This window comes from Strix uralensis, chromosome Z (genome assembly GCF_047716275.1).
Source record: "Strix uralensis isolate ZFMK-TIS-50842 chromosome Z, bStrUra1, whole genome shotgun sequence".
NCBI classification, from domain to species: domain Eukaryota; kingdom Metazoa; phylum Chordata; class Aves; order Strigiformes; family Strigidae; genus Strix; species Strix uralensis.
The window spans coordinates 88,353,054-88,497,232 of NC_134012.1; the positions used below are offsets into that span (position 1 = coordinate 88,353,054).

Below are 144,179 nucleotides of genomic sequence, written 5' to 3' on the forward strand. Positions count from 1 at the left end.
CTAATTGACTGCTTCTTTGTGTAAAAATAAACAAAGGTACTTATGAAAAAACATTGTCCAATGTAGATTTTTTATTTACCCTGAAGATGTGCAAGTGGTTCATTTAGGTGTGGGTGCGACGTGACACTTTTGCCTGTGGTTTATGTGCTAGAACTGTTTTATCTAATGAGCCACTAGCATGCAGTCAACCTCCTGCTGGTTTTATGTGTTGGGAATGAATGATTGTGGTCTGCATGTTTCTCATAGATCAGCACTCTACAGTTACTTAATTGCATAAGAGAAATCTCTGTCTTTTGAAGAACTTTCACTTCTTGCAGGTGAAAATGGAAAAACCTAATGTTTGGCAAGATGCAAAAACCCAACCCTTCCCTTCCCTTCCCTTCCCTTCCCTTCCCTTCCCTTCCCTTCCCTTCCCTTCCCTTCCCTTCCCTTCCCTTCCCTTCCCTTCCCTTCCCTTCCCTTCCCTTCCCTTCCCTTCCCTTCCCTTCCCTTCCCTTCCCTTCCCTTCCCTTCCCTTCCCTTCCCTTCCCTTCCCTTCCCTTCCCATGTGTCAGCCAGCCTGGGCTTAGCATCAGGACAGGATAGTTTTTTATTTAGCCTGTGCATCTTTCTACAGCCTGAGAGTAGGTCTCAGTGTCTGCTAAATACCCCAAGTAACATCCTTAATCAGGTCCTTCCTTCCTTCCTTCCTTCCTTCCTTCCTTCCTTCCTTCCTTCCTTCCTTCCTTCCTTCCTTCCTTCCTTCCTTCCTTCCTTCCTTCCTTCCTTCCTTCCTTCCTTCCTTCCTTCCTTCCTTCCTTCCTTCCTTCCTTCCTTCCTTCCTTCCTTCCTTCCTTCCTTCCTTCCTTCCTTCCTTCCTCCCTTCCCTCCTTCCTTCCCTCCTTCCCTTCCTTCCCTTCCTTCCTTCCATCTTTCTGACACTCCTCACTTCCCTCCCACCTCCTTCATTTCAGTCTCTGGGATCTGTCAGCTTCTGCTTCTGTCCTTCCTTTCCTTTCTCTCTTAGTGATGCCCCTCCGGAGCACTCTCATTAGTTTAGTCCAAAACGCTAGTTGAACCATAAAACAACTGAACAGCAGAGCTGAAGAGGAAAAAAATATCAGAGTTTCCTACTACAATGCCACCATCACTTTTAAGATAACCTTTATAACAGAAGAGGTTAACTGGACATAACTTCATGTCCATTCTAGTCCAGAGTCAGACTCTGAAGTCCCTTTAGGGATAGAATGATACTTGCCGTTTCTGACTGCATGAAGGTAAGAATCTATGCAGAAAAAAATAAGTTCTTAATTAATGCTATTGACTCTGCATTTGAAAATCACACAAGACTATGTAAAAGAGGCTGAAGATGTCCTCCAGCACTGAAGTAGTCTGACAAAGGAAGTTTTTGAAAGCTTTTCAGATAGTAGGAAAAAAACTGACCTGATATTCCTGAGGACATTTCAAATGTTTAAAACATGGCTTAAACTCAGATACGTAAATGATTGTATCTGAGTCACTGCTGCTACAGCAATTACTGAGACATTAATTTCATTTGTTTTAGCTGTCTGAAAAGTTTCCACAGCCCTTCACTTTTACATAAGCATGACAATCAATTGAATGCAAGGACCTTTTAACCACAGTAACGCATGATGATTTAAATTAGGTCAGCTTGTATTTGTGAGCGTGTTAGAAGTGTAACTTACTCAAATCAAATTAGGTCAGGTCACAGTGTCCTGCTTATTGAAATAGGCCTCTAGAACAGGAGTTACAAAACCCGTTAACACATTAACTGAAAAAGGCAGAACATCTTGTGTTTTGGATTAGCGTACCTACATCTGGCTCTTATAAATGGAAGTGAGAAAACCTACCAGCAACATGCATTTCCTTAGACAGTGTAATCAAGTATCTCTGCTCCAATACCATTTACCTGTTTATTTCCATTGTATGTCTGGCTGAATAGAGTTGCTTAATTAGGCAGATGAAAATCATCAAGAGAATTCTACGATATATTCTCTGCTTGCACAGAAAAAACAGCAAAAGCTTTTATGCCTGTAATAGGAATTAACAATACTTTTAGCCAGCCTTTCCAAAAACCTGCCTGGCCTCTGTTCTGTATATGCTATGCTTATCTGAGCTAAAAGCCTTTTCAAAAGCAATAGTTTAACACAGCCAGCTCCATTAACACACCATCATAATGTTATCTTGAAAATCTTGGGTAAATTATTTTTCAGAATATTGTGCAGCTCCTGTCAAACAAATGTAATTCAACTTGATCTAATGTTAAGAATTTGAAACCCTTGTTATGTGAGATTGAGTTTGCATTTCTAAATATAGAGCAGGTGTGTAACTTTTTTCAGTTCTGATATCAACACCTGTCAGCAGATTAAAAAGGACAAATTAAGAATGCAGATATGAAAACTCAATTTACAATGCCTAAGTCCATTTAACAGGATAGCCTGTTCTCTAACTCTGACAGTGCTCAGACCACTTACACGTATATATAAAACTAACACAGAGGTGAGCTCACTGTTTCATAAGTAAGCCTCCAAGAGCATTGATGTGATCAAGATCAGCTGTAATACTCATCGACAATGGATTAAACTGCTTTTTTACATTAGTTTGCCTTCCTGTAAGGAATGCCACATGTTTTCTGTAGTGAAGTGCCAAGAATACTGATCTCATAGTGCATTCATGTATTTATAAGCTAAAAGGCTTGTATGTGTCAGCATCAAAAGTCTTTATAGGAAATGAGTGAAGTTAAACTGCAGCTGCAAGATATGAAATCAATCTTATCCTAGTAGTATTGTATTATTGGAAAGATGTTAATCAATAAGGAACATGAAGAATAACATAAATACTCTAAATAACACATCCCCCAAATCTTCCCCAAGTCCAAGAAGACCACAGCTGCTGTCAATAGCACATTTTAATGCAGTAATATGGACTCACTCATTTTCTAAGGGGGTGTTAAGTATTAAACCTTTGTAACATACTTTTTATATTTGGCCTTTTCTACTTTAAAACTACACTGCAAAGCTTGGTTAGCAGCTCACTGAGGAGATAGAAGGTGGGAGAAGAATTGTGAATATTAAAAGAATACCTGATTTCTAGATAGGCTTAACATAAGTTAAACTGTAAAGTTTGATCAAATACCTGGGATGCTAGATTCCAGAATGTGATCTCAGTAATAATAGAGGAAAGTCCATACAGGCATATGGGGAGAGACATCAGATCTTAACCTTACTTTTTCTCTATAAATGAAAAATTAAGAAAACATTTGGTCATTGTATCTAGCTTCCAAAAGAAAGAAGGCTTTTCAGCTTAGAACACAAAGCATAACAAAGTCCAAGCACTGGAGTGTGAAGTTAGAATTCAATCTGAACAAGAGATACCTATTTTCAAAAATGAGAGTAATTGTTAGAATAAATCAGTGTCTGATGTTCTGTACTCTCTTTCTCCTGATCTCTTGCAATCATAAATGACACTTTTCTAAAAACCATCAAGAAAAATTACCAGGATTTTCATTGAGAACTTTAGGCTGAAGTTTCTTGCAATCAAAGGTAAAATCTCCAGATGAAAACTTGGTTTAGTTTGAAATCAGTAACGAACCACTGATTGTAGTAGAGACACAAATTCACCCTATGAATATAAATGCTCCAAAACAAACTGATGGTAGGAAACAATCTTTGATTTTATCTGAGTACTAGCTCTTTTTTTCTTTGTTTTTTGAGTTTGTCCTCATTTTGTTCCTTACCTTACCATTGTTTTTGTTGTTTGTATGTTCAGATGTGGGTAGTGGTAGAGAAGAGGAAACCTGTTTCTTTCTTCTGATTCATCTGTTTCTGAGAAGCCACCCTAGCCCTTCCTTTGCTCAGCTTTGGATCTTTTAAGGAGTCTTACATTTTAATCATTTGGACTTACAGTGAAGCATGAGAAGAATGAAGTAACAGATTTTTCTCTTTTTCCTTAGCACCAGATTGAAGAAAGATCAATTCAAACCAGGATAGCTTGCTTGGGGAAAAAATAAAGCTGGATGATTATCGAGTAGCCCATGTAATTCAGGTAATGAGAGGTGAAAATATGCCATGGGCTAAGCTTCAAAGGGCTCATCTAATTCAACAAGTTTTAAAGGAAGTGGTGGGGGAGAAAAAAAAAGAAAAAAAGCCAAATAGACTGAGGTACTGAAAACATATTTTATTTAAAATAAAAGCTAATTGTTACTAAAAGTTGTTACCTGAAGAAAATAATGCTCATCTGAAAAAATAAGGAAAAAAAAAGCTTCTTTGAGATCCCATTTACATGGAACAAAGCTGAAACCTTCTGCTTCCTGCTCCCTTTGCCAAATGGAAGAACAGAAAAGATAAGAAGCATTTTTCACAAAACTGATTTTTGTCTCCTAAGGCTGCATGCATGCTGCAGGATGTATATGATATTCAGGTGCTCTAAGTTTAGCCATGGCACTACAATTACCAGACTCTGTTTTATCAAGACTCCAGTGCCTGAACGAGGAGCCAATTAACTTACTTGCAGCCAGCTACAACACTACTATGTTACATTTCACTTGACAAAGAGATATATCCTTATGGCAGAACCCTAACCACAAGACCGTCCTTCTTCCCTTTTAGGCTTCCTCCCAGAAACAGTGTGAATGACATGCCCAGTTTAGAAAAACCTGCTGGTTTCATTGTGTCACTATTAATCATTATGAGGCTAAATAGGAAAACATAATGCTAAATCAATTGCAACATGTACTATCTGAACTTCAGCTGTCATGGTACTGCAAAGTTTTGTTCTGTGTCTAGCCCTGAGTACACAGGACCCTGAATTCCAGGTGATTTCAGCACATCCAGTTTTTAAAATACTGGCAATAATGATTTGATTTTTGTATGTACTGTTATTTCAATTAATAAATTTAAAATGTCCAACAAAAATCCTACACTGACTTATTGTTATTTCTCTAGAAGTAGCAACATATCCATAGGACTAACAAGGATGAAGACCTACTCCTAAACCTAGCTCAAGATAGCTGTAATATCCATGAAGTACCACAGTTGATCAGATTATGAGTTCAACAGTTATAATGCTGTAAGCTAAAAAAAATCCAACAAATCAAGCACAGAATGTCATTTGGTGGAAAAGCAGTAATTCATGGTTAAGCAGGATTTAATTAAACTTCTTCAGATGAAAATGTCCCCCTATCTATAATTAGGCAAGAGAAGTTTTAGCTTGATGCATATATATATACATATACATATTGTAAACAAAGAAAAGATGAACCACTCTTATGAGAAAAAAAAAGAGAGGAATAATAGTCTTTACCTAAGCTGAACTATGAAGTAGGCATGGGAACATTATTACTGACAGGTACTGCTGCAACTTTTTAATTAACAGGTGTGATATTCATAGTGCAAGATAAGTACAGGTTTTTCTCAAAGTACAGACAGCCACTTGTGTTATGTTAATGTAGCAAGGCCATGAGCTAGAAGCTTGTCAAGCCTTGAGCTACTAAGTCAAAGCTCTGCTGTTCTGAAGTGTCAGGATGGTTAGAGACGTTGCCACTGAAGCCATGACAGTGAGAAATCTTGAATGTAAAGTGACTACTGAAGACAAAGGAAATGAAAATCAAAATGTTTCAGAGAATCTTTAAATGAAGAACAGAATATTCAAAGGTCAGGAAATTCTGCCTACATTTACATTTACAATATGAATGCTTCCAACTAAATTAAGGTAGTGGTGTTTTATTTCTATGTACTTTGTTATTACTCTATTGAATTAATTTCTGTATACAAAGTAATGATAAAGTGCATAATGCATATATGGCAAAGCTGAGGGTGAAATCTATCACCTTTAAAAGTGACAGTGTAAGATATCATTTCTGCTTAACAGCAGTGTTACCTGGAGGTAGCCAAAGTCATACCTTTTGATCTCAGTAATGAAAGGATGTTCACTTTTTCATTCCTCTCATTATGGTGCTCATAAGATAAGCAAAGATACTGGATAGTATTATCATCAATTTTCAACTTCAGGAGAGCTAGTTATTAAAAGTCATTTAGTTATGCTTGTATTGCATCAATGAAGTAAATGATTTTGTGTGGTACAACTGAAAATAATAAATTTACGATCATAGAATAATTTAGGAAGGAATCTCCAGAGATCATATATTTCAACCTCTTGCTCAAGCAGCATCAGCATGAGGTCAGAACAGCTTGTTCAGGCTTTTATGCAGTCAGGTCTTGAAAATGTCCATGGACACAGACTTCACAGCCATTCAGGGTAACCTGTTCCACTGCTGGCCTGTTCCCATGGGTAAAAAGGTTTCTCTGACATCTGCTTAGAACCAGTTGCATTTCACATCATGCCTGTTGTCCTTGTTCTCCTGTCATGCACCACAGTAAAGATTCTGTCTCCACCTTCTTGATAACTGTCAGAGGTATTATAGAACTAGTGTTAGATTCCCCCAAAGCCTACTCTTCTCCAGGCTGAACAAGCCCAGTTCCTTCAGTGTCTCCTCTCCCAGCAAGTGCTCAAGCCCCCAACTCTCTTGGTGCCCCTCCACTGAACCCACTGCCATTTCTCAATGTCTTTCTGGTACTGGCAGGCCCAAAACTGGACACACATTCTAGACATATTGAATGATGATCGCTGGAGGATAATAACTTTTCTCAATCTACTAGCTATGTTCCTGTTAATATATGCCAAGGTGCTGTTGGTTTTTTCTGCCAGGGCACACTGCTGGCCCACATTCAGCTTGCTGTCCACCAAGATCCCCAAGTCCTTTTCAGCAGAGCTGCTCCTCAGCTGGAAAACCCCCAGCACTTATAATTGTGAGAGGTTACTCCTTCCAAAGGGGCAGCCTTTTGTATCTGTCCTTGAATTTGCAGGGATGTGGTATGATGAGATGTCAAACTGCAGAATCTTCATTATACATAATTCTTAAAAATAATAATTAAAAAAAATTATTTCCCACTGTCAAGGAAATTTTGTAAAATCAGGAATGAAATAAAATTGTTTTTCTACTTACAAATGCACATATTTGTTACAGAATCTGCTAGAGGTAACAAAAGCAAGTATTTTGTACTGATAAAGTGAACAATATTCCATCTTCTAAAATTTTCTGATTGCTGTTTAGTTTCATAACTATAATATTACAAATAAGTTTGTGCAGTATGCTTGATTTTTAAATTTTAGCTATCATTCTGTGCTTCTTTGAAGAGTTTTGAGCACATCTGTTCAGCAGTCTTCATGCATTAAGAAAATTCAGCATAGCTAAGAGGCTTTTCACAAAATGGCTTGCCTCACTTATGAAGAATACAAAAAGAAACCATGACTGAACCTCACGCTCAGGGGAAATTTTGAGGTATGGACCACAAAGCAGATTGAGGAACTTTTCTTGCTATTATGGCAGCAATGTGACATCACATAGCTTTATTTTAAAGTGAAAAAAATACTGCTGGTTACTTGTAAATTTTTGAATCTGCTTCCTAAGGGATGTGCCTGGAGGGATTCCACTTAAGTAAAGGAATGCATCACACCTCTAAAGCAGACTACTATGGAGCCTAAATTCTTTACAGAATGAAATGTTGAGCTTGATTTATGCAGAGCGATTTTATGTGAGTCAATAGAAGTGTAGAAGACATCCTAATTCAGCAGTACATTTTTGGTTTGTTGGGTTTTTTGAAAGAACATTTTTGCAGGGATGGAATATAACTAATTTACATTATGAGAACATTGTTTACATAAACTCCCTTCCATCTTTTCTAAGGCAAACTATCCAAGGTATTTTCTATGCAGCATACACAATACCTAAAATAAGTAAAGTTAAAGAGTATAGGAAATATAACATTAAAAGATAGGAAGCTGTGAAAACAGGATCAAACACCTTGCATACAATTAACTGAAAGCCAAATTAATTTTTCAGGTTTTGTTTTTAATTATGTATTTTAATATAAAAAGTGCAGTTATTTCTTGTTTTAGTTCCCATTGCAAACTGGATCTGTGATGAGGAAATTGCTGCAACATTTAGTAACTTGCTTCAACAGTTAATCTACTTCCCTGTTAAAAATCTGCATGTTACTTTGAAGCCTAAGGTTCCAGCCATTGAATCTTGCTTGTCTTTGTTGACCAGAATGAAGATGCCTTACATGCATTCTTGTAAACTGATCTCTGAACCCCCATTAAGTTTTCCTCTTATGAAGAAGACTGAGTTCCTTGAATTTTCTGGTACAAGACATGATTTCCCATCATTCTTGTGGCTCTTCTCTGAACACTTTCCAGTTTTCAACATCCTGCTTGAAGAGTAGATATGAAAATTGAAGATGATATGATGTAACTCCACTGCCAAATCTGAATGCAAATCTACTCAGCCTTCCCCCTTCATAAATACAAGTACCTCTTCCATGTCTGGGCCCAGCATTAGATTGGGAACTCCAAGTCTATTGAATAACTACTGTGATGCTCAATTATATTCAAGTAGCAACTGTTAGAAAAATTAAGTTGCTATTGTCAGGGCACACATACTTCACTTTTTAAATTTGCCTTTACTTTTACCATAGAGAAATATGTACTGTTTGAAACTTCACCATGCAATCCAGTTCGCTTTTTATTATTTGACATTGCTCTACAGTTTGCACTTATTTTCAAACTTTATCAGCAATGATCTTATGTTCCATTCTAGGCCATAGGTAAAATATATAAACAGTGTATGACAAAGGAGTAACACTTGAAGAACCTTATCTAAATAGCAGTTTATGATTTCCAGTAGCTGACATTCCCTTTTACCTCATTCAGATTTACGGACTGTAGGTACACCTTTCTGAAAAGAATATCTTTTTATTTTCACATGGAGAACCCCAGTATGCAAATTCAGAATTTAACACTTAGTAATTAAAGCTGACTTTTATTAAAGAAACTAAATATGGAACAAAATCAAAAATTTAAAGATTCCAAAACATGCAAAAGGCAGAGAACTGCACTGTGATTTTTTTCTACCCACGTAATATTTTCATATGAGAAGAAAAAACCCAAAATCTTGTATGAATATATATATATATAAAATGTTTCAAGAATATTGGGGATGAAATTTTGAACAAGTTGTATGTTCTATGTGAAGAAATGATTCTGGTAACAAAGCAGATTAATTTGTATGCATCATAAAGTCTGTTGTCATAAGTAAAACGAGGATGTTGAGGTTTTAACATGGTTTGCGGGGGCACAACAAAGTTACATCTGTTTCTAAGATAGTACTTAGCTACAATGTGCCGGTGTGGTTAGCACAAAATATGTAGAGTGAAGAGACACAACATTATTTGCCTGAAGTGATAAGCTTACTGGGTTCTATTCTGAGCTTTGTATATCACATATAGATACTTTGATCTGCTACCGCTAGACTACCAACTTTCCTTTCAAAATTCGACTGTCTTTAATCAACAAAGAGACAAACCTGCCATTATTGTCATCAGCAAGTTCTAAAAATCTGAAAAAATGTTTATTGTTTTATCACAACAGAAAACAGAATGTATTTTACAGGTAGGTCTGTTAGTCATTGTCTAAATATAACTATGCCAGTTTCTCTTTTTTGTATGCTGCTGTTGCTTTTTCTGATACTTATTGTTTTATACCTCAAGCAGGCAATTTAGAAACCTCATGAGGAACATCAGCAAATGTTATACAAGTACTATACTATGTCATGCATATTTGGCTAAAAAGTAATAAAGATACATTAAAAATGTACAAGTATTCTGTGCAGATAGCACTTCCCAACAAAGGGCTAAAGTCTGTGGTTCGCTATGAGTTAGCTGACTTCAATGGGACTATCTGTGTTCTTAGAGAGCATCATAGGTTTGAGTACTTTGCTGAATCAAACCAGGGAAAGGAAGCTTTAAATGTTTTGTGTAATTGTTACCAGGGTATTGCCAAATGCAGAAAAAAATACCCCAGAATGACAGAGCAGTGTTCAACTATGAGTAGGCTTCTTGGAAGTATTTACTTATTAATTATGTTTCTAAGCCAGTAAGACAATGTAGAATGCACAAGGTTTGCCAACATCGTGGGCAGCTGACAGATTGCAAATTAGAAGGTATACTGAGTTCAGATAACCACAGCTACCTACTTGCTATGTTCAGTCTTCAGAAAACTTGAAACTGTAGATCAGAAGAATGAGTACCACTGAAAATTGAGGATTTATTAGACATGTCAATGTTGAATTCCAGAGGAATTAATTACAAAAAGAGTGTTCTAAAATGCATGTTAAAGTTCCATGAAAAAATATTTCCTATCGTCTTACGGTTAGCTATCATTAGCCACAAGAGAACGGAAATTTGAATAAAACTGCAAGAAAACATGAACATCCTATTAACAAGAAAATTTCTATGAAAATTATTCCAGAACAACTTCCAGGAAAGCCACTAAGACTGGGTATAGAAGAAACAACAACGACTTCAGCAGTCAATAAGGAGAGTGTTTCACCAAGACTCTGCTCAATCTCCCACAGAAGGCAACATCCGCTAGATGTCATTGTGTGTCATAGAGATTTTTAGACAAACACCTATCATACAAGTGTCTGGAGTATAGGGTGCCCTTGAATACACTATGCTGATTAAAAAAGGGCTTTCAGTAGATTAAAACAGTTGTGTGAGCCCCACCATGAATTCTAGTGACTAGCAATATTATGTGCAGAGTTAGCAGTGGAACCACAAATGGTGTAGTGCCTACCTTATGGCTGCATTTGGGGCCTGCTCAGTGCAACACGATGGGAGGGGAGGTTACTGGGGAGCAGCACCCTGTGCTACCCACTCCCTTGTTCTGTGTTTGGTTCTGCACTGGAGAAAGCCTGCAGATTTTTAGTGGGTGGTAGCAGAGTTGAGCTGTAATGGAAAGTTAGAAATAGAAAGGTTGGATAAGAAAGGTTCATAATCTCTGACATCAATAAGCACTCCATTTTCATGTACACGATGTCCTTTTACTAGTTTACCCTGATCTCAGAGAAAAGAGTGTCTTAATGTACTTATTTTATTAGCTATGAATTGCAACATTTTAAAAAATTAATTGATTACATTTAATTCATTAAAAATTAATGAATTAATAAACTATATACATAACAAAAGCTGACCAGATATCTTAGCTCACTTACAAGAATTCGACATACTCTGTTCTTACACCAATTATTAATGAACACACCATCAGCTCTATTTAAGTTCAGAAACTGTTTAATTCTATTTAGAAGTATCATCAGATTATTTAATATTAGCTAACCATAACTTTCCCATTTGTTTGTTTGTTTGTTTTTTAATTTAAATTAACAGAGAACATGTAATTACAATGGGATTTTGCTCTCACAACAATAAACAATCTTTTCCCATGGAAGGGAGGACTGAAGATCTAAGACTCATTTCTTACAAACTTAGAAAATAAATATTTCTTAATGTTCATGAACAACAATTTTCAGACATTGATGTCTTTATATGTGGGTTTTTTTTCATCAGTTGACTGTGCTTGTTCAGATCTTTGGAGAAAGATTTTTATATCCTATGAAAAGAAAAATGAAATATTAAAAGGTTATTTCATGTTGCAGCTTGATCTACCTTAAAACTTGTAATAATAATGCCTGTCTTTCCATGGGGTGAGCTTTCTAACTAATGACTAGAAGACTAGAAGACTAACTTCAGTGGAGATATGTTACTATAAATTACACTTTCCCTAGGTTACATATGATGTCTTCCCACAAGGTCACTAAAAACAACACTGTCATTCAGCTTAAGCACTACGTATGTTCAGTGCACTAAAGAAAACTTAAACATACAGTGACAACTGCAAAAAGAACAGTCTTCATAGCAAATTCTAAAAGAGTTCCTGATGTATCACTAACATCACTGAGATAATGGTTTCATGTTATCCACACATCATTGCCTTCAGTGGTTTTACAAAACTACAGTGTGTTAAAATGCAATTCTTAAAGCAAGCAGATATCTTAAGCATCAGTTTAAACTTACCAGTAAAGAAAAATACTAAGAATGTTGTTTAAACTAGCAAATACTGTTTAGAACAAACACAGACAAATTCTTCAATAAAGTTTCTTTTTTTCTATATGTCATATTTCAGGCTGAACTTAAACAACACTTCAAGGAAACGGAAATAAAATAAATAACTGACATATGGAATAATACATACCTGCATTTAGTTAATTTTTGTGCACTTCTGCATTCTTTATAACACATTGTCTAATTCGTTAATTTTCAATAATTTTTTATGAGCACAATTGTCTCTAATTCCAATTGCAGCAATATTATCCACTGTGTAAGTAGGTTGAACAGGAAATTTTTAATTTAAAAAAATAATGTGCTGAATGTCTAATACAAAGACAAATAGTAATTTAACTTTCTAGCATTTTCTGGTATTGTCAGTAAATACATTTTTCCTTTAGGAGAACAATTAACCATCAGAATTTTTATAAAATAAATTAGTTTAAATTCAGATACATATTCCAATATGTGTTTTATGCATATTTTGAAGATACAGACTTTTTTTCAAAAACAGAAACTGCCTGTATGTAATGATGCCTCACATGCCTTGCAAAATATCAGGAGTATTTCAGTGAATACAGAAGAACTACATTAAAAGGTAATTTTACCAGTCCTTTGTTTTAGAAGGTAGTACTAATATTTATCTTTGACTCTTAAGAAATACTTTAGTTTAAGGAAGCCTTTTTCATCACATTGAGTCAGAAAAAGGAGTTTCAATTCCGGTTCGACAAAAGTAAATGTTAGCAAATGGAACCTTCAGCAAGTTCATTATCAGCACTTATCATTACCACACAAAGCAGATGAGGATCTCAGTAAACTGTAGTGCTTCTGGCAGGATAGAATGTGAATTTTATTAAGAGAGTTCTAAATATAAAGTACAAGTCTCTGTTCCTGTAAAATGTTTGAGAACGGTACTGCTGATCACTGTCAAGCAAATGATACATAAAGACACTGTCACTGTGTTCATATGTGTGGGAAGTGGAAATTTTATGCTTTAGCAATACCACAGAAATATACGTTAAATATCAGTCTAAAAGTAAGAATGGTATGATTGAAAATTATAATCTGTTGCAGAAAAGAGAGTGACAACATTTAAGAATGTGTTAATTAAAAAAAGTTTCCTCTGGACAGAATTTATTTGTGTAACCACCAGTTTTGCAGAGGAAACCAAAACTAAATAAACTCAAAACACTGGAGAAATAGTACTCCAACAGATTTACTATGTCTGTGTTTAATGAAGCAAACAATGTTTCTGTTACATGAATAGATATTTTTATAATTTTTTTAATGTAAGAAACAATATTTTTAACATATATTTGTATTAAGATTTTTTTGATAGAATACATGATAAAGAGAAGCATAACACACGTCTCTTTTCTAAATTAGGTATTTAAACACTGAGTTAAATTTTCCTTCTCTTGCACACTGGGACATTTAAAACACCACATGAAAAAGGCTCCTCAGGTTTCATAAGTATTACAACTACTGCCTATGAGTAGACAGTGATTCAGCAGTGCTTTTTTCTGCTAAAACATTAAGTATTGACTATATGGCCCACCTCATAAATCTTACTGAATATAATCTGCATGAACTCCCCCTAGACAGAAAGCATTTTTACTTTGTTAAACTATACATGGACTGCTGAATGTTTGCTGAGTTGTGTAATATTAAATGGCTGCTGTGAGTATAAGCAGGTTTTGTAATAATTGTTCAACATACTAAAATGTTTTTTTGACAAAGACATGTTAACTATATATTATTAGGAATCCTGTCTCAGTGGAAGTCTCATTTGAATGATTTGAATGTTACTGAAATGATTAACAAAACCAACTACAATAACAGCAGTAATAATATGACAATTAACTTAGAAGGAACAAGCTTGATGCAAGGGCCTATGCTAAATGTATTCAAAACACAGATGCATAGAAATACAATGTGATATCCCTATCTTCAAAACTGGAGTTTTTTAAAAACGACTATTCAGGATTTGAAAGCAGGATAAAAAAATGTGACACAACATTATCAAATGCATAATAGTTTTGATATCAACAAACAGAATGCTAATTATCAAACTACTTGTTATCCTCAGTCATTATAAGAATGTAGTCTACCCAAATTAACAGATTAATGCAAGCATTGAGAATTATAGAAGTAGGCACTAAAATGTGTGGTTTACCTGTGACAGTCTCAGGACAGAAGGCAAAATTTGTAACAAGAAATAATACCAGGCCTGAAGAAGACCCCATAATAGACCAACCTTAACAGACAAACCTATGCAGTAGAAAAAGCAGAAGTGCTTGCTTCTTCCATCTGAATCAGTCAGTCTAATAAAAATATTCTCTCACTTATTATTAAATGTATTTAAAGACAATTTAATTCAGAATGTAATGAAGTGCATTCATAAACACACACTCACGTATAGGTGTGGTCTAACTATTCTAAACAAATAAATTTCATCTGATAAGTGAAAAAAATGTGCTGATAATGGGAAACAACTTGAAAGTTCTAGGCAGGACCAGAAAGATTTCTAATCAGGACAGAAGAGACCAGATGAAAAAGTAATACAATTTCCAAGCTTATTCATTTGTTGGCATTTGTACTAAGGCTAACAGAAAGGTCATCATCATGTAGGATGTTGCCAGCCCACTGGTATATGAACTGAGAAAACAACCTCCCTTCTAAAGACAAGACTATATCTCACCTGGAGACAGTACTTTTTCAGAGATAGTACTGGTTAAAATTGAACAGGTCAAGAGGCCAAAGGAATCAGGTGCCCTCACTCAAATTTCAAAAAATGTAAGCTAGATACTCCATCTATAGTTTTCAGCAAAACATTTTATTTTCTACTGTTTATGACTGCAGTAGTAGAAGCATTTTAACCTTAGAAACCACACCCTAACTTGCTATATTTATCTTGTAAAAGATCTCAAAATAACAGCACTGTGGTTGAATTTCATTTTTATAGAGATTTTTATAGTCTCAGGAGTACTTCGGAAAGAAATAATTGATGCTAAAAATATTGTTTACTTACTTTGGAAATGTTTTGGGAAGAAGAATGTTCATGTGTTCACCAAATATAGAATTGTCAGAGGAAAACTGTTCCTGGAGTTCATGTGTTTTTGACCAGAATTCTAACCCACATAAAACAATGGCCACTGGGTCTCTATGTCTGTTTGCTGGTGAATATAATAATTGCTGTAAAGTTGAGTAAGTACTTGTGGTCTTAGCTGTTCCCCACTTAGTCAGAATTTGAAAATAAGACTGTGAATTGTTATTTCATGCATAAAACAGCAGTCTGCTTTATCTAACTGTCAAGTCAGGAGACACAGGCATCAAATGAATCTGCCAGATAAGTAGAAAAATGTATTATTTATATGCAATGATACCAATATGGCTTTGGTAAACAAGTTGAGGAAACTCCTTTGGACTTGAGCATGTGCACTGAAACCCTCAACTCCTGTCAAGATTCATATACAATAGTTTCTCACCTATACCTTTTCTCATAGAATTACAATTTTTATAACTGTGCTGCCCTGAACATATCCTGCCAGCCACAAATAACATAGGTGATGGATGGTAGCAAACAAAATTTAAACATCTACTACAATGTACTCTTTAAGCTATACAACATAGTTCCTCCTGAAAGTGGTACAGGAAGATTGGAAAATTTGATAAAGAATAGATGCTGTGCTCTTGATATTCAGCTATTGGTTAGTGAAAAGGTTTTAAAACAAAGTTCCCCTCTCTCTAAATAGCAGAGCATATGCACATAACATTTTTCAGTTTACATCCTAGTTAAGTATCACTTTAGGTTGCATCTCATCTGGTCTTCATGGGGAGCTTGCATTATGTTAAATGTTGCAAAGTCAGTGAGTTGTTTGTGTAAAGAACAGTTCTTGAGATGGATCATGTATAGAACACAGAGCTAGTTTAAGAAATGTTTTGGTCTACAAGAAATTCAGTGAAGTTGGAAAAAAAATGTTCAAATTAGGAAATGCAGTACTAGATTAAATAAAAAGTGTCAGAAAGAAAGAATGGGGAAGGGAGGAATTACCTAACATTCCATGGTGTTTATCTTCCCAAGTTGGCTGAGACATTAACATAGGCAGGGTAAATACTCATTGATAGTTATAATCTTCAGCTGTGTTGTCTTTGTCTTGCATTTTCCTTTTTTATCTCTTCCTACTATGGCAAATAAATTTTTAACCCTTACTTTGACAGAGTAAATATATTCTTTTATTCTTATAGCTTGTCTTTTAGTAACAGTGATTACAAGTGATATAATAAATGCTGGGCACTTCAATTCTTACAAGTGATGAATATACTTCTTAGAAGTGATGAATATAAGAAATAGCCTGGAGTGACATGCATCTATTCAGATTTACAGTTTGTGGGACAGATTTATAGTTTGTGCCCCTGGTGGCGATCATCTCAATCTTGTGAAGACTGTTTATGTTTGATCTTTGGATATGCGAATGCAAGCATGCTTTCATCTTGTCTCACACTATTTTCTTACACATTTAATGGGCTGATATTCTGGCCCAAACTTGCCTTATGTGCAACTGTTTTAATGCACATTTAAATGTAGTAACAGGGAAGCTCTAGAGTATGGCAGGGAAAAACTTTTGGACCTGTGCTACCTCTGTGTGACCTTTTCTGCAGCCTGGTTGACCTGGGATAGAATGTGTTCTATTACATTTCCCATAGTGTCTTGCAGTAAAATCTACTTGGGAAGAGAATCCAACCAGGCTACTTCCTACAGGTGGGGGAAAAGGCAATGCCACATGTGACAAGGCAGTAGAAAACATGTGGGCAGGTATAGGCCAGCAAGACAGGTTAAAAGAATAGGTCAGAAAGCAGTGTAGACTTTGATGAACAGAGTTTTCATGGTAAACAAAACAACTGATCTAATCTACAACTATGCTGTCATCTGGTCTACACTGCAAATCGGCAGTATCTAAATTAATTACATTTACATTTCTGGAATGATGTAAATTTCAGTATGTGTACTTACAAAGTTCTTGATCCCAGAAAGCAATACTTACAGGAAGCTTGTAGCCTTGATATGTGTTCATCAAGTCTTGAATGAAAGGATGCTCCAAAAGGAGTGCAACTGGAATGGGTGTCAGATCTTCAGTGCCTAATTCTTTGTATATTTTGATGAAATGCTTAATAAAAAATAATATGGGGTCAATTTATTAAGTGTTTAAAAAAATTTGGGGAAAAGCAAAGATTGCAGCAAGTATTTATTTAACATATAATATAAGGTATAAAACCTTCTTTGAATCAATAAGCCTACCTTATCATAGCTGCCTTCCTTCTGCAGATTACTAAATCTATTATTATCTTCATCTTTACTTCCTCCAGAATGAAAGACTTTGAGTAGACTTGCCACTGAAATGAGTCCTTCACTTGTGTAATCCAAGACTTCTTTTTCATCTTCTATTAAAATTTTCTCATTTGGCACTATGTTCGTATAAGGAAAACCCTAAAAAAATAAAACATAGGTTTAATACTTGGTGATAAACAGTCTGTGAGTAGGTCATTTGCTTCAGTTAGACATTAATTAAGGAACAGTGGATTATACTTCTAAACTTCAGTTTTTACAAAACAGAAATCATCAACTCACACAAAATTATCTACTGAACTACAGGATGAAGGAATATATCCTGAGTCCAGAAATATCTACAACATTGGCATTAGGAGAAATTTAATAAACAGCTTCCAGGAACGTGGCCAACATTCCACTGAGAAATTAATATTCTTCAGAGCAGCAAAACATAAAAATACTTAATAGTTACAAATTACAATACTTTATCAAGAACTTTGTATCAGGAGTAAACTTGGTGACTCTGGATGTTCACACGAAATAAAAAGCATGAATTTTCTAGTCTAAATCAAGGAGTCACTGCAAGAACTTTATTTTGGTTAACAGTTAACATAGGCTCACCAACTCTTCACAGAAAAAGATGAAAAAAGCTTTATGCAGAAAAATAAGAAGTTTAACAAGCAATGAGGTATCTTTGTGGTCATATTAGAGGTGGTCAAAGAGAAAAAAAATCTGCTGTAGACTTTTGGAGCACAAAGATGAGAAAGGACCTCACATAAGTGAATAATGCTTTGACTACATTAGGCCACTGTATAACTAACCATTAACTACAACAGGAAATTGCATTTAATTGAATGTACCATTTCTTTCCTCATTAGGAAGGAGAGACTTCTGAGAGTCAGTCACACTTCTATTACATGTCTTAGGCCTTAATACATGTATTTTTCAACACAGGAGGATCAGAGTCATTGATACAGTCTTTTTAACACTCAACAGTGGACATTACACGAGTACCAGCACTTAGGTTTTTCTATCACCTACTGTACCATTTACATCTAGCTATAAGATCTACACAACAATTCAACAAAATTATTGACTTAAAAGCTAAGCATTTAAAGTGGGTCTTAGCTACGAAGTTAGTAAAAGTAACAAAAGTCTCTAGAATAGGTTTGTCTGATCTTCTCCTGTTAACATTATTAACGTTTCAGACATATTTCTGTAGGCAGCTACCAATGAGAAGTCATTACAATTATCAGCACAGAACCAGAAAAAGAGAAGAGACAACTTAAATTAGGTGCTGCTGTGTAAGTGTCTACTTATAAGCTGGCTATCTAAGGTTTATATAAAACTTCTTTGAGATGAGCTGGATAGCTCTTTATATTCCACTGATGAATATTCCATTCATAATATTTACTGGATTTCCAGTACCCATAGTGAAAACTGGGATATTTAGATCACATGTATACTGCCCCAGGTAGACAAAGGTGTAGGTTCTTAATTTGGTGATGAAGACCAGTTTGAATGTCTCCAGGGGTCCATGTCTTTCTGTTTGATGGAGCTTGAAACAAACATGACATGATACCAACCCATCATTTCCTTTTTGCCCCCTTGTGGTTGTGGAATATCCTGTATGAAATGCTGGCCCTACTGAAGTCAAAGGTGAAAACTCATTCACTTCAGTGCAACAGGATTTTATTCTCCTTTCTGTTTTCAACATTATTGTTAAAGTGTACTCATATAAAACACAAGGCATAAGAAGAAATAAAAGATTAAAATGATGTTCTTATCAGCCCTGCAATTCTGAGCACCAACGTATTAAAGACAATTATAAAACCAAAGAGAATCCACACATGCAAGATGTTCATTTAGCATCTAATTCTTAGATATTTCTGTGTTTCTAAGGGACTCCCTGAGACGAATTGGGCACACAAGCTGTCTGTATAATACACTGTGAGACATACATGAGATAGCACAGATTCACAGAAACAATACATTGAGTGGGAAACTAAGCATAAGGAAATTCTCAGGTTGGATGGCATATAACCTTTGTTCCTCAAAGATATGTTGTTAATTCTGTATTGAAGGGAAATGCTTCCTTTCACCTGTGACTCACAGTCTTAAGAATTCATTGACACATAGATGATAATGATAATGCCAGAGCAGCTACTTGCAATCTTACAGCAGTCCCAACCAAACAGATCAACCCAAACAGAAAACAGTAAGGAGGAGAACAGGCTGTGTTGCTTTATACCCAATGACATGAGAGTTAGAACTTTTCACTGAAATAAGGAAACTAATTTCAGATCTACTGTATCTATTTGGAAGCGTTCTGTGCTCTCTTTCTTCCTATGAAATGTGAAAAGAAAATTGTCTTATTCAGTCTCTCCCATGGACAAAAATTTTGTTGTGCCAAATAAAAGCAGTACAATAATATATTCTGTCATTTAAAGTGATAAAATGTAATTATGAGTATGTATAGGATTATATACTGTGTGGTAAGATAATGTACTTTCTACACTTTCTGGAGAGCACAACTATTATTAATATATTTCTGGATGTTCACAATAATATTAAATATTAGGCAAATGCTAAAGTCAATGTGGTTGTGACAGCATAGTGAAACATTTTATTACCTAGAAGAGCAAACTCTTTCCAAGATGTGCACAGATACATATTTTATGTCTCAAAAAATGACTTATACTTTAATAATAAGAACTGATGAATGCAGTGCACTAACAGCAGTTTTGAGACTTTAAAAACAACAACATACTGCAGAAATGCTAACAATGTTCAAAAGCCCAGCTTAATTTGAGATGACAATACATTCATCATGGCTCTAAAAAGAATTTTTAAAATTATTTCATATGAAACTAATTATTAACCATGAATCCTTTTGATTTACAGGTAAACCAAAACACTTGAAAATAACAGCAAAGGTGTAGCCCAAAGAAACATAGTGGAAAAAAAAAGTAAGACCAGCAATAATATCAGGTTTTTATATCTTTAGATAACAATACCATAAGTCACACCACAATCTCATTCCTGGGGATTGATAGCTGGACATAATTGTCTAAGATTTGGTCAAATAATGTCCTCTGTTCATCTGTGTAAGGAGTATTTATCAGTAAATATCTTAAACTTTCATTATTATTTGACAAGCAAATTTTCAGACTTTTCTAAGAATACTCTAAGTATTATTACCAAAGTGCGTGGAACAATTCGCAGAATTCCCATGAAGTCAGCAGGACTACTTATGAGGACTGAAGCTACCCAGGATAAGAAGATACACAGAAATCTAGTTTATTTATAATTTGCAAGCACCACTGCTATTCTCTAATATTTTATTGTAATATTTTACCCCACATGGAAGAGTAGCTTCTTCTTTTCTATGAACGTATGTTCCAGTAGCAATGCTAAGTGCTCTGTAAACACCTTCAACTGGATCAGAGTGGGAGGCAAAATAAAGTAGCATCTCAGTATAGTTGAGCAGAGGAGGATCTTTTCTGGTATCTGCAAATAAACTGAAAAAAAACTATAAAAGGACAAAAATATGTAAATTAATTTCTACAAGTGGAATTTCATCAAATACAAATCAAAGAGTGTAGAGAAAAGGATGAAATAAAGTAATGGCTGCTGATAAGTGATATATTTAAAAATGTGATAAGGCTGTGGAAATCAAGATAAATCAGTCTAATTCATTCAAGGAAACAGAAATCGTAGTATTTGCTTTTCTATATTGATGATTTCCACAGGACAAGGAGAAATTAATAAAATCTTGTATCATGACAAATAGATCCAAAACATTTTCTTGTATGCAGATCACACTATTACTCCCTCTTGCACGGAAATTTCCATGAGCTTAGATGCAGGGACCATTTGTCTCCTGTTCTTTACAAAACTGGTTACTCTGTAGCAAAATGAATGTGGTTCAAAGCACAGGAACAATGAAGTCCTTCTGAGTAGACTATGATTTAGAATACTGAAGGACAATTCCTAGATTCCTTTCTACATTATCTCTAACTTTAAGTTTTTATACATGGAAATCATATTCTGAAGCACCACCTGACCTCAAAAACATTGCAACAGTTATAGAAAAAAAGCGACCCAAGAAACTTCTGTATAAGACTTCTCAGGTTAGAATAGTGAGTGGTCTCTTCAAAATAACTATGTTTTTAAAGTTACCTTTATGAGATGTCTTAGCCTATCTAAAGGCAAAGGTTCAGTGCAACTCTTTGTTATGCTTAGATCTTCATTTTCATTAAACCATAAACCAACCTGATTTAAAAAAAAAAAAAAGTCACTGACGATTTCACACATTAAAATAAAGTGGTCTTTATGCTTTATAATTGTTCAACAGATTTCTAAGAGCTTTGTTATTAATATACAATGACATTAACTAACTGTTTGCACTTTGTAACAGATGCTTTGATAAATACTGAAAATGAAGTGGGATGGAAGGGTCACTATGCTCTTGAAAAAAGTGAAAATTAACTAGGTAGTTTTTAAACCTGCACTGGCCAGGAAGCAGGATATGATGCAGTGTTTCTATGTATATTCTGGTTTCTTCCTTTTAGGGTATACTTTTCTACTCCAAAGCTTTTGTCCTAACTCTACTTTTGGAAGACACTGTCCACACACTTCAGTATAATGAATGACAGGGGCATGGCTGTTCCAATTCTTGCCTGTTCCCAACAACAAGACTAAGTGTCCTGCAATGCTTACAGAGCTATACCTACAACTGTAAATTAAAAGTGACAAAAAACAATTTTCCAATTCTAGACCCAACACACAGAAAATATCAGCTAGATCTCACCTTCTAAAACAGGATGGCCATGAACAGACTGCCTTCAAAAAAACTCACTTGGAAGTGGCCCATGTTAAACTACGTCAGGTTGTGCAAACTACGCCACAGTATGCACAACCGAGTATCATTACCTGGGAATGTTCCCTAGCACTGTGTAGTTTACTAGAACAGGTGCAGATAGAGGGGCCAGCTGGGGCACCTCTAATTCCCAGTGGAAGGTTCTTCCCGTCATTCTCAATGAAAGTTGCTTGTAATTGATTCTTGTTAAGATAGTAAAATAAGTTTCACAACATTTTGAATGCATGTAACTCTCACTATTAAACAGAGAATAAAGTTTGTTTCCATTTTTATTGAAAGATTTTAACATTTAAAAAATCTCAGTATATTACCTATTAGATTAATGGACTAATAAGGAAGATTTCAAATAGTTGGAAACCTTCATGAATCACAGATGTTAATGAGAGATGTAATAGTCTTGCAGTGTAGGCATTAAGTTAAAATATTGTAATAATGTTATAAATTTCATTAGCAACATCCTTTCCTTTTCCACATTTCAGGTGAATTACTACATTTCTGATTATATAAAATATTTCATTATTATGAAGTGCTTTCTTTACAAAGCAAGACAATGAACTAGGACAAAACAGGAAGTTCCAAGAGATTTTAAAAAAAGAAAATAAATTAGTAAAGCTAGTTTTCTGCTTTTTACCCATGTGAGTTAGCTGGGAGATCTAAGCAAATGAATAACAAGAAAATACACTTCATATTGTCTTTGAGATCATTACCAGAAATATATCAGATGGTTTGCTGTAGATGATATAATTGTATTATCAATGATAACAATTGATGAACAATTATTTTACTCTCTGCTATTGTTCTTTCCTTAATTTTATGGACTGCACTGACTCATTAATTCTCTAGTGCACCATGTTCCACAGAACATGAATCATTATCTTTTCAAGAAAGAAATTAATAAGAAAGAAACAAAACAATATTGACCTCAAAATTTGCCATAAATTGCTCCAAAAGGATACAACAAACATTGCAATAAAAGCAATTCAGATGTTCTTCATCAATTAATTTGAAATTAGAGGACTAAATTTTATTAAAGTCTGAAAAATTCTGTTCCTGTTCTTCTTCTGTTCTTCTGTTCTTCTTTTGCACTGTACGTGCAAAAGTTCCATACCACAGTACTGTCAGTAGCATGAACTGTAGGACCTCATAAACAGCAGATATATGGGTTTTCATGAGGTTTTTAAGTGAAGAAAGTTTTGGTCATATTTTCAAACATGAAATAGGGGTGACAGACATTACAACTTTTATTGAGTTGACCATCTGCACAGGTCAAGGGCACTCATCCCACCTGACCCTCAAGGCAAAATGGCAGGCACTTGAGAGCAAAGGCTGCAGCTCCCGCTGGAGGGTCTGCACCTCCCGCTGGAGGGTCTGCACCATCTACCCAGCTATGACTGATGCCCTACCCCAGACAGAGCTGCTGAAGAGAGAGGCTGCAGTGCAGACCTTAGACTGCAGGAGGTGCCTAGGCCTTTCTCCTGGGGCAGGGACAGGCAGAAGAGCTGCCTGCAAAAGGTATGCCCATGTGGAGGGCCTCCTGCAGCAGATAGCTGAGCTGCAAGAGACCGTGAGAAGCTGCCTAGCATCAGGGAGGCTGAGAACCAGTTAGATAGATGGTTCCAGGAGCAGTTTGCAATGACTCATAGCCCACAGTCAAAAACTCCCCCACCAGGACACATGGAAGGGAGCCAGGCCAGTAATGCAGAAGAATGGAAGCTTGCAATGGCAAGGACCTGCAGGAGGAAGAGACTTCCCCCTAAGCCAGAGATGCCCTTGCAGAACCACTTCACTGTTCTGCAGACTGTAGAGCCAGCACATCAGGAGAGATGCTGGAGCTGAGTAAGGCAGCCCAGCCTGCTCCCTGTATAACCACCAGTGCAACTAAGAAAAGGTGATAGCAGTAGGCGACTCTGAGATGTACAGAGACACCCATCTGCTGACCTGATGCACTCTCTAGAGATGTGTGCTGCTTACTGGGGGTTCGTATCAGGGATGTCACCGAGAGACTACCAAACATCATACAGTCCACTATTATCCTCTGCTTTTTTTTCACGTGGGCACCAATGATACAGCCAGGAGCAGTCTAAAGACTACCAAGAGGGATTACAGAGCCCTGCAAGCAGTGGTAACAGACTCTGGAGTGCAGGTAGCTTTTTCATCAGTCCTCCCAGCCAAAGGGAAGGGATTTGAAAGGACCAGTTGAATCTGGTAAATCAATAATTGGTTACAGGACTGGTCCCACAGACAGGGGTTCAACTACTTAGACCATGGGACTTGTTTTGAGAAACCTGGTCTATGGGGGACTGATGGGGTCCATCCGTCAGAGAAGTGGAAAAGCATCTTCTGTCATAGGCTTGCCAGGATGGTGAAGAGGCCTTTAAACTAAAGTTGCTGCGGGAGGGGAACTTCAGTTCATCCCTCTCCTACCAGCTTGATGCTAGTGCCAGCAATAGATGCCCAGAGCCTGGAGAGGGATCACAGGTCAGCAGGAGAGCACCTGAAGAGAAGCACAAAGGAATTCCAGCAAGTCAGCTTCTTCAGGAGTCCAACTTAAATGTCTCTATGCAAACACAGGTAGCATGGGGAATAAACTAGAGGAGCTAGAGATGTGTATGTGCCTGCAGGGCTACGATTTTATTAGCATCATGGAGACATTGTGGGATGGCTCCTATGACTATAGTGTTGGAATGGAGGGATACAGGCTCTTTAGGAAGGACAGGCAGGGGAGACGAGGAGGGGGTGTCACCCCCTATGTCAGTGACAGCTGGAGTGCAGGGAGCTCTGCCTGCGGATGGATGAGGAGCTGACTGAGAGCTTATAGGTCAGGATTAAAGGGAGGGCAGGGACAAGTGACATTATAGTGGGGTCTGCTACAGGCCACCCGACCAAGAAGACCGAGTGGATGAGGGCAGCCTCAAGTTCACAGGCCCTGGTCCTCACGGGGGACTTCAACCACCCCAATTACCTGTTGGAGGGACAACACAACAGGGCATAAGAAATCCAGGAGGAATGTGTTGATGTTATCTACACATGATAGCAGAGCCAACAAGGAGAGGTGCTATGATGGACCTTGTTCTCACCAACAAGGAGGGGCTGGTGGGGAGTGTGAAGCTCAAGGGCGGCTTTGGCTGCAGTGACCATGAAATGGTGGAGTTCAAGATCCTTAGGGCAGCGAGGAGGGCGCACAGCAAGCTCATTAACCTGGACTACAGGAGAGCAGACTTTGGCATCTTCAGGGATCTGCCTGGCAGAGTAGCATGGGGTAAAGCCCTAGAGGGAAGAGAGGCCCAAGAAAGCTCGTTAATATTCAAGGATCACCTCCTCCAAGCTCAGGAGTGATGCATCCTGACAAAGAGGAAGTCAGGCAAAAATGCCAGGAGGTCTGCATGGATGAGCAAGGAGCATCTGGACAAACTCAAGCACAAAAAGGAAGCCTAGAGAGTGTGGACACAAGGAGAGGTAGCCTGGAGGAATACAGAGAAATTGTCCGAGCAGTCATGGATCAGGTTAGGAAGGGCAAAGCCCTGACAGAATTACATCTGGCCAGGGACATCAAGGGCAACAAGAAAAGCTTTTATAGGTACATCAGTGATAAAAGAAAGACTATGGAAGGATTGCTGGTTACTCAGGGCATGGACAAGGCAGTACTCAACAACTTTTTTCCTCAGTCTTCACCAGCAAGTGCTCCAGCTACACCACCCAAGTCACAGCAGGCAAAGGTGGGGACTGAGGGAATGAAGAACTGCCCACCGTAGGAGACAATCAGGTTCAAGACCATATAAGAAACCTGAAGGTGCATCTGCGGGTCCTGACGGAACTGGCAAATGAAGTGGCTAAGCCACTATCCATCATATTTAAGAAGTTGTGGTCTGGTGAAGTTTGTACTGGCTAGAAAAGGGGAAACATAACCCCCATTTTTAAAAAAGGAAAAAAAGAAGACCCAGGGAACTACAGACCAGTCAGTCTCACCTCTGTGGCTGGCAAGATCATGGAGTGGATCCTCCTGGAAACTGTGCTAGGGTACATGGAAAATAAGAGGTGATTGGTGACAGCCAACATAGCTTCACTAAGGGCGAATCATGGCTGACAAATTTTGTGGCCTTCTATGGTGGGGTTATAGCATTGGTGGATAAGGGAAGAGCAACTGACATCATTTACCCGGACTTGTGCAAAGCCTTTGACACTCCTGCATAAGATCCTTGTCTCTAAATTGGAGAGACTTGGATTTGATGGGTGGACCACCCGGTGGGTAAGGAATTGGCTGGATGGTCACACTCAAAGAGTTGTGGTCAATGGCTCGATGTCCAAGTGGAGACCAGTGACAAGTGGTGTTCCTCAGGGGTCCGTATTGGAACTGGCACTGTTTAACATCTTTGTTGGTGACACGGGCTGAGTGGGATTGAGTGCACCCTCAGTAAGTTTGCTGATGACACCAAACCGGGTAATGGTTTTAAACTGAAAGAGGGTAGCTTTAGATCAGATATTAGGAAGAAATTCTTTACAGTGAGGGTGGTGAGACACTGGAACAGGTGCCCAGAGAAGTTGTGGCTGCCCCCTCCCTGGCAGTGTTCAAGCTCAGGTTGGACGGGGCTTTGAGCAACCTGGTCTAGTGGAAGGTGTCCCTGCCCATAGCAGGGGGGGTTGGAACCAGATGATCTTTAAGGCCTCTTCCAACCCAAACCATTCTATGATTCTATGATTCTATCAGTATTTGCAGTATGAATCTGCTGGAGAGCAAAATCCTCAGAGCAATGCAGACTGTTGAACTGAGTTGCTTTTCATTGCCTCTGGAGGTTTCCATAACATTCTCTTGAGCACCTAAGTTATGTGCCTACCTATATAGTTCTCTTCTGAAAAAGTAACTTCAGTTGTGGAGTTAGCTGTGTGTTTATTAAATTTTTAGTTCATGTTAGTCTTTAAGCAGCTGTATGAGACTGTAGGTTCAGAGTCATCACTCTCATGGAAGTTTGGAAAACTAACAGTGGGTAGGTCTATAAACAAATGAGTATACACCATTGCACATTTACTATCACTGACTGAATGTGAGATAAATCCAACCCTCACATGAGTAAATTAATTGCTTGGTTAATATTATATTTGAATTACGATCCTGCGTTAAAAATGTACATTCACAGTCTGTATTTCTTATAACTGTTAGCTTATTTTAAACTCTCACACCTCAGTAAAAATTACTGCATCAATAGACAAATAGGTGCAGATAGACCTGCACATTTTGTGGGTTTTCTAGCTTTGCAGAACTTGTTTCTTTTCAAGTCTGGGGTGAGTAGGGGTTGGCAAGCACTCTTGGAAGTTTTAAATTAATCAAAGCAGTTCTGAAACTGACAGGTTTCTGGAATAACACAGCTATTTAATTTTTGAAGACAACTACTACTAGGTGATTGGAAAATAAACTGGCATAAAGGTTCTATGAAATTTATTTAAAACAGTTTGAAAATTATTTTAGTATCACCAAACAAATACAAACTGACAGAACTGTAGAACTTTAGTGCATACATGCACAAACATATATATCTACATATGTATATATATGATATATATGGCTAGTACACATTAAAAGTGAATCAGCAGTCATCCTAAGTATGATTATTAATCCAAAATAAAAGTGAAAATTTAATGAGCAGAATTTTGCTAAAAGAAGAAAAACGTATTCTTAATACTCTTTCATGAAACTTGCTTCCTAAAAAACCTTGCTGAACAGTGTGACGGTTCAAATAGAAGCTGTCTTCAGAGAAATTAATAGATAAATAATAAAATAATTTTATAATTTTCCATGTATTCAAGGTTTGAAAAACATTCTTCCTTTGCAAAAATTCCTTATTGGAAAAATTCTAGAAATATTTAAATAAAGTAGAGCTGGTGAGCCCAAACTAAAATACTTACTTCTGTTAGGAGCTCATTTTTTGTCTTACAGATACAGTGTCCATCAAGTTAATGGTAGAAATGGAAGAAATGTAGAATAGTAGAAAGTAGAAATGGAAGTAAAAAGTAAGCTTAATTAGCCCGATTTGTGGACCTATGGATAGGACAGATATTAGGCCTTCAATTTCCTGAAGACAGTTTTCACTAGAAAGCACCCTCAAAACCAAAAACATTTAAAATTCAGACTCAATTTCTGAATGTGAATAAACCCAGCAATACATAATTCAGAGAGTTTAACAAAAGAATATTATTCAAAAGATAAAAGAATTCTAACCTGCATATAGTATTCCTGTGTAACAAAGCCTGATCCAGCTACATCAACAGACTTGAAGCTATGTAGCATTTTGAGAAGTTGTGTCACAGATGGCACTGGCCAAGGCTGTGCTGCTGCTAGCAGGAATCTGCGCCAGTCACTAATTTCTGAGTTCACTGTGAATGCAGATGCCAGATTTTGTAACTATGAAAATAAAATAATTAATATTGTCAACTATGCATGCATAAACATACTCTTTCTATATACTGTGTATCCTCAGGACTTTTTCCCGGTTAGGATGGACAAGGTTCTGCAGGGAGATTTCAAAGGTGTATAAAGGACGTGTATCATAAACAAAACAGGCCACAGACCACAGTGTGTCACTGAGGCCAACTGGCACGTCCACTTGATAGCCCTCTAAATAAATACTCTTACTTCCTAAACAGGGGTCTCTATCTAAACTGCCTATGAGATAACAGCCCTTAGTACATGCTAACCCCTGAGCCATGCTTCATCTGGGAGAGCACTAAGAATTGAACTAGCAATGTAGCAGCATGACTGCAAAATCTAGTAAATGCCTGGGCCTGTGCCTTGGCCTTGTTTTGCTTATTCTTACAGGTGTGGCTCTTCTCTGTTCCAGCATTTTTTTCAGTTAGAAAAAAGTAGCAGTCAAAAGGCTGCTTGGCAGCTTGTCTATGTGTTTTTTTAACCACTGAAGACATTGTATGTGGATAGCAGAGAGGGGTACAGAACACAAATAGGAGAATACATGTAAAATCTCCTGACACAACATTGCAAAGGCTGTATCTGATAGAGGGAACAAAATTGGCACAGTTCATTTCTGCACTACTGGTGTGGTAAGACCCTACTATGTACCTCTACACTATCTTCTGTCCCACACCAAGATTTCCTTGTCAAGGGAAGTGTCTGGTTGCTTCAGACTAGAGTTTGGGAAGGAAGCAATGTGTTTCCAGGAATAAGGGCCTGGGGCAACTCAGAGTGAGTCAATTTGGTAATGTTGTAGATGTCATCTGCCCTAATATTGGCAGGTACAGTAACGCTTATTAGAATTTGAAAACTTATTTGAAATTCTATTAAGTCACACAATGATGAAATGGTGAGTTCAGTTCAGAATAGTTTGTGCAGAATAAATGTATACCTTATCTTATGCTTCATGCATTTCCTTTTTTGTGTAAGTTCTTACTTTCACTATAAATTTAAAAGTCTCATTTTAAAATGGTTCTTTTAAGGAAAGGAAATTCTGTTACTAAAATAAAAATAGTACTTACAAGAACTAAAAGCTCTCAGATAATAAAGAACATGGGATACATGCACATGTGATCTATTAATAAACAATGTTTGACTCAGTTTTCCTGTGCTAAAATTAGATTTTTATACTGATGATGACAGCTCTGCCTAGTTTTCACTGAATTCAGTGGAAATCCACCACTCAGAACCTTTAAAATGGTTTACTCATGCAGTTCATCTGTGTAAAGAATACTTGAATAAAGCTGTTTCCCTCATGTAAAATCCAATTAAAATTTTAATGTGAATCATGGCTTACTGTCAGAAATAAGTATCAAAATATGCTAAAACAAGAAAATCTTGGATAAATAAATTTAAGGTCATACAGCTTCAGATTTTATTCTCCTGTCTTGGAATGAAGAACATGAACAGTCTTATTTTAACTCCTGGAAATAAATTTTCAGTGGTGTCTAAGGAATTGATATAATTTGAAAATTGTAGATATATATAGTGCTGACAAAAGCATTTTATTTCTGGAACAGTAGCTTCCAAAATCTTTCTCTAGTGAAACAGAAGAATTTAAAGGAAAAACTGATAATGCCCTAGAATAGTTATATTCTTGACTTTATCATAGTAAGGACAATGCTGCATCTTCTACACAAACCAATACTTCAGTTGAAATCAAAATGGGTTAACTTACATCTGGAAGCATTAAATTCATCCATGCATCAGGAAGGCAATTTGTTCCAAGATTCAAATTAATCAAGTCAATAAAACTGTCAATAAATACTTTCTTTTGTATAAAACCTAATAAAAGAAAGTCAATATATAAAAAAATTACATGTATCATTTTAAATAGACTTCTTTTGTTAAAGGAAATCTATTTTTTTATTTTAATGGCCTAGGGGAAAATTGTTTATTTTGCTATTATGTACTATTGATAGTGGTAATATCTTTCAAGCCAAACATAAAATTTTTCTCATTTAAAATAAATCATGTGTGGCCTGTCTAATAGCAAAATGTCAAATATCCCAATACATTGCAATTCTTTTGATACTTGTCCTGATCTGCATTGTGATCACCAATCCATCCTCACTGTCTGCACTGAGAGTTAATGAGTTCACAAATACCGATCACACACATATTCTCTGTATTGAATACCTACCAACCTTTACTTTCACTGTGCTCTATTTTAATCAACCAAAAATCTATCTCTACTTTTGAAAGCAAGCATGTTAGAGAATAGCATGGAAAACACATACAATTGTCTGTTGAAATTTGAAACAAAATTGAATTGCTTAAAAAGCTTCTCAGAATTTGCTTGTGGGAGTTATAAATAGCTCCATTATTTTTATTTTAAAGAAATTGTAAGATAAAAATAAATAAGTGCAACAAAACCTATTTGTTTTTTAAAATAGGCATGGATTTGCTTATAAGCAATTAGAAAATTCAAACTTCATGCACAGTATTAAAACACAAAATGATGTATACCAAAATTTTACAGATATGAGTCTTTTCTTTCAGAAATGGACTTTGCTGCCTCAGTGAGGATTCACTGTGAAACCCTTACAGTAACAACAAAAATTTTAAAATAAGTTTCAAATTACCTAAATTTTGAGAGCCAAAACTGATTTTGTCAAGTTATGATCACTTCCATAGCATCAAAACAGTTAGTTTTCAGATTACCTCTAAAATCAAACACAATTAGTTAAATACTGAAAGGACTGACTTAATTTTTTTTCCTTTTTACAGCCAAACATCTTGACTTTTTGAAAAGGCACAGCTGTGCACATTCTGTGGCTAATAAACTTTTGTCTTCGAAGTGGAACAGTGAAGTGAAATTTGTTAAGTTTCTGAGAAAGATTTGTGGTAGGAATATTAAGAATGTGTTTAGTATTAATTTCATAATGTCAATATTCAAAATCAAGCTGCCAATTTGAAATAATAGTGTATAATCTCTGTAGACCTGTTTGCCTCCCATCCAGAAAACTAGGAGTAATTCCCTCAGCATATCTTAATACAGCAGAGAAATCCTATATATATAAGCTTGGAGAGAAGAGGAAAAAAATATATAAAAAGAGAAAAAAAATATATTTGGGAAGCTTAAAGTCTGTTGGAACAGGAAGAAGGAAGGGAGAAACACCTGAACTTGAAGCCTTATGTCCTACCATAAATTTCAGCATGAAAGAAAAAATACTGGCAGACTGATAACAGGGCTCTGATGTCAGCTCCTGGAGGTTTTTGAGTTATCTACTTTGAGAAAGAACATCTTTTAAAAATCATGTTTAAAATTTAAAAATTAGGCTGTTTACTGAAGCATCTTGGATTGCTGATTGAATAATTTTAAGGTAACCAGAAGCTTGTATTTTGACAAGAACTTCAAGCCACAAGAATCAGATTATTTCCATATGGCACAATAAAGCTTACATCACAGAAGTAATACTGGGAGACTTCATAGAAGATTCAATAAACCAGGTAACTTTTTAGCGGTTCATGGGAGAATAGGCTATGGTTCACTAAGGAGACAGTGAAAACTTTATATTAAAATAACAGGAAAAAATTTTACAACTTATTTGGAGTCTCAAATTGTCTAGTGCTTTACCACGAAAAGCCTAGGTATCATAATTTTTACTTCATGTTTTACTAAACATTTCCCTTTCCACATCTGATCCCTAGTCCTCTGGTAATCTAACTTCTTTGTCTCATATTATCTTATGGTTTAAACTGTTCAATTCCTACTACTATTTCCCTATATGACAATAAAAAATGCTGCTTCTGTATTTCTTACGAGTTTCTGGCTTCCTAAAATAAAAATTAATTTTGTTTTTGTGCACAAAATTCTAAAAGGATACTCATATCAGTATCCTTTAAAATCAGGCCGCACCTTGATTACTGTGTTCAGTTTGGGGCCCCTCACTACAAAAAGGACATTGAATTATTCAAGCGTGTCCAAAGAAGGGCAACGAAGCTGGTGAAGGGTCTGGAGCACAGGTCCTACGAGGAGCGGCTGAGGGAACTGGGGTTGTTTAGTCTGGAGAAGAGGAGGCTGAGGGGAGACCTCATCGTCCTCTACAACTACCTGAGAGGAGGTTGCAGAGAGCTGGGGATGAGCCTCTTTAACCAAGTAATAAGAGATAGAACAAGAGGTAATGGCCTCAAGTTGCGCCGGGGAAGGTTAAGACTGGATATGAGGAAGCATTTCTTTACAGAACGGGTTGTTAGGCGTTGGAATGGGCTGCCCAGGGAGGTGGTGGAGTCCCCATCCCTGGAGGTGTTCAAGAGTTGGGTTGACATAGCGCTGAGGGATATGGTGTAGTTGGGAACTGTCAATGTTAGGTTAATGGTTGGACTAGATGATCTTCAAGGTCTTTTCCAACCTAGATGATTCTGTGATTCTGTGATATCCTTGTGACACTTTTTGTGAGGCTACATGACTTCAGAAACATACTTAAAAAATATTTGAAGGGCAAGGAAATTAAAGAACTGGAATTGTTAATCACAATTTATAGAACTTTGATTGGATTGTAGAACATGCTACATGCTAGTTTTCAGGTAATTTGATATTAGTTGAGGTAAGCGTATGGCAAACATGAATTATTGTGAGATATTTAAGCCCTGTTAGGTGATCTGCAGTGTCTACCCATTTTTCTTCCTCTGTGGTAAATGTGAAGAAACCATCCTCTCTTTCATTCACAGCTAAACTACTTTCTATCAGTTAACTATAGCATTGTTGATGTGCTGTACGGTAATTTCTTTTACTTTACTACCTCCTCCTGAAACATCTGATGTGGGACAATTCCAAAGTGTCTTCAAAGTTATAATAGTTCATAAACTTCAAATGGAGTGTGACCTAATTCCTCCTCATGACATACCTAGGACAAATGAGTAAGTCTCAGAGAGAGGGAGGAAATCCCCCATAAACATATAGAAAAGATATCAAATAACTTTCCTCAACGTATTTTTAGATATTTTGTCCAGATCTAACATATTTTTTTTACATTATAGAACATGGAACTGGTTTTGAATATCTGATTATATTACAGGAAAAAAGGTAATTCATCAATTTAATTGAGGGGTTGCCAATGCTTTATAATCATGGAGAGATGCTATGAGTGGGCAGCTACACAGATGGTGCTGAGAAAAGAACACTGGTGTCTGCAAATGGTACTCTGCAAGTGGTAGAAGGAAATAATGTCCTCTGGGAAAGAATGGGAAAACAATTCCCAGAATTGGCTTTGTCTACCTAACAAGACTGGTTTCAAAACAGGTATGTTCTTTACATAATCTTTTTGTTAAGTCCAAGAAAAAAAAACCAACCAAACCCAACAGGTTTTTGCTGAATGATGTAGGACACTGAATAGAAAATGAACTTATTAAATGTCTAGAAACACTTTTAATCAGAAGGGATAACAAGCATTTTGGAAAAAGAATCAGAATTCAAAAGGATGTTGAAAAACTGGTGATATTGTCAAGATCAGTAAGTAAATTTCACTTGAAACAGATCAAAGTACTTTAAGGAAACAAACTGCACAAATTAATACACTTATTACATTGCAGATAAAACCAATCAGGAAAGGACTTCAAGCACACCAGAGAACAGGATTAGAATTCAAAGTGAACTTCACAAATTTGAGATATAGTCTAGGATAAAAAGGACACTATCCAATAAGAATAAATGTCAAGTGCCACACTGGGCTGAAATAATAAACTGCATGAATGTCACAATGGGAATCTTACTGCCAAAGTAAAATTTTTGTAGAAAGTCTCTAGAGATTATGGTAGATTACAATATCACCAGAAAGTACATGGGAAGACACTAGAATTAATCCTTGCATTCTTTTCAGCTGTTACAGCTTCTGCTGGCGTACAATTTTGGAATTTGCAGATCTAGAAGGATGTATGGAAACTAAAGAGTGCCCAGAAGGAAGTAGCAAGAATCATCACAGCCTTAGAAAACATGTCTTGAGAGGCAAGGTTGAAGGAATTGTGCTAGTTTCATCTACAAAAGGAAGATTATGAGAAAACATAGCAGTAGTTTTCCAGTTAAAACCAAACATTACAAAGAGGATAGGGATAACTCCCTCTCCATAAGTGCATTTAGGAAGAATGTTAGGAAATAAAATTTGTTTGCAGCAAAAACAATTCAGATAGTAGTAAAAAACCCATAAGCAAAGCAAACTACACATTCTACAGTAGACTATTTCAAAAGCTTATCAAAAAAGAACAAGGGTTAAATACTGGATACAGATTGTCTGACAATTGTCAGATACAGATTGTCTCAAATCCCATTTTTAGACATGGATGGCTTCTTGATATCCCTTTCCAACTACTTGTTATGATACTCAGATTTTGCTAGTATTTTTCCAAGGGCAATGTATCCATTATCTTGAATCCTAGTACTAAAAATGTGATGCTGCCCACCTTGTATCATGGAAGTGGCTTCCATGTTACAGATTCTAAATACACTTTTGTTCATTACTTTGGATTTTGCCTTCTGCTGTTGGACATTCTGGGGATACATTTTCAAACTTTTTCTAACCCCATCATAGTTAAAATCTTCCTATTTGAAAACTTTGAGGGGAAAAACTTGTGCATTACGTGACCTAAGAGAAAATTCTTAGAATTGGCAATGCCACATATCTTATAAGGTATCCTGTATAATATATATCCTGTAGCTTATTAGGTAAAGTATAGCTAAACTTTTTTGTTATCTGAGAAATCACACAAGTGAAGATATTTCAGTGATAGATGTTTTATAATCAACCATATAATGCATAGTACTGATCTCTTTTTCTGATCCTTACAGATCAACTCTACTTGAGTGGACTAACATGCTTTAATGAGGCATGCATTCAAAGCCTACTCTATTTCTGATATAATATTTAGACCTTGAAGTAGCATGAAGATATATGCAAGACACACAAAAAAATTACTATATATGTGTGTGTGCATGTATAGAGTATATCTTCCTCAATTACTGGACATATTTTATATTGAAAGTAGAGACTTGATCTTGATTTAGAAAAAGGTTGATTTAAAGGTGAATGACCTTACATTCATGTCTCCCAAATGACTTCTAATTAATCTTCATCACTGTTAGAAGAAGCAGGGTCATTAATGATTTCACTTCAGCTATCTTTTGATATAAATCATTGCTTATTCCTTGATGGTCGAAATACATTCTGCTGGTATATTTTACCTTGATTGGAAATTATCAAGTAGAAAGTTGCATTTAAAACATGTAGAATTATGAAAATACGAAATCACATACTTCTCTGAACAATTCTCATTCTCAGCTCCTAGATTAAAAATCAAGATACAGCATTCTTATTGCAGCCCTCACAAACATTTTTACAGGGAAAAAAGTCATTCAAACTGTGAAGTGTATTAGTCATATCCTGGCTGTAAGAGTATTTGCTATTGGAAAACTGATTCATGTTCTGCCTCTGTAGGAAAGCCTTCTGAAGGACAAGTCTGACAAAAATCTGTGAAAGGTCATGCTAAACCTTATCCACAAGAGAATAAAAAGTAGCAACATGTATGGATATGGAGAGAAGGTATGACCCCAAATTCGTAAGCTACAGAGGTCAAGCAATCATTTGAGAGAAATAATGTCCTGATTTTCCACACATTTATCAAAAGGAAATCACAGTTTTCAAAATCAATGAACCTTGAACAATTAAAGACTGATAGTAAGATGACAGTTAACTCTGGTGGCTATAATGTATTATACCTCAGCTAAATGCAACAAACAATCAGACTGAAGTCAAGACATCCCTCTGTCCACATGTTGCCAAGGTAACAATTACTCCATTATTTTTGGTCATTGTCTTCAGATTTATAGAAGTCGGGTATAGAAGGGCAAATGTAAACATATACAGATTGGAACATTTGTAAACATTACAGATTGGAAATTGGCCAATGTGACACCCATCTATAAGAAGGGTCGGAAGGATGATCCGGGAAATTACAGGCCTGTCAGCTTGACTTCGGTGCCCAGGAAGCTGATGGAGCAGATCATCCTGAGTACCATCACACAACACGTGTGGGACAACCAGATGGTCAGGCCCAGTCAGCATGGGTTTATGAAAGGCAGGTCCTGCTTGACAAACCCGATCTCCTTCTTCGACAGGGCGACATGCTTATTGGATGAGGGAAAGGCTGTGGATATAGTTTACCTTGACTTTACTAAAGCCTTTGACACCGTTTCCCACAGCATTCTCCTGGAGAAAGTGGCTGCTCGTGGCTTGGATGGGCACACGCTTTGCTGGGTAAAAAACTGGCTGGATGGCTGGGCCCAAAGAGTTGTGGTGAACGGAGTTAAATCCAGTTGGCGGCCGGTCACGAGTGGTGTCCCCCAGGGCTCGGTTTTGGGGCCACTCCTGTTTAACATCTTTATTGATGACCTAGACAAGGGGATTGAGTACACCCTCAGTAAGTTTGCAGACGACACCAAGTTGGGTGGGAGTGTTGATCTGCTCGAGGGTAGGGAGGCTCTGCAGAGAGACCTGGACAGGCTGGAGCGATGGGCTGAGGCCAACTGTAGGAGTTTCAATAAGGCCAAATGCCGGGTGCTGCACTTGGGCCACAACAACCCCCAGCAGCGCTACAGGCTTGGGGAGGAGTGGCTGGAGAGCTGCCAGTCAGAGAGGGACCTGGGGGTGTTGATTGACAGCCGGCTGAACATGAGCCAGCAGTGTGCCCAGGTGGCCAAGAAGGCCAATGGCATCCTGGCCTGTGTTGGAAATAGCGTGGCCAGCAGGGACAGGGAAGGCCGCACCTCGACGACTGTGTTCAGTTTTGGGCCCCTCACTGCAAAAAGGACATTGAATGACTCGAGCGTGTCCAGAGAAGGGCAACGAAGCTGGTGAAGGGTCTGGAGCACATGTCGTACGAGGAGCGGCTGAGGGAACTGGGGTTGTTTAGTCTGGAGAAGAGGAGGCTGAGGGGAGACCTCATCGCCCTCTACAACTACCTGAAAGGAGGGTGCAGAGAGCTGGGGATGAGTCTCTGTAACGAAGTAACAAGCGATAGGACAAGAGGTAATGGCCTCAAGTTGCACCAGGGAAGGTTTAGACTGGATATTAGGAAGCATTTCTTTGCAGAACGGATTGTTAGGCGTTGGAATGGGCTGCCCAGGGAGGTGGTGGAGTCCCCATCCCTGGAGGTGTTTGAGTCGGGTTGACATAGTGCTGAGGGATATGGTGTAGTTGAGAACTGTCAATGTTAGGTAATGGTTGGACTGGATGATCTTCAAGGTCTTTTCCAACCTAGATGATTCTGTGATTCTGTGATCTACTGACGACTCAGCACTGAACATAAAGAAAAGCCATATTTTAACTTTATAATACATTATGAAAAAAAAAATGTTTTACATTCATTAACCCTGCAATGTCTTCTGTTAAAGTATCCATGTATGTTACAAGAGGATTTTGAAATAAAAACCAATAATTTTCATCTAGTCAATTCCTCAGAGACTGTCCAATTCAAACTCAGAGTAGTGATCTGGTCTTTCATTTGTCATCGTATCACCTCTGTGAAGTCTTCTGTTTCTCTGACAAGTAGCATTCCACAAATGAATGGCTTTCTGAGGGTCAAATTTTTTGATATCTGGAGAGTTCATTTGAATTATCATAAGATCCGTCACACTTTCAGACCTTAGTTTAGAGTGCAAATGCATCATGGTGAGTTTCATCTGACTGAAGCCTCGCTCTGTTTCAGCTGAGCTTGCTGGCAGAGTTAGGATCAAATCTACCAATGTCAGGATGTTGGGATACTTCCTTGAATAATCTGAGTTCACTGAATCCCATGTCAAGGTCTGGACGTTCTGAAATCTAAAAAGCATGGTAAAAAGCATAATTATAACTATCACTAAATGTATTTCCATAATCCTTTTGAATAAATCAATAAACAGACACAAATGCAGTTTTCTTATTACCTGTTATAGAGCTCTAATTTCAACATGCTCCATTCAGTTTCTACTTCACCAATTTTCACACTAGCAGCTTCTAGTATTACTTCATAATGCTTAGTCAAGACAGACACTTCCTTTTCACCAAATTCTATAACAGAGGCAAATGAAATATATTTTTATGCTTTTAAAACATTTAGAAGTTGTACTTCAAATAGTCACTATGAAGTTCTATACCTTGTTTCATTTTGTCAGGCCATAGCTTAAAACTTCCAATAGTAGTTGCTCTCAAAACATCTTGACTTGCATCACAAAAACAATCACATAGCCTCTTCACCAAATTACTTAATACTTTGGTTCGTACTGCTGAAATATTTCCATTTCCAACAAGCAGGTAACCGTGAAAGTGCTGAATGGTGTCTATCAGGCGTTCCTTTGGACCAGCTCTGAAAGATATAGAATACAAAACAATATGTAATACTCTTTTATTATATTCTAAGAGATCATGGTTCATTTGTTAGAAATGCCAGACCTTGTTTGATACATGTGAAGTGTTTCCAGTGTTGACTGCATGGTTGCAAATATATCTGCAATGGAGGAGTTGTGATCCAGAGTAACACGTGACAGAATGTTGAGGACATTGATGACATCCAACAAGAAGTGAGAAAACTTGACTATCTCCATTCTAAGAAGGAGATGTAGAAGGCCTTTGACCTTCTGCTGGTTTGAAGCTCCTGAATCTCTTTCAATCTGGAAATCAACATAGAAGAAGAAAGCATCACGTATGTGGACTAAAATTAGCCATAGCAATTAATTTTTCCTGAAGTTACATCCAAATTTTAAATCATTTACCTTAGTCAGATGTAGCACAATTGCAGGATAACCTTTAAGGAGAATTTGTAGAGCTGTTTGTAGACGAGGAAGCCACTGGGAGCCTCCAATGCGAGAAGGAATAGCTGGGTGTAACTTAATGGCTTCATATATGGCTTTGAGATTATTCTTATTTAGAGGTGAGTTATGATAAAAGTAATATATATTTCTCAATGCATTGCTTAAGATGTTGTATAGCTGAATATTTTTCAGTGCTCCTTTGTAAGCCAGCTTTAGGCGCTGAGCAAAACAATGCACAGACTGTACACAAGGCTGAATTTCCCTCAGAAGTTTAGCTACTCCACTGTTTTCTTCTACAATGACATCTGTCCCATCGCTTCCAAATCCAACTAATTTTCTTGACCAGTCTTGGCTTACCAGACTGAGCTGAAGATTTATTTGTAATGTTTCCTCAATTGCATTTTTTATAGTTGAAGCATCAGTTTTTTGAACAGGTTGAACCCCAACAATCTGGCAATGGACTTTTCCTTCATTTGCAAAGCGTACATAGACAACTGCAGCTGCTTTGAGTATACTGTCTGTAATTCCACCACTAATAACAGAAAAGAATTTACATTTCTTCAGTTTCTCTTTCAAAGCTCTTCTTTCTACTTCTGCAATAAAGTGTATAAACATTCTTGCTGACTTGTCATTTCTAAATACAGAACCAATATCCACTCCTTTCATATCATCTAGTTTGCACATCCAGTCAAGGTCTGTAAAGGGACGACCAGATTTAGCAATAGCATGACATGTTCTAAAAATATTTTCTACTCTAGCTAACGTTATGGAGTTCATACTCTTCAACATCTGCTCAGCAGAAGCTGTATCTGGTGAAGCAGTACTGGCAGCTTCCATGCAGGTAGCCCAGGCATGAGCTTCACTACTCTGGTGTGTATTTATAAATTCAAGTTTGAAATCATCAGTGCCAGAACAAAAATTATGAATGTTTTCCCCCAAATCCACGTTATGCTTACGACATGGTGAACAAAACATTATTCCCCTTTCATCATCATATTTTAACCAGGAGTATTTTGTTAACCATATTTTTGGAAACTGGTGATTCCTCTTTGTTCTCTGATGTTCCAAATCTTTCTTCTCTTTCCCTCTGTCACCAACTTCTCTCTTGCTAGAAGAATTACTCTTGCTTTTAAATTGCTTCAGTGCTTTTATGGCTATAATTTAAAAAAGAAACAACTAAATATAAAATGTTTTTTATTTTATAAATTATTAATTGTATTTTTTCTTTTTTCATCCACATTTATTTTGTTAATTTGGGACTAGACTGTGACTTGAAATAAACAGCCATAAAAGAGGACAAGGAAAACTGAGATCTACTCTTAAATCACTTGGAGGCTACTCAGGACCCGTGTAAGAAATGGTCACTTTTGACTCCAATTTCCTTTTGCTACTAGAAGTTAGTCAGAATATGCAACTAGATGCAGCAGCATCAATACCATTTTTGAAAGAGAAAAACAGAGTTAGGGAGTGGGATTCTGAATGGTCTTTCAGGCAAAATTTCTCTAGAAGATACTACTGAAGTCACAAACCTATTACAGTGCCCATTACACCTGACATTAACAGAAAAGTTAACTTGGAGCAAGTCTGTAAATACATAAATACCTGTCACAGAATGCATAAGATGTTCTAAGGCATATGTAGCTGACCTGATCTTCTTAAAATACATTTATCTACAGAATGATTTTATTACTGCTTTTAGAAAAAGGAACTGTATAAGCTTCACATTTTGCTCTCAAAATGGAAATGCTCTTAAAGCACTGAGATTGTTCTCAATATTATTTTCCCAAATTGTTCTCAAGATGGTCATTCTTATATTTTGTAAGAGTAAATGCCATAAGCTGACATTTTTGAAAATTCTATCTCTAGGGCTCATGAATCTCCTACTTTTGGCAAGGAATTTAAAGATTCTTTTACTACATCATGACTTTGAAAAGAAAGCAGTCAAATAATGAAGACAAATTCCATGCAGAACTGAGGCAATAAAACTATAAATCTATTCACTGGAAAACAACAGGAGTAAAGCAATGCAGAAATGACCTAAGAACAACCTGACTCTTCACCCTCCTTACTGTGATGTGTACATCAGGAGGCAAAATTAATGATTACATTAAGGTAATCATAGAAAGAAATGCCATTTCTGATGCTTTAAAAGGTCTTAAGAAAAAGAGTCCTTGTATTCTACTCCTTTCTATTTTACAAGAAGGGGTAGATTTTCATATATGCATTATACAATTTGTGAGAACTGTTTGTTCCCATTGTCATAAAAATAATAGTTTATCTGCTTCACTCTATTCTGAGGATCCTGAAAGGCCACAATATTAAAAAATGTTAGGAACATGCACTTTAAATACATCTCCATTATGAGTCATTCTTTTAAAGAACTTTAAATCTGAAGTAGCAGCTGTGGTCCACATGGACACCAAAAACAACTAGACCACAGAAGCCTTTTTTGACATGTGCCCAAGTACCATACCCAGGACCAAAAAGAGGAGCATTCTTAATAGACATTAAATATTAAAAACCTTCCCTAACATTAGGCAGGCACAAAACCACAAGAAAATGTGAAATAGAGATGGAGAGCAGGATTAATGGATCTGCAACTGCAGAAGTCAGCACGTGGAGAGGACAAAACCATTGTAAAACTTCTACAGGGCCTACTGCTTCTTGAGGTGTATGGGCACCTGTAGAAATCTGCTGTTGATTAGAAAAATGGGAATCAGAGTAGATTCTGTGAGCCACTGTCGGGGATAACATTTCCTGTAAGATTGACCTTCAATGTTACCAATGTTTTTCAAGTTTTGAATTTTTTTATTTCAAAACACAAGGGTTTAAACTCTTAGAAAAATATGTTTGGGACATCATGTGTTTATAAGTGACTGCTTGTATGTGTCTTTAGAAAGACACATGTCCTACAGTGTGTTAGAACAGTAAATCTATAGCTAAGAGGTACGAATCATCAGATCAGCTCTATAATCCATCTAAAGTATGATTATATTCATTACAAATCCTCCCTCTAGTATATTCTTACCATGCTTACCTAAGGAAATGAAGGTTATGCAGTTGTGTTGCCTACATATCTCTACACCAATTTGTCTGCAAGTTCTCCCTCACTAATAATTTTAGAATGGCCAATTTGAACCAAGTTTATCAGTAGGGTAGAGTTATGAAGGTCCTATAAATGTCTTTCAGATATGTTCTGAGGTACAGGAGAAAGATCCTCATAACACTACCACTGAGGAAAAAGCAGGGAGATGACTAGCTTTTCTCCACTCTGTGGCCAAGAGGCATAAGTCAGCCTAAACTCGGTTCCAGACCACACACAGCATCTAGTGCATTCTAGCCATAGCTGTGCAAGCAAAACATGTAGGTAAGATGACATGAAAGAAAGACAATAGTAGTTGGGGCTTTTTTTAAATGAGGCTAATAGACATGGAAAGGAACAGGAGATGGACTAGCGGGAGGAAACTGGGAACATGGGAAAAGGTGGGATTTGTTGCAGTGGTCTATGGAAAGAACACAGGATACAAAAGGAGCAATCCTGTACTACTTATGAAGCAACCTCTTTTCACATAAAAGTTTGTCATCAATGAAATCAAAAGGAAAACTAAAAAGGTACACAAGAATTATTAGAATTATTAGTAGAATTATTTTTCATTAAAATATTTTTTAAAGTGAGTATCATTCACTAATACGCAAGGTGACAAGCATTTATATATGTTTCAATAAGTAGTGCAGAAACAAAATAAATGAATGCAAAAAATTAATTAGTGAACAATTTAAGATTATGACCACAACTGAAACTGAAAACAGAAAAATAAACATTCAAAAAGGACCATTAAGAATGACAGCAGCATAAGTGTACACTAGATGTGTATTCTGTGAACCAGGACTAAAGAGACATTTAAAGAGACATAAGAAATAAAGAGCAACCACCATGCCTCAGTTGCAAGACACAGATATACAGAAGAGACTATTTCTTAATGATACACCAGTTAGCAGAATATTTTCATACAGGCACTGTTTAAAAATATTTCCCTAAGCTGAGGAACTGTAGTAGATTCAGATTATAAATTCATACAGGCAACAAAATGTGAAGACATTGTAAACCTATACTAGAGATGAGAATTATGTTAACATTTTATTCCCTTTTCATCAAATTTTACCAGAACATTTAAATATATTCCTATTCCCCTCCATTTACACTGAGAAAAATGTTTCCATAGCAATTTCTGACTAGAAGTTTGGATGATGATCTATGCAAGTTATGCACCAGAGTCTGAAGCAATGCTATAAGGGATGATTGAGTGAAATAAACTCTGAGGACGAATTACAGTCATCTAACTTCATTAGTCTAAAACCTAGTAATATGGGATATTCTGTCCTTAGATGACAAAGTCAGGACTCTCAAAAATATGATTAATTCCCTCCAAGATATTGAGACACTCATCACCCCCTGCAGGTAATTTTCATTGTAAATATTTAGTTCATTTATTCACTAATTATTACTGATTCTGCTATGATACATGTCTAGTCTTCACTCATTAGCAAGAATTGGGATTTTAAATTTAGAATCACACAGATTAAGGTATGCCTGTTGCTGCACAGATTCAATGAGGGGAAAGGAGACTTCCTCTGTCATGCTGATTGAAATCTTAATACTTGGATATATATATTCAAATGCACAGAAATATATACAAACATGTTAAATATGTTTCATGAAAGTAATTGGATACATAGGTTTTTAAACACCATAGGCAAACAGTCAAAGATTTCTGAAATTAAATAAAATGCATGATTTAGTAAGAAACATAACAGGAGGTGTAAGCGAAACTAAGTCAGTAGAATTACTAAATTTTCCATTATCTGTAGGGAGAGGTATTGTACCTATTCTGGATCTCTGATTAAGATTTTTACATCCCAAAAGTTTAGGCATTTTCTACCTATATCATTTGTCTAGTAGATCATACCTCCTCTGTCTACAAACTTAACCTTTCTTATTTTCAAGTTTTGAAAAAAGCACATTGAAAAGAAATATAGCCTTAGAAAAGTTAGAGATGACAAACTTATTTCTATGCTCACGTATGGACTTTGCTATACACATCAAAGTCACATCATAACTATTGCAATTACTATGTATTACTATTGTAAGCTTTTGAATTGTTTCTACAAAAGTGCTTGGGAAGAAAAAGCATAATTTATAGACATTATTTAGGGTCAGCATATAATTCTGACTGTTCCAATCAACAAAATATTCTATTAAAAAGGTAAAATTTCATCTGAACTAGATGCATATTTTAATATGCCTATCTGCTCCAAACCTAGCAACACAGTAAAACTCATTTGACAAGTCCACAATTTGAAAAGAAACAGCAATACAATTTGGTCATTGGCCTCTACGTTTTACTGGTTCACATTTTAGCTGACTATTTTATAGTTTTGTAAACAAGCATTTTAAACATTTTTTGTATATTGGATATAGAAATTTTTTAAACCTGACTGGAACTTATTTCTGATGAATAATCAGTTCTATAATTCAACCGGAATAGTTCATGAGGATCAAGACTGTGAAAAACCTAATAAAATTTAAGATTCCCTTGTGTAATTCAGTCATAAGATGGAGAACAGAAGTCTGGAATAGAATCTGTATTGATCTGTTTGGTAATGCAAAACATTACCAAAACTGCATTCTCTGAAGCACCTTTAGAAGAAAATTGAGACATTCCAGATGTGTCAATTCTAATGGAATTGACAATAGATGAGGCCACACCTTGAGTATTGTGTCCAGTTTTGGGTACCTCAATACAAGAGAGATATCGAGGTGCTGGAGCGAGTGCAGAGGAGGGCAACGACGCTGGTGAAGGGCCTGGAGAAAAAACCCTATGAGGAGCGATTGAAGGAGCTGGGACTGTTCAGTGTGAGGAGGAGAAGGCTGAGGGGAGACCTCATCACTCTCTACAACTACCTGAAAGGACATTGAAGAGAAGTTGGTGCTGGTCTCTTCTCACAGGTCATTAGTGACAGAACAAGAGGGAATGGCTTTAAACTGCAACAGGGGAGGTTTAGACTGGACATTAGGAAAAAAATTTTCACAGAAAGAGTGGCCAGACAGTGTGGAATAGGCTGCCCAGGGAGATGGTGGAGTCACCATCCCTGGATGTGTTTAAGGGTCGTTTAGATGAGATGTTGGGGTATATGGTGTAGGGGAGAACTTTGTAGAGTAGGGCTGATGGTTGGACTCGATGATCCCAAGGGTCTTTTCCAACCTGAATGATTCTGTGATTCTGTGATGTAGTCATAGGGAGAATACAGTGCTAAAGGGAATCAAAAGGGATGAGATCTCATAGATGGTTAGTTTAATTTTGCTGATAAGAACAGAGCACATCCAAAGCGACTGTAGAAAAGAAAAAACAAAGTGAGTGTTAGTAGCTCCTATTAAGACCTGTCACAGTTTTCCTATAAAAAAGCAGCATGTTCCTGAGGCAATATATTAAAGCACTGTTAACAAATCAATCAAAGAATTTAGTGAAATTAACAAATACTGCAGAGCCACCTTGAGTTTAGGCAATGGCACTTGGAATAATAAAAAAATAATAATTTAAGTATTTCCTTATCAAATGAAAGACTGTGTCAGTAGGTAGGAAGGTCCAAGCGTAGGCTGTATGTTTTGTCCATCGGTGCTTAGAATGGTGAGTAATGTGCTTCCATGGAGAACCAAGTGTGCAGGATAGAACAAAGCTGTCAGTGATGGATCGGCAATCCTTTAATACTTTAAATTCCTAGGAAACACAGAACTGTTTACAATTTTTATAAGATTTCTTTTGTAAATACAAAACAATTTTTAAGTATATTGGCACTCCCACTTTTTGCTTTCATTTTGGCAGTTTGTTAAACATATCTTGAAAAGACATCCTTTTGACATTTACCAAATATCCTGTGAGAAAACTGTTTACTATTTATTTCTTCCAACAAAATAATTTCTCCTTTTACTCTTTTTTTGCTTGGATTTCTAGGTAAAATTTTTCTTCATGTAATCTTCATAATGCTATAGAAAAGAAGCCTAATATTCCATTTTCAGAACAATATTAGGAATTTTGCTATTTACATAGTACAGAAGATTGGTAGATATATTCTGTTCAGACTTGCCCTACAGTCTATGACTCATGTGCTTGTTTGTGTGGATTTCCGTTATGAATACTTTTAGAGGACTGTTCAGGTGAGTAACAATTAGAAAACGAAGATGTTTGGCAGCAAATCTAGATCTGTGTAGAGGTTCTCCAAGACAGGGATTAGTTTGTTACTTTTTTGTTATCTCCTTTAGAGCTGCTATCCAACAGTTTCACTGCCAGGGTGCTAGGTGCTTTAGCGTTTTCCCATCTTTTGTTCAGTAAGAAACTACTAAGGAGGTATATATTTTCTGTTGAGCATTCTATTGAACATGGGAAAACAGAAGGATGTCAAAAATTTTCCTGATATTTTAGGAGATGAAGGATTTAACTCTTCCTGTGGAATCTCTATAATGAAGGAGTGCTTGCCTTAGGAAATCTCAGATGCCATTTTTGCGGTCTTAGAGCGTGTAAGAGAATAGGAGGAAGTATTTTAAAGATGATTTGCACAGCTTGTGCTTCCCATCTTAAATCTGCTATCCAAAACAGTAAATATCTTGACTTAATAGTCATGAGACAGTTAAAGAATGCGGTTGTATGTTCTTTGGGACCTTATTTTAAACAATAATTCCTTACCATTGTTTTATTCACTTTTTTTGCATAGCTGTGCAAGTCATCTTGGGTCATTTTAGTAAATATGATATTATCAAAAGGACAATATTGTAGAAGGATAAGATTTCATTTGTCTTCCTGCTAATTATTATAAATGTACAAGGAAAATAGTTGTTCTGTCTTAAACATGTAAAGAATATTAGAGTTTGCATTAGACAAATTTTTTTTCTTAATGAATAAATGATTTAAAAACAAAAGAAAACTTTTTAAGTGGAATGGCCAGTTAAACTGTTATCTGTGTTTCACTGCTATGGCACTATCTAATGATTACAAATATGCAGATTTTTAGTTTCACATGGCATTATATATGCAATACTACTAGCTAAATTAATCTCTGTAGAAGAGTTTGGAATGCTTACACACACCCCCACGCTCCTACACTATAGATAAGATGACATACATCTCTCTAAAGGAAAATTGTAAACATCTTTCTGCCTAAAATGTGTTCATGTTCAAAGGGTAATTGGAATTTCTCCATAAATATACATGAAAAGTGTTTCTGAATAAAGAATTAAATTCTACTTCATCGTGCCTTTGTGGCCTTATTAGATTGGGAAAGTTGGATCCAAAATTTTAAGTACATGTTTACACATTGTATTTCATGTCCTCAGTGGCAATCATACTAAAATTTAATTATAATATGGAACACTGGTAGTAACGAAACCCTCTGCAAATATGTGTTTAACCACTTTCCATCTCAGTTTAAAACTGCCTCACCTAAATTATTTTATAACATTTATTCAGCAGTAGGAAGTTTTGCAAGAAAGTCTTTTCAAGCATCTTAAGCCTAAGGTTCCCATAATTAGAGGGTAGGCACACAGTAAATGCACGTACAAAGGAAAAAAAAGATACATATCTGAATTAACACTGAAAACAACAGGCACACATTGACTTGGAGAATATAACGGTTAGTAGTTATAATAGGCCCTATACAATAGTTTCAAGAAAATACTGATTTCTTAAAAGATGTTCTTTAAAATAACTTCCATGTTCACTGAGTTATGAGTTTGTAAACAAGTTAAAAACTTGCATCTCTAAACAAAGTAAGCATGGTATGCACCACTCTCAAAAACATATTACAGAGACACCTGTTACAGGAATATTAAGTACATGGCCTTGAGGATATAACGCCCATAGCAAGGACATTACAAGTTTTCATGTGGTCTGGTTATTTCACATTTTCAATATTCTGTGCTATGAGTTTACTTTTATATGTAGCAGGATCTTTAATTGTAGTATGATCTTTAACAATATAGGTAACTAATGTTCAGTAGCTCCCAGCAGTTACTTTAAATTTTAAGTAGGTAATTAACAGTCCTTCAGGAGTGAAAAGAAAAAATTTTTCTTACCTTTAGGTGCCACCTGTAAAAACTGCTTATGAAGTGCAGTAAGTTGTGAAATAGTTAGAGTACCACTTCCAGAGTTCTCTACATGTGGAACATGTGGTAAAGGAACAGGGTCAGGAATCACTTTTACATCACTGTTGATGAAGAAATCTGTTTCTTCTAAAGTAATTTCATATTGGATTTTGCTAGAACTCTCAATATGATGTCGTGCAACTTCAATCAGCTTTTCAACACTGTGACAGTGTAAATGCAGAAAACAATGAGTACTTTTAATACATAATGTTAATAACTTAGGTTCAAATTTTAATGTGTTTACATTTTGAGAGCTTTCCTGAAGTAAGAATTACAAATCCTCTGTATGAATTCTGTACTCAGCAAAATCAATATGAAGTGTACTACTCCTGTGACAGCAAGAAATCTTTTGACTGTGGCAAGAAATTTATATAAAGGCATATCTAAGCCACAGAAGAGACCTGATGGAAAATATGAAAGGATGATACTTTCTTTATTCCATAAATTTTATAGGGGTGGAACATACATGTTCCATCTGTAATCATCCTTTAGCCTATTTCAATGTCTTTTCTCCTCCTCTGTCCCTAAATCCTAGATGTACAAAGCACTTTCTAAAGTAACATTGTACAGGGGCATATGAACTCCTGTTTCAAGTGTAATGAGTACAATTTATCCAGAGAAACACATCAGCTGTCTATAACATTCAACTAGACATAGGTTTGGCCTGTCATGTCAGGTCAAAGGACATGACGTTCTGTAAATATTGTGTCTTTGGTAGCGCTTGGCGGCAAGAGAGTAAATAAAACTGGCTGGAAGGCAGAGGCTCAGCCTCTGAGTTACTGCCTGTTACAGCCTTCACACCCCACATTCATGTCTCTTGTCTTGGGCTTGCCCTGACATGGATCAACTAGCACTGCCCCAGGTATGCTTCAGAAGTTAGTACAGGCCAAAAACATTTTCCAAAAGGCAAAGTGAACCCTTTCTTTTGGAGAGTAAAATCCTTTAATGATATACATAGGCCATTCTATGCCAGTTGGCCTAACTGTCACAGAGTGGTCCCAAGCACATTTTATTAACCAGGACAGAAGAAATGCAAAGACAAAGGGTTTTTTTAATGGACCTTGAAATAAATTTGAGAAATGTTATACATGGTGGTAATTACAGTAGGTGGAATTTTCCAGGATGTGTAAAGCACAGGAAAGAAAATAACCCCACAATCCAAAGTAACAGAAGCCAATGAAATGATATAGAGGCTCCTACTAAATGGAATAACTGGTTGCCTGCTGGTGCTCATAAATCTGCTAAGTCTGTAGTCTAGTAAAACAGCAGAACTGATAATTACCTCTACAGCTGCCAGCAGAACCTTCTAATCATCTAAGAAATTAGTTATTACCATACAGGTATTTAAGTTAAAACTAAATTCCAGTTCATGAAATTAAATTATTATTTTCTACATTTTTTTTTCAAATTATTTGCTTCTGCATAAATAACTATATTTACTAGTACAGTCTAGTTTGAAAAAAAAAGGTTCCTACGTAAAATTTGATATATATTACCTGGACATTTCTGCCAAGAACCTGGATCCAAGCCACTTTTCCATATCTTTATAAGCCTCTTCTGCTTTCATTGCTAGGTCTTCAACAAATGCTAAAGCTTTTTCTTTTATAAGTTCTAGTCGAGATTTTGTTGCTACCTCTGTTTAAACAGTAATGTCATAATAATTCTTATAAAATTTGAGGAAAATTCTCAGTCTTAAGCACTTAAAGTTTAACATGTTAATCTGTTTTTAGGGAGTAAAATATTTAATTTCTCATGTTTTTGAACAAATTCTTTTTTAGAATCACTGCTGTTGCACTGTGGATTTTACAAGTGTGTCTTCTATAAGCATTAGAATTCACAGGCAATATCTTAATAAAACTATTATAGAGGGGCAGTAGAGGTTAGTAGACAGTGACATTAAACTAAATTAATACTATGTATCAACAGACCTACCTAGAAACTTAATGATGCAAGTGTGAGTACCCTGTTATGGATAAATTTTAAAGAGAACACATCTAAATCATTATGTATGTTAATCGGAATAAAAGTTTGCTTTTCTGGCAAACGTCACTGGTTTTGCTTCAAGCTTCCTGCATATGACTATTATACCCTAAAACTCAGGTTGCATTAGAAAAGAGTTTGGTTAGTGAACACCAAAAAACAATTAACCTCTACAAAAATTATGCATAGAATACTTACATGAAAATTTTAAAAACATTGAGAATGTAATGATTTTTAGTTTTCAGAATAGGAAGAACTGAGAAAAAAATAATCAGTCTCTCACTGAGAGGCTAATATTTAAAAAAAGGAGTTAAAAGGACAAGAAATGGGAAGAAAGTGAAAAGGATGCCAACTGGATGAAAAGACAGATAAGGTAATGCATTGAGACACACATGAAACAGGCACTGAAAGATATTCAAAACCTTATAAAAGAAGAGTAAGAAAAGTGGACCAGTAGCTAGAGATTATTTTTCAATCCTGAAGGAAAATTCAGTATTCAGCTTGATTTTTCTTCATATTTAACCTTCTGTACTGCAGAATCTTTTAAACAATTAATATTATACAGTAATTGGTACAGTGACTTCAAAGTTAAAGACTGTAAAATTATTTACATTATAATCCTTCTTCTAGATGCTACTAATCTTTCAAAATACTTAGGTTTGAGGATGAAACTTTCTTTAAGCAACCAATGTAGAAAGATGGACCCTAGAATATATAAGGCATGTCCTTTTAATGTTATTTCTCAGTCACAGTAGAATGCAACTCTGCACACTTTTTGTTTTCAGCAAGAAAGAGTTGACGTTCAAAATTTTAAACACAGAATGGATTTGGGTCTCACAGAGGGTTATTTTATCTGATGGTAAATCATAAGAGTAAAGATTCTAAGCAACTGAAAGTACCTTAGAGGATGCTTTGTGCCTGTCTAGTCACCTTTCTTTAATACAGTTTAAGACTGCCTTATTTGTGACTTCTCTGCATTTTCTTTGAGTAGCTGCTATCAGTATGTTACAAAGATAAGTGTATGACAATTTTTGTCTCCCTATATTTGCAGAAGCAGGTACTGCACAGTCCACTGATAAAGCTGCTCTCTTAACAGGAGCAGAGTAAAAGGCAAGGCACATTGATACAACAGAGAAATTCCAGCCTATTTTCAGTTTGAGACTTCTGTTTTTCAGACATCTACTTTTGACTGAAATTGACCAGTTGGCTTGGGAGTTATTTGGTAAGACAGTCAAAGAGATAGAATGACTAAACAATACATAGTTTTTGGAACAGTCTGTCCGGAAAGGAGTTTGGAAGAATAAAAAAAATCTGTGTCTTGCTGCTTGAATCCCATGTGGCTTGAGGAAGCGGGAATCAGAGAGAAGAGCATCAATGAAATATAATTGCCAACAAATTCTTTCCCAGATCAAAATGTTTCAAATACTGAATTCAATTCAATTGAATACTGAAGAGTGGCTAACCACCTACATGAAACTTATTCTCTCATGATGAACACTTGCTTAGTCATGGAAAATGAAATTAAATGAAACAGGAAAGAACAAAAAAGAAGAATAAAAACCACATTTCTATTTTAAATATATTTACCACAAAATTACTGATGACTACCACCCTAAAAAAACTCCTGATTTCTCCAGACCCTCCTTTCTCTCCCCTCCTTTTTCTTACTTATCCATCCATCCATTTTCCCTAGATTTTCTGGGTAGGTTTGACTATTACACCACCTAAATTAGGAATAACAATCACCCTCAATATAAGTAACCAAATAGTAACATACCCTCATGTTTCAAGGCACTGAAATATTCTTGCTTTATTTTAAGTGTCAGTTCTTGTTTCTTTAATTTTTCTGGTGTTATAGGAACTGGATTGACTTCAACCACAGATGCAGTAGAAGGTGGTCCTGCAGGAAAATAGATCTCTCACAGTTTTTGGACTTTGCTGGTAAGTTTGTGTACCCATACACAGGCACTCACAAGACAGGACATTACTTAAAATGAAAAATGGCACTTTCCATCTTACTTGATGTGACCATTTATGACAACATAGAGGTGGTTAGTTGTGTCTTATGTCAACAATACATATTTAGATTTCTTCAAATGTCATTTACATCTGCAAGACATGCTAAGATTAACACTGCATAAAATTACTCCACCATATATAACTGTATTAAAATTGGTTAAATAACATGCTAAAATATATTTCTTAAGGGAAAATCATGACTGAGTAGGTGTGCCTCTGTTGTGATTCTAAATGGTCAAAATGTCCTCTTTGACCCTAAAATCTATCAATTTATCACAAGGAGCACATAAATAAACCCCTTTTGAATGAGAACTGTTGCTTCTGAAGCAAATTTGTTTAGTAAACTGTAGTAAAAATGCTATGTTAGTAAATATCATTGGTTTCCATCAAAGCATTGAAAAGAAAATAATGCTATTTAAAAAAAAATCCGTCAGAAGAAAAAAAGCTATGTTATTTCATGTCTTTCTAAACCATTCTGTTAGCTGCTTTTGCAGCTTGTTTTAACTTACATATCTATGAACAGACATTGTAAAGGTATTTTATCATGGTTTTAAAGATTGCATGAAATTCTGCAGTCACAACACTTTGACTATTACTCAAAAGTATTATACTATTTGTAACTGCTTTGTCCTAGAACAAGAGCAGATGGAGCTGGTACAGAAAAAAATATTGACATCTGCATGATACATAAGGTCAACATAAAGCAAATGGTCAAACCTAGAAGTGATAAAATTACATGTGGTAAATTGTATCACTCAGTTACTAGCTCTATAGCTGTATCCCAGGGAATTCTGTTACAGGAGCACTACAGTAACACTGTTTGGCATGAAACCAAAGTTGATACTTCAGTTACAGATACATCAGTTGATACTTCTCTTGTACCATGAGGAATGCACAGCTGAGTTCTAGTTTCGTGATTTCATGCAAGTCATCTAGTGCCAGGTCTGAACAAAAATTTACTTCCAAGAGGCAATCCACAAACCCCAACCTAACTACTTAGCATAAAATGGGTGATAGCTGCTGATTTTTTTATCACAAAGCTTTTCTAGAAATCTGAAAATCTGCTAAAAAGTCAGTCACTTTATGCATAGTAACTGCAGTTACAGCTTTCTCACTTGGAAATGGAGTACCTGAATTTCAGTCTACCCTCACACCCACAGGGCTTGAGCCCCTCTCTTGCTGAGTAGAATGCTTTTACAAAAGATACAAAGTTTACACTACTAGCCTTGCTTCCTGCTGCAACTACAACATTTTGCAGAAAGAAGTGGAAGTTACTTAAACCACTACCTGCTCAAGGAAGTATTTATGAAAAAATGTATAAAAAACATTGCGTGTCAGAATTCCTTCCAGCAGACTGGCTGAATTGCTAGGCTAAACAGATGGGGGGTTTTAGGTCTGTTTCTCTTTTTGCAAATAAATTTTGTATTCTCACCTGGTTGGACAGATTCTTGCCAGGCCTGTGAGCAAGATCTACCTCAATGGGAGTCTGCTCTTTTTTAGGACTACATATGCCATTAAATTTTATGTTCTTTGTTTACACCGTGTTACAGTTATAGATAAAAATGATGGACCTTGATAGATCCATGCTACTATATGGCTGATAAATTCATTCCAAAATACGTTGGGGTACTGGATGATTTATCCATTTTATTCCAGTACTTTTAATATATGAAATATTTTAACTTATGGCTGGAAAGTAGGCAGAATTGAATGGAATTTTATTTAATTTTATAAACTAGTTCAAACTATTCAATTCCAAAAGAGCACATGGAGACAAATTAATATTTCCTTTCTAGGTTCTATTTAGAATATTTATTCCTGCATAATAGTAATGGCAACACATATGATTAAATAAATGCAATTGCCATTCAAAAGCCCCTGCGCTCCTTTATCACTACCAGCTTTTCACATTGATATGTCACATTTGACATTTCAAAAGAGAAATTAAATCCAAATTAAATGTCTTGGCTTACTCATTTCTGTATTACTGACATATTTCTATTTCAGTAATTTCAAGCACTGCTGAAACAAAGCCTGCATTTCAAATACCTTTCTTTTTAGTAGCTGATTTAGGAGAAAGCTTTTTGGCATCTTTGGCATCTTTCCCAGTAGCTTTGCCTGACAGTGTCTGTGAAGATTTCATATCTTCTTTCAGTTCTAGCTGCTGACGTTCATTTTCTTCCTCCATTTCTTTAGACTCTATTTCAGCTGTTACCTTGACACCATAGTCACACATAGTAAAGCACATAGTATCAACCCTGTGCAACTACTGTTTTTAATAGCCTATATTTGCTAAAAGCAGTTGCTGAGACATACACATGTAAATAAAACAAAGAAGATATTGTAACTATTTAAATTTATTACATTTTGATTATTTATCAAAAATAAAATTCTACAGCAAAAATGCAAGAAAGAGGGACAGTGGTTTTAATTCTTGTAACCCATTACCTGTACTCTAGGAACAAGTGAGAAATCTAAGAATTAACAGTATGCAAAGCAAGACTACAGTTACACTTTAAGGGTGCAGAAATTCACTTACTATAAAATGATCAAAGAGAAAAGAAAAAGCGAACCTAGAAACCAACCATTTGAAATGCCCACCCAATTTATTATTAGCTAGAAGAATGTAACCGTAGCTTCTGAAGTTGTGAAAGGTATGAGCAAACAGTGCATCACAGGATAAAATTTGTCCCTTTTCTCATGCTTCTACTGAGGGATAAGGAAGAGCTTATCATGGAAGAAGTAGATTATATAAAGAGTCAACATTCAAAGTATTTATCTCAGTAATGGAATGAAAGTATCAGGTATAAACACATATTCCAATATTTTCCTCATAGAAACACAAATATATTCAATGACAATATCAGTGGTGGAGCAAGACACATGAAATTGAGATAAACAGTGCAAAGGTTGTGGTTTAGGCTGCCTACTGAAAGGGAGGCTTTGACTGTCCGATTCAGAAAGGTTTAAGTAAATAAAACATTTCTTACCATATTTGATACTGCTGTTACTGCTGCTTGCCATGTATCAGCAATAAGATTTTCATCTTTCCTAAAAGTGGCCACTTCATTTTCAGAATTCTCATCTTTAGCACTCTTCTGTGGAGTTCCCTTGATTTTTGACTTGGTAATATTTATTTCTGGTGAAGGCAGTTTCCAAGAAACTAGAGGAATCCTTAAAAATAAAATATAAGACATAATTCACACCCCCATTTATAAAAATTGTTAATTTATAACTACATTGGAGAATATGCTGAGAATGTGAATGCTATTTTCAAAATTTGCCATAGCAACAGAAAAGGGATGAGCTTTCCTCATGACCAAAAGTAGTGAAATGTGTAGATCATGAGAAAACTGTCTAGTTTAACTTCAGAAGCTAAGGAATAATAGATGGATAAAACTGTGTCAAGTGACTACATGATCTGCTGATATTTTCTACATGGGCTAAAGGCACGGCTTCATTACTCAGTTTCTAAATGAACTGTAAGTATTTTTTTAAAAGTAGACATCATTATTGACAGCATTTTGATATTATGAAATTATTTGATAGCATCCCTTACCTTGTAATATGGCATTCAGTTCTGTGCATCTTTGTAGACTGCTTTCACAGAATCAGAGAATCATCAAGGTTGGAAAAGACCTTGAAGATCATCTAGTCCAACCATTAACCTAACAATGACAGTTCCCAACTACACCATATCCCTCAGCACTATGTCAACCCGACTCTTAAACACCTCCAGGGATGGGGACTCCAACACCTCCCTGGGCAGCCCATTCCAACGCCTAACAACCCGTTCTGCAAAGAAATGCTTCTTAATATCCAGTCTAAACCTTCCCTGGCACAACTTGAGGCCATTACCTCTTGGCCTATCGCTTGTTACTTGGTTAAAGAGGCTCATCCCCAGCTCTCTGCAACCTCCTTTCAGGTAGTTGTAGAGGGCGATGAGGTCTCCCCTCAGCCTCCTCTTCTCCAGACTAAACAACCCCAGTTCCCTCAGCTGCTCCTCGTACGACATGTGCTCCAGACCCTTCACCAGCTTCGTTGTCCTTCTTTGGACACACTTGAGTAATTCAATGTCCTTTTTGTAGTGAGGGGCCCAAAACTGAACACAGTCATCGAGGTGCGGCCTCACCAGTGCCGAGTACAGGGGCAAGATCCCTTCCCTGTCCCTGCTGGCCACGCTATTTCTGACACAAGCGAGGATACCATTGGCCTTCTTGGCCACCTGGGCACACTGCTGGCTCATGTTCAGCCGGCTGTCAATCAACACCCCCAGGTCCTTCTCTGACTGGCAGCTCTCCAGCCACTCCTCCCCAAGCCTGTAGCGCTGCTGGGGGTTGTTGTGGCCCAAGTGCAGCACCCGGCATTTGGCCTTATTGAAACTCCTACAGTTGGCCTCAGCCCATCGCTCCAGCCTGTCCAGGTCTCTTTGCAGAGCCTCCCTACCCTCAAGCAGATCAACACTCCCACCCAGCTTGGTGTCATCTGCAAACTTACTGAGGGTGTACTTGATCTCCTCATCTAGATCATCAATAAAGATGTTAAACAGGAGTGGCCCCAAAACCGAGCCCTGGGGGACACCACTCATGACCGGCCACCAACCAGATTTAACTCCATTCACCACAACTCTTTGGGCCCGGCCATCCAGCCAGTTTTTTACCCAGCAAAGCGTGTGCCCATCCAAGCCACGAGCAGCCACTTTCTCCAGGAGAATGCTGTGGGAAACGGTGTCAAAGGCCTTACTGAAGTCAAGGTAAACAACATCCACAGCCTTTCCCTCATCCAATAAGCAGGTCGCCCTGTCGTAGAAGGAGATCAGGTTTGTCAAGCAGGACCAGCCTTTCATAAACCCATGCTGACTGGGCCTGACCATCTGGTTGTCCCACACGTGTTGTGTGATGGTACTCAGGATGAGCTGCTCCATCAGCTTCCTGGGCACCGAAGTCAAGCTGACAGTCCTGTCGTAACCCATTTAATTATGTTTGTTGGTGCTAATTTTAAACCCATTTATGTTCCATAATAATATTTAACTTAGTTGTGTGAGGGTCATGCTGAAAACTGTCGGCAACACAGAGGGAAGTAGGAAACACTTTTACAGCAGATTTCTTTCTAGGGCAGCATTTAAAGTGTTTTATAATTCGGACGTGCATTAGTGAAAATGAAATATGTAAATCAGTAAAAAATCAGGGATAAATTAAACCTATGATTCAAGATTCATCAATTGACTGCAATCCCTAGTTAAAAATTCTTATTTCCCCATCCTTTGAAATCTAAGCACATATATTTCCACATACACTCACAAAGCTATCAGTGCACTGTATTTGTTGATATTTGTATAATTTAGTAATGCATTTCTACCTTCTTGATTTATTTTGATCTTCCTTCTGCTCTACACCAATAATATCTAACAATGGGATTCTAGTAAAATCTTGACAACCATCTGTTGGGATTTTTCCTTCCATTGCCCTGTAATAGTCATGAAGAAGTCTCTTTGTATCTTGGAAACGATCCACTTCAACCTCAGAAGAAAGGACAGAAAAATTGCAATTTAAAATAGGAAAGAACAAATTTATGTTACATTTTTAAATAGATGATAGCAGAAGCAATTCTAAATTCTAAGAGTTTGAGGGAGAGTAACAAATATAACCATATTTTTTTGAAAATTTATAGTGTATTCAACACATACATCTACTTGCATCTATAATGTCTTCACACTGGTATTTTTAAGGATTAATAAAAATTTTAGTTCTTAGAATAGGAAAAATTATATGCAATAAATAATGTTTGATGCATTAATTTTAATAAATATATTTTGAGCTATATGTATTTCTATAGCAGCAAGTATACTAATACCAACAAATTATAGGCACCTTTTTGTTCAAAAGAAATAAAATCCTTAATAGCATAAAATAAGAAGGGTTAAGTGATGGAGAAAATTTTAAAATCCATTCAGTTTTTCTGGACCAAAGAAATCAACAGACTTTACACACCTAAGTGTCTTGAAGACTTTTGTGTGAATCATCCTGGAAGAAATCAAGTATGATTCAAAAACCATTTAACACCTGTCATGTTTTGATTTATTGATACGATATGGTGTTTCTAACTGACAAAACAGTACTAAATATTCATGGGAAAATGCACAAAACCACAGTCACAAAACAAAGGATAAAACCTTTGTGGTGTAAACCAGCACTTATCCATAAGTTAAGGAGAAAATATCTTCTGGTATACCAGTGTGTACACAGAAAGGTGGAAAGAAATCTGATTAACGGCATTTATACAAATCTATGTGTAAATACAGTAACAGAGCCACCTGGGGAATATACGTAACTTCCCACAGAAAAACCCACAGACGCAGAGCTCAAGACCAAAGAAGCCTATTTTTGGCTGCTTCTCAAACAAAGCCATAACATAAAGATATAGTTATTATATTTTTAGTTCTGTAGTTTTAGCTTTAATTATTCATTTATTTTGGGGACTATATACTGACTAAAGAAAGTAAAAACTGTTTCCTTTGCATTTTTCTTCAGGAAAATAAAAGCTGTTAATGCACATATTTGTAATACATGTAGTTGTAATTTTAAATGGCTATTCTGCATATACACACAAGACAGATCAAACTAGACTCATAGTGAATCTCCTCTGGACTGCATCATACATGACCATGAAATTCTGCTAGAAGTGAATTAGGATTGCAAAGTCAGACATGAATATAAGAGGAGAAAAATAAAAGATTTAAACTCAGCAATATTACTTTAATTTGGTTCCCTTATGCATATAATTCAAGATATATTTTTAAAATAGTCCTATAAATAGCCTAATTACAGGATGAATGTGGTTCAGTCAGCAGTTATTTGATATTTTGACCTCTCTCTTTAGCCAGTGGCCTTAAGTCTTTATTTAGGGCATTATTTAGACTCTGAAAAGAGAGTTAATAATTTCCTTACTATAGCAACTGACTACTTCACAAACTTTCTTAAATTATCACAACATTCATATAAGAGAGTAGTTCCCTTGTTTATTAAACATATAAAATTACACATTTAAAGGGCAGGTAGCCCACCCTAAGCTGTTTAGGCCTGATTTTTCAGCCAAATTAGCACCACATGGCATGTGTTTAAAGCACTGTTTTCATTGTACTCTTTAAAGTGCCAAAACTTTCACAGAATGGTCACTCAGTTTACAGAAAAGCCTGTCTAGTCTAGTCCAGTTCAGTTCAGTTCAGCCCTAAACCAAATTTATGCACCTAAAACAGAAGTCACAGCGGAATCTTACTTTACTTCAGGAACTGAAATAATTAATGATCAGGCTGAATGAGCAGAAAGGCTTAATGTTGGGGAGAGGAGAGCCAACTAATTGAAGATGGTCTCTTGAAAACTTTAAAATCACATGCTGGATTATGTTTGAATGGATTATCTCAAGAGCAACAAATGACATCACATTCTGTAGGTATCTACAGAATATTATTTCAGTCTGTAGGTAAAATTTCAAGCCACATTGGTGAAGTTAACAACTGAAATAATTTTGTGATATGGGGAATACAGGACAACCTTAGCAGCAAGTGGGTCTAGAATAGCAGTGAATTATGTACTTTGTAAATTAAAAGCAGATGTCAATATGATCACAGAAGAATAAACACCTCTAACATTCCTGTTACAAAACTCAGACAATTCACTGGACTGATAAAATTGCAAAAAGTAGCACTACACACCACAGATTGGAAGTCAGGGGAGGGTTGACAATACCAATGGTGTTTTTCTTAACCTTTTCTGTCTGCAAAACAATTACATATATGGAATGTCATCTACTTTTTGTCTCTTAACTTTCCAGATAAATTCAGAAGAGGCATGAACATTTGCTTATCTAATTCTCAATCCCTCACTTATTTGGAGCCAACCATATGAAATTTCTCTGAGGCTGACTATCCTCCAAATCTAAGTCATTGTCCTCTTCCATTGTAGACTCCATACTGGATCCATACCTGCATAAGTGAAAAGAAATGGTTCATTGCAATCCCACTATGATCTGGTAACCAGCCATCATTCATGATATCAGTACGTTCCCGCTCTGCTTCTTCCCTTCTGTTATCACAGATATCCCAGAGAAGATCTCTTAGGTCCTAAAACAAAAAATCAAATCTGAGAAATAACTATGAAAGAAAACTTGAATAGCTTTTTTAGATTTATTATTTAAAATTATATTTTTTGCATGTGCGTAGGTCATCTTCCCATTTGGGACTTTTTCTTTACTGTTATAAATGTCAAAGCCTGGTCAGCAAGTCATGAGCTTACAGAAAGTAGCTTTATAAATGTGCCAGAGAGAAGAATACAAAGGTAAAAGATGAATGTGTAGGCTGCCTTGCTTTCCTCAGGCAGAGAAGACCTATCTAAGCTAGACAAAGATGTGAGAATATGAATAGCTAAGCTTCCAACTGCATCAACAACTTTCCCCTTGAATGGTTTGCTAACTAATACACTTACAAGGAGAACACTCTAAGGGGATGTGCAATCTGAAAAATTCCAAGAAATTACGTTCAAGTTTTCTTCCAATTTGGATAGCTCCTTGCCATTTTTCTTTAATGTTGTTTATAACTAAGGGCTCTTCAACTACTGACTATATCTAATAGCAGCACTATGTGGCTCACTGACAGCACTGAAGACCTATTAAGCATACAACATGCATGCAAACTCTCTGTTCCCCATTGCTGTCTCTGCCTGGAAATAGTGTGACAGACCCCTATATAATAAGGTGATGAAACAGAAGAGTGCTGTTCAATGCAGTGCTAAGGTAGGCTAAGATGAGCTGTCTCTCAGGCTCCAAGCAGTTCTACTCCACCTGACCTGTTTCTGTATAGAGAAAAGGTGTTCCAGACTACCAGCCCTGCAATAAGGAGCTTAGGCTTCAGGTGATAAGTGATTCCATATTCATCAGTTCTTGGTCTCAGAGTAGTATGTTCAGATCCCGTTTCTCTCCCCCCATCCAAAGACTTCAGACAAATCCAGTTGTCCTCTGTTGGACAAGAGCCACAGGGAAGCTGACAAATGAGTAATCCTTTGGCTACGTAACACATCAGTGATGTAATAGATAAGCCAAGGTGAAGTCTATCAGATATTCATGGTTGCTCATATTGTAGGATATCCACGTAAGGATAAGCTACTGAATAAAATAAGCATACAATTTATCTGTTTTGCAGTGGTGTGTTGACCTTGGCTGGCTGCTCTATCACTCCCCCTCTTCACAGGACAGGGGGAGAAACAATGGGTCAGGATAATGATGGGAAGATCGTTCATTACCATCATGTTCAAAACAGACTTGACTTGGGGAAATTAATTTATTGCCAACTAATAACAGAGCAGAATAATGAGAAATAGAACAAAACTAAAAACACCTTTCTCCCACCCTTCTTCTTCCCAGGTTCAACTTCATTCCTGACTCTTCTACCTCCTTTCTCCCAAATGATGCAGAGAGGATGGGGAATGAGGGGTTGTGGTGAGTTCATTATGCATTGCCTCTGCCACTCCTTCCTCTTCATGCTCTTCCCTGGCTCCAGAGTCGGGTACTTCTATGGGATACAGTCCTTCATGAACTTCTCCCACACGGGTCCTTCCCATGGGCTGCATTTCTCCAAGAACTCCAGTGTGGGTCCCTTCTATGGGTGCAGTCCTTCAGGATCGTACTGCTCCAGTGAGGGTCCTCCATGGGCCACAGGTCCTGCCAGAATACCTTCTCCTGTATGGGTTCCTCTCTACAGGCTGCAGTTCCTGCCAGGAGCCTGCTCTGGTGTGGGCTGTCCACAGGCTGCCTCTCCCTTCAGGGCATGTCTCCCTGCTCCAGCGTGGGGGCCCTCCACAGGCTGCCGTGTTGCTATCTGTTACACTGTGGTCCTCCATGTGCTACACCTGCAACACCATCATCTTCTCCACAGGCTGCAGGGGATTCTCTGCTCTGGCACCTGGAACACCCTGGACACCTGGAACACTCCTCATCCTTCTTCACTGACCTGGGTGACTGAATAGTTGTTTCTCTCACATTTTCTCACTCCTCTCTCACAGCTGCCATGCAGTGTTTTTTACCCTTTCTGAAATATGCTATCACAGAGGCACCACCACCATCACTGATCGGCTTAGCTTTGGCCAGCAGCAGGTATGTCTTGGAGCCTGCTGACAGTGGCTCTGTTCGACATGGGGGCAGCCCCTGATGTCTTCTCAAAGAATCCATCTCCAGAGATCCTCTGCTACCAAAACCTTGCCACATAAACCCAATACTGTACAAACAAAACAAACCGATATTTTGTACAAATTGATGTACAGCTCCTTCCAGTAACTTCCTGAGACATATATGGAGGAACATTTTCTTCTTTGTCCTCATGTTATTCAAGTAACAGTTTTGATCTCCTGTAAGCAGTGGAGATAACTGGAGAGGGAGACAGTGAGGTATCTTCCTCTGGGAGAAGCTAAAAGTGTATTTTACGTGTCTCTTTTCTCCCACCACTCTTTCTCTTTTCAAAGTGAAGCAGCTTCTCTTTCCAACTTTCCTTGCATGTAGGTGGGTGAAAAAAAGAAAAAATGGATGCACGTGCTAAGTACTTTCCTAGCTGGAACAAGAGAAATAGTGAGACCAAGTGACTGACCATGTTCAGTGACAGCAATGGAGTGAGAGGGAATTTGAAGAAACTGCTGAAAGACAGTGTAACAGAGATGGGCTGCTGAGGACATTTTACCCACAGTGATTCCGAGTTTGGCTCTTTAGGATGCCAAAGCCTTGACTGCTCTTTGGACTTTAGGCCTTCGAGGAATTTTTCACACATCATAAAATGGGGTGGAATTTTACATTTTCCAGTTGATATCAGAAATTTGGTTTTCAGGTTTCACAGCTGGCAGCTTCCAGTGTGGATAGCATTTCAGAAAGGGTCCCCCTGAGATGACAGAGTTGAGCAGTCTGGGAAAGCTGAAATTGTTTGAGGAAAAACATTCCATGGATTATCACTCTTTTAGTTTCCTCTCTCCTTTTCTAGGATGACAGAACTCTCACACTCGAGGAGGTAAAATGGGCAGGGCTTAAAAGCATAGAGGAAGTATCATCTTCACATTCACCCACAGGTTTGGGATCCACAAGGACTAGAATGGGTCATTCAGAAACAGAAATTCTGGAAAGCATACATTTACTTCTTTTTTTACTGCCTTTACTTACTGTGCTTAGCCTTATCACAGTATCTGAGTCTCACTGCACGGGATTATCATCTCATTTTAACCTAATTTGAAATGGACGATGTCAGACATGGATTTCTGTTATGAGTGAAAGGACAAATATTGTAAATTTTAGCTTTCTAAAATATAGGACAGAGGGATTCCAGTCTTTTTATTATTCCATTTAGTAGAAATTAGGAATATGGATGATGATTTTTAAGTCCTCTACTTCATTTTATTGAAATAATGTTATAGAAAAGGAGGTCCAATGCTTTTTCCATCTCAGTGAATTCATCCATGATTCCACCACTGTTCCCTTCAACTAAAGGTGTTGCCAGCATTTTTTTCCCCTTTTTATGGGAGCACTTCCTGATATGATTTCAACTAAAAATCATGTCTGTTCTGAAATGGGAATCTAATAAATTCAAAGATAGCTCTACTTCCTGCCTAAGTTAAATCTGGCTCTGAACTTCTTAGGACCTTTAGTCTCATGGGTTTTTATGAAGAACTCTCAGGACATTTATGACCTAGCAAAGAACTACCTGAGTCAAAACATTTTGATGAAACTCTCTGTACTTTGTATGAATCAGTTTTAGAAAACATATATTACCATATATCATTTAGGGAAAAAGTACATGACTGCCAAGATTTGTCAGAATGTGACGGAAATGTCCAAATTCATGAGTAAAATCACTGAAAACCATAAAACATAAAAAAAAAGAAAGCAAAGAAATATTTATTTTATAATGTGCCAGAATACCACAGTATAACCTAAAAAAAGAAGCAACACACAAGAAAGATATGGCCAAAAACCAGAGAAACAATTGTGAAGAACACTATGTAGAAGAGGAAGTGAAACAGCTTAAGAGGAGTGGTAAAAAGGAAAAAAATGTAAATAAATAGTATCATTCATGTTACATCAAATTTGTATACAATGAAATAATACTTTAGGGTATATTACAACTTTTGCCATTTACTTACAGTAACTCTTTGGTGTAGTTCTGCTTTTGTTTCCTCATCTTCTCTCAGGTCATCAGCAACTGAATTAAAGTCTGATTGCCACTGAGATACAAACTCCTGCTTAAGATCTGGATGCTTCAAACAATCTTGGAATTTTTTTCTGTAAATTATGGTAAAAATAATTTTGGTTTTAAAAGTGTGGTGGTTTAGTCCCTGCCGGGGTCTGAGACCACGCGGCCGCTGCCCCTCCCCCACAAAGGGAGTGAAATACAAAGCCCCGGGGCTGAGATAAGGAGAGGTTTAATACAACAGTGCAACAGCGATAAAACAAACAACAACAATAACAGTAACAGTGATAACAATGAACAGAGCAAGATATCTACCAATACAGCAGTGAGAACAGAGCGATGGCATAACACACGTGTTAATTGACTCTCTTGCGCTGCTGCGCTTTGGCGCCAGGACTTGACATCAGCATGGTATATGAATAACCCGGCTGGAGCTTCCCCCCCATTGCTGGGGAAACTTAACCCTATCCTAGTTGAACCAGGACAAAAAGACCTAGAATGCCAGAGGGAAAATACAAAATACTAGAATTAATGTAATAAGCTACTATTTCTACTCACCTAATGTCTGCTAAGTGATCAATCACAGCATGCTGTTCATCCCTTAAACATCTAAGTATAGTTTTGATGGTACTCTTATATGCATTTTCTACCATTTCCCAGTAAGGTACTAAAAAATCAGGTATCTCCTGTGAATTTTTTAAAAACATCAGAATTAATTGATATATTTCTTGGTAACCCATTTGGCCGTAGCATTAGCAAATATAAGAAAGGTTATTTCATGAAATCAAATTACTGACTTTTTTCACTATGTATTTCTTCTGATTTACAACTGTTTGCAACTGATTACAGACACTGTACCAACATACAGTTTATCTTGTGCATTTCATTGGAAAAAAGTGTCAGTACTCAAAATGAATGGGAAATTCCAGCAGAACACTCCAGTATCTGTAGTTTTGGGTATACTCATAAACTAAGTGAAAATACTAAGTGAGTACTTAAGTATCAAAATTTGGTGGTAAACAACTGTTTATGCTGGTAAAAATCTAAGCTGACTGTCTAGTATTGCAAAAGTGACATTTGACTGCCTGTCATTAAATGCAAAATAAAGCCCATGGCCAAAGGAAACACGGTTCTATGCAAGTTAATTGCAGTCATGAAGGCAAAACTGGTAAAGGAATTACAGAAAAAAATACAAAGCATCATTATGCACCCTTTAAATCTACATTTCAAATACTGCATGCCATCCCAGCTCCCCATCTCAAAAAATTTACAGTTGAACTAGAACAGCCAGACAGAAGGGCAAGAATCATGACAACATATGAACTGCTCCACATGAGGATTTAAACAGATTATGACTGGATTGAAAAAGCAAGGCAACACTGAGCAAAATGAGGACGTAATAGATGCTCGTTACTTCTTAAATACCTTAAGAGGGTGATTATAAAATTATTATTCATTGTATCTCACAATAAAAGTAGAGTCATCAAATGACTCAAGTAAACAAGAGGTTTAAAGCAAAGAGACAGAAATACTTTTTCAGAATGAGCCTAATTATACAGGCTATGTCATGGAAATCAAAAAGTAAATTGCTTCAAAAAAAAAGCAACTAGACATAATCACGGAAGCAAAGTCCACGAAGAGCTACTAAACACGAAGATGCAGATATAAAGTCATCTCAGGGAACCCCTAAAGTTATTGGAAAGTAGGAAGATATCTTTGGGGAAAATATGTTAGAAAAAAGTATCCCAGGAGAAATATCAGTGCACACACTCCCCATTCTTACATTTTTTCTACAAGATCCACAACTGGCACTTGTCAGAGACAAGAAACTGACCTAGTAAGCCTATGCTAGTATTTCATAATATTAAAAAGTATTATTTTGGCATCCATGTGTTATTCTTCATCATTATTATGAAGAATTTAGAAAAATACAATGATCAAAATTTTAAAGTGTGTTCCTTATTTTATATAGTTTAGTAGAAAGTTATTTGTATTTTTCAATATTTGTAATACAGTACTAGTGTATCTTTCCTTGAAAAATATTGAATAAAACAACATGCAATGAGACAAAATGTTTAGGTATAATAAGCATAAAATACTGAGAAAAATATATACTTCGGTATCTAAGACTTTTAATCATGAATGAATGTACCTTGGGAAGTGGTTCATCTACATAAATCCATTCATCTGATCCTGGTTCAATTGGTGGTGGTGCCACAGGAATGGGAGGAAGCAGATCTTGACTTGTAACTGGTAAAAGCTTTTTTTCTGGTGATATTTCTTGAGTGGACCCTTGTATATGAATGTACAATTAATACCTTCAAGTATATTTTATGTATCAATAAACAGAATTAGACATACTACTCTGACAAGTTCAAAGTAACAGAACAGATTCAATATTTCAGTACTTAGGTGTTGTTCATCAAAAAATACACTAATCAAATCAGTGATGCCATAGTTATAAAATCACTTTCCAGTTAAGCAAATATTTTGCAGGACTGATACTTTTCTAAAACCATCACTAAAAGAGAAATAGGAAGATAATGAATCAGTATGTATGCATATGAAACAAATGGTAAAAAAACAGGTAAACAAAGGCCAGTAGTGTTGATGCAATTCTGAGATTCATTATAAATGTCATGATTTCAAGGATGCCCTGCTTATTTAAAGAACGGTTGTAAATATTTATAGCTTCCATGTTAGACTTCAGAATGAGTGAATCAAGAAAAACAAACACTGACGAAGACAAAAACAGATAAATTGAGCTAAATCTGGCCTACGATGGAAAATACACCTTTACTCTGAGGAGAAGCTGAGAAGTATGAATCATGGACAGGAAAAAAGAAACAGAAAAGATCACGTGGTAGTGAAAGAAAGAGGTGAAAAACTAACACTGCTAACTTTTATTATAGCAAAATAATACTAAATGTAGTTAGCAGCTTCAGAGCATGATTCAACCCTAGGATCTGAACTGACCTCTGGGAAGATTTCCGCATCACCTCAGTGACTACAGAAGGATTCTATAACTAGATTTTTAAGTTTACATTAATTAGGTGTTCAGAATCATGTTCATGAATTCTGGCCAGTTTTGTTGTGGATTAGAAAATATTCAAAGAAAATTAATAGGCTTGCATTAAACATTAAACAAAACTGTTAGTTTTGTCTTTTTGTTTGAAAGAAGCTCAACATTTAAAGAATGGATGTGTTCTGTTTTACTTTAAATGTGAGAAACCTGCCTCTGAAAACTCTGTCTTGCTAGGTGCTGCTAGGTGCTTCAATGGAAAAACTGCTGTCATTCTCCTGATTTAAGTTTATAACTGTTGGCCATATAAAATATTCCAACTACTTCAGCTTCTGCTAAATATTTTGAGAACCAGTCTCTGAATTTAGCTTTACCATGTCACTCCCAGAATGCTGCTGATGTCTGACTAATACATTCTCATACCTCTGTTCTGCTTGTATAAACCTAATAGTGAAGGACAGCTTGGAATCTATCAACATAAATATGAAATTAGGCATTATTAACAGACCACAGGGATTATTTCTCCACAGAGAGTAAAAAGTCCTTACAATACTTCTACAAGATAGCTGGATTCTAACCAGAAAACCTCCACTCTATTTGCATCAATAGGAATTTTGCCATTGATTCCAGCAGGGCTATGAAATATATCAAGCACAGAAAAAACCCAATTACAACCAGACAGTTCTTTAAAAATGCTCCATCTAGTTTTCTGTCAGGTGTGATATTTCCCAGAATTTTTCATGAACTGGAAACCTTGTTCAGGAGCAATGGTCTCAACTCTGACTGTTAAGAGTGCTTTTCAAGCTAATACTTTTTTTAATTTGGGGTTTTTTTTTGGTTTGGTGGTAGAAGATATATCAATACTCTCTTGTAATAATTACGAAGAAAAAATCTGCTTATTCAGAAGTTTACTAATCCTGGTTTACTTGATGTATTTTTTCTCCAGATATTTAATCTTTTTCTTTTTTTTTAAAATGATTCTTTCCTTTTGGGTGATTAAGAGGAAAAATGGAATAAAGATGCATCAAAACACATGTTAAAAACACTCCAATTTATCCATAAAAGAATATATGTTGATAATGGCAAGTTAGTCTTTCTTATACCATTATGCTATCCCATATGGTGAAGATGCTAGTTGTAATATTTAAACCAGGAAGAAAGGACTGAATTTAGTAATCTTTTACTTCATGGAATTTTAATAGAACCAATTGAGACTTTCTTTTAAATATTTTAAAACTTTTTATCAAATGATCTTTACAATTATGTGAAATCGGTCTGTATCCTCTGAAAAGGTAAAACCACAACAGAACAGATCAGAGTTCTGGTGCAGTTATTACTAACTTACACATCCCCAAAGTCTTTCATGGCCGGTGAAAATGTATGTTTCTATATAGTTTTACATATTTATTATTGGTGTTCATTATAAATAACAAAGTCTTTTCTTACTGAATTGTAAAAAGTAAGAACAGGAAAACTTACTTCTATTCTGTTTTTTGTCAATTTCTTCCATTATAATTTCCTTCACTGCTTCACACACAAGACTTTCTTCTGTCTCTGCATTGATTTTCACTAGAATATTTTGATGGACTGAAAACCATTTCTCTAATTTTGGCCACGTGTCTAGAAAGCCTGAAATTCTACAAAAATCATATTAATGTATAAAATTAAAACCTAACTAATGAAAAATAAAACATTTTCCTGAATTAAGAAACAAAAGAAAAAGCAGACCACCTAACGTAATACTAAAACAAATCCAGGTAACATTTTTGGCAGAATAATACTCCACCCACACCAACCCTTCATTTTCAACATAGGAAAATTTTCAAAATCCTACTGCTAACTAGACTTATATATTTCTTACTCTTTCTTATCACAAGCTAAACCTACTTTCTTTTATCACAACAATAATAATCAATAATATAGTAGTCTGAAATAGTTAATAGTATCAAATATTTAGTAACAAAACTTGTTCTTGATTTTGCTCTTTATGCAAAGTTAAACATCTAATCAAAACTAATTGTTTTTTATAAATGTAAAAGTGGAAAATACCATATTAGAAAATCCGTCTCTCAAATCAAGTGCATTTCACTCAAGGGCAGTCACATGATGTATGACATACCTCAGACATACGTATGCATAGATACATATATACACATATACATATACATATGGTTCATGCAATATATATATATATATATGAAAAAAAAATTCTCCTTGGAAGAATACTTTGGAAAAGCAAAGCACATTAACTCTTATAATCTAGGATTATATATGTTGTGCAAAAATGAAAGTACCCTTTAGGGTCCACATTAGAGAAACTCCTAAGTAAATTCTGAACATTAGGCATCTCAGTATTATATGGATCACATATGAGATTCAAATTAATGACATGCCTAAACATCTGGCTGAAGCAACTTTTTTGTACTTCATAGAACATACCTATGTAGCACCTGGTCCCTGGCTAGGTCAATCTTCTCCTCTAGGATTTCAGCATCTGAATTTTGATTGTTGTCGTCCTGTTCAGTTTGAGATGACTTTGATTTATCTGCTGTGTGGAAAACAGCATATATTTGCATATATTGAGAAAGGCAATTATGCAGGTGGTTATTTGCCCAAAGTAAGATAATTATTAAGAGAAAAATTTCAGTATTCCTTGATCTTACATTTCTTCATTTAAAAATTGGGTTCCTAACTCCCTAAAAGAAAGGAAAACTCAGAGAAAACCATAGAAATTTAAAATTAAGCTGGAAAGGACCTGAAGACAGTGTCTTGCCTCTTCCTCTGTTTAAATGCATAGCCAATTATAGCACTAATATTTCCTGATGGATGCTTTTCAGTGACAGAAATCTCCAGTTGTAGAGAGGGAGCATTCCTGCAGGCAGACTATTACAGGCTTATCTATTCTAAAAGTTAGAAGGTATTTTCACAGTCTAATCTGAATCTTCCTCGAAGTAACTACTCCTTTTCACAACAATGGGCAGATATTCCACTGCATTTGAAGACGGTATTCTCTCTTTCTGAGTCTTCTATAAATTTAAAAAAACCCTTTAACTGGTAGAAATAAGCCATTTTTAATGGATTTTGGATTTTTTAATTATTCTTTTGACTCTATCACAACATTACATCTGATTAAATAAATTCTGTTTGGATTTCTGAGACTGTATCATTTATTATCACATTTTCAAAGTGTTTTGGCAACACAAGGTCTTTAAATGAATAAGAATTTCAAGTGTCTACACATTTATCTTCACCACATTTTTAGCAGAAGCTCTAATGATTTTGCCTCATCCTCACTCCTACCTATACATAAAAGCTAAAGGTAAATGGTGCTTTAATTCAAGCCATATACCATGTAAGTGCTGCAGTGAAAACAATAGAGCGGAATTTCCTTATAATTTGGACATATGGGACATACTAATGAAAAGAACTTATGTTTCACCAAGGCGAGCAAGGGCAATTAAAAATGTATGGTCTAGAAGCAAAACAGTGCTCAAAAAGCTTTTGATGCCTTTGCCTTTGTTGGACAAAATTAACAATTTCTGATTGTTCACTGACTAACTGAAGATAAGACAAAGATAATAATTTATAGGGAATGAATGTTGGCACATCTCTTTGTTTATAATTTCCTTCATCCCTTTCCAAATGTATCTCCTGAAGAAAAATACTATTTACACACAGTCATTTGTAATAAGGCATATTTCTGCATCTGTTGTAACTTGTGTTTTTTCCAGCTGCTGTTTTATGTGGTATCTAACACCACCCATTGTGGTATCTCAGCTCCAGGGAGAATTCAGTATGAATAGAAACAAGCATATACACATGCACTTCCACATTTCTGATCTGCCTTTGACTGAAACAAATAAAAGCATTTGAAATAATCTGGAAGCATTCAAAGTGATAATGCACAATTAATGAAAGTGATACTGTGAGATGTAGAGAAATTGTGCAGTAATACTATTTTGCTTCCATAACTACAATTTACAGGTATATTTGGTAAATAATGTTTGGGATTAATGTGTTCCTTATACCTAGTCAGGTACTTTTAGACAGCTAAAGTTAAAAAGGGCCTTAAAAATTGAGAAGAAAACTGTCAAGAAATCTAAACAATTTCTAATTTCAGAATTGTCAGAGGAAAATAAATATATAATTTAGTGTTTTTTATTAAAATATGCAGCTTGCTACTATGTTGCAAAGCAGTCACAATTTAGTTATTTCAGTGTTGTATCAATCTTTATATTCTCCATACATCAGAATCTGCTTGTCATTTTACTTTGTTAAAAGTAGTTGGAAACTTACTCTTCAAGTTAGCCACACGTTTCAGTACCACAGTGTCTGAAACATCCAATAATACAGAAATATCAAATGCAGGTGAGGTAACAGGGGACTTGTTAGGGGCTCTGGGATCTGTAACAAGTGAAAGCTTTCCAGAATTTGCATCTTTTTCTTCTGGATCAATCCCTGTATAGGCTTTTTCAAATAGTTTTGCCTGATTAATTGTCATTGGAAACCCATCCACAATCCACCCCTTCTCTGGTGGTGTTTTGCTAAAAGTAAATGAAGAAGAAGAATTATACAGAGAATTGATAGCATAATAATAACACCTAAAGAAGAGCTGGCCTTAGCAATCTTTCATTCTAAATTCAATATATTAAATATCCAGATAAATACAGAATATGACAGACATAATTAAAACTTAAACTGTATAGCAATGGATTTTAAATCAGAAAAATAACATCATGACTAACTAAAAGTGAAAAAAAGCAAAACCAAAATGATTTTTGTTGTCTTGATAAATAAAGATTTCAAAACCACTCCCTATACGGACTATGATCAGAGGTGTAATTTCACTATTTTGTCTACTAACTTTTGCACTGAAGTAACAAATAGCAAAATCTGTTTTGTAACTTTAAAATATACTAATGGGAGTAACATAACTTAAATGATATTCATGTGGGAACTTAAGTGCTAATTGCACATCGCATTAGTTGAGAGAGTGTTCTGTCAAACAAGAGTAGTCGAAAGTAAGTAACCTAACTGCTGAAGTTCATTTCACAAAATCTAAAAGAAAAAATACTAGCACATGCTGAATAGCTTCCAACTAATACACAAAATAGAGACATTACCTGTATTTAATGACTATGTGATAGTCACATGTATATTTTTATTTACCTGCAGTAGTGTACAATAATGTCTGCATTACTTAGTGCTAGACTCTACTGCTAGCATAAAATGAGCATTAATAACTTCACTATTTAGCTCCACTTTCCAAGTAGAAGACCAGTGTTCAAAAAACACCTTAATAAAGACAAACGGTTGAATCTAGACTACAAGCTGGATAATTACATTCTAAATAACTGAGGAAAAAAGCTACACAATTTCATACTTAATGGCTTCCAATAGGATGTCAATTAGTAATTCATCAGGAATACTTTTTCCTTTCTTCAACAATTTCTGTGATGCAGCGCCAAGCTGGGCACGTATAGATAGCTGTGGAAGAGTGCAGTGTAAGACTAATATGCTCAGAATGTTCACAACACTCAATCGTAAAAAGAGTATGATTCTACTGTATACATTATATATTTATTTAAATTTAATGTTTACTGTGTTATTTATATTTAATAGTTATTGTTATCTATTAAAGATAAATAGCTTCAACTGATGTAAAAAAGGCCTAATTTAATTGAAATCTCCAACTGATTTCCATCATTACACCCATGAAAATGTCAGACAGAAACAAGGTTGAGAAACAAAGTATATGACCAAGAAATAAAAAATTAAATGCCCTGGTTCTAAGCTTATTCTGATTTTCACTACCATGAATCCACTGACAGTTTTCTACAGCAGCATTTAACTTTATTATTTCTGCAGGGATTCTTTTCTATCTTAGCTTTCGAAGTATTTTCCAGTGAGCAATAAAGTCAAAGAGATCATTGTGGAATTAAGTATTTTTGAACATAATGAAAAGAAACCTTGTCATGGGATGAATTATCTGCTTGGCAGCAGCAAGATCAGGAATACATTTTTGCTAACTCAGAAATGACGTAGAAACTACCATATCTTACATAAATGTAAGACTTAACAAGAAGATATAAAACTTTAACAATATGTACAACTCTAATCAACATACACAGGAACACATTTTCATAATAAACTCTTTTCATATTTCACACAGAAGATGCTTGCAGTGAGGTCAACAAATTAATTTCAGAATGATGGTTATCACCATTTAAGTAGTTTAATCATTTTAACTAATACATCTTTATAAAGTAGAAGCTAAAACTGCATTACAAACCTTGGATAGGCCATCCTGACTGTTATCCGATATAAATTCTTGTCCAGATGGATCCTTTTTGACAGAATAATTGCCTAAAATAGGTACATTATAAAGTTTGACAATTCTATTACTATAATATTTATTACTACAGACAAATAGTAAAAGTATATGCCTCATTATTGTTCTTTGAACAAATCAATACAGAAGGTGTATATATAATTGTTAGAACCATAGGATCATTGATTAATTCAGGTTGGAAACAACTTCCAGAGCTCACCTAGTTCAAATTCAACCTTCTGCTTGAAGTGGCATCAGTGAAAAGGTCAGACAAGGTTTCTCAGTTGCTCACCCAGCGTGATCTAGAAAAACCTCCAAGGATGGAGACTACACTCTCTCTACAGGCAATTTGTTTCAAGGCTTGATGATTCTCATAGGGAAAAGGCCTTGTTTTATGTCCAGTCAGAAGGGCAACAGAAAGGGCTTTTACAGTTATCTCTACAACAAAAGGAAGGCTTGGGAAAATGTGGGCCTGCTGAGAGAGACATGCAGAAGACTGAGGTATCCCAAGCCCCTGGGACTAGCAGGAAAGTCTGCAGCAGGAAAGATTTACCCTTGGTGGAAGAGGATCAGCTTAAGGAACATATATGTAAACTGGAAGTACACAAGTCCGTGGGACCTGATGGCATATACCCACACACGCTGAGGGACCTGGGTGATGCCATTGTTACGCCACTCTCAATAATCTTTGAAAGGTCCTGGTGACTGGAGGAGATTCCTAGGACTAGAAGAATGCAACTGCCACTCCTGTCTTCAAGAAAAGCAAGAAGGGGGAACTGGGGATGTACAGGCCAGTCAGTCTCACCTCCGTCCCTGGGAACCAATGGAGCAAATGTCTTCCTTAACATTCTTATAGACAAACTGACGAAGTACGGACTAGGTAAGTGGAGAGTGAGGTGGACTGAAAACTGACTGAACTGCCGGGCTCAAGGGATCGTGATCAGCTGTGTGAAGTGCAGCTGACAGTCAGTGATTAGTGGTGTAGCTCAAAGGCTGAGTCTGAGAGCAATACTGCTTAACATCTTCATTAATGACCTGCATGATGAGACAGGGTGCACCCTCAGCAAGTTTGCAGATGATACAAAACCAGAAGGAGAGGTTGATACACCAGATGGTTGTGCTGCCCTTCAGAGGCACCTTGACGGGCTGGAGAAAAGGGCTGGCAGGAATCTCATGAAGTTCAGCAAAGAGAAATGCTTCTGGTGAGGAAAACCCTGTGCCTTCAGTACCAGCTGAGGGCCAACTGTCTTGAAAGCAGCTTTGCAGAGAAGGGCCTGGAGGCCCTGGAGGAGAACAAGCTGATCATGAGCCAGCGATGTGCCCTTGCAGCAAAGGCGACCAACAGTGTCCTGATCACATTAAAAAGATATGGCACTGGTGAGACCACATCTGGAGTGCTGCATCCAGTTCAGGACTCCCCAGTGCAAGAAAGACATGGATATATTGGACCAGGCCCAGAGAAAGGCCCTGACAATTCCTAAGGTCTGGAAGTATCTGGCATAGAGTAGAGACTGAGAGCTGGGACTGTTCAGGCTGGAGAAGAGAAGGCCTGAGCGGAAACATCAATGTTTAGAAATATCTGGGGTGGGGAGAAGAGTAAAGAAAACAGAGACAGACTCTTCTTAGCAGTTCCAAGAAAAATGACAAAAGGCAACAGACACAAACTGAAACACAGAAAATTCCATTTAAACATAAAAATATTAACTGTAAGGGTTACAGAATATTGGAACATGTTGCTCAGTGAGGTTGTGGAGTCTCCCTCCTTGGAGATGTTCAGCATCCAACTGAACATAGTCCTGAACAACCTGCAGTAGTGACCCTGCTTTGAGGAGGATGATTGGACTAGATGATCTTCAGAGGTCTCTTCCACCCCCAATCATTCTGTGATTCTGAGTTTAGTTGGCTGACACCAGTGTCAGTTTCTTTGTTGATAAGATCTGTTGTAGAGAAAGGTAAAGTGAGGGGAGGTGAGGGCTTGCTCTTCCTTCCTTTGGAAGCTGCTTTTAGGCTGAAGCTCTCACCCTGGACCCTGCCTGTGGTACATTACAGCTGTGTAGCAGCCATGTCTGCACCCCTTGTCCTGTGTATTTGATTCTGACCCTGATCTACACGTGCTAACTTGAGTTCCTAGCTTGACCTCAGACTTGCTTCATTGGCAGAATTGCTGAGTTATCACCAGACTGAGGCGCAGGCTGATCAATGTCTCTGGACCTTACAGTGACTCCAACTTCAGTCGATATCCTCACTCGTGCTGGTGAATGTTGGCACTTCCTGCTTTGCTATTGCCCTTGTCACCTAGCTCACCCTCCATCATGAAGCAGACTGCGCTTGCTGTTTCCAGACATTAGGAATGCGTGGAAAAAGGAAATTCATAATGGAAACTACTGCGAAAATTCATGTCATGGATACTATCTCAAACAAGAGAAAGGGAAATTGCCATTTAAATGTAATAAGAATTAAAATTAAATTTTATAAATATATATATATACACACATATAAATAAAATATATACACACCGTTGGTTCCATTGATAGGTGTTTCTGTTTGCAGTTTCTTTAGAACTGCTGGTGGTGATTTTGATAATTTCTCCTGGACCTTGTATCAATTATGAAAGGAAATGGATTAGAAAGGAAACTACATATTACAGGAAAAACAAGCCTGCCAGTTCAAACTGACTGTTTAAGTCTTCTAAGTCAAAATTTAAAATTAAGTTTGAAATTGAGTAAAAAATTGAAACAATATGTTTTCTTCCTTATATATTTCATTCTCATCTCCCTGTGTGAGCCAAAACCAAAATTAACACAAATGCTTACCTCATTTTGTTTCCCAGAACTCTCTGCTTCTTGTGGAATAACATTGTGTTCACCTCTCATTTCATTTTTAAGAAAAGCTTGGATAGCCTCCTGAACCAGAGTATCAACAGATAGTACCTGAATATTGCAAACTAATACACAAAAAAATTAGATAACCTTACAGTTCAAGTGGAGCATACATACAGAGAGACTATTACTGGCAATTAAATTAATGATTTCGTTTGGGCTTTTGATATAAGTTGTTTCCACTGTCTTTGTAACCACTGCACAGTGTGTATCTACAATCACATAGCTATCTTGCTAGTCTCTTCTATAAGAAATATCCCCAGAGAAGTTTGCCAAAAGCATTTTCAAATTCTCAATGCAGAAGTAATACTATATTAACACTATATTCAAGTTCAGGTGTTTTTAATCTTATTTTGGAAGATAATCAATGGATGACTTGCAACCAACCCCTGCAAAATACAGATGCATCAAGGATTAGTAATGCAAGAATTTGCACAAACGATTTTCACTTTAAGAGTGGGATTCTAACACAAATAAACATTTTTAAGAATTTTAGATTAAAAAAAAGTGTCTCTACCTTTTTCAATAAACTTTACACAGGTAGTTTTTCCACTAAAAAGTTTTCCCAAAATACATCCCTTAATAGGAAATGGAGGAAATACAGGTGGTGAACATTTGGGTTTTGGAGGATAGAAAATCTCCATCAGTCTGCGAAGCACATGACCCAATATGTTATTATTAAGAGGAGGTTTGATTACACTGTTCTCTTCAGTTGGGCACCATTCCCCTGTCATACTCTGTATAAATGACAAATTACCAAATAATTTGTTAATATGCCTTGTCTTTCATCTTTCTAGATACATGTATTTATATAGAAACACAATACATACAATAACCAAATCTGAATAGTACTAAATAATGAAGTATTTTTTAGAATAGATCCTCATTAAAAGCTATAATTTTTTCACAATCATTAAGCATTTATAGATATTCACTAATACTTAGATGAGAGAGACAAGTACTCCTACAACCATTTTCATAGATTCCTAGAATCCTTTTTTTTAATTCCATAAACATGAAAAATCATTTCACTAATATCAGAGAATGAATCAGTAGTAGATTTTTGGAATAGAAGCCCAGCATCCTAATATTCAGCATTCTAAAAACTGGGCAACATTATTGCCCAGTGTCACACATAAATATTTGAAAATTTTATGGACAAAGATTTCAAATATATATACTTGCCTAACACACATTCAACAGAGAAGAAAAAAAACCAAAAAAACCCAACTACCCTGAACTAATCCAAACCAAACAAACCACCATATAATTCAAATAATTTTAAGGGAAGGAAATACTGAGTACAAACTTCCAGTTCATCTACTCTGAGACCAATATAAATTTATCAGTGGTATGAGTTACCAGCATACAGCTTAATGAGGTTTTGTCAGTAAAGATACTCTTACTGACAATCACATTGGAAGAAAGATAAGAATGGAAGGATGCAGTCAAAATAACTGAACACAGAATTGTGCTTCTGCCACTCTAATATATACTCTACCAGTATTGGATCTTATAACACTAGGAAAGTCCTGATGTGCAGCTTATGCTATGAGAAGCTAAAAGAGAACATTTTAGTATGCAGGATAATACTAGTCCTGTATTAATTATTATTTGGGTGCAGGCTACTAAACAGCTGTTTGGAAGATATGTCGACTAATATTCCCAATCAGATTCTAGCTTGGTTCCTCATTTGGGGTGCACAATAAAGGGTTTAGAAGCAAAATCAAATGTTTCAGCAAGAGAAATTCCAACTAGGAAAAAAAAATGAAGTTCACAATGAGAGTAAAGCACAGTAACAGGTTGCACAGAGAGTCTGTGGAATCTCTATCCTTGGAAATACTTGAAAGCTGATCAGACAAGGAGCTATACAACCTTATCTGACTCAGAAGTTGGTTCTGCTTTGAGCAAAGAAGTTGAACTAAATGACCTCCACATGCCTTTCAACCTAAACCTTACCATTCTATAACTTAAATATTTAATCACCATCAACAGAAGCAACCAGTTTCAAAGTTCTACTGGAAAATGTTTTGAATTCATGTTCCAGGTAGAATATGCAACCTTTTCCTGAACTTACTACCATGAATGATATATTGCCACAGCATACATTCTGCTAACAAAACTTTATCAGTGTTGATTTTGAACATATGTGCATTAGATAGAATAACACAATGTAACTTCTTATAACTCTAAATGAAAATACCATCTACTTTTAATCAGTAAAAACAAACAAAAAAATCATTGAGTTGCACAATATCCCCTCTCTAATACATCTCAGAAAATGTACTTGTTAACATATAATTGAAAAGACATGCTTAAAAAAACCAAATCCTTGTCCTATCTGAACAAGTCTTCCTTAAACATATAAGTAGAGATGGATCAGTTATTTTAAGTTCTATCAGACCTGTAGGAAAAATGAATTCCAAATGGAATGGGCTCCCCACTTGAAGTACTCACCTTTCATATTTCTTGTCCTTTTGACCAGAAGATTGCTAGACTGTACCTGTCTTGAGCTAAAGTAGCCTACCTGTCAGAAACAAGTTTTCAGGTATCCCGGTGACAGTTATGTAACTCCTGATCAACACTCTCAATCAAAACTGGAAATTATTTGATATTTTGAGCAGTGCCTACTCTTATGCTTGTTATGGGTGATTCCATTAATTTATTAATTGATTAACCACAACTGACGATGTGGCACGTTCCAAATATTTTCAAACTCAATCTAATGTGGAATGTGCAATGGACTGATAGCACTGTATTTTGTTCTTGTATTTTATCAAATACATTTGAAATTTCCAGTCAGTATTCTTAACGTAAATTTAGTATTTTTGAGAGATGCCAAAATGCGTGTACAGGGCTTTTTTCTCAAGGCTTAAGAAAATCAGCATAAAATTTGTCAGAATGCTCTGCCAATAGACTTTAATCTAGAAAAAATACTTTGAAGGTATTAGCTGTTCATTAGGTTTTTAGAAGACATAAGTACAAACTGCCAACAATTTTACATGTCATATGATGCCAGCTTTTGATACAGAAACGACTAACATCTGCAAAAAAATTAATTATGTGAATGTGCATTTGAAACAGGATGGTAGTGAAAAGGAGGCTTAAACTGTCATTAAATGCTTGCAACCTTCAGTACCCTTACATCTAGAGAAGGCTACTGAGACTCTGTAATATAAACAACAATATGGCTGAAAAACTTAATTTTCATTAGTTCTCTTCACTAACTGTTTCCTGCCTGTCTGTCCTTATGTCCTCTCTGTTGGTCATGTATATATGCCTTTTCTCCCCTAAAGAAAGTGATCATGGAATTCATTACATGAGTTGATATGGTCTGAGCAAGGACCTTATAAATAGACAAATCAGAAAAGCATATTAAGATTGAAACCAAAGTACATTGAGCTGTCAGTCATTCAGCACAGAAACTCTTAACAAACATTTATACTCATTGCAAAAGAAAATGTATCAGTTGGTTCAGGATGTGGATAAATGCACTTATACATTGTAGTTATAATTTCCCAACAGGTCAAAGACAGGTAATTTGCCATGATTGTGCCATATTCTAATTACACAGATTATTTGAAAAGACTAAATATGTAGGGGGATTTTTTTTTTCCAAAGAAAGGCATTGTTAAGGTAATTAGGAAAAAATCGTACAATACATTTTAACAGGAAAACATTCATTCTTTATCTTCAATTTGTGAAATTACATTAATGTATTGTAAAGTTGAAGAAAAGTTTTAAGGCACCTTGAAAAATAGTTACTTGTATTCTAACAGAAGGTTAACAAAAATGTCAGCCATTTTTAAAAGTTTTCACAAATCACAGAATCATCTAGGTTGGAAAAGACCTTGAAAATCACCTAGTCCAACCATTAACCTAACAATGACAGTTCTCAACTACACCATATCCCTCAGCACTATGTCAACCTGACAAACACCTCCAGGGATGCAGACTCCACCACCTCCCTGGGCAGCCCATTCCAACACCTAACAGCCCGTTCTGTAAAGAAATACTTCCTAATATCCAGTCTAAACCTTCCCTGGCGCAGCTTGAGGCCATTACCTGTTGTCCTATCACTTATTACTTGGTTAAAGAGACTCATCCCCAGCTCTCTGCAACCTCCTCTCAGGTAGTTGTAGAGGGCGATGAGGTCTCCCCTCAGCCTCCTCTTCTCCACACTAAACAATCCCAGTTCCCTCAGCTGCTCCTCGTACGACCTGTGCTCCAGACCCTTCACCACCTTCGTTGCCCTTCTCTGGACACGCTCGAGTCATTCAATATCCTTTTTGTAGTGAGGGGCCCAAAACTGAACACAGGAATCGAGGTGCGGCCTCACCAGTGCCGAGTACAGGAGTAAGATCACTTCCCTGTCCCTGCTGGCCACGCTATTTCTGATGCAAGCCAGGATACCATTGGCCTTCTTGGCCACCTGGGCACACTGCTGGCTCATGTTCAGCCGGCTGTCAATCAACACCCCCAGGTCCCTCTCTGACTGGCAGCTCTCCAGCCACTCCTCCCCAAGCCTGTAGCGCTGCTGGGGGTTGTTGTGGCCCAAGTGCAGCACCCGGCATTTGGCCTTATCCTACAGTTGGCCTTAGCCCATCGCTCCAGCCTGTCCAGGTCTCTCTGCAGAGCCTCCCTACCCTCGAGCAGATCAACACTCCCACCCAACTTGGTGTCATCTGCAAACTTACTGAGGGGGCACTCAATCCCCTCGTCTAGGTCATCAACAAAGATGTTAAACAGGAGTGACCCCAAAACCGAGCCCTGGGGGACACCACTCGTGACCGGCCACCAACCAGATTTAACTCCGTTCACCACAACTCTTTGGGCCCGGCCATCCAGCCAGTTTTTTACCCAGTGAAGCGTGTGCCCATCCAAGCTGCGAGCAGCCAGTTTTGCCAGGAGAATGCTGTGGGAAACGGTGTCAAAGGCCTTACTGAAGTCGAGGTAAACTACATGCACAGCCTTTCCCTCATCCAATAAGCAGGTCGCCCTGTCATAGAAGGAGATTAGGTTTGTCAAGCAGGACCTGCCTTTCATAAACCCCATGCTGACTGGGCCTGACCATCTGGTTGTCCCACATGTGTTGTGTGATGGTACTCAGGATGAGCTGCTCCATCAGCTTCCCGGGCACCAAAGTCAAGCTGACAGGCCTGTAATTTCCCGGATCATCCTTCCAACCCTTTTTATATATGGGCGTCACATTGGCCAATTTCCAATCTGTCGGGACCTCCCCGGTCAGCCAGGACTGCTGGTAAATATTACCATCTTAAAATAAATGGATCACTCAAACCATAGATCTTGTTAGAAACATTTCACTCAAAATTGCTGAAATTAAGTCTATTAGGTTTTGTAACAGATATAATATTTCATTTTACTTGCTTTTGCTGGCTATTTTCTGTTGCATTTTCAAATGTGGTAGCATTAACCACACTTTCAAATTCCAATTAGATGAAAATAATTGCATTGCAATTAACATGGTGGTCCTATGAACTCAAGAGAGAAATATGATCAATGTCATATACAAGAATAAAATTATAACAACGTTTTAAAATACAGCCATATATCTCATATAGAATCTCAGGCAGAGAAAATGCATGTCAAGATCTGATATCAGAAATTAGTGAAAGAACAAAATAAAACATCACAACAAAATCTTTGATTATGAAAAATCAAGCTGTATTTTCATCTATTATGTCCTATCAGTCTGATGTACCTTGTATTCACCATAATCTTTTTCATCTAACAGATTCATTTTATTCAGCTCTACAAGTTGTTCTGGGCTCGGATCATTTGGCAAAGGTTGAATTGAGGCTTGTTCATACACTGGTTTTCCATTAAAAAAAAATTCCTTCCAATCAAGCATCAGCTTTAATGGAATTCTGCTGCAAAAGAAAAAAAAAAAAAGGTTACAAAATAAAGATTAAAGGGGTTAAGGGAACCCACATTTACAAGAATCACAATCAAGAAACAAGCATATGTTAAACTAGATATAGTTTATAATGTTTTCTATAATTATTACAGCTTTTTATAAGTGGTTTGTTACTTATATGACAGCCATAGGGACTTGTAGGCTTCAGTATTTTCAGAAATGTGTTATCACACAGTATTTGGCTGGCAGAGCTGTGTAGTAACAGTTTTGCTACAGCTATTTTTCCCTGTTCCAAAATATTCTTCCCTTTTTTGGGGTAAAGCCTCCTCTCACCAAAAATCTACATAATTTTTTCCTGGAAGCTAAAATTAATTCAGAATTATATGAGTAATTACAGTCACTTTTTTTCTTTTAGAAAGGAAAAATATTCATATAAAACAAGACAAACTGCATATAGTAGCAAGCTAAATGCAAACAGGATGCTGACATATGTCACATTAGAATTCTATGGCTGCTAAATGAACAAATAACAGCTTAATTTTAACAAATGATGAAAATTAAAGTTTCTACTATTTCTTAAGATTACATCAATTTGGACTTCCATTTTTTTAGTAGTGATTGTAGATACTTGAGTGTTATAGCTTTAAATAAACTCGGCATGTGCTGTTCAAAAATAATTGAATACCTGTTGCATGCATCCTGCACAATTAAGTGCATGGAAAGACAGACAAAGCACACCTATAGTGAAAGTAAATGCAGATACAACCTTGACATGCATACTTCAGAAAGATATTTCAAATATCTGCACGTATTGTGCACCACTCAGTACAAGCAAATGTGACATTAGCTTACACTGGAACCATGACTGTGTCAGACAAGGCAATCATCAAATCGTCACTAAACTATGTCTAGGCTGACTATTTTATCATGTACTTACTAGGCCTAAATTTACATAATTTCCATAAAATATAATCATATGTACTCATATGGTTACGGCTTTATTATTTTAAGATAGAATTACACTAAAAGACAATGAAGATTTTTGGCATACTTTCTCATGCTGTAAGCCTTACCCCATAGTCTAATCACTGAATACTAATGAAAGAATAACAGCAACACCCCACCACTCTGTGGTTTTCGAAACACTCCTACAGCACAGGCACTTGGAGGTTACTGCTTTTTTAGGACCTTCTCAGAAACCCTGTGCAATTAGGGCACATCAGAAGAAGGAATCACAGCATGTACGAGTTGTAAGATTTTGGACTGAGTTGCTACTTTTAGGACAGTCCAGGAAGGTTGATATGTCTTAGGAAATTCATTCTGTTTATATTACACTGAGGAAGTGTTCAGCTCGTGGAGATATCTGTGAGAATGAGATGAGCACCACTCAGTTTTTAACTTTTAAACTAAGGAATTTGTTCACAAAAAAGGCGATCAGTAGTTCTAGGGCTGTAGAACTAATAGATCTCGGTCTCCTAAGGATTCAAGTTACTTGAGTTTTCAAGAAATTATGCTAAGGCTTTAGCATTAGTTCATCCTGTATTACATATCAGCACATTCTCACACGAAAGTTTGATGTTTGAGAATCTACATAAGATGTTATGGTTTTTAAACCAGTCTGAATAATGAAGCCTAACAGCTACCTAACAGCTGTTATTTTTGCCTAACAGCTATCATACTCACTTGTTTGTCAGTAGACGATATTCTCCTACTTTTGTGGACAAATCAATGATTTGGTCAACCACTTCCGAACATATAGAATAATGCTTTTTATAACGTGCCTGAGCTCTTTCAACTGCAATTTTCTCATGGCATTCTCTTTCTTTGATAATTTGTTCTTCATAAGCAATTTTTTCTTGTTTTGCAAGAGCCTAGAATTTTTTTTAAAGAGCAAATTTGAGATTGTAAAGAAAATGAAAGTGCAGAAGTGCACAGTCCTGGAAAAGAAAATTAACTTGCTCATTTAAGTCAGGAAATGAAAAAAGCTAGACTCTCACCAGAGCTGGATAGCCAGCAGAAAGATTAACACAGAGACAAATCTAAAAAAATTTTATTCATTCTATAAATTCCAGTTTGTTTGATTTTTAACTGCTAAAATATAATGAAATAAAGGAGAAATATATTACCTCTTTCATGACAAACAGATTGAGAACATATTCAGTGCTTAGAGGGCAGGGAAACATGAAATGATGCTCTCTACTCTTTCTAAGGAACAACTATGCAGATGCATTGGTAAAGGCTTAGTTCCACTGAAACCCACAATGGAATACTCATTTAGAGTATGTGTCAAGTAATTTAACTTACAAGATTCTGATCTGCAAATAATTTGATATTATTGATGCTGTTCAATCTTTGAGAAAGATTTCTGGACATGGTAGAAAATTATCAGTAGTTCATGTGATGGTGTGTTCGTTTTGGCAAAAAGTGCACTGAAAGAGATGTAATTAAGAGATATAGCTGCTGATTACATAGGACTCCAGCAGTGTTGGAGGATGTGGAGCTGCTAATTGTTTTTGGCAGAAGCAACATAAGATTTCTACCATCACATTACGGCCTACTATGAGCATAGCACTTGGCAGTTTGCCACAGGATTAGAAGTCCTTTTAATTTACTAATCAGCTCCAAGGTAGAAATTGAGTGAATCTCCTCCAGCATTTGTCAAAAATGGATGTTAAAAGATTACATCTAAAGGAAATTAAAAACATGAGTCTTGAAACAAGATCTTATGTCATTGTCTTTTGTCATTTTGCCTCTGCAAGACAGTGCCTTTTAAACTCAGCATACAAAGATGTTCTTACAAAGTTAATATTAGTTTGGAAGAAAAGATCAAAATCAGACTTTAAGTTGCTCAGCTTTATCCCTTATAGAATATATTAACCCCTTAAAGAATATATTAATCATTAAATCACCCTGCCCCTAGAAAAGTCCTGAATTCTAACAGTTGACAATACAAATTTCATTTATAACAGGAAAGTACTGTAACAGTCCTGCAGCAATTCAGGGAGCAAATAATCTTTTACCGCTTCTCTATCAAGAGCTTCCTGGAATTCTTTCAGTCGTCTTTCTTCATACTGTTTTTCCCTGAAAATTCTGTTTTGTTTTAACATCTCTTTTTCATGTCGAACATGCATGAGTTGAACAGCAATCCTCCGCTCCTGTTGAGATTGTCTCATTAGTCTGTAAATAAGTTGCTCCTCCTGGTAAGCCTTCTAAAAGACAACAAATAATAGTATTAAGCACAGCTTATAAACTATTTCACAGACATCTCATCAGTGTCTCATAGGAGAATTATGAATGGAGTCATATACCAGCATTTACCTGCTCATTTGATACATAAATCTGGATACATATCTATTTATGAGTACTATTTTTGCAAACAATGTAAGAACGTAGAACTATAGAAGTGAATTCTAAATATGTCTTAACTGAGATTCAGTAAAAACATTTGTTCAGATTAACTCAAATTTAACTTGGATATTTCCTGTGTGTAAAGAAACTGCTGCATATTTCAAATAATTGATTTCTGTATGTAAAGATATACCTTTTCCTCAAATCATTAACTTATCCCTGCTCTTCACCAGTTCCCATTCTCAGCCATACTCTGCTGGATTCTTCATCCAGTCTATTCTCTTACAGGTTTGAACTTTTTACTTCTTTCTTTGGATTTGGGTAATTACGTTCTCCATTCTCCTCCATTCAGGAGACTGGGAATATAAGGAAGCATTCAGAACAGAGGAAGATACAAGACTTCCAGCTAACAATTTCAGTGGTTTAACTGGGACATGAATAGAACCTCATATTTGGTACTGTAAGAAAACAATTCTGAACCAGTGCTTGAAGCACAGTTGATGTGCACGGACACTTTAAGGACTGTAGACTGCTACTTTTCAAAATACTTGTCAAAACATAATAGTATCTTCTCACTACTACACTTCTCTAGACTGTTCTTGGCATCTAAAGCTTTGCCTCACTTCATTCACAGTCCAGAACTACTTCTGAGTTCTAAGCAAAAGGTTGCCTTTCAAGCCCCATTGCCAAATATCATTCCTACAGCAGAATTTTAAGAGGAAATTTCTGATTCCCTGGACGTTTGTTTCAGATGTAGCAAAACTGCTATGAAATATATTAAAATTTAAGGACCTAAATTGGGAACTGATCTGAGGATTTCAAATTAATTTTCCTAAGAACAGTGGAACAGGTAAGGCAGTTAGTAGTAGTACAAAAAACCAAACCAAATTAAAATATCGCTTCTATTTTCTTTTAATCTGGTTTATTTTTCATCAGCTGCCTGTGACAGAGAGGGCAGAACACATTACATAAATTCACCTATAAATGAAAAAATCAAACTTTATTACATATTATCATATCATTTATGAAAGAACTCTACAAAGATTTCTAGATCTGTGCTACACAGTGCAACCAGGACATCTGTAACAGATTTCTAATGCAAAGCTGCAAAATTTGGCTATTTTAATTGCACTAATAAGAACAACAACTTTCTAATTAATTTAGATCTTTAATGTTGATGTTAGGGAGAAGCCAATATTTTTCAAACAAAATTCTCTCCATATTTTTAAGTCTCTTTACCTTTACAATTGCGGGGAATATAGTACATTCCAGTTAAATACTGGTGACTCGAAAAGACTAAACATATAAAAATCCCTCAACATTTTCCTTATTTTAGCCAAAATGTGAGCTTTGCACTCCCCTTTCCTAGCACTGAATCTCATGACACTGCATGATAGCTCTAATGGCAAAGATGCGGTCATCTCAGGTTTTAATCCCAGAGTACTTCACCTGCACAAAATATTGTCTCTCTACATAGCTTACCACAAAATGAGGATCTAATTTTGAATGCGTTTTATTTGTACTCTATTTGTAGTGTACTGTTTGTACACTATTTTTCTATGCACAGAATTATCATTATGCATGTAACTGAAATGGAAAACTATGCAATAGTAACAACTTCATGTGCACTTTATATTTTTGTATTCATGCTATGTGTCATTTGATATAGTATAGGTGATACAAATTTCCAGTAGCACTGTTTACTGAAGAGTTAATCTGTCCATTTTTCTCTTACATTCATGAAGTCAAGGCAATAAAAGGAGAAATGATGCTCTTTGCTGCCTCAGTTCTATCCACTGCTTCTTTGGACCTAGTATTTCATTAGCATTTCAAAGAAGAGTAGAGGATGCACAGACTTTGCTTCCTATTAAAACTAAATATCCTTCACTATTTTCTTTACTTGCTTATCTTCCAAGTTTATTTACTTATCCAGGTAAATAAACTTTACTTGTTTATCCTTAACAATGGATTAGTACAGCAATAAGTACTTCACCAGAGGAAAATGGATGTTTAAGTCCTAATTAGCAGGGGATTGACGGAACCACCCTTAAAGAGTGGTCATTTGTCATACTCAAACCATCAACTGTACAGTGCAAGTAGTTGGACCAGTGAGAAATCAAAGCACTTCATATAGGTGAATTTGTTCTTTATAAAGGAGTGGGAAGATGCTCCTTTAGAACACTTCAGAGCAGCCAAAAGAGAAGTCTTCTTTGTTAACTGAAAGGTAGAGAACTTCGATATTCTAAGTGATCAAATATTTGACATGCTGAGTAGGCCTAAAAAGCACCAGCAGGAAATTTTTGAGGAACAGGAATATATAAAAAGGCAATTAACTCAAAGCTACACAATGGTTAATTTAGGATTCAGAACACCAAAGTGAAGCATTGGTAGCTATCTTTCACACAAACAGGAATAGACAAAGTACTAAAACCTAAGGCTGAAAAATTCTGAAACTTCTGGACATACCAGGAGATAAAATGGTAAACCTATGTTTTGACCTAACATTTTACGTCAGCTTCTGCACAGAGTACTGTGCAGTGTCTGAAGAAATCATAAATATCATAAAAGGGACATAGAATCACAGAATGGTTTGGGTTGGAAGGGACCTTAAAGATCACCTAGTTGAACCCCCCTGCCATGGGCAGGGACACCTTCCACTAGACCAGGTTGCTCAGAGCTCCATCCAACCTGGTCTTGAACACTGCCAGGGAGGGGGCAGCCACAGCTTCTCTGGGCAACCTGTGTCAGTGCCTCACCACTCTCGCAGTAAAGAATTTCTTCCTTACAGCTAATCTAAATCTACCATCTTTCATTTTAAAGCCATTACCCCTCGTCCTATCCCTACACTCCCTGATAAAGAGTCCCTCCCCATCTTTCCTGTAGCCCCTTTAAGTACTGGAAGGCCACTATAATGTCTCCCTGGAGCCTTCTCTTCTCCAGGCTGAACAATCCCAACTCTCTCAGCCTGTCCTCATAGGGGAGGTGCTCCAGCCCCCTGATCATCTTTGTGGCCTCCTCTGGACTTGCTCCATAGTAATAATTTGAAAAATTACTACCGAGAAAGCATAATGCACATTTTTTTTCCATTTACCTACTTGAGACAACAGTGGCATCCAGTGGCCAAATATTAATGTGTTTACGCTTCATGTTATTCATACGTAATTACTATATCACATTTTTCTATTTTTTCATTTCCTTTTTTCATTTACATACAAATGAAACAATTCTGTCCTGTTGTGTAGTCATAAAATTTATCTTCAAAACTTACAATTTAGCATACATAAATCTATTTGGTTGACAAGCAATGTAACAATTCATTTCCCCTCCTGTTTTCATCTTCCCAATTTATTGCTGATGGTAACTTCTTCCTGATAATTTTTTAAATTCAGAGAGATAAAACCTGAACAGTGTATTTAAAAATGAGTGCTTAGAACAAATACTCTGTTGAAATGGTGGAGATCAAAGATACAACTGGGATGAAGCCATGTTACTGTCAAGTACTTTCAACTCCTGCCTCTGAAAATCTGACCGGCATCACCCCATGCTTCACGTAGAGGAGTGTCATGTCATTGTAAAGTATTTTTAATCCCAGGCTCCAACTTGTAGTGTGCCAAAACTCAAAAATTTAAACAAGATTCATTTAGTAGAGATTTATACTTATGGACGTGAAACACACTAAAGCACTCTCAAGGGATGAAATTCATTTGGCTCTAAATGATCCCATGCCCTGTGTTCAAGTTTTATGCAGTATAGGTAAAAATCTAACCCTAATGTCTACAAGAAAGCTGCAATTTCAGTCTGCAAATCCTTTTTAGTTCAATGTCTAATGGAGGAGGAAAGTAATTTTCAACTCCTATGTATATTTATTTATTTTTTAAAGAAAATAATCTCACTTTGCTTCACACTTCTCTTAAGTCAAGCAACACCTAATTTTTGAAATCTCACAGAATTCCAACCAAACACCTCTTCCTCTGTTAATTTAGAACCAAATTACTACTAAACAGATTCTCTGATCTGGTCAGAATATTGTTGCAGTCAACTGCTCACTTGTCTTTCCTTCTAATTCCTGCAGTTTGTGACTTCGATTGTTTCTATATCCACACTGATTTTTCTTCCTGAGAAGTTAGGAACACTGTTGTTACTTTTGCCTTGTTTTGGAGCCTCACTGGAGAGAGTCTGATTGACAGCACATTGCAATAATTCCTCCATCTCAAACTGACAAGGGTTGTACTACAACCACAGATGGACCAGCTGTCTGACGTCTCGACAGCACTGGCTGGCTTTGCTGACTTCGAGCTGCTGTATCCACCAAATGCCCCAGTGATTGCTGCTGGCCACATGGCAATCAGCTGATAGCCATGGTTATCAGAACCACTAGTTCAGGATGCTGGGGTTGTGCTGGGGCTGCAACAGCTAATAGCAGGTAAAGAGGAAGTTTTGGGACTACAGTGATTTCAGACAACTGGGTTGTAAAACTTCTTCATGGCCTATGCATATCAACAAGAACATGATATAGAGTATCTTTGAATGAGAACTCGGAGACAGCACATGGATAGACAGACTCTTGGTCTAAGCCACTACAGGTGTTTTTCATAGAATATAGGTCTGGGATAGATCTTAAGTAGTCATCTAACATCTAGATGCCTACCCCAACAAATTTGGTTTTTTTCTTAACAACTCCAAAAACATGTCCAGACATCATAAGCCAATAAACAAATATACATGTAATTTCATACTTTCCCTTTCAGAGATGCCACACATATGAAGTGTATTATTATGCAACAGCAGTGGAGACAGGCTCAGCTATACTGGATTCAACACATATGATCTAAGTTAAGGATTCACAGTGTAACACTAAGATAAAAGATAACTAGAAATCATAGAAACCCAGTGAGTTACAGGTTTCTGTTTTGATACAATCATTACAAAAGAGAAGATCTCTGAAGCCAGTAATCTAAGAGCTGCTTTTTGAATAAGGAGTGTCTGAGGAATCTGGAAAGCCTTATGCTTTATGGGACAGGATTCAAATGGAATAACCTGCAACATCCATTTTTAGACACAACACAGACATCCTCCAGAGACACATTAAAAATCAAAGCTCTGATCTGCAAAGTAAGTGTTTTGATTCTTCATATCACCCAACACAACCACTTCAGAATTCATTCAGTCCAGATCAAAAAATTTACATGACAGATTTGTAAATAGAGGTTTTCAACCAAGGAATGCCATATTTGTTGCTTTTTAATAAGTATCTTCTTCAGAACCAGTATACATTTTGATAATTTAAAGCTCAACTTCGGGAAGGTGGGGGCAATAGAAGGCAGGACTTCCATGAAATTTTAATAACCTTAGCTCTGCTGCCTTCATTTGATCCTTTATGATTTATAAGAATGAAGTATGACATAAAGGTGGTGAGAAAGAATGGACAACCTTCCATATTTTCCAAGGAAAGACAATAGTTGGTATAAAAGTTATTTCCTGAGATAAGTGTATATATCTCCCTTTATCACCTCCAAATTTTATTTAACCCTCCAAAAACACTGTTCTTTTACATTTGTAAGCAAATTCTTAAATTGTGCATGAGTTGTACACTTCAGCATACATTTTCTCACCTCTTCAGTTTCATATGCTATTAACTGTTCCATTAGCATTTTTCGTCGTCTCTTTTCTCGTTGTTCCCTAGCAAACGTATCTTCCTCTAAACGTTTTTGAATTTTCCTTATATATTCATCATCTGAATAAATATTTAACAGTTCAGTTGCAGTCTGTGCTGTAGTTTCTAGAGTTGTTTCTTGCAACTTCTGTGTTTGCAATGATTCTTGTATATCGCTGATTGAAAAGATTAAAAAGAAAAAGATCACTGACTTTATAGGAATTATGGTTCTTAGAGGTGTTTTCATAGAGATCCCTGTATAGTTAGGTGCAAGTCTGACAAACGGACAGCAGCACTCTTTGTGGGCACTGTGGCTACTTCTTCATGTGTCTGTGCCCCACAATGACCACTAAGTCCAGAGGAGAGCTCCAGCACCAACTTGAGCCAACAGTCAACTAGTTCATTTGCTATTATGAAGCCACATTCTGCAGAAACAGGAAATTAGGATAGCTCACAAAATATCAAAGAACGATTAGATACTCTTGAATATATCCACACATTCTGAGTGCAGTTTTGCAGAGCTATTAATGACAGGTTGTTTACACATGGCAGTATGCATGAGTGCCACCTCTTCTGAGTATGGTATATGTATCACTAAAGATGACAGAATGACTATTACTGAAAATCATTCACAAATAAATCAACATACAGATAAGTCTAAGTAGAAAGGCTACTTCTCTATATTTTCTTTGAAATGTGTTACCATTTATGTATATCCACAACCATTCTTGTCTCTCTGCAAGTCTAACTGACCTTACATACTCAATGACTGAAATGAACAAGGAGATGCGCTTTGTGTCCTTTGTTGCTGCATATATGGCAAAAAGGAGAGAAGGAAGCTTGAGCCGCCCCTACTACAACTAAAGGTAAGGTAAAAACACTGTAATGGTGCTGGAGCTGGAATATTTGGAGTGCTAGTGGGACAATTGCTCAAAGGACAGTCACAGCTTAAACTAGACAAGCTACTACATTTCCCTCAAGTAGCTGTCTACATCGATAACAGGCATCTGAGGTAGGAACCTGTCTAATCTTAACAACCCAAAATCCAAACATTACCTGCCAGTGACTTGGCTGTGTACTGCAGAGGCATTTCCTGCCACAGACTTCTCAAACTTTTTAATTTCCTTGTATGTGTCCTTAAGAAATAAGACAAAATTTAATGTTTCTTTTCTTTTCACAAAGCATCATAAGGAAGGTTCAACAGACTAAGTATTAGGGCAATATTTTTATGTCAAGTTAGTACAACAGAAATATTTATGCTGAAATTATTTTAAGCATCAGTTAGATCAAGAAAACAGGCAAGACTATTTCCTTCTTTTACATTTCATTTCCTTTCCCCTCCCTTCTTCCTAGATTCCTATGTCCACCAGCCAGAAAATCCTAAGATTTTACAGCTCTTAATTCTGCAAAATAATTCTTATTTTACATAGGACTCTAGTTGTTTATATAATTCCCACCATTCAGGGATCTGAAACAAGATATTCTGGGCTATGATCTGCTTTAGATTTAGTAGCTTGAATTTATCCCTGATAGTTACTCAAGCAACTGTGTTCCTACATTCTACATTTAAATACATCTGTCATGGTTGCACAGTTGTAGAAACTGGTAATATTTGCACTCCTTATGACAATACAATCCATGAACTGTAAAATTACAATCCAAGTACTCTTCAGCACTAGATAATAGTGAAATTTCTTTTATTGCTGCATTGACATTATCTCTTGATTTGATCTAAGTCTATTGCTAATTTTTGCTGTTACTAACATTTTTGATAGAGCAGAGAGTTCTATAGTGTGTTACAGAAGAGTTCATAAATTATGGTGCAAAACTCCATCACGCACAAATATGAAAGAAACATTAATGCTTTTATTTCACATATTCTACTCAGTAGACCAGAAGCTAAAATACTGTCAGCGATTAAATTAGTACCTACCTATGGTATTTATTCAATAAGAACCTTCCCTTATCAAACGAAATTTTTATTAAGTAACAAATGCAGAATCATAATCAAATTAATATTTAGTCTCATTTTCAACGGTTGAGTCTATATCATTTTAACAGTTGTGTCAGCAGCTTTTGGTTGGTGCAAACACAGTATTTGTAAGTGTAAATGCTTCCAGAAATAATATGTTTTGCAAGTTCATATAATTAACATTAAAAGAATGTAGATCATAGTTACCTCTGCTTCTCTTTTTTTGTTTAATTTTTTGGCTTCAGTAGCTTTTATGGTGTGGCTTGGTGGTGGCTTTGGAATCTGTATAATGGCTGCTTGAATCCTGGCCATTATTTCATTTTGTCTCCTTCTTCCTATGCGATGCTAAATATACAACATCTTGTGTTCAGACACTTAAGTTGAAACAAGATACACCAAATGGCCCTGATATGCTACCTATATATTGATGAAGTAAATGTAATTATGCCATAAAGAAAAAAGTTTTCCAGGAAAAAAGTAGAAGAGCTTATCAGGCTCCGGGCTTGAACAAACTACTTTTCTTTCTTTCTTTCTTTTTTTCTCATTCAAGTGGATCACTAAAATGCCATGAAAGCAAAAAATTCTTTATCTTTCATCCACAGTTAAACCTTGTCTTAAGAATATTCTCAGTCACTGTACTCGTAAATCACAATTTTAAAAGTAGATGTTGTAAAATACATTTTAAATTAAATCATTCTACATTCTGAGTAATCTGACAGCTTAGCAATATACTAGTATATGTTCTCAATATTCGAGGATGAAGATATATTTTTTAACTACAGTTATCCAAAAATGGTACATCTATATATGCTATGTCTGCATTAACAAGTAGTCTGGAGCAACAGAAGCACATCTGTAAAGAAAAACAGTTTGTGCTCAGTGCCTAATAGGTATTTAAGGACTCATATTAAATTCTAGCTCTAGTATGGTACCTGTTTCAGGTCAGAATTCAGCACAGAAACTGAGAATACCATTTTCCTGGTACAGAATCTGAGAGTACCATTAGGTAATGTTACCACTGAACAATGAGTCTCAGATGATTAAGAAGTAACAAACATTTAAATTATACTAGTTAGAAGTGTACTACAGATGCACGCAGTTAAAGGTGGAATTGAGTGGAGAAAGAGTTTTTCTACAAAAAGTCAAAGATATTAAAAAAATAAATATGTAATATATCAAATAAGATATTAATAATTTTTTAAAAAAATCTTTTGAATATTTTGGATATTGCTTGTATTTTCTAGATAATGAAGGGACATTTTTTTTTCATTCTTGCTCATGCAGTGGCAATAGAACAGCTAAATAACCACAGCAAGACTCTCTCCCTTTAATTAGATATATAAAATGCTTCTCAAATTAGTCAACTTCACTTTCATTGAACCCCTTGAACAGCTGGCGAGTTCCTCTATATAAACTACAGGCTGTATTTTGGATGAGTGTTTTCATACCTTAAGAAATTAGGTTATCTTTTTTACTTTACTAGAACAGCTACACAGAGCTACAAGATGCTCTGAGGCCATACCCACTATAGGTCCCCTTCCCTGTGTCTTTTTCCTGCTTTTGAACAATGCTTCATCTTTTCTTCACAAATGAAGAATGTAACAAACCTCTTTTACAAGGACACCTTAAACACATATAGTTGTGAAATTTAAACATCTTCAAATATATAACTATTTTCCATGAACAACAACACACAAAAACTCTCAATTTAACATTAAGTGATTTTTAAATATTGATGCCAAGGGTCTTATAACAGTATATTGACTTTGTATCTACATATTAATGATTGCCATGCATACTGCTTTTCTTTGTTTTTGTATAAATGTGACTGTGTGGCACAGAATTAACAAGCATTCACACTGGCTTTAACTAACTCATATGTACACGACCTTAAGAAAAAACTTCTTCAGAAGTCTATAAAAAGTAAGCAGTCACCTTTTCAATGTCTTGGGCTCTTTGTTCCTCTTGGAGCTTCTGAACTTTCTGTTGTTCTGCAATACGTATATGAGCTATTTTATCTTCTATTGCCTTAGATTTTATTTCAAATTGCTCTGAAATCTGCTGCAGTTGCAAATCAGCCTGACGTGGCGTTAAAGTTTTCAGACGCTAAAATTAAACATCAAGCAATGAAGAGTCAGAAACAGTAAGAAATGGTATTATATTTTTGCAATAGTCATTTCAAACCGTGTTTTCCTGTGTTAATGTACACAGAACATCTAAACATGGTTGAATATTTTTCAGACAAACAAGACTAGCTCCATTGAAAAGAACATGCAGATTTGAACTTGAACAATGCCAAAATTTGTTTAGTTTGGAGAAAAGGAGGCTGAGGGGTGACTTCATTGCTCCCTACAGCTTCCTGAGGAGGGGAAGTGGAGAGGGAGATGCTGAGCTCTTCTCCCTGGTATCCAGTGACAGGACACATGGGAATGGCTCAAAGCCACACCAGGGGAGGTTTAGACTGGACATTGGGAAGCATTTCTTTACTGAGAGGGTGGTCAAAGACTGGAACAGGCTTCCTAAAGAGGTGGTCGATGCCCAAAGCCTGTCAGTGCTTAAGGGGCATTTGGACAATGCCCTTAATAACACGCTTTAACTTTTGGTCAGCCCTGAATTGGTCAGGCAGTTGGACTAGAAGATCATTGTAGGTCCCTTCCTACTGGAACTACATTCTATTCTATTCAAACTGAAATACAGAAACTTCAACTTAAACACAAGGAAAAAAAAATACTGAAAGGATAATAAACAATTTGTCCAGACAGGCTGCGAAGTCTGCAACTTTGGAGATATTCAAGACCCAACTGAACAAGATCCATGAGCAACCTGCTCTAGCTGACTTTTCATAGGGCAGGGAGGGTGGATTAAGTGACCTCCAGAGGCCCCTTCCAACCTCAACTATCCTACGATTGAAATGCCATTCTGAACCTATCTATTGACAGGAGCTACTCTCAGTTGCTTTGTCTTCTTTAAGTTATCCTGCTATAGGTGAAGGGATGTTTCAACTGTTTGCCACTTTCCTTGCACTTGTTGGTAAACTTTCTGCTTGTAGACTGTTTTTCAGGAAGTATGCCAGAAAAAAAATTGTGAAATTTCACCTAGTTGAATTTGATTAATGAAATACAGCTTCTTAAAGATTGCTCATCCTAACCATATCACCATAACAAATTATGGTCTGCACATGCTGAACATTACTGTTGGAAGACAAGAAGAATGTCCTTAACAGAATCTACTACATCAGTACTGACTTCCTCTTAAATACTCTCTTTCCCCTTTGTTTTTACCTCTTCATATTACTCAGCATATGGTTATTGCAGGCTGGAGTGTAGTATAAATATATGGAGAGACCTGCAACAGAAGGAACCAAACCACTGTGGCACAAAGCTCACCACAGTTATAAATAGGTTTCCTGGAGGGGAAATTAGTCTAAGTTGATACCTAGACCACAATAAAGTCTGCGATCTGTACTGATCAAAGGAGTAAAATGGCAGCTGCTGAACAACTACTAGCCTTTGTTGCTATATGTATCTTAAGTCTGGAGAAAGCTTAAAACAGAGCAGGTAACACAGAATGAGCCAAAATAAAGGAACAAAAAGCACATATGATCAATATCCTCACGAGTCACAGATAAACCATGTAATCCCACTGTCTCTGTATAAGACATAGCAAAGGACTGCTTCTTTTCCATATAAGTATTGTGTTTTGAATAGGAGATTTAGAAAGAGGGGAGGAGAAGCATTCAACATGCTTGAGAGGTACATGTAAATATCTTTTATCCTATATGTAAATGTAAATACCTTTTATGCTATATATTTATATAAAATAGGCATAGTTAGTTACCTCTCGATACAAAACACTTTCAATAGACTTAAGCTTTGCAGTTGCTGCAGGTCTCATTGCTTCCGTGACTAGTCCAGTGAGTTTTGCCTTCCTCTTTTTTTCTAAAGCAATATACAATTCATATAAAAGCTTTGTTGCAGCTCCATGCTGTCCTGTCATGATGTCTTGGGCCACATTCTCATTAAATTGTACACCAAGGAGGTGAAATGTGGGCTCCAGTCGAGAAAAATTGTTAAGTTTTGCATTTGCAACCCTATATGATTAAAAATAAGAACAACAATCAGAACATAAACTTACTTTCAATTCCAACTTGCTGCAATAAACATGGTCATGACGTTTATCTCATACCAAGATAGGAAAGTTAAAAAAACACAGATGACTTCCTTAAAGTAATGTGATACACACTTTGGCCGTACTGCAGTACATGTAACTGCATTGGTCTACTAGGCATAACTTTTGGAAAAAATACTGAACACACTGGGTTATATAAATCTTGATACATGCACACACAAAGTGCGCCTGAGAGAAAAAGTTCAGCCCCCCGTTGTAGCTAATTGTATACCATTTACAAAAAGTACAGAGTTAGAATGAAATTTCTGATTAACTGTATCAATCCACTTGAGCTCTAAACAGCCAAAATATAGGAAATTATTTTAGAAGTCTATATAATCTATTAACTCTCACAACATTTCATCATATTTCTTCTCCAATAAGAAGAAATGGACACATGGGTTGGAGTAGTGTTGAAAACAAAGACTATGGTCTCAATGAGCAATTTATGTTCAAAACTGAAATAGTGGATTGCAGATTAATGTTTCTCTTGATATGTAGATTCTCCTGTGGAAGCATTCAACATCAATAGATATACAGGCCAAAACCCAATAACAATAAATTATTACTGTATCACAATTAACACATCAAATTTAATCCAACAAATCTGTAACTTCAATCTGAGTCAGAACATCATGCTTTCCATACTGCTCTATCACTTGAGTTCACAGTAGTTTCTTCACATGAAACAACAAGCTTTTGAGGTCAGAAAAGCTACAGCATAATTCTACAAAAATGTCCAATTTTAACATAAGACCTTCTGGTAACACAGTATTCACCTTATTCCTAGATTAAATAGTCAAGGAGCTCATTATTCTCACTGTAATAGTCCATGCCTTATTTCTTACACAATTATACATAACTGCAGCTTACAACTGTTGAACATTTTTCTGCCACTGAGTCAAGGTTAAGGTGAGCATTATTGTCAGAAATCACCTCACAAGCATTGGGAAACTGTGGAGATATCATCTCTTAATTTTTTGTTCTGTAATCAGTCCAGATGGAACTTCTTAACCTTGCCTCATAATACAAAAATGTTGTAAATCTTATTTCAAGATCATTGTTAAGAGTTCAGGGAAAAATATACTATTTTATTTTTTAAATATGGACATCAAAACTGGAAAAAGTCTTCCCGTAGTATTTGTTTTTAAAAAGTATCATCACTTTCTCAATTATTATTCCCTTGCTTATATGTCCAAGAACTGTGAAACACAAGCAGCTAATATAGGTAAGCAGACCTTGACTAGTTAGTCACAATGACCTGACATTCTTTTCTGTTAGTGCCTTCTAGATTACTGTTGCCTAGCCTAAAAAATGAGTCTACATTTCTCCCACCACCACCCCAACAGGTATGATCTTGCCTTGGACTGTGTTAAAACATATTAAAATGACGCCAGCTTACCAACTGATTCATGAATAATAACGCTTTTCCTTAATAGCACACTCTAAATTTTAAAATTATTACTTTATAGATGTTAAGTAAAATCAGGCAGGTACACTTTCTTGCACGATTCCAGGACCATAAAATTACTATTAGACACTAATAATTGATTTAATATGCAGAAAATAAATCTTGGAAATGTGAAAACATTGCCTCAATTCTTAATAGTTCTCAAAAGATCAATCTCAGTAATTATTAGAAAAGGTAATAATGAAGAAAGGTGAAAACATCTAATTATCTTTAAAAAGTAATTAAGTACTGTGGTAAAGAACATCACATACAGTCCTAGCCCTCCTCCCTCTCGTCGTATGCCAGATACTTCCAGACCTTAGGAATTGTCAGGGCCTTTCTCTGGGCCTGGTCCAATATATCCATGTCTTTCTTGCACTGGGGAGTCCTGAACTGGATGCAGCACTCCAGATGTGGTCTCACCAGTGCCATATCTTTTTAATGTGATCAGGACACTGTTGGTCGCCTTTGCTGCAAGGGCACATCACTGGCTCATGATCAGCTTGTTCTCCTCCAGGGCCTCCAGGCCCTTCTCTGCAAAGCTGCTTTCAAGACAGTTGGCCCTCAGCTGGTACTGAAGGCACAGGGTTTTCCTCACCAGAAGCATTTCTCTTTGCTGAACTTCATGAGATTCCTGCCAGCCCTTTTCTCCAGCCCGTCAAGGTGCCTCTGAAGGGCAGCACAACCATCTGGTGTATCAACCTCTCCTTCCGGTTTTGTATCATCTGCAAACTTGCTGAGGGTGCACCCTGTCTCATCATGCAGGTCATTAATGAAGATGTTAAGCAGTATTGCTCTCAGACTCAGCCTTTGAGCTACACCACTAATCACTGACTGTCAGCTGCACTTCACACAGCTGATCACGATCCCTTGAGCCCGGCAGTTCAGTCAGTTTTCAGTCCACCTCACTCTCCACTTACCTAGTCCGTACTTAGTCAGTTTGTCCATGAGAATATTAAGGAAGACAGTGTCAAAAGTCAGAAGTCTTAATGGCACAGGAGCAGATGGTCCCCAGGTGCTGTAAGAGGAGCCGACACCAGAGAAGACCACCATGGCTGAACAGGGAGCTTTGGCTGCAACTCAGGGAGAAAACAAAAGTATACAGCCTTTGGAAGAAGGGGCTAGACACTCACAGTGATTACAAAGAGGCTGTGAGGCTATGCAGGGCAGAAATCAGGAGGTCTAAAGCCCAGCTGGAAATTAATCTGGCTTCCGCATTCAAGGACAACAAGAAATGTTTCTATAAGTATGTGAGCAGCAAAAGAAAGACCAGTGAGAGCCTCCAGCCCCTGCTAGACACAGGAGGAAACATGGTAACAAGTGATGAGGAAAAGGCTGAGGTGCTTAATATCTTCTTTGCCTCAGTCTTTAATAAAAAGACTAGTTGTACTGAGGGAATCCAGCCTCCTCAGCCAGAAGAGAGAGACTGGGAGAACGATCCCCCCACAATCCAGGAGGAGATAGTCAGTGACCTACTGCATCACATAGACACACACAAGTCTATGGGACCTGATGGGACACACCCGAGGGTGCTGAAGGAGCTGGCTGGGGTGCTCGCCAAGACGCTTTCCATCATTTACCAGCAGTCCTGGCTGACCGGGGAGGTCCCGACAGATTGGAAATTGGCCAATGTGACGCCCATATATTAAAAGGGTTGGAAGGATGATCCGGGAAATTACAGGCCTGTCAGCTTGACTTCGGTGCCCGGGAAGCTGATGGAGCAGCTCATCCTGAGTACCATCACACAACACATGCAGGACAACCAGATGATCAGGCCCAGTCAGCATGGGTTTATGAAAGGCAGGTCCTGCTTGACAAACCTAATCTCCTACAACACGGTGACCTGTTTATTGGATGAGGGAAAGGCTGTGCATGTTGTCTGCCTTGACTTCAGTAAGGCCTTTGACACCATTTCCCACAGCATTCTCCTGGCAAAACTGGCTGCTCGCAGCTTGGATGGGCACACGCTTCGCTGGGTAAAAAACTGGCTGGATGGCCGGGCCCAAAGAGTTGTGGTGAATGGAGTTAAATCCAGTTGGCGGCCGGTCACGAGTGGTGTCCCCCAGGGCTCGGTTTTGGGGCCACTCCTGTTTAACATCTTTATTGATGATCTAGATGAGGGGATCGAGTGCACCCTCAGTAAGTTTGCAGATGACACCAAGTTGGGTGGGAGTGTTGATCTGCTCGAGGGTAGGGAGGCTCTGCAGAGAGACCTGGACAGGCTGGAGCGATGGGCTGAGGCCAACTGTAGGAGTTTCAATAAGGCCAAATGCCGGGTGCTGCACTTGGGCCACAACAACCCCCAGCAGCGCTACAGGCTTGGGGAGGAGTGGCTGGAGAGCTGCCAGTCAGAGAGGGACCTGGGGGTGTTGATTGACAGCCGGCTGAACATGAGCCAGCAGTGTGCCCAGGTGGCCAAGAAGGCCAATGCCATCCTGGCTTGTATCAGAAATAGCGTGGCCAGCAGGGACAGGGAAGGGATCTTACCCCTGTACTCGGCACTGGTGAGGCCGCACCTCGATTCCTGTGTTCAGTTTTGGGCCCCTCACTACAAAAAGGACATTGAATGACTCGAGCGTGTCCAGAGAAGGGCAACAAAGCTGGTGAAGGGTCTGGAGGACAGGTCTTACAAGGAGTGGCTGAGGGAACTGGGGTTGTTCAGTCTGACGAAGAGGAGGCTGAGGGGAGACCTCATCGCCCTCTACAACTACCTGAAAGGAGGTTGCAGAGAGCTGGGGATGAGTCTCTTTAACCAAGTAACAAGCAATAGGACAACAGGTAATGGCCTCAAGCTGCACCAGGGAAGGTTTAGACTGGATATTGGGAAATATTTCTTTACAGAACGGGTTGTTAGGTGTTGGAATGGGCTGCCCAGGGCAGTGGTGGAGTCCCGATCCCTGGAAGTCTTTAAGAGTTGGGTTGACATAGTGCTGAGTGTTATAGCGTAGTTGGGAACTGTCAGTTTTAGGTTAATGGTTGGACTAGATGATCTTCAAGGACTTTTCCAACCTAAGTGATTCTGTGAAAAGTCAATGTAAACAGCATGCGCTGATCTTCTCTCAGCCACTGAGCCCGCCACCTCATTGTAGAAGGGTGTCAGGTAGTCAGGCATGATTTCCCCTTCATAAGTCCATGATGAGAACTCCAAATCATCTTCTTGTCCTTAATACACTCGGAAATGGTTTCCATGCTTATTTGCTCTGTTGGTTCCCAGGGACGGAGGTGAGACTGACTGGCCTGTACATCCCCAGTTCCCCCTTCTTGCTTTTCTTGAAGACAGGAGTGGCAGTTGCATTCTTCTAGTCCTAGGAATCTCCTCCAATCACCAGGACGTTTCAAAGACTATTGAGAGTGGCGTAGCAATGACATCTCCCAGGTCCCTCAGCGTGTGTGGGTATATGCCATCAGGTCCCACGGACTTGTGTACTTCCAGTTTACATATATGTTCCTTAAGCTGATCCTCTTCCACCAAGGGTAAATCTTTCCTGCTGCAGACTTTCCTGCTAGTCCCAGGGGCTTGGCATTTCTGAGTGCAAGTTTTACCAGTAGAGTAGACCAAGACAGAGAAGGGATTAAGCACCTCATGCTTTTGCATGGCAGACTGAGGAGTATTTGAGAGTCTGAGAGAAAGATTCATCAATGGAGCCGTACTCCGCCATCTAGGATGCATGGAAGACAACTCAGCGTGGCTACTATGGAGGCAGGTCCTGGGTCTGCTTTGTGCCAGGAGGCACAAAGGATAAGGAGGGCTGGAAGAAGGTTACAGCATGGAGTGGTAAGAGAAACACCTCCAAGATACCCTTACCCTCTAAGATACCCTTACACAATAGGTACAAGGCCCTTGGTATGGTGGACAACGCATATAATGAGATAGAGGAGGAACTTACGCAAGCAGTCTTGCCAAGGTCAGAGAGACCAAGCCCTCACCACAAAAACTACATTAAGACCAGTGCCGAGAAGAAACAACAGTGAGTTACGGTCACTGGGGATTCCCTCCTGTGCAGCACCTGTTTGCAGACCAGACCCTCTTTTCAGGGGAGTTTGCTGCCTCCCTGGAGCCCAAATTAGGGATGTCAACACAAGACTGAAGAGTTTAGTACTACCTCTGTACTACTACCCATTCCTGCTCTTCCACATGGGTACAAATGATGTCACAACAAAAGTCTGACATCAATCAAAAGAGATTTCAGAGCCCTGGAAAGAATGCTAAAAAATTTGGGAGCACACATAGTGTTTTCCTCAGTGTAAGCACTGATGGGTTTTTTTGACTGGGTCCTCTGCCCCGGTCAGCAGCAGGCTCATGTTTTCTCTAGCCTTCCTTTTGCTGTGGAGATACCAGTAAAAGCCCTTCTGGTTGCCCTCCATGTTCCTCATCAGTTTTAACTTCTAATGGGCACTGGCTTTCTTAAAGCCATCTCTACATACTCAGACTGTCTCTGTGCTCCTCCTGGATCACCTGATCCTGCTTCCACATCTTGTATTCTTACTTTTTATATTTCAGTTTTGTCAGCAGCACCTTATGCTTCCATTCATATCTCCTGCTGCCTTTGTTCAGTTTTAGTCACATTGAGATGGATTATTCTTGAAGGAGATGATCCTTTCAAGAAAAAAAATATATTAAAAAAAAAAAAAATCAGCTGCCTTGGACCTATCTTCTCTCCAGGACCATTTTACATAAGATCCTTCCAAGCAGATCCCTGACCCAGCCAAAGTCTGGTTTCCTGAAGTCTAGGGTTGTGATGCTGCTTATTTAGCTTGTTCACTCCTCTCAAGATCATGAATGCCACCATCTCACGGTCACTGCAGTCAATGCTGCACCCAACCTCCCTTGTGTGTACATACTAGGCTTAGTAGAACATCTCCCCTCTTCAGCTCCTCAATCACGTTTCTCAGGAAGCTATCATCAATGCACTCCAGTAACCTCCTGGTTGCTTGTGCCTGGCAGTGTTTCTCTTCCAGTGGATACCAACTTGGTTAAAGTTTCCTATTCAGACCGAGGCTTGTGAAAATGAGAATTCTTCCAGTTGTCTCAAGAAAACCTTATGTACTTCCTCCTGCTCAAATGATCTGTGGCAAAGAGCCAGCACAGCATCACCCAGTTCGGTCTTTCCTCTAATCCTAACCCATAAAACTTTAACTGGTCATCATTCATCCCAAGGTAGAGGTCAAGGCATTTTCTCTGCTCTCTCACATAAAGAGCAACTACTCCTCCTCACCCTCCCAGTTTGTCCATCTGTCACAAACTGTCCATAAACAAGGAACTGTTCATAAAGAGGATGTTTCAAACAACTCGAGTGGAATGCCCTGAGGGGGAGAAGCGGAGTGAGCCCTGTGGAGGTGGGACAGTGGGCCACTTCTCTCCCCCTCCCTCCTGTTGTTGCCTAGAGACAGAACTTGCCTAACTGTGCAGGTACAAGCCAGGAAAACAAGAACCTTCTGGAAGAAGTTATTGCACATGAGTAAGAAAGACTATTATACAAAGACAACACTCCATGTGTGTCTTTGTCGACCCACGGACCAAGCTTGCTACTCTACGACAATGCAGGATCCAAGGGTGGTGATTTCCCTTTTCTTATCCCCTTCTCTCTTCTCTTTCATCTTTCTGCTCGCTCTCTCTTTCTCACATATATTCATGTGTATAACTTTTGTACGAATTGTGATCAGTTGACCATTGACCAGTTGTTAGAAAAATAGTCTCATCGCCAAACTGCTTTTATTTGTTCAAGTTATCAGTTGATTGTTGCCATATTGTCTCCATTCACTCACTAAAGCTGTCATTTAACATAAGTTACCAACTAAATTGTTCCTCTGAGTCACTGTGGTGACTCAGCCCACCCTGCGGCTCTGCCGAGCAGAGACCAGCTCTACCACTGGCACACAGGCTCTTGGTGAATTTAAAACACTCACCCCCCCTCATAACCCACTGCGTGTGATAAGACACCATCCTAAAGAGCCTATGTCCAGTCATGGCAGTGCTCCAGTTGTGCGAGCTATCCCACTGCCTCTCTGTGATTCCAGTGATACCGTAGTCCTGAAACTGCACACAGGCCTCTAACTCCTTCTGTTTGTCCTTATGTTGCATGCATTAATGTAGAGACAGACACTTCAGAGAGGCAGCCAGTTGTGTTGATTTACCAGAAAAAGTGTGAACACTTCTCCCATAGTGCTGTCTTCTCAGCACTTCCTTAATTGCGTACATACATTTGGGGTGGGAAGACTTCTTCACTGTTTTGCCCCTCTTATTCACATCACCCTTCTCCTCTTGCTTGCCGGTCTAAGTCACCACTTCCTCCCTTGTTTGAGAGTAATCATCTTGTTTCCCCCTCATTCCTAGTTTAAAGCTATCCTCACCAGGTTTGCCAGCCTGTTGGCAAAGATGATTTTGCCCAACTTGGTCAGGTGGATTCCATCTCTTCCTAGCAGTTCTCCATCTTCAAAGAGGATCCCACGACTGTGAAAAACAAATCCCTGTTTGACAGCAGCTGCACAACCTCCTGTTGACATGTAGAATCTATCCACTCCTCATCAAGCCCTTTCACCTCACCAGCAGAAATGAGGAAAAAAACCACCTGGGCCCCATGCGTTCGACTTTTGCCTCCAGAGCCACTCCTCACATGCTCCATGTCTCTCTGGCAGTATCCTTGGTGCCCACATAGAAGAGCAACAGGGGTAACACTGCAAGGGCTGGATGAACCTCCACAGTCCTGGACCCAGCCCCCAGCAAGCAGCAAACCTCCCTGCCTAGCATACAAGGTCAGCAGGTGGGCGCCTCCATCTCCTGCAGGAGAAAGTCTCCTGCTACTACCACTCACCTTTAATCCTGGTGCTACTGTGTGGTTCAGGCTTCTTCAGCTCAGATGCTTTGTTGCACAGAGCCATCAGTCTCTCATCTGCTACCAAGGCAATGAACCTGTTCTGCAGCTGCAGATCAGCAGGTGAAGCAAGAACCTTCCTTCTCTTGCCAGAAGTCACCAGCTGCCAGTCACCTCCTTTTCCCAACCCAACAAGCACAGATCCTGCTTGCCTCCACCTCAGCACAGCTGCAGGTTCAGGTTCCTGTATCTGCAGTATCTCAGAGAAGATCCAGTCAATCTCCTTTTCATCATCTGTGATGTGAACCATCTACTGAGCTCCTTCTGCAGCAGCTTGACTTGGCAAAACAGATCTTCCATGAGCACACACCTCTGCAGGCAAACCCACCACCTCCCCCTGCCCAAGGCTAAGTAAAGACTCTGGGCATTCCCTACAGCCTGAGACATGGATAACTGTCTCCTTTCTCTGAGGAGCAATCTGAGTTGAGGCCTCTGACGTTCTGAGTAGTTGCTCCAGTGGGTACTGGGTATCACGCCCTGTCATGCATCAACACCTTTGCTGAGCACGTGTACACTGTCTCAGCAGAGTTTCTAAACTCTTCTTGCACCTGCTGAACTGCATCTCCACTAATTGCACCTCCTTAATCAGAAGTCAGCTGGAGACAAGATCTCAAAGCACCCTTTTATCAGGAAGAGTTGACAGAACTTGTTAGAAGCTGCTAGAGCTTGCTAGAAGTAAAAGCCTTCCAAAGTTATCCTTTCCCAGCAGCAGCAGGCACTCTGAAGTTCCTCGAAGAATTACCAGGAGCTCTCCAATGATCCCAGAAATTCCTGAGAGATCTAAAAGTGCTAGAAGCAGAGCCCAAGAACTGCTGTGCAAAACAGCTGTGCTGCCTTTGTTATCTCTGCTCAAGCTGCTCTCCTACAAGTTGGCGGGACTTGGATAGGAAAGGGTATAAATAAATGAGAAGTGCAAAGAACATAAAAAAGAGGTTCAGAAGAAACAGGAGAAGGTACAGCCTGGCACACTTGATACATATGTGCACCAAGGTCTGCCAAAATGGAGCAGAAGCCAAGGAACACCATGAACTGCATCATCAACATACCAAGGCTCACAGATCTGCACAAGATTTTTTAATTTCTTGTTCATTGTGGATATTATACCACATAAGTTTACTTGTAAACTTATAAATTCTTATATAATCTTCCTTCAGGGCTTTACTCAGAGCCTCGCAACACATCTCTACCATTTTCATTTTAGTGAAGGTGTAATGGTCACCACCATACCACACCACACCTCTGGATTCCTGGCTCTAAACAGCTTATGGGGTCAGTGTCAGTATCTCCAATCATAGAGACATCCTTGAAGGCTTGTTGAACTTTTGGTCTCACCTGCTGCTATCATAGTTACAATCAAAATGCATAATTTTCTTGCAGTGGTATGATCAATCTCTCTGGAAATATGAAGCTAATCTGTGTGTCAAATACAAGTAGCTTTTGACTTACTGATAAATGTATCAAATCTTAGTAAATTCTACATGTCTTTCTCACTCCACATTAGCAAATCCTAACTAAAAAATAAATATCTTGTCTAATTTCCGTAAGAGATGTGTTATCCATAGGTACTAACCTGCTCTGTGAAAACTGATTAAAGTCATCCTGAAGACCATATTTGTGTAGAAGTTCTCCTAGGAGGTAGCCAGTAGAAAATTCTTCTGAAAATGATCCTGGAACTGTTTGTTTTGTTGTTTGTTTTGAAAAAAAAAAATAATTAAAAGAATTCATATATTAATCTTAATACAACTTGTTATTATTTTTGTAACAAAACCAAGCCCAAACTTTATTAAATAATTCAGAGGAATTTTAGGAGATTGATCTAGCAGTAACCAGTTTTCAAGTCACAAATAAATCTACTTTCAATGTAGATATTTTGCAATGTAAGCTTTAGGTGGTCATTTAATTCTCATTTTTGGTGTTAAAAAGTAAACACTTTCGCTGTCATTAAGATCGTGGCAGTATCTAGAAACGATAATTACTAAATTTTCTGTAAAAAATGCAAAAAACCCCGTTAGATCTAATGTGCTTCTCTCCCACGGAAAGTTGCTCTCTCTTTGCAGAACAAATGCTTTTCCAAAGCCAGCACAACACCTGCCATTCAAAACAAAGCACTGCTTCGCAAACATACTAAAATATTTTTATCCTCTGGAGTCCTTATTAGCAGATGGAGCCTGAAATCCTCATACCTCCTGAGAGCGCTTGCGCCTTGAGGAAAACTAGCTTCAGCTCGAAAATCACCGCCTTGCACACAAAGATTAAAAATGTACCTGAGGAGGTATCTGGACGCGAGGGAGCGGGAGGGTTCCTCAGTAGGTCAGCGGGAGTCGGCCCCGGGGGACCCCCTAGATCCGCGGGCGGCACGAAGGCCTGGCCCTGCGGCAGCCCCCCGCGCTGACAGGCAAGACTGCCGCCCCCCGAGCCCCCGCCTCCCGCCAGCGCCGCGGGGCCCCCGCTCACCCACGCTCCGGGAGAGCTTCACCTCCTCGTTCAGCCACTCGCACAAAATCTCCGACATGACCGGTGACGGCGGCTCCCCTCACGGCCGCCCGCCACCGCGTCCCGTTGCCACGACGATCGGGCCCGGCGCATGCGCGGTGGATGGGGGGCGCGCGCATGCGCTGCGGGTGGGGCGGGGTCGCGGGTGTGGCCGGGGCGGGGGAGCCGAAGCGGAAGGTGAGCGCGCTGCGAGGAGGAGCGCGTGCCCGCCTCCGCGGGCGCTGGCGGAGGGGCGCGCGCCGGGCCGCCATTCGGCCCATCCGCCCCTCGGCCGCCGCCCCCCCGCCCCTCCGGCGGGGCCGCTCGGCGTGGAGCGGGCGAGCGCGGGGCTGCCCATGGGCTGCGGAGGGGGCGGCTGAGCGGGCGGCTGAGCCCAGGGGAGTTCGGGGCCAGGGGCGGCAGGATCCTTCTAGCGGCGGGCGGGCGGTAGCCCCCGTCACTCGGCGCTCTCTGGGAGGTCAGTCGGCCTCGGCGGGCGGTGTGGGGGCTGCCTTCGCCGCCGTGCCCCCTGCCTGCCCCGGCCGCTGGCTCCGGGCTGCGTGGCCGCGCGTCGAGCTGCTTGTTTCATAGGTGTTTAAATCACGACTTCCCCGTCTCACCCCGGCGGGACGCGGCTGAGCTTGTTCTTGTGCTAGCGCAGATGGTGTAGAGCGGAGGACTCTTGGGCTGAAATGAAAAACAATGTCAGGAAAAAGAAAAACGAGAAAAAAAAATCCATCGTAATTTTCCCAAATCTGTTCACATAATGGCACAAATTACTGTGTTGGCACTGTGTAGAAGGGGGAGGGAGAGCAAAAGCTGCTGAAAAAAGCTCTGCCGGTTTAAATGCGTGCTACACGTTTACAAGGATGTTTTTCAACAGTAGTGTTTGTGTAAGAAGACTCAGAAGCATTTGTGTGCCAATACAGCTGCTCGTGTGGCCCTGCGGTAAGCCAGTTTGGGGATCCAAGCTTGGTTTGACATAAGCCTCACTGGTAGTAGATTTTGTTCTTCTTTTGTTTGTATTAGATCATCTTCATTTTAGAATCACACTGAAATAATCATGTGTAGTTTCAGTGCCCCCGTTTTGAAGAGTGTGTTAAATGTGGATCATAGAGAACTACATCTGGAAAACACAGTGTATACTATGGGTATTTAAATTGGCCAGTTTCTTTTTCTGGAAAAGATCTCTAGTTGATTTAATTAAGTTTTCAACTACCTTTCAGTGCAATACGGAATCCTGAAGGTTTACTAGATCTAGAAAAGACAGGAACAAGAAGATCTAGTGGTTAATGACGGGCAGACAGCAAACTAACCATAATTTTCAAAAGCTACAATGATTAACAGTTGACATAAACAAATTGGAATGTTATGGATTCAGTTCCTCTAGAAGTCTTCAGAGTAAATCTCTGTGCTTTTGCAGAGGGTGTGCTTTAAATCAAAATAAATTACTGAGTTTTGTAGGAGTAACTGTATAACTGGCCACTTACTTGTACCTCGAGAAGGTCATTGTAGAATTAGTGGCATATGAATGAATCAAGTAACAGGAGACTTCAAGAGGGGGGAAGTACTTTCAGGGCAGATGGTTAATATTTATATCCTTTTATTCTTGTGTATATGTTAAGTTATAAAAATACCCACACTTCAGGGGAAGAAAACTTGATTTTTTTTTTTTTTTTTTTATATGATAACATTTGTAGTGGGAGCATCAGAGTGTGTTTCTGGTATGTCAGAGTGCAAAGAACAAATCTATTTTAGCTTCATCATGGAATTTTTTCCTCAGTTCCGGAAATCATTGTAAATGTATTTATGTTTATATATAGTTAAATGTTGCTGTAAGTAGTCATTAACAGAACTTTATGTTGATTTAAAAAATGCAAACCAGAACTGATTTGTATCAAGTTTAGAACTTCTTTCCGTATCACCTCTGAAAAGCTGGTACTTCCTGTTTCTTGAGATTTTTTTTATGAAATGTATTCCTTCAAGTTCATTATCATATTCAGTGGATTTCTAAACCTCTAATTTTGTTTAAAAATTATATCGGTTTTTCTGTGTGCTGAGATGGACATAATCAAAGCTTACTCAGATAAGCTGGAATTGTGAGAAAGGTGTGGAATTTCTCTCATATTTCAGTAGTGGTTTGCTGTTTCATCTAAATCAGTATTAGCTCTTAACAAATTAATGTAGCTTTCTTGCAGAATTCTGAGTAGTGATGGAATAATGTAGTAATCAATTTTTACTTCATTTTTTCCCTGAATTTAAGAACTTGGAAAGATGTCAGTGTTCTGCACTGTGAAAGCTGAGTCCAGAGAGTGTTCAAAGGAAAATACTTGCAGACAACAAGGTAACTGTTTCCCTAATTCTACCCTTGCTGAAAACACCAATATTTTTAAACAATAAGGTTATTTACTCTGTGTTCTGTTAATTTCTTGCTTCTCTACTAGGAATGCCAGTGGGAATGTCCTGGAAATTCCAAACTGATTTTCCACAGGACACAGTACTTTGAGTAATGCAGCTTTTAGACACTAATACTGGGCTGTGGAATGCATCTGAATTTTTCACCTGAAACTGTTTATTTTAAACTTCATGCATCTTCCTGTGGACTTGCTTTGAAAGAGGAGAGAATTGTCTATAGGTAGTATTTATAATGGTCAAAGGAATAGAAGACATCAAACAGCAATCTGTTGAGCACAGAAATTGAAGGGCCAGGGATTATCTATTACATTTCATTCCTTTTGCCCCCCTAAAAGGAACTGCATGTACGAAGAACAAAAAAAGAGCTTATGACATAATCAAGCCTACAGCTTTTGTGGATGTTAGTTTCGAATAAAATGAATGTAATAGTGGTATGCATGAAGAATAACAGGGCAAAATCCAGTTTTTAATGTTATTATCAGTAACTTAAACTTTTAGCACAAAAGGCAATCAAATACTTTTAAATGTTCAAAATACTAAACTGAAGGGGGAGTTAATTAGGAGGAACGATTTCGTCTTAATACAATCAAGATTAAGAAAAGTCAGATGGAGAAGTACTGGAATTCTTAAATTGCATTTAGATTGAAGCCATACAGACAGGAGTAGCACTAAACTGATACAGTGTAGTTAAAAGAATGTGTGGGTTCAGGAGTTTCCTTTTGTCCTGCAGAATTTGGTTTTGTATCATTAAGATTGTTTCTGAACATATTTAAGTATGATCTTTTTGTAATTTTATGTTCTTTATTGTTTGCTTGCCTTGTCTCTTTCCTGGGAAGTTACAAAGAGGCTAAATAGCCTCCACTGATCATAGGGCTTCTTTCCCACTTTTCCATCTCTAGTTTGAACAGGTTTTTTGTAGTAATTTTTTTATGCACAGAATGGCTGTGTGCTTGGTGTGGACAAATGAAAGTTCTCTCCAGCTGATTGTTTAAAAGAAAAAAAAAAAAAAAAAGGCAGTCAAGTAACAAGTAAAGTTCAGATGGTTCATTTTTGGTGTGCACTGTTAACTTCAGTCTCTGGCTTAGTATTTCTGTGAGATACAAATCAAGTTGATAAAACCAGACTTTTCCAGACAGTTACAAAATGTGAGTTTATAATTTTATAGGTGCATTACTTTATATACAATGGCCCGATATATTTTGAACAGTATTTGGAATACTGATAAAGCCTTATCAGTTAATATTTTATCTCTATTGTTCAATAAATGCTCATTAACTGTACACCATTCATCTTACATTCCTTCACTGTAGCTTTTTGCTAGCACTGTTAGAGAATGTATATAATGTAACTGGAGTCCTTCTGGCTGTTACTGAAATGCAGCTGCTTTTTCTTTTAGAAATAGGACAGCTATTGTGCACTAACCATTCTGTTCAATTATGTTTTTAAGGTATAAAATGAAGAATAGTGTGTCTGTTCTGGAGTGGAGAGGGAGTGCAAGTAAGCATAATGTAACTAAGTGATGGAATTTGGCTAGCATCCTTGCAACTAATGCCAGCACTTAAAAGCCTTGGATACTTGTTGTTCTCATTATGCTGAATGAGAACATGGGTCAAGCATACCGTACATTGGAAATGTTCTTGATAGAACATCAGGCTTTCACAATTGTTCTTTAATCCACAGTTGGTAGCTAATTAGGGTAAAACTGATGATGTAAATAGTTTAAAAAAAAATAAAGTTATGTTGACGTAGCTAGACAAAGGAGAGAACATGAGCTAACATTCCCAATGGCTCCTTTTAACAATAAATTAATGATAAATCATGACATGATAATGCTAGTATACAGAAATTAATTTTATAAGGAGAAGATATGTGTAGACTTTCTTTTCTAACATAATGATTTATCTTTCAAGTTGCACATTTCTCTCATCTTGCCAGAATAAATTTGTTCTCAGACTGATTCCAATAGTTTTGTTTTCTTCTTGGATGTAAGTGTTGCTGGTAACGATAGGGATACTCTTGTGCTTAATGACTACTGAAATACAATTGTGTTTAACTATATCTTTGTCTTATTAATTTTTTTAACTACATGTAATCTGACTAGAAGATTTAAATGGGAATAAACTGTCTGCCTTAAAATAAGTGAAATTCTGTAAAAAAGTTTAATATAGAATAACTGAACACAGGCACTAGTGAAAGATGCAAAAAAACCCCATCCAGCTGTTCATGCTTTAAATTGTGGCACAAATAAGCGTTTTATAGAAATGACAGAAATTATAACTGTTGGGAATTTCTATGGAGCAATGACTGCCTAATGACTGATGGATCACTTCAAATCATGTAACGATGTAAAATGCTCTATATTCAAACCAGTAGTAAGACTCTAAAATAGTATGCTACTCTGCATCTGATTTTCTCCCACTGTCCTACCACTTATTCCCATTTCCAGCTCTTTTTGCTCTATTGATTCTTATTCTCTCCTGCAGTCAGAATTATTCTTAGCCATATATTTCCATTTATTTCCTTCTTCATGTTCCTCAGGTCTTCACAGCTGATGATGTGTCTTTCTTCTACTGCCCTAATCCTTCCTCCCTACTAAGGCCCATACGCTCATTTTGTTTTCAAACTACTGAAATTTTTGCTGTAACAACTCTGATCATTCTCTTTTCTCCTTATTCTCCAGAGTGATGGTAGAAACTGTTAGAATTGCTTTTGAAATTCAATGGCAAGAATTTTTGGGCCATTTTAGTCATTTGAGTCATGTGGAGAATGATAGGCCAAAAAACCCTTCAGCTATTCCCTTTTGTGGAAGTACTTTGAAAGTCATTTGTCATATAGATGTTTGGCACATGCCTATCTAGATACCTTAGTGTTTTTTCAAATTACAGTTTTGAAATTCTTTCCCCAGAGGCATGGTAGATGTCCTGCTTCATCATTTATGAATGAGATTTAAAATTAAAACCAAGCAAAATCATGGTTGGACTGTCAGATATGCACAAAAGCAGCTGGTCAATATGCAGCTTTAAAAAAACCCCAAGACTAAACAGAATAGCTGTTTCCCAAGTATCTTGGAAAACCGTTGATCATGTAATCTCAAATTTGCATAATTATGCCTGTGTTCATATGTGTATTGTGCCTTATTCTGAACCTATGATATAAGTTCTAATTTATCTTACACAATTTATGTTCAAAGTCTGGCACATCTTTTTCTGCCCTTGGGTTTCAAAAGCTGCTTGCTCCCCCTAGGATCAGCTAGTTGTCATTGTGTTTAGCTTTCTATGCAGAATGAATGCTCCCAAAGAAATTATATCAATGATAAGTTCCTTTTTAGCAGCACAGTAGCAGCATTTTTCAGACTGAATCATTAACAATATCCAGAATGCATCATTTGCTTCCTGCCTCTTCTGAAAACCTCACTGAGTTTGAAGTAGCGTTAGTCTAGGTATATACTCAGGTAGACCTGTCCTCAGTGCCAGTAAGAGGTGATATGTCACATCACTGTTTCTTCTTCTCACTGGTGATTCCTGAGAGTAAAGCACATTCTGCCCTTTCTCTTGTTTTTAGCTCTGTTCTTTCTTGTTTAGCTCTGTTACTTCTCTTTTACAATACCAAATACAGATGCTCAGGCTGCACTATTTGAAACAGGTGTTTGAACTGCAGTTATAAGAGTGGGTAGTTACTGATATTAAATGTTTTCTTATACAAGTACTAGTAAGTCACTGGTGAATTTCTTCTTTTTTGAAATCTCATTCAGTAGAGAATTTGAAGATTTAGTATAACCTTGACTAGAATTCTTGCTGCTCATAGCTATTTAATACATTCTTTTATTTCCATGTTAAAAATGAACATTGTCACATTTTCTGTCAAGAATTCTCCTGCACGGTAGATAATAAAATATGTAAATGAAGTTGACTTATTCTATCTTTTGGTCAGTTTATCATTGGGTGGCAGCAGAAAATTCTTTCACTAAAGCTCGTTTCTACTGGAGACACACAACCCATATATTCTGCACAGATCAGAAGAATCTTACAGCAACAGAGTAGTCCTTATCCTCCATTTAGAGAAAGGTTCTAAGATTTAGGCATACATTTTTGGTTCCTATGAGGGCATAAGTTTTTTTCATCATGTTTGGAATAAGAAAAGGCCCAAGCCTATAAAAGGCAAGTGCAGCATACTGTTTATTAAATTATTTTAAATCAAATAAATTCTGTCCTTTGGTTTGATTTTTTTTTTTTTTTTTTTTACAGATTAATGCATGATATTACTTGAATGAGCCAGGTGAAGCACAGAACAATAGTTTTAATTTTGAAACAAGGAATAAGTGTACATGACAGACTTTACTGCTTATACAGTATCAATTAGTTTCATTTATATGCATAGGCCAAGCAAACAAAATTTAGTAAGTTACTGCCTAGTATGATATGTGGAACCCAAGACTCATGTAATTCTGTTTCTGGAATTATGCAACTCCTTCCTGTGATTAGCTGCCTCGGGAACCTCTGTTCAACAATCTCTTTTAAGGAATGTTTTTAACAATTTCTGTTCCATGGTGAGAGAGGAACCAGATATGGAAAGCTCAGGAATGGCAAACATAACCAGAAGCAAATAAATGAAATTGCAACATTGTGATTGCTTTCTTAAAGACCCAGACATTCATAAAAAACAAAATCAGACAGTGTATCAGTTAAATTCATATGAATTTTGGTTCAATTGTTTCAAGATTTGGTTATCTTATCATTTGTGTCTAAAGCTAAGGAATTAAGTTTGCTTTGCTTTGATATGTTAAGATAGAAAAACATTTATTAGTGGTCTTCATGGTTGCAACCATCCCAAAGCAACTTGGAGAAAATTAATGGACATTTTGGGAAGTCAAACTCTATCCCATCTGCCTCATGACACCCAGCTTTACAGGAACCTGTAAGATTCATAAGAAAAATTATGTATAGATTGTGTGTGGGTGTGCAAGCATGTGTGTATATGCTTTTAAATATTGTTTTAAAACATCCAGTGATTTTGAAAGCTTTTTTGCAAGCACAAAGTTCAGTGTTTCAGATCACTAATAAACAAAAAAATGATTGCTTTCTTACTTCTGCAATGCAATTTCTTTCTCATAGTCACTTATTTTAATGAAAACAAAATAATTACCTTTCTTCTGAATTCTAAATGTAATTCATCGATTTAATAATATTTTCTTCCTTCATGACATATTTTTGCAATTTGAATAATTGTATAAATACAGCTTTTTCAAACATTTTGTAGGTCTGTTCCAAATATTCCTGTTCCATTCTGTTCCATTCCATTTGTCTTTTGAATTTATCATCCATCAGCTTGTTTGTGCAGAGAAGAGAATGAGTATAGGAGATTTGACTCACTTTTTATGAACTAGAGTAAGTAATGTTGTTTTTCTTATGGTAGTTTTTGATATTTAGATAATAGTCCCCATCAGTTCTGTATATGTGAGCTACTATTTACAACCTTTTTATAAGATTAAAAGTAGATATTTTCATCCTGTGTGTAACGTGTCAGCATATAGAACAGCAGCTGCTACAGAGGTGTAGTTTTTCAATAACTGTAACATTTTGCTGAGCTTTGTAATTTATTATACTCTATTACTGTATTATGCAACAGAAACTTTTAAATGTTGTTCATTTTTCCCTTCATCTTTGAGCTGAATATGATGATCCATTTTTATTTTATAGCTTGTGCGTTGTTTTTGATGAAGATATCCTCACTAGTGAAGTTGTTAACTGTTGATCATTCATTTTCAGGGAGGATCCCTTACAGTGTTCAGAGTATGCAGGTGTGGTTCAGCCATGGTTTATGAGACAAGTCTGTAATGTGGAAATTTAACAAGTAGAAAAAAATGCATGTTTTGCATGGTAATAGACTACAAGAAATTCAGGACAAATAATGGAAGCATAAATGATGTAATTACTAAATAATGGAGCTTCAAAATCTGTGTAAAGAGTTTGTAATTACAATTTGCCTTAGCAAGAGATATTTGGTGGTGTGAATGTCATTTAAATGAAAGAACACTTTGGAGTTGAGGGGCATTTTGGTTTTTATCCAAATGTGTCTTCAGTCATAATCAGTAAAATACATGTGGTAGAAAAGTAAGAGACAATGATAACGCTTAGCAGAAATTCTTATAGAATTCTGTAAATCTGTTGAGTTCACTTGCCTGCTCACTATATAACAGCCTGGGTTAAATGGGGAGGCAGTTCAGGTGTACTGGCCATAGCTTTTAATCATGCCATTTAGAAATTTATGCTGACTTGTAATGATGATCCATCTTTGAATTTTTCAGAAATTAATCCTATCACAAGGCATTGCTGCTTACAGTTACCCTGATGAGAAAGTTATCACCCTTTTTATCACAATGTTATGCTGAACCTGTCTTAGTGGCATCGTGTGACAGAATTGTCTTGGTACTAGTTTCATGTAGTTGTGAAAGACCTGTCTCAGTTTCTGAGGTCGTATTCAGAATTGAAACATAAAAAGAGGGGAATTGGGACAGGGCAAAATTCTAAATTACTGACTTTCCTCTTTTGCATGCACTGTCCTTGTATGTATCAAGAACTTCCTAAGAGAACTGTAGATATTATGCCATAATATTCCTGTAGCTAATGTTATTTAGCCTAATATTCTAAGTATTCAGGTGTAGTATGTACTCCACATATATTCTGTTTACATTCTTAACACTGTAATTGTAATTCTCTGGAATAGTGCTGGGGAAAAATGTAGTAATTGTTCAAACCCCATTGTGTGAAAGGGCAAAATTCCTACAAATAAAAGTAATTTAAAAACCACTGTACTTCTGTGAGAAACTCTGTTTCAGACCCTATCTGAATCTTATTAATATATCTCCAAGCTCTGGTATGTTCCTTACTTTGTCCTCCTTATTCAACTGATATTACTATAATTTTTATTGACAGGTGTTTGTGCGAGTTTGTGAGTACTCAGGAAGCACACCGTCTTTAACTCTATCAGCATTTGTTTTCTCCTGTGCAAGACCAGCTCATTGTTCTTTACACTTCTTCTGCTACCCCTCTTCTTTCTATGTTGTCATATTTTGTTACTGAAAAGGGGATTTTTTTTCTGCTTTACTCGGTTCAGATTCCATTTCTTTTTGTATTTATTACATATTTCAGAAATACTAGAAGGCCTAAAATTATTCTATATTTTAAGCAGTCTGTAAAACTTATTCTTTTTCCACAAAGTTTTCATATTATGAGTTTTACATCAGGTCTTGGCAATTGTAAGTAAAACTCCTAATCTATATAGGACACTTCCACAAAAGAAAGAAGAGAATGTGTGAGTTTAAGGGAATAATTTTACCATAGTGTTAGGAAGTCTATCAAGTCCTGACACCAGCACTTCAACAATCTGCTGATTTACAGCAGCCAGAAGAAAATAATATATTTACATATAAAAAATATGTGTAAGATTTAACTTTGTGATCAAAGAAGTTAAGCTTAAGGCCCTAAAATGTCATTGTTATCATAGGTGATCTTGTGAAGTATTGTCATTACTGAGCAAGATATAATTTAAACTTAAAAAGGCATGTATATTACAGTAAATAAGTTGACCACATTCTTTTCTAACATACAATTTTGTTAAGACAAATAGAAATATGCTAGCAAATGACTTGCTGAACCTGGATTTATCACAATGTTCTCGTACACTGCTGATGTGTAATAAATTTCGTTATGTAGAATGAAACGTATGCATGCTGTATTGCTAGCACATTGAAAGCCTGGAAATATTTCAACACTTTCAAGCCAGCAAGTATGTAAAGCACTAAGATAAAATCATTAATAATCAGGTTCTGGATAGAGATTACACAACTGTTATTGAAGCAATTCTCATTAAAGCAATTTTTTCTGGATAGGACATGCTTTACAAAATAAGAATACCACTTTCCCAAAGAATACAAACAATGACTAGTAAACCTGAATGTGCAAAAAAATTAGAGGAAGAGGTTCTGGTTAATTTTTTTGTGGTTTTTTTAAGAAAAAAATCACCATTTTGGCTACAATCTTAAGTGTGAAGCTGTAGAACAAACCAATCATAATAATAAAATAGATGAAGCACAGGACTTTTAATTCAGAGTCCATTCATGAGCAATAAGAAAGAAAAGTGTTTTGAGAGAGAAAAGAGAATTAGAGAAAGTAGAAGCTATTTGCTTAGCTGGAAAATGTTGATACCCTGGCTCAATCCTTAAAATGTTGGTAATCTAAAAATCTAAGAAAGGACTTGGTGAGTAATTTTTGATGGAAAGATGACTAAGTTTACCTTTTATATATACCAGCCACATGCACTTAGAGGATTAACTTGGCTATGTTTTTCATGCCCCAGTAAGACACCTGTTTCTGCTGTTGTAGCTCCTGGACAGAACAGGTATATAGTAATTTATTGTTGGTATACAATGCAATCTACTTGAAGGATTTAGGATTTTCTTTTCCTTTAATACTTTGGCTAGAGTACTCTACCACTGATTTTTTTTTTTTTATTTGAAGATTTACTTTCAATCAAGTTGTAAGCTTGGAAATTTTTTTTTTCGTATATGTGAACAGTTTTGTTTCTGTTCTTACACAATTCAGTATTTTTTATTTAGAATTTCAAATTAAGTATAGTATTAAATACTAATTTTTTTCTAAATTGAGGACTTGTTATTTAATCCACTGTATGGTAGGTCTGGTTTGTGCTTATTTTTTAAAGAAAATAAATTCTGGGACAAAAAATACTAGTCCTTGCAATAGAATGCCAGCTGCTAAATCATTAGGAACCAGTCTGACACTTCACATTCACTTCCAATATACTGGATCTCATTTGTGACAGGTGTGGTCCCTTGATGGCTTGTATAAGCTGACTATATGTTTAGATGGAGGAGAAAATTCTGTGTTGTAATTTATAGGTATTGCTAGTAATTACTGTTTATTGCCTCGCCATGACTCAGAAATCCATTTATGATAGAATTTAAACACAAGAGATGATGATGCCTTATAACATGTATGAGCTGAAGATTAAAACATATTTTCTAGTTTGGGATTTTTTTTTTCTTTCCTTCTTAGTTTAGCATTTGACTTTAAACATGTTTTATTTGTAGCAGCTCATCAGTTAATATCACTTGAGACTATTTCTCAGTGTTCTATCCATAGCTGGATACTGAGCTATCCACTTATTTTATTGTCCCTATGAAAATATGGTGTGGTCTATCATTTAACTGAGGGGCAAACTCTGGAAATCACCACAGCTTAAGCTAGCAGGTGTAAACCATATTTGTTGCTACCTGAACTGTACTGCTTTGCTGTTCTTGCCCAACAACCTTTTCTTTAGTCTTAACTTTAATATGTTGTTAGGGTTTCATCAAAATTCTTTGTCCTTTTTGCTAGATACAGTGAATGCCAAGATTTCTTAATTCAGGTATGTCTTCTGAACATTTAATATTAAATTGGCTTACAGCATTGAAAGTGGATCTGGTGTTACAGTCTTTTAAAGCAATATTCTGTCTGTCCCTTCTTGTGTATTATCTGTTTCTCACTTTGATAGAAACTACTCACATTGGTAGATCACATATATAATTTTTTTCTTATATTTCAGACTAAAGTTTAATGAATATATCTATTTTTATGTGTATATATGTATGTAAACATATATCTCATGTATACACATACATAGTATTACCCCTTCTGTATGAAGCTATCTCTATAAATCTCTAGAGTTGTGAGAAAATACTCATCATTGCTATCTTACTTAATGGCTTTTGCTTAGTGCATAAGAAAGACATACTTCAAAAAACATATTTGAAAAAATGAAAATGGGATTGACATGATGCAACTTGCAATTACTTTTCTTGGCCCTGTGAGAAGATCTTTATCTTCACTTTAATGGTAGTCATTGTCAAAAGAGGAAAGAACAATAATACTGGAGAGGGAAAACTCATTTTGAACTGGCATAAAAGTCTGTTTGTTTATTCTCCAACTTGTTTTTTGATATTAGGAAAGAAATAATGTCCTCTACTGTCTTTTAAATATTTTAATTTAAGTTAGTAAGCTGGTATGATAAATTACTTGGTACTGAGTAATTTAATATGAAGAACAGTAACCTGCTCTAAGAGATGGTGTGAACATTGTAATAATTGATGCTGTCTGTTGTTTTTTTTCTGAAGATAGGTACATGATTTTGAAATCAAGGGAAACCTTGCTGCAGACACAGCCATAAAAAATGAGCCTTTTCTAAATTCCTAAGTAATAGTATACCTGTAAGACTATCGGGTTACCCTCCTGTGAGCCTGAAAGGCAGAATTAGTACTTCTTGCACACTAAGCAAAGTGTCTGTTTCCTGCCCTCCATGCCCACCCTCCCTCAATCATTGGAAGTCGTATTCCTGTTCGACATAAAGCCATGCAGTCCCAGAATGGAAAGATAAATAATTGAATACAGAATCCAATTCCAATACAAGGAGTTTATATTGACTCCCCTCATTCCTTATCCACCCAAACAAAGTAGATGGTGATTTGATACTCTGTGGTCAGGTCTAAATGACTGAGTGCTGTTTTGTTTATAGAGCACTTGGTGTCCTGTGATGTGAGTTAAATTGCAAATTCTGGTCAGGATTAAGACTGGCTTTTTCATAACTGATGATAGAGCATCAATAGCCAGGTGTGGGTGTGAATAAGGTATAGACTGGTAAGAGGAGTTCTGCTGCTGCACTTCAAACTGTTCACCGTATGTGATGAGTCAGAATTTGTTCTTGGAATCAGCTGAGATTCAGTGAGCTGAAGAAGTTATCTTTGCAATTGTGGAGTCAAAAACAAACTTGAAAATAGGAAAGCATGATGACGATCGCAGTACCTGAAGTATTTGATCTGGATTTTAGAGAGATGTATCAAAATATGGGTACACTATGTCTTGAGCAGCTGCCTCTGGAGACTTACAAAGCATTATGAAGTATATCATCTAGATGATGAAATGAATGTACCAAGAAAAAGTTATTTTATAAACAATGAAAGCCTGAATAGGTGTGTGTAAAACCAACAATGATTTTGGCTTATATGATGCACATTCTATGTAACAGATACAGTTTACTTTATATAACCATAGCTTTATTCCTAAATTCAACTCCTCTCTTTTGCCTTCTTTGAGTCTACTTGGAGTAACAACAGAACAAAAAAGGGAACATAGAGCAATTGTGTAATTTAACTAATCCTCTCCAGCAATTTTAGTACAAATTATTGATATGCTAATCATATCAGTAGTGATCTGTAGATAATACCAGTGGCTTTTCAGATATTAATTGGGCTAAAGCTTTGTAGCAGTTAAACTTATATGAATCAGTTCTAATATTAAATTCTTATGTGCATTTAATTATAGATTTGACTATGAATCAACCAGATGCACCTTTTCCATCAGCTTTGTTAGTCTCCCATTTGAAAGGATTAAGTTTCTCTGCATCTCTACAAAGTATTTTTCAACTTAGCATGTCTTCATTGCATTTTATATCGTTCCTTGTCCTGGCCTAATTTTTCCAGAGCTCTTCATTGCTATGCAGCTTTTCATCTAACTACATTAATGACATCACTCTTTTCACTACTTTTTGCAGTAACCCAGTTGGCTTTCATGCCTTGTCTCAAGATGGTAGAAACTAATTGTAACATCTTAAACAAAACAACAGATATAATTTGCAATCAGCATTCTTAAAAATGTAACAAATTAGTTAAATGAAGTTGAGTACAATTGAAACTTCTCTAACCAGTTGCTGATAGATACAATCTGGACAATATTTTGAAAAAGTTTTTATTGAGAATATTCAACATCAGCCTTTGAGAGCTTATGAAATTGACTATAAATATGGACCCAAGCATAGGGAGCTAAAAAGGAAGCTCGAGTGAGATAACAAGATCTTCATGGAAATTTACATTGACATCCTCTTTTTCTGTGGAGAAGTTATTGAGGGCTGAACTGCAAGGCAGCAGAATTGCTTAGACTTTTATTGTTGTTTGGCCACAAAGTCAGATAAGTTGTTCGTCTACCAAATTAGTGAATGTGGTTGTTTGGAAGCCGATATCATAAATATTGAAAGCACAATTACTATGAAGTGTGGCTGGGTGTATACGCTTCTAATCCCTGTATCATTTTCCCAGAGGACTGACTGGTGTATGGTTCAGAGAAGGGAAGCTACTTTAGCTGTGCCAGCAACTGAATCTTGATATGCAGCAAATCTTTGATTATTTGTTGTCCACTGAATTCTGGTTTGCTTTGAGCTTGTACTGCCTTTAAGACAGAAATGAGAAAGGCTGTGCATCTCTGTCTCTGCAGATAGTATGATTTGCCTTCATAATTATGTCACAATAGATAAACCAAATAGTGACAGTTTGTGGATGAATTACACAGCAGATCAGTCATCATTACACTTCCAAGTGTATGATTGGGATAGCAATTTGCCTGTTAGCCATCAGAATGACATGGCTTAGCTGATGTGATCAATCTTGAAGCAGACTGAGTCAAAATTTTCTTTTCCAGAGGAATAGAAGCTCTATTTTTCTGAGAGAGTGGCCACACTGGTAGAGGTTGGAAGAGTGGAGAAGCTAGGGTTTGCTAGACAGAATGAAGGGATGTAAACAGTAACTGAGGTGGGAGCACAGAGGAAAGGGGGTAAGACACAGATTTATATTTGTTGTGGAGATTGAAATAGAACAGTCTAGGCAAAGAGATCATGAAAATAATGTATTTCCTTATGATCCCTATTGTGATTAACTTATAGGAGTAATAAGATTTTCTTTTTCCTAAATATGCTTAAAATTTGACTTTTTCCTTATGTTGCAAATACTGTAAATTCTTAATACATTGTATGCTTTATCACTGTGTGTCTTGCCTTTAGGACCACGCAACTTCTTGTAGATGACATGGTTACTGACAAGTTATAAATATTTTTATCCCTGCTTAGGAAGGGGTGATCTTCTCTATGCAGTAATATTCAGAAGACTGAAGAAAGAAGCAAATGTAACGTTGGAAGATACATTAGCTTCAGTCTTTTGGATCCTATCACTACTTGTGGTTTTTTTGTTTGGATTTTTTTTTTAATCTTTCGTATGGGTTTATATTTTTCATTAGGTATTTTATATCATTTAAGATCACTGAACTATGACTGTAATCTGTTAATCAAAACTTTGACATTTCTGAAAGTCTAAAAAGGAAGTAGCAGAAACTATGAACCTAGAAGGCAATAATAAACAGGAAAATAGAAATATACAAAAAGCTAGATAAAAAGATTTTCTTTGTTGGTTAATACATGGAAGTGAATGACCACTGAGTTGCATCAGCTGTCACTGCATGTTGAAAAGCTGAACAGTAAAGTAGTGTGTAGTTAATACGCTGGTTTACCACAGTCTAAGAATTCTGGAAAATGAGCAGGATATAATCTAAAATAGTTCTTTAAATTATTTTCCATTCTTAGTGATATACCCTATTTCTCATTGCAACTAATGTGAAAACTTTTGACCATCAAACACATATTCAATGATTATTAAATATTTATCAAGCTACTACCTATTTTTGCTTAACATTTCTAGAATTAAGAAATAAAATTTAAAAATATCCTTTTCTTTTGTTCTTTCTTTCTCTCAACCTTAATCATTCTGGCAGACTTTGTCCTCAAATTTGTTATGACTAATAATTCTTTGAGCATATTCAGGTAGTAATATACTGCCTAGTAAAGAGTGTTGTTTGATGCATATAATGATATATTCCTGGGCTTTCCAAACATTGGATACTGCTTAACTAGCAATGTCAAGATAACCTATTTGTTTTTTTAAGTTAACAGCACTGAAATTGCTATAAGGACAAACTTTATGGCATGGAATTTCATTGAATTATTTAATTCTGAAAAAGAAAAAAGATACAAGATGTTTAATACTGTTGAAACTTTCTTATTTCTTAATAGGAAATTGTAATAGATTTGCTGCACTGTGTTGAAATGTGTTCATTGTATAAAGAATATTTCATAGAATCATAGAATGGTTTGGGTTGGAAGGGACCTTAAAGATCATCTAGTTCCAACCCCCCTGCCATGGGCAGGGACACCTTCCACTAGACCAGGTTGCTCAAAACTCCATCCAACCTGGCCTTGAACACTGCCAGGGAGGGGGCAGCCACAGCTTCTCTGGGCAACCTGTGCCAGTGTCTCACCACCCTCACAGTAAAGAATTTCTTCGTTATATTTAATTTAAATTTACCCTCTTTCAGTTTAAAATTGTTACCCCTCGTCCTATCCCTACACTCCCTGATAAAGAGTCCCTCCCCACCTTTTCTGTAGCCCCCTTTAAGTACTGGAAGGTTGCTATGAGGTCTCCCCAGAGCCTTCTCTTCTCCACGCTGAACAACGCCAACTCTCTCAGCCTGTCTCCACAGGGGAGGTGCTCCAGCCCCCTGATCATCTTTGTGGCCTCCTCTGGACCTGCTCAAGCAGGTCCATGTCTTTCTTACATTGGGGGCCCCAGAGCTGGACACAGGACTCCAGGTGGGGTCTCATGAAAGTGGAGTAGAGGGGGAGAATCATTTCTCTTGACCTGCTGACCACACTTCTCTTGATGCAGCCCAGGATACAGTTGGCTTTCTGGGCTGTGAGCACACATTGCTGGCTCATACTCAGTTTTCCATCCACCAATACTCCCAAGTCCTTCTCTGCAGGGCTGCTCTCAATTTCTTCATCCCTCAGCCTGTATTGATTCTGGGGATTGCCCTGACCCATGTGCAAGACCTTGCACTTGGCCTTGTTGAATTTCATGAGGTTCACACAGGTCCACCTCTCCAGCCTGTCCAGGTCCCTCTGATGGCACATCCCTTCCCTCCACTGTGTCAACCGCACCACACAGCTTGGTGTTGTTGGCAAACTTGCTGAGGGTGCACTCAATCCCACTGTCCATGTCGCCAACAAAGATGTTAAACAGTGCCGGTCCCAACACCGACGAGTGAGAAATGCCACTCGTCACTGGTCTCCACTCAGAAATTGAGCCATTGACTGAAACTCTTTTGAGTTTTATATCAATTGAATTATTCTAAGTTAGTAATGTTTTCTAAAATTATTAATTCCATTAACCAGAGACAGTCGCTTGATTTGTGTCACACTTCACGGACTTTGTAAGACTTCAGGTAGATTTTATTTCTCCATTTGCATCTAGGAGGATGCTGAAACTTTACAAATTTTAAATGGCATATCCCATCACTGAAGAGTTTGAGACTCTGACAGCACTAGTTTTAGAAGACTTACTTTACTGGGAGAAATGTGAGGTCAAAAGATATCAGTAGATGTCTGTATTTCCTTGGACAATGTGCTGCCACATTGTAAAACTTCATCTTTTAATGAAAAGGGACAAATTATGCAATGTCTTTATAACTATGCAATCCAAAAAAATACTGTCATGTCAGAAAAGTATAAACAAGGAATATAGAGACAAGCAGGTAATTAAACATGAATTACTACTGTAAAACAATTAAGATTAGTGGAAATTACTTGCATGTCTTAACATTGTTGCTGTAATGAAGGATAGCTTTGATAAATCAAAATTGGAGCTACAGTGATTGAAAACTTGTATGACACATATGTGGAGATGCTGGCAATTTGGAATTCATTTTGCTGTTAGACTTCTGGTAATTACCTGAACACACTTGACAGGGCATCATTAAGTATGACAAAAAGAAAAATCTGTCACCATCACCTTAGGAGGTGATCACCATCATTCTTAGGGAGGCCAGGAGAGGGGGAAGCAGAACTGCCATCCTGGACTTCCAAAGGGCTGACTTTGTCTTGTTTGGGCACATGCTCAACAGGATCCCTTGGGAGACGGTCCTGAAGGGTATAGGGGTCCAGGAAGGCTGGACACTCTTTAAGAAGGAAGTCAAATTGGCACAGGAGCAGGCGGTCCCCAGGTGCTGTAAGAGAAGCCGGTGCCAGAGAAGACCACCCTGGCTGAACAGGGAGCTTTGGCTGCAGCTCAGGGAGAAAAGGAGAATTTACAGCCTTTGGAAGAAGAGGCTAGCCGCTCACAGTAATTACAAAGATGCTGTGAGACTATGCAGGGTGGAAATCAGGTCTAAAGCTCAGCTGGAAATTAATCTGGCTTCCGCATTCAAGGACAACAAGAAATGTTTCTATAAGTATATGAGCAGCAAAAGAAAGACCAGGGAGAGCCTCCATCCCCTGCTAGATGCAGGAGGAAACATGGCAACGAGTGATGAGGAAAAGGCTGAGGTGCTTAATGCCTTCTTTGCCTCAGTCTTTAGTAACAAGACTAGTTGTACTGAGGGAATCCAGCCTCCTCAGCCAGAAGACAGAGACTGGGAGAACGATCCCCCCACAATCCAGGAGGAGATAGTCAGTGACCTACTGCATCACATAGACATACACAAGTCTATGGGACCTGATGGGATACACCCGAGGGTGCTGAAGGAGCTGGCTGGGATGTTCACCAAGCCGCTTTCCATTATTTACCAGCAGTCCTGGCTGACCGGGGAGGTCCCGACAGATTGGAAATTGACCAATGTGACGCCCATATATAAGAAGGGTTGGAAGGATGATCCGGGAAATTACAGGCCTGTCAGCTTGACTTCGGTGCCTGGGAAGCTGATGGAGCAGCTCATCCTGAGAACCATCATACAACACGTGCAGGACAACCAGATGATCAGGCCCAGTCAGCATGGGTTTATGAAAGGCAGGTCCTGCTTGACAAACCTAATCTCCTTCTACGACAGGGCGACCTTCTTATTGGATGAGGGAAAGGCTGTGCATGTTGTCTGCCTCGACTTCAGTAAGGCCTTTGACACCATTTCCCACAGCATTCTCCTGGCAAAACTGGCTGCTCGCAGCTTGGATGGGCACACGCTTCGCTGGGTAAAAAACTGGCTGCATGGCCGGGCCCAAAGAGTTGTGGTGAACAGAGTTAAATCCAGTTGGCAGCCGGTCACGAGTGGTGTCCCCCAGGGCTCGGTTTGGGGGCCACTCCTGTTTAACATCTTTATTGATGACCTAGACGAGGGGATCGAGTGCACCCTCAGTAAGTTTGCAGACGACACCAAGTTGGGTGGGAGTGTTGATCTGCTCGAGGGTAGGGAGGCTCTGCAGAGAGACCTGGACAGGCTGGAGCGATGGGCTGAGACCAACTGTAGGAGCTTCAGTAAGGCCAAATGCCGGGTGCTGCACTTGGGCCACAACAACCCCCAGCAGCGCTACAGGCTTGGGGAGGAGTGGCTGGAGAGCTGCCAGTCAGAGAGGGACCTGGGGGTGTTGATTGACAGCCGGCTGAACATGAGCCAGCAGTGTGCCCAGGTGGCCAAGAAGGCCAATGGTATCCTCGCTTGTGTCAGAAATAACATGGCCAGCAGGGACAGGGAAGTGATCTTACCCCTGTACTCGGCACTGGTGAGGCCGCACCTCGATTCCTGTGTTCAGTTTTGAGCCCTTCACTACAAAAAGGACTCGAGCGTGCCCAGAGAAGGGCAACGAAGCTGGTGAAGGGTCTGGAGCACATGTCGTACGAGGAGCAGCTGAGGGAACTGGAGTTGTTTAGTCTGGAGAAGAGGAGGCTGAGGGGAGACCTCATCACCCTCTACAACTACCTGAGAGGAGGTTGCAGAGAGTTGGGGATGAGTCTCTTTAACCAAGTAACAAGCGATAGGACAACAGGTAATGGCCTCAAGCTGCGCCAGGGAAGGTTTAGACTGGATATTAGGAAGTATTTCTTTACAGAACAGGTTGTTAGGTGTTGGAATGGGCTGCCCAGGGAGGTGGTGGAGTCCCCATCTCTGGAGGTGTTTAAGAGTCGGGTTGACTTAGCGCTGAGGGATCTGGTGTAGTTGGGAACTGTTAATGTTGGGTTGATGGTTGGACTGGATGATCTTCAAGGTCTTTTCCAACCTAGACAATTCTGTGATTCTGTAAAGAATACATTCTGTAATGCTGAAAGCTACATTGGTTTTTAGGAATTGGAGAATTTTCTTTCCAATCTTAGTGCCTGTACTACTAGTCCCTTCTTAACCTGTACTTAACTCTTCTTTCAGATACTGGAGGCTGGAAGAATCTATAGAGTTTTTGAAACAAGAAGTGTGAAACGAGTTCTCCTGCCCAAGCTCCTGACTGTGTGACATCCTGTAGGTCATTTAACCATTTTATCTCTGTTTCTTCCTTTGTAGATGATGAAATTTTACTGTTTTCTGTATTTTTATGAATGCTTTGTTTTGATTAAATTCCCTACCAATCATGATGAAAATTTTAATTTTTTTTTTAAATTGAAGTTAATTTAGTACAGAAAAACTCTTTTGAAAAAAATATAAAATGAAACTTACTTCCTTACTTTTCCAGCTAAAATTATTAGATTTATAATACTTTCACAAATAATTTCAGCTGACCTAAGCCTGACGTGTGTGACTGCTGATTAATTTTTTTACACTGTTACCTAATGGTTTTACAATGTTTTCAGCATTTGATACATATACCTGTTTAACAAGCAAATGTTGTTATTGGCTGCAGTTTTATAAACTTGTTATGTGCTTGATTGTTTAAATCATTCAATTCTTTTGGAGCTGTTGAAGTATGATTTCAGTGTTTAACTCCCAATGATGTGGGAGGCATTCTGTTCACTAGTGGATCCAGCAAAAGAAATTATCTCACAGAAAATAAATCAACAAGTTCTGAGATATAAGATTAGAGAATATAGGGAAATATCAAATACAGAGTTCTTAGGAGAAAAGAAACATTTAATTCTCCGTGTGAATCAGAAAATGCTGGCAAGTTTCTGTTCAGTGTCTATATTAACATACTATTAGCAGAGAATCTGCCTTGCAAGTAGAATATCAGCATCTTTCAACTGCTCTGTGTTACCATCTGATTAGAGTACATTCCTAATAACTTAAGGAAATGGATAGTAGAGTTTTCAGAGGAATTTCTTGGCAAGCTAGGATGGTAGAGCTCACTCTGCAGTAGATAGGACATAAGTATGTTGTTTAAAGACAAGAGGGAGATGGATTGGTAATCCTGAGTAGCTCATATTTGTAAGGGGCGTTCATAGCTCTAATGTCTCCTTGAGTTAGCTGGCAAGATGCATTCTGCCACTATATGTGCTAGGAAAGCCATTCAGTTAAGGTCCTGACTGTAATAAAATAGCAATTGTGATCAACATCAACATGTTATTTTACTTGTAAGTTGTTTTTTAGCACTGTTTTCCATACATTAACATTAGTATAAATATATTTTAACATCATTTATATCTTCACTCTTACATGAATATTATTGTAAGAATTTAGGGATTCAGTGTTCTTCTAGAGGGAGTGTAAACATGAACTGCAATGTATCTTGTTAAACATGAACTAACCCTGAGTATGCTTGTATTCATTTTGATTAATTAGTGTCTTTTCCTCTTTCTTATTCTTCTGTTGCAGAAAGCCTTATATCCACTTAACTTTCTTTTGCTTTTATCTTGCCCAATATGTGCTAGCCTCCAAAAGGAGTGAACTTGAAATCTTTGTTGTTTATTCACTGGTCATTCTTTTTAAAGAATTTAAAAATTAGATTTGTTACATTAGTCACTATTCTTTTTTAAGTATTTGTAGTTATTATTTTCTGTGGGTTTTAGCTGATGTTTTTGAAGGTAGTTATAAAATTAAGTTCCTTTCCTAACTATAGATTTTTTTTATCTGATATGGATGTAAAATACATGATGCAAATAAAACTGTGTTTGCAGTTGTCATCTGTTTCAGAATTTCTAATAATCAACTCTGGGGCTTTCCTACAGGTACTTCTTTGTCTAATAACATCAGCTGTCTTTCTAAATATAGTTGTATTTCTTATGAAAGTCTCACTTCTAGATGAGACTTCTGCTTCTGCATCATTAAGGTTTGACATGGCTAACGGTTTGGTTGTATATTAACATTATTTTTAAAATGTGTAAAGTATTTTATAACAGTGATTTCACAGAGCATTGATAATGTAAGGTGCCTATAGCCTTTACAGACTAAACACTCTTTTTAGCAATACATTAAACAGTCTGTCATCTTCCAAAAGCCACTTAGTCTCTCTTCACTGTCTTACATCTGCAATATGCAAATTTTGTGCGGTTCAATCACCTGTGTAAATAACAGTTTTCTCAGAATTGAAATGAGCAAATAATTAGTTATTAATAGTTTTGCATAGGCAATATTTTATTAAAAAAAAGTTTTCATAAGCTTACAGAAAAATTGGGATTTTAGGCTTTTTCTAGCTTCTGAAACATGAGGAGACTAAAGCACAAGCAGTATTCACCAAATGCTCTTATTTTGATGAACTGTGGTTATTTTACTAGGCCTACTATATCTCACTTATCACTGCACTATTTTAGTATCATAGAAAATTGATATTGTCTCAGTGCATTCTTTCAAAGGTTGCAATTTTCTTTATTAGTTATTTATTTAATATGCAGTATGGAGGAAAATAAGTCAGATTACACATTCTACATTTTCTTCTGAAAGCAGTAGAATTCATAGTTTTTCTGACTTCCCAGGGCTAAAGTGACAAATAGGGGTCAGACAGCTGGAGAACACTTTCGATTGTTTGTTGGATGTTTGAAAACTAAACTAAATGAAAACAAAAAGCCCCCCAAAAAACCCCAAACCCCACAATAATTTTCTTTACATTTTCAGCTCCACTGTTCTTGAAGATGGAAGATCACTGTAGTTGTGCTAACCAGATCTTTTCTGTCATGTAAACTTGTACACTTTAAATATTTGAAAGGAGAAATTGAAAACTTAAATTTAACCGTATTCAATAGGAAAACAATTATATGAGTGGAGTGATGTATTCTTGGTGACCTGTGTTGCTAAGAAACAAACTGCTCTATTCTCAATTGATAAAATCCTTCTCTTCTAAGTGGTTTTACCACAAGGTACATTGCAATGCCTTATTCAGGCTTGGATATCTCAAATCCATTAACCATGAGGTCAAGCTATTTTCTGCTTCTTTACTTCAGTCTTGCTCCTTCTAAACTAAAATCACTCAGACACCTCTCCATGAACATCTTGTATAAAGTTCCAGTTCAACAGGGGATAAAACAAAACTCTTCCTGTTTCTCCAGACTTATCTCTTTCTCCTGTTTCTTGACTTGATCCTGGTAGTGCATCTGTCATGTGGTAATGGAGCCTGGATGCCACCTTCAGCCCATTCTTGTTCCACAGTCATTATTACTGAATTTGTCCAGTGCAAGTTGGGTTAGAACACATGTGGGCACATAGTACATTTCTGTCAAATTAGCCAGTGCACACAGGAAAATATTTTTAACAGCCTTTTGGTTTTTTATTAGATTAGTTGATACATGGACAGATAAAAAATCTTCAGACTTGCTGAGGGTGCACTCAATCCCACTGTCCATGTCACTGACAAAGATGTTAAAGAGCACCAGTCCCAATACCGATTGACCCCTGAGGAACACCACTCGTCACTGCTCTTCACTTGGACATCAAGCCATTGATCACCAGTCTTTGAATGTAACCAGCCAATTGCTTATCTGACGAGTGGTCCACCCATCAAGTCCTCCATGTCTTTCCAATTTAGAGTCAAGGATGTCATGCAGGACAGTGTCACATGCTTTGCACAAGTCCAGGTAGATGACGTCAGTTGATCTTCCCTTATCCACCAACACTGTAACCCTGTTGTAGAAGGCCACAAAATCTTTCAGGCATGATTTGCCCTTAGTGAAGCCATGTTGGCTGTCACCAATCACCTCCCTATTTGCCATGGGCCCTAGCATAGTTTCCAGGAGGATCCACTCCATGATCTTGTTGGGCACAGATACCCTCTCTCCAATTCAGTGATAACAAAACAACAGAAAGGAACTTCTCTGGGTCACTTTTCCTAATATGTTAGACATTTCAGCCAAGAAAGCTGATAAACAATCTTAATACTAAGTCTTTATAGTGATACTGTTAGATGACAAATCTCTGATTAGCATCAAGAGGGTAGACAGTTGATGACTGGTTAACCTGTGAGGTGAGACTTAAAAAATATGATAGGCTTTACATGGCCTTGCATGATTCTGAACTTCAAAACTAGTTCACTGGGTATAATGTGTGCCAGTCACTTGTTGAAAAAACTTTTCAAAAAGCTAAAAAAAAGTTAAATTTTCTCTGTGTTTGTGATGTCATTAGTCATATTTCCACTTTCCAAATTATTACTGAATTTTTAATATATGTTTCCTAATTCTGTCCATCATCTTGTATCACAAGCTGATGATTAATACCTACATGCATATCACATGTAAATGACATGCCTTGACTAAAGGATACCTGTAGGCTGTTGTCGTGGTTTAAGCCCAGCCAGCAACTAAGCACCACGCAGCTGGTCGCTCACTCCTCCCTCCTCCCAGTGGGATGGGGAGAAGAATTAGAAAAAAAAAGTAAAACTCATGGGTTGAGACAAGAATAGTTTAATAACTAAAATAAAATAAAATATAATAACATAATAATAATTGTAACGAAAAGGAATATAATAAAAAGAGAGAGATAAATATAATCCAAGAAAAGACAAGTGATGCACAATGCAATTGCTCACCACCCACTGACCAATGCCCGAGCAGCGATCAGCTCCCCAGCCAACTCCCCCCCAGTTTATGTACTGATCATGACATTCTGTGGTATGGAATATCCCTTTGGCTAGTTTGGGTCAGCTGTCCCGGCCATGCTCCCTCCTAGCTTTTTGTACACCTACTTGCTGACAGAGCATGGGAAACTGAAAAGTCCTTAACTTAGGATAAACACTACTTAACAACTAAAACATCACTTTGTTACCAATATTATTCTCACACTAAATCCAAAATGCAGCACCGTACCAGCTACTGGGAAGAAAATTAACTCTGTCCCAGCTGAAACCAGGATAACTGCTCACCAAGGCAAGAATTGTCATGACTTCTGAGTTTCAGAGGTGTCCATCCATATAGAGAATGTCTTTGTAAGTAATAGCAAAGGGCTTAATATTAACAGAAGTAATAGAATGTATGGAAGATTTTAACTGATTTTATGTTTAGTCTACAGTGACTTGTAGAAATGGCATTGAATAACAGATTATCAGCTGGACCATACTCTAAACCTGGACATGACATGTGGCTCTAGATGCTGTGGCAACTGCAGCTGTGTTGTCAAGGAAACAGCCCTGTGCTCAGTAGGCAAAACCAATGAGGATTAAGCAAGGCTATATTATAGCTAAGCCTCTGCAACCTTATCAGGAGCAACAAGATCTGTCTGTTCTTGACTGTGCAGGTGTCCCTCAGGAGTGAGGGAGATATGCACAGGCAAAAACATAGATGCAATATACCTGATTGAGATGTCAGACCTGCATTATTCTAACAAGTGAATGCATTTCCCAGTTAGATGGACTGAAAGACTCCATTTGTGTAAGTAAAATGTTTCTATAAAAGAAAGTTAAATAATAGAAAAGAAAGTAATGTGACATGTTTTTATGTAAGCTATGAAATGAGGAAGAGGTAATTGAAGTATGATAAAGTCTGGAAGTCCTTTTGATTTTTGTTGTGGCTTTATAATCAGGCTAAAATTTAGACGTCATTATGCCACTGTAAAAAATATGTTAATTTCTCAATGATAAGAAACAAAGTCTATAGAACACTGAGAAGGAGAATAGTTGTCAGCAGTTTCAAGCACAGTGTTCTTCTGTAGTAAAAAGAATTAATGTGTGTCACTGAAGTAAACTCACACTCCAACATACACGTGCTATTTCATGCCAGTTTTTTGTATCTAAAAGAATCAAAATCTAAATGGAACTGAGATAAATAAGTGCAAGAGAAAAATGCCTAATTGTTTTTTCTGGGTGGGGAAGTAAGTTGAAAAAGTTGTTTAAATTGCTGTCAGAAGTTAATTGTTTTCTGCTTAAACTTTAAAATGTCTTTCCTTTTTGTTTCTAAAGCAAAATAGAATGTTACACTTTAGTTGAAGCTTCATAATGAATAAGAATGAATGAACGAGCAACTAAATTCTAAATGCTTTGGCAGACTCTCTGGAGTTTCTTGTACTTTTTTATATTGTCACATAAGATCAAAGGTGACAAAATGTCTTTCTTAATTATGCCTGTGTTTTAATTGTTAATGTGCATGTATTAACCATTGCATTTTTCTTGTTTCAGTATCTCTTGTGGTGTTACATGCCCATTTAAAAAAAAAAAAAAATCCATGTTAATTTATCTGCAGATAATGCCACGTGAACCTTTTTCAACAGTGATACTGTCCAATGTCTCATACAGAGAAGAGAGGAACTGAAGCATACTGTGAAATAAGACACATCTGGTTATCATAGTGATTTTGCTTCTAACATTTCTTGTGATTTCTTTCTTGGTTTTTTGTTGTGGTGTTTTGTTTTTTTTTTTCCTGTAGAGGTTAATCTAAACCTGCCAAAGCAAATTAATTTTGTCAGATTTTGATTATTCTTTTCTGGCATCCCATTCCTTTTTTTTCAGGATTCTGCATTCCTTTCTTTTTTATATCTGGTTATTTAAAATACCTGATTTTTTTTTTTCAGAATTACTGTTTTAAGCATTTTATCTCAGTTACAGAAAAAAATCTGTGTATAAGGTATTTCTTATTAAAGGGAGTTCAGACATTTTACAGCATGTTTAAGGCCATTATAGAAAACTTGGAATTGACCTGATCTCATTGCTTCATTTCTAAGAGTTGTCACTCTCCTGATACAGTTTTCTATCAGAACATCAGGGGAAGAAACTAAAGAGGACAGGGAAGACTTGGCCACTTCTGTGAGCTGAATATGATGTCAGTCTTCTTAACTATTTAAAATGTGCAGTAGAAAAGTTAGAGATGAGAGCATATTCAATGCTTAAATATTCAATGCTTAAATATTTAATGCTTAAATATTTAAGAACACAACAACATCAAAGTTGTTAGAATACTTACAGCAGTTAGCTTAAAAAAATGTAACTTAAGTCCTTAGAGAAAAGTCCACTATGATCCAAATATGATTAGAGAAACAGAATATTAATATTCAAAATAAAAGGATTAGAAAACATGTTGTGCCTCCCCAAAAGTTTCTAATTTCCATTCCTTCTTTCCTTATTAAATTTTTACTTTCAATTTTCACGTGATTTTGTACTACTGTCATATTTAGTCCATTTAGTATCACATGTGATTTCATCTTCTCAAGTTTCTGTTTATTCCTTATGTGTCTAATAGTTATTGCGAAGGTCAGGTACAGAGCTGGATACTTCTCCTAATTTATTGTCTGTGTCCCGACCTTTTTCTCTTCTGTGGATTTTTCCTAATTTTGAACAAATACATCTGTCTTTATTCTCTCTTGGTCCATCTTCTATCTGTAGCTTTACAGTCATTTTTCTTTACTTTTCAATCACTAAAATCCATGCTTTTGTTAAATAGTCTGGATTCTATAAGGAGTTTGATGTGAATTAAATTTAATATTTAATCTAGAGCTCACTAATATGAATGACCTTGACCAGTTATCACTAATATAGGGAGCAACAAGTAGAATCCAACTTTTTTTCTTTAAACCAACTAACTGCTTTAACAGTGTGCCAGTAAATTACTGCAAGTTATCTACTACCCTGCCACTTTCTGGGATAATCTGCAATCCTGAACAATAGCAGAGCAGCAGTAGTCTTTCCAGTTGGGTCGTTTGTGGACAAATAGGCAGATCAGCCTTTCTCTGCTCATGGAGTGAGTAAGGTGCATCCAGGACATGTCATCCCTGCTGTGCATGTGCTGTGCAAATGATCCGTGTGTGCATAACAAGTCTAAGATATTTCTGATGCTGTAGATTTACACCAGGCCATCTGTTCATGTCCCAAGACCAGGTGCTCCAACTTGTGTAGTAGATCTCTTTTCTTCCATGTGAAATGCTGGCAAATACTATTTTCTCATTCCATTTTAAATTACCGGTGTAACTTTGGTCCATCTGTTCTAAATACCTTGTACCAAGGAGATTTAATTTATTTGATCAAAATCAGATGTTAATTCAGGAGTAGTCATTGAAAACATATCACTGTGAAATCAGATTAATTCTGTAATATCAGTATGGAGGAAACCAGAACTAGACCTACAGTAACTCTACTTATGTCTAATTTTTCTTCATCTTTCATCTTATGTAGCTATTTACAGTGCTGTAAAATGGAAAAACAGTTTTACCAAATCAAAATGTTTACAACTGGCATATATTTAACATTGACAACAAAAGCCCAGAAAAAAATAAGGCTGTTGAAGACCTCAAGTGTTTAGGTTGCTTTTGTCAAAGGGCTGAACAGAGAACTGTAGTTTTAACTAAAATAGATAAAAGTGTAAAGTGTAAGTCAATTTAGGCCTATGTTCTTCTTGAATCTTTTGCATGTGAATTATATCCCCTTAGATTATGGTGCATTAATTCCATTGTTGTTATGAGATTATATGTGTATAGGAATAAACTATATTGTATTATTTTTGTACTGTATTGTAATATTTTGAATTTGGTGCACTGTTCATAACACATATATACAAATCTGTATGTTGGATGCTTTTTTTTTTCTAATTTACTTTTAGACTTCTGATCTGATTTACACATTTTAGAGTAAATTTCTCATGAAGGTAACTTAAACTTGACATTAAACATTTAAACTTGAACACAGTTTTTCAGGTTATTAAATCCAGATGTTTGGGTGGGTATATTAATCAACAGATGCACGGTTTCTTAAAAAAAAGAATACCTATAGCAATATGCTGCCACCCATCAGTTTTAAGTCAAAGACTGTCAACCACAGTAGCTATCCGTGAACAAGACAACCAAAGACATTTGTACTATACATCGTTCTATCATTGCAATAATAGGTAGCAATAGATAATCCTAACAGAAATCAAGCGTTCTATTCTAACAACTAACCAGAAGTACCTCATGGTTTTGCAAATTGTTTACCCTGTTTTCCTGAAAGAGACATTTGTTATATAGAAAATTATGCAAAATGTTTACATCAATACTTTTGTATTCCTCTGCATACTTGACTGCATTTTCTTGCTGTTGTTTGCACCTCTAGGATTTTTTTATATGTCTTCTGTATACAGAAATAATCAAACAAATAGAAAAATAGCCAGTAGTAGACTTTGATTTATGGATAGTTTTAAATATCAATTTACTGTGAATGTATTTTTTGCATATGTGTATGGTTTGCATACTGATTTTCAATTTACAAGCCAGTTTAAACTTAGATGGAGAAGCAAACCAAAATTTCAATTGTAAGACTGTTATCACTATGTATGAATCCATATCCTTTCTAAATTCAAATTGTTTGACTGCAGCAGTAGTTAATCATATTTAAGATTATTTTACTAGGCTTACTGTGATCCAACAAGCAGCGTACAAGCTGGACTGTGCTTAAGGATGCTCCCTTACGGCTCACTGCATCTTCCAGGAGACAGCACATGGCTTTCAAGTAGTGAGTAGTAGCTGAGTGCCTTCTACTATGCCTGTTCACATCTTAGCTTAGAGAGCAAGGAGGATGCTGCAGATGTATGGAACCCTGAAGTTGTAGCTCTGCACTGGAGGAAAGTGAAGAGTGGCTCTCACAGCTGCCTTCTGTCTGTAAATGGGGAAGGTGTTTCATTTCAGAATCAAGGTAGTTTGGCTTATTAGCTTGTGGAAGCTGTGTTACACTTGCCAGCAATACACAACTTACTACCTCATTATTGCATTGTCAAACACCTTAAGAAAGGGGGTCTTCAGAGAAGCCGCAATGCCTGTTGGGTATTTTGATCTCTTGATAAGTGTTGCACGCTTTTCAATACTATTTTTTGAAGCAATGCAAAACACACGTGTTTTCCATTACTACTTTTATTTAAAGCACCGGTGTTTCAGTTTAATGTTTTAGAAATGATAGAACGAAATCCAGAAAATTATTAATAGAAAAACTGAGAAAACAGGTTCAACTGATTTGCTAACATTCTTGGGTGTCTCCACTTCCAGACTGCAATCTTGATAAAACCCGAGTAAATACTGGTCATACTTCTACTGAGAGATATAACATTCTTTTGGAAGTAATAATGTTCATCCTAACAGACCTTAAGGTTGGCTGGGAAAAACACACAGAGCATCATTTGGATTACCAGTTCTGGTTTTTAAGGGTATTAACAGGCCCACATCCAAGAAGATGGTTATTTCAGTGCTTGTTGCTTAGGATTTATACTGAGGCACATGGTTGCTAACACAAAACTGTTGGTCTTCCTTAGGAGATGTCCTTTCAGATACAATATACATAGAAGTGGCTGTACTGGATCAAAGTTGCTGTTCATTTTTCTGATACTCAGTCTATGAGTGGCATTGATAACCCATTATTCTGAGAAATAGAATATGTTGCATTTACCAGATAATCAGCTTAATAAAGAAAATTTCATGTTACGTTCTCCCAGTCACTGCTTGTGAGGCTTGATTTATATGCAAAGACTGCTCTGTAGAGTTGAATGGACAAAACAAAGGAAAGATAAAAGTTACTTCTTAGTGCTGCTGGGTAAAGGAGAACAGTAAGAAAGACTGACAGAAGGAAAAGGAAAGACAGAGACCCATAGATTGACAATGACACAAGTAGCTGACAGTATCTTCTGAATAGGCAGTATTTGATGAATGCTGCCTATACAAAAATGGAGAAACTGGGAAAAATTCAGGATACATTTTCAGGGAGAGGAAATGATTGTGTCTGCCATGAGTGTGGTGAGAACCTTGGGTATGTTGTAAGGGGAAGGAAGAGGCTTTCAGGATATTGACTGATGTTAATTACGTTACCTGCTACAGCTTATTAGGTGACAATGATAAAAGATCTTTGTGATATCTGAAGAGCAACATGTTCAGCCCCTGATGCTAAACAAGAAAAGAACCACAAGACTGAGAAAAAGGGGGCTTTAAGCATTTCTTTCTGTCAATTTTGAATTTACTGAGTTTTGGTTTCTGAGTCATAGCAGCCCAGTTTATTTTCATCGTAGTGTGTTATTTTATAAGCCCACAGAGTCATCTACTTTCAAAATTACAGAGTCCTGGATTTCTTTTCTCTTTTGTATTGTAATTTTTTCTATACGTCTCCTTATATTTTTAATGTTATATTTTAAATTCCTGTCTGAACTTCCTTCTGTAATTTTTGTATTCTTCCCGTTTTCTTCTTTTTTGATATGTGATACTTAGAACTGAAATCAGTATTACTGGTATAGATATGTCTTTGATTTCTGTAGGCCATAGCACATTGATGATATTCTCTTCCATTCTAATTCTTATGCCTTGTTTTTGCTTAAGCTTTTGAGCAACTTCGAATATTAAGAAGAGGGGATCCTTTCTTAGTAGGTGCATCTCCAGCGTATGTACAAGTAGTTTATATTTTTTCTTTCAATGTCCACTGGGTTTGTAGTTATCTAGGAAATTGTGTTTGCTAATGTGATTTTCAAAGTGGAAATTAAGTCCATGTTATCTTGGTTGTAGAGCAGAGCTCAGATAAAAAGCACAGACAACTTACATATCTCATACATTGCAGCTTGTGTAAGTGGGACTAGAGGTCTTGCTGTTAGTTCACTAAATAATTTGTTTCTCCAGTATATTCCTATTTACTTGAGATAATAAAATAGAATGTGTTATTCTCTGACACACACACACTTTTTTGGTTTTATTTAGATTTTCTCTTTTAAGACTAGGTTACAAACTCCCTATCTGTCAAAGCAGATAGAGTATTTAACAGAGCAATGTGGTATCTGGACAACCAGAATCACAATTAGGCAAACAGATATTCTTTCTTCCAGTGGTCCCTTTAATCAGGTGGCTGGTATGTTCTTGAGCATTCAGGATTGTGGATTTTCTGGACTACAGCTGCCCTCTTAAACAATGTTGAATTCCTTAGCCTGTGGTATTGGGTCTTTTTTATAGGTCGCATACTGTTTAGCAGGGCACATTCATTAACTGCAGGTTAAATGTTCCCCTTAAACTTTTCCTGAGAATTTTCAACTTATTCATCTTTTAAATCTGCTATAGTTATGTGCAAGCTTCAGCAGAACCCAACAGAAGAAAACTATTTGCGTATTTTGCACTGTACTAGACCCAAGAAATACTTACCTTACTTCTGCAACTTACACATATGCTTTTCCTAAAAATCCATTCAAATATCAGACTTCAGATTTGGCTAAGACAGTAATTTTCACTGGTTAGGACAGGTATTAGGTCTGCAGGAATGACAGGTATTAGATACGTAGTTCCTGTTTTGCTGACAATATGAGCTTCACAAAAACTTTAATATTATTTGGGATATCTGCATGACTCTGCTGCATCACATTTTCTTAACAAGGTTCTGTTTAAATAGCCTGTCACTTCACAGGCATTTTGGCAACTCCAGAAGCAGGTAATGCACGATTTTTTAAATAAATATTCTAATCCATTTTATTATGTTGTTACTTTTTTTTTTTTTTTTTAATAGTAGTGTTCAACTCTGCTTGCCCATACAGGGGTATTAATGTCTCTGATTATTTTATTCCAGCTAAAAAATCCCTCTGGTTGATCTCTAAATTTTCTTCTTATTGGCATGTCTGTAGTAAATTTATCTGGTGCAGTACCTTAATGGAAGGAATTGGGTAGGACATTAATCTCATGTTGGGCTGCAAATCTTTGCCAATTCATGGGCAGAAATGTTAACATTTTCCAAGGTTTTTCAAGACCTGTAATTCTTTGATAGAATAGAATAGAATAGAATAGAATAGAATAGAATAGAATAGAATAGAATAGAATAGAATAGAATAGAATAGAATAGAATAGAATAGAATAGAATAGAATAGAATAGAATAGAATAGAGTAGTTGGAAGGGCCTACAATGATCATCTAGTCCAACTTACTATGGTATTCAAGACTGTTCTTATGGCTCTTCAGTGGTTCCTGTGTCCTCATGAAATCTCTTCATTGGATTTCGGTGATTTTTTTTCATTTAAGTGTGAGCCATCTACTGATTTGCTTACGCTTTATAATTGAATTCTTTAGTGATAATTTGCAGTTCATATGAAGTCTAATAATATATAACCAATTTGTACTGAACATTATTTAAAATTAGAGTGAATTTTATTTTATCTGAAAAAATGGAATTGCAATGACTTCTCGTTTGTGGTCCTGGTTTGAATAACTCCATGGGTCTTGAGAGGATATGATTAAAACCTTTGCTATTAAGGAAAGATCTTCTTTGAGACAGTTCATTTTGTTTCCTACCTATATCTTATTTCTACTTTCTTTCGTTCTTGTTTATCTTCCTTCTCTCTCAACTCCCTGGTGGTCCATTCTATAGATTACTTCACAAGTATAAGTTACTCGTGGAGCTGTCTAAGCTCCCTCTCAGAAATCTAGTGATGGGTGATACAATTCAAATCTTGGTATCGATGCAAAAAAGGAAATACAATGCTCTTAAATTCATTCTTACAGTTAAGTAAGAGTCACAATATTAGAATCATTTAGGTTGGAAAAGACCTTTAAGACCATCGAGTCCATTAATTCAGTCTGAACCAATAGCAAAAGCAATAGCTGTGAGAGAATGGGATAACTAAATCTCAGGATGCCATTGATTCTGTGCATTTCTTTTTTTGTATGACTTGTTATTTTTCTAAGATACTACAAGAATCATTATTTTAATAAAATTGTCTTTTTTGTTGGCTTTTGACAGTCGCTCATCTTTTGTTGATGTGACAGTTCTACTCTGGAGCTTTTCCCACAGTGAACTGAATTCATTTGCATTGTTGTCATACCGAAAATGAGTGGGAAACAACTAGTACTTAGCTTACATTCAGGGCAGACAGAGGGGAACTCAGGCATGTACACTAGCAACCTGCTTTGGAAAATGCTGAAATTAAGATAGGTTGGACATCTACACTAATAATTTTGTTACTTTGGAGATGTGTTCCTTCAAAACTAGTGAGTACTTTTTGTTTAGTTTTGGCAACTTGTGGCAGTTCATTTTGTTATTCTGTTCCAAATCTTCTACTGTCACATATCTTTGAAACAGATTTTCCAATGTATCCCCTGTAAGGACAGCTCCTTCTATTTTTTTTCTGAAACCCTCTCATGGTGCCACTGAAGAGTCTTCATGGCACTTACAAGCAAATAAGATCTAAATTTTCCTTTTTGATTTATTTTTTAAAAGGCCACTCATTTAAAAAGAATTTCCTTTTTTAAAAATTAAACCCTAGATTGGTGGATTTTTTTTTATTTTTCCATACGTTGCCCATGAAGTGAAGAGTGTGGTGGACACAGTTACAGATAAACTCCTCAATAATATAATTTTGAATTGTGTCCTGTACTTTGTGGACAACTAACTCAAGAGTTATTTCTCCTCTTGTGGGTTTCTTGACTGGATTCACTGAAGTAATCCATTACAGTATTATAAATTTTTCCCTCAGCAATGCACCCTTATGGAGTTTACCTGGTTTACATTATTATTTGCTTCTTACTGTCAGGTTTCCTGATTTCCCACAGTATGTCACTGTCATTGTCATCATCCTAGTCCCACCATCAGTATTATAGTCTTAAAAATTCTGTGCTTTCATACTTAGGTGAGGAATCTAATCCATAGTGATCCTATTTTCCTTATTAATGCAGTGAACTTGTTTAATCTGATTTCATTCAGGTATTTTAGCTTTTATCGCTACTCTTTCATTGGAGTGAACAACAGTTTTGCCTGTTTTCTGTACTGAACACAATAAACATTCCACTTATTTTTTTCTTCCACCATGTTTTTATATGTGTACAAGGTTATTAAACTAATTTAAAACCAGACATTCTGCTTCCCCCATTTTACTTCTTAATTTTTTTGTGCTTACGTGTTTTCAGATATTTGGTAGTATTTTTTCACTCACC

General features: G+C 37.2%; 1 protein-coding gene and 1 long non-coding RNA gene across 2 annotated transcripts; one reads left to right on the plus strand and one right to left on the minus strand.

Moving 5' to 3' along the window:
- Positions 1-46,145: 46,145 nt before the first annotated feature.
- On the minus strand, positions 46,146-108,937 carry SPEF2 (sperm flagellar 2). The gene is made up of 28 exons (XM_074856939.1): positions 108,880-108,937; positions 107,996-108,098; positions 97,774-98,026; positions 95,872-96,042; positions 94,144-94,281; positions 93,069-93,100; positions 91,924-92,140; positions 85,984-86,172; positions 84,647-84,834; positions 82,808-82,976; positions 77,603-77,822; positions 77,020-77,150; positions 74,168-74,241; positions 72,172-72,419; positions 70,315-70,423; positions 69,351-69,512; positions 68,477-68,510; positions 67,006-67,113; positions 65,412-65,539; positions 64,807-64,945; positions 60,621-60,758; positions 57,998-58,158; positions 55,630-55,813; positions 54,689-54,854; positions 52,398-52,520; positions 50,137-50,275; positions 48,572-48,801; positions 46,146-46,223 (listed from the first exon to the last, which is right to left on the minus strand). The coding sequence occupies exons 1-28, from the start codon at positions 108,935-108,937 to the stop codon at positions 46,216-46,218; spliced, it is 4,020 nt and encodes a 1,339-aa protein (XP_074713040.1). The 3' UTR covers positions 46,146-46,215.
- A 242-nt stretch (positions 108,938-109,179) lies between these two features.
- On the plus strand, positions 109,180-115,218 carry LOC141937998 (uncharacterized). Its single transcript, XR_012627132.1, has 3 exons — positions 109,180-109,845; positions 111,161-111,241; positions 111,342-115,218. It is a non-coding gene; the product is annotated as an uncharacterized LOC141937998 (long non-coding RNA).
- The last annotated feature ends 28,961 nt before the right edge of the window (positions 115,219-144,179 follow it).

Coding starts and splice junctions, on each gene's coding strand:
- SPEF2 (XM_074856939.1), bottom strand. CDS start 108,937: ATGTCGGAGATTTTGTGCGAGTGGCTGAACGAGGAGGTGAAGCTCTCC. Junction 77,151..77,602: donor TGTAAAGTTTATTGAAAAAG/GTAGAGACACTT, acceptor TTTGTGTATTAG/TTTGCAATATTCAGGTACTA. Junction 70,424..72,171: donor ACGTGTGGCTAACTTGAAGA/GTAAGTTTCCAA, acceptor TTTTCCACACAG/CAGATAAATCAAAGTCATCT.